We start from the raw sequence: 140,306 nt of genomic DNA, 5'->3' as shown, positions 1-140,306 counted from the left end.
ATTTTGCAAGAGTGGTGGGAATTGAGGAGCAGATTGGGTGGGAGAAGGCTTGGAGAAACACATGAGACGTGGAGATGCTGCAGGGAAAAAGTGGTTACACCAAACTGAGACAAGTAAAAATAGGACAATGATTTTGCAGTTGATATTCTGCACTGCTACTTCACACAGCATATAGGTGAAATTAGTCAACAAATAAGAGAGTTTTTCCAAAATGAAAAGACAGGCGAGATTTGCAGAAGCATGTAGTATACATACATGAGACATGTTAAACTTAATATTCAAAAAGTGAGAAAGGAACATATGCAGCTTAGCATAAGATGTCACATAGCAAATATATTCAGGTTAATTAAAACAGATAAATTATTTTGAAAGTGCTGGAAAACTCTACCAGTGATTTTATTAAATGCTGCATGAAAGATGAAGGGTCATATGCCAAATACTTAGTTTGAGGTCATGGGTCCAAATGTTTTTCAGTTCCCTCAGTAGCTTTAGAGGGAACAGAAGATGGGTTTTCTGCAGGCCACGTGATGCCATCCAGTGAGTACATGTCCAGGTAAACTCAAAAGAAGATTAAATACCAGACAAAGACTCTGCTTTATTCTGTTACTTTATCAGTGAACTCCTAATCTGTGAGCTATTAACTTTATCTGGCACTTATGGCTTGCAGTGTGACAAATGAAAAACTGTAACTTGATTATTTTTATGAATGCTTATTGAATAGTAAGAATAGGTAGCACTGTTGAAACATTTTATTTGCATTATTAGATGCTTTGTAATTTTTCAAAAATTCTGTCTTTTAATAGAAAGTTTTGATATTCCATTGACACCTTTAAAAGGCCTGGACTAAAATATTTTCAATTTTTATTGGGAGTCTGAAGCACTCTGATTCAAAATGATTTTGCAGCATTTCTTGAGAGCTGGCTTTAACACTACTTTTTCTTCTATTCTCCTTCCTAGGCTGGGCTTTCAGGCTGGACTGCATATCCCATAATGTTTGATGGATGTGGATTCTTACAGTGCATTTCCCCTTTCATCCATCAGGGAGAGGTAAGTGTGGAGAGAAAATGCCACATGGGATCACGCTTGAGAGCCCAGAACATAAATAAAAGCATCCAAATTGCATGAGGTCCTATTTTCAAAAGATTTTATTCATCTGAGTCTTCATAAGATTCTATTTTTTTTCCATAATTTTATTGTGAAACCTAAGTAACTCTCCTACTGAATCCTCTGTCATTTTTGTCTCTTGATTCTTTAGAAATAATAAAAAAAAGTTCTCTTGGGTTTTGGACTTACTTTTTCTATCTGCTCAGTGTAACTTAGGTGTATAATAGGATACAGCAAAGTTGCAATAAGGAGAAAAAAGTGTGACAAAACTTTAAGCCCTTGTTTTCTAGCTCTGCATTTTTCTCTGTGTACCGTCCACGTAGCATGTGTTGCACTTTTCCTCTTGTAGTCTTTGAAGAGAAAACACCCTTTCTTAAATTTCATCAGTGGCTTTCTGTGTAAAAATAGCAATAGAGCAATAGCTCTAGAGCAATAGCAAAACTTTCCTACCTTTCCTGATACAGCTATTTTTTCTAGCTGTCTTATGTCAGCTTAAGGTGGGATAATGTATTTTTCCCATGCAGCAGAAATTTTGATGCTATTTCTCAATTAGGTTTCTAAAAATTGCATTTGTCTTTCTCTTCTGAACTACTGTGTTGGATTCTAATATTCTAATATTCGGGTTATATTGACCCTCTGATTTTCTAATATTTATATGACCACATTACACAATTTTAAAATATACAGGGAATGAGATCATAACTCTGCATTTGAAACAGATTTAGTGTAGTCATGGCTTTGTTTGCCCTTTAGTGTTCTTTAAACAAGCATTTGCTCTTGCCAGTGCCAAGGTCAACCCTCATAAAACAATAGAAAACAATTCCCCTGTGAAATAATATTTCTACTAAAAAACCTATTTAAAAATATTTAGCATTCTTAGATGTTCTGTTTATCTAAGTGATACATTATTCCCTTTCCTGACCAAGCTCACAGAAATATATTTTTGACCTTCAAGAAATGTGAAAACAAGGTTTATGCAGTTGGGAATTTTGGCTCTGAACCATTTTAATCCACTTTCTCCTATGAAATTCTCCTGCTGTGGGATAAAATTATTTATTGATATCATGCTGTAATGGACGTATATATCACAGCCTCATGTGGAGAGAGGGAAATTTGTACCCCTGGGGGATCTGAAAAGTAGGTAGGACCCTTCAGTCTCTGACAAATTCCTCAAGTTGGTGTGAATGAAAAAAAAGCAAACCAAAAAAACCCGAACCCATTTGTGTTGATGAATGAAGAACCAAGGCTGAGGAACAGAAGATAGTGACACAAAGCTCACCTAAGGCCCTGGCTCAGGCAGTCTCCCGTGACTAAAGCAACCTGCGTATGGCCCGTGGTGCTCCTGTGAGCTGGAGGCAGAGGCCAGCTACACTGTCAAGGCCTCATGAAGCACAACAGGTGTTAGCAACTTGCCGGTCCTGAGGTGCTGAGTAGTGAAACGGAAGAAACCAACTTCCCTTGACCAAGGCAATCTGCAGAAGTTGCTCAAAACACAGTAAGAGCCACAGTTGTTGCTTGCCCCGTTTTTCTTCCTGGGAACTACTGTTTCCTAATCTCTTTTCTGCTTTCTTCAAATGACCATCTAATCCACCATGCTCTGTTTCTCTCTAATCATTGTTAACAGCTAGAGGAGATGGCTTAAGGTAGTCCATTTAAATGCGCGTATTCATGAATGATAAGCTGTGTAAAATTAAAAATTATGATTACTCAGAATTAAAGCCTATGAAGTTAAGTTTTTATTCCCTGCATATAGAAAAGTGAATGAATGTAGACTATTCACAGTATTGTGGCTGCTAACTTAATGTTCTACTTTTTAAGTTCTTTTCATTTCTGGGAACTCAACCCATATGATTTGAGAAATTGTCAGAGCACTTTTCACTTGGTAGAATACAGCATCTCTTCTTTAAATTTCACACACTTATACTTTGTGTAATAGCACTTGGTGTGGGCTATCCTGAGGATATATGAGGTTCTCCTATATTTCTTTCAGATGGAATAAGATTGAGTATGTCACACACCACACAGGGAGTGAGGTAGGAGTGGAGGAGGAGTATGCCTGCTGAAAGGTGCAGTTTCCCAGGGCTTGCACCCATAGCTACTCTGTTGCGGGCCAGAGTTAGTACAGCGTTACAACGTGTCTAAGCAGAAGCGCTATCACAGGTTTTGGGTTTGGGGTTTCCATGGGATTAAGTATTGGGAAGGTATCCCATTAGGCAATCCTCACATTTGAACTTTCATAATGTTTCCCTCTCATAAATATCATTACAGAAGGAGACTATGCCTGAATTTCCACTGCTCTCAGCAGTAATATTATTAGGAATGTTATTTTTGATGTAGTTGTTCTTCATCTGAACGCAACAGATTTTAATTTCAGCCAATCATGTAGAGTATTTCTGGGCCCAGAGTTATTTTCCTTCTTTTCACTGTAATGCACAGAGCAGACATGTCCAAAAGACATTGCCCAGCACCTTACTTAGCTACTTGCTTCCTACAACTACCCTTTAAATCAGCTAGGCAAAGCAAAATGCCTGTATTTTGTAGGATAAAATTATGTATCAGTGAGAACTAAGATGGGCTTGAAGGTTTATATACATTCAAGTCTTTTTTCACTGTCTTGCTGGTGAAAATAACAGAACTTCTTTTCTTGCACTGTTTTTGTGCAAGTTAGGATCCAGTCAGTTTCCAGTAGTCCCTTGAGCTGATGTGGTACATTCGTGTTTAACAGCTACCTTCCTGCTTTAGTGTCAATTCATTTAAAGTAAATAGTCAGCTGTAAGGTGAAGAGTTGCAAAGCATGAGGTAAGGATTACAATCTAGCTTAATTATAATGAGAAGATGAAAGACAAGAACTGTGTTCAAGAGTTTTCCTTTGAGGACTGTTTGAGGATGGTTTCATCAACTTCTGTATAGGATTTTTCAGCTTTGTATCAGAACTTAAAAATTGAGTAATTCCTTTGTGGAGAAAGGGTCCACCCTAAGCTAAATATAAGCTTGGAGCCTTAGAGTACGAAAGTCCTAGATCAAAGATAAGAGGGAGGTGCAGGAGACAGTTTAGCAAGTAAGGTGGCAGACACTGTAGATGGTTCTATGTGGTAAAATGCTAAATGGTAGAAGCTACTTAAAAGCCTAATGGGGAAACTGCTATGAGGAACAAAAATGGGTAAAGGTAGCTGGTACTGCAGGGTCAGCTGCAGGTCAGATGAGACCTTGTTACAAGTACGCTAAGTGAGATAAAGCCCTAGGACTTGGCAGCAACAGAATGTGAGTGGGGTGTTATTCCAAGGGGGAAAACAGGGAGCTGCTCTCACAAGGGAGTCACAAAGGAGACTTTACATTACAACTTTTGTGCTTTGGAAAAGGGGTCTAGAACTAAAGCTTCCTGTTTTCACATTCTTTTCTGTGTTCTGTGAAGTGCATTTTTTTTTTTAAAGTCATTTGATTCAGTGTTTGTGAGGGGATGAAGTACTGCTTGTTAAACAACCAACATTAATTTCTCTGTAAGTCTGGCTGAGAAATGGGTCTTGACCTAGTGTTTATTAATGACACTGAGAAATTGAACTGCTTCATTACTGCTAATGAAGACCTGTCAGAAGGGTTAAATTTAGGTGTAAACTAAGCCTCTGGGAAGAAACTGGATGGGTTTCTTCAGTATGTGGTATATGAGATCAAGACAGGTGGTGGTGGTTATTTTTTTTTTTTTTTTAAATACCATTTTCCTGATGTTTTGTCTAGTTTGTTTCCATAAACTGTTAAAAATGGAGGGAGATGATGATTGTGTTTTCACATAGTGTTCTGTTTCACTCTGCTAATGTGTTCAGAGAGACTTTGAATGAAAAGACCTGTGGACATATAAAACCTGAAATCTTAGGATAACTCATTTTCTGACTTGTGTGACTTGGATTTAAGTGATAAATACCATCAGCATAAATGACGGGATTAGTTTTTTTGTTGCCAGGAGTTGGGTGTATTTTAAGTTGTGGGTCTGGAATTGTAGCAAGACACTACAAGGAATGTTTTTAGATCAAACAGTACTGATTCTGAAAGTAAATAAAATGGGTGTATTTGTACTGTTCTTTTGAAATGGTAGAAGTGATTGGTGTAATAGTGTAAAGTACAATAGTTGGAGGACCTCTACTCCATCCTAGCAAAAGCTGACCAAGAAACTAAAAAAATGCTGTGATTCTTATTAATACTCTTCTACAAATCTGTAGATGAATATATTTTTAACTCTATTTCAGAAATAATGAAGCAGAATGAGACAGGTCAGATGTGTAACTGAAGCCATTGGACAGATCTTTGGTGGATTTAGAAATAACCTGGTGGATTTAGAAATAACCTTTTGACTGAGAAAGCCATCAGGGAGACTGTGGTAAACAACTTTCCCAATACATTGTGTAGGTTTCCTTTTTCTTGAGAATGAAGCAGTCTTTGTTCCTTGAGGACACATATGTTTGTATGTCTATTCCTCAGTGGCTTGTTTATGGGAAGTTTGTAGTTTACATAATCTCTTTGGAAATATCCAGAATATAAAGCAGAAGATGGACAATAAGTAGGAAAAGAAGAGAGGACCATCTGGCTACCTTTAAAAAAGGGTGGGGGTATATCAATAGCATGAAAATGAGGACTGGGAGTGGTATATGTAAGGCTGAGAAAGACCAGAAGGCAGGATGATTTGCAAACAGAGAGTGGAGACAGAATAGGTCATATCAATACCGGGAGGTTATAAGCCCTATGCATTGAAGATTGGATTTTAGACTTGAGAACATCCAGATACATATCAGAGAGACAAGGAAATAGTTAATTCTATTGTACTTGGCCTTTGTGAGAACTGTGGAGAACACTTTGCATGACTTAGGCTGTCAGTTTTCAAGACAGCTATATTCAAACTGAATAAGGTGTACAGAAGAGCCATTCAGGTTATCTGGAAAATGAGTGGCTTATCATATCAGAGAACACTTAAAAGATTTGTTTTGTTTAGACTGGGTAAATAAAGGCTAAGACAAGATATGATTGCGGCCTATAAATACATCAAGGGAATAAACCACAGGGGCCAGAAAAGTAAAATACTACATAAGCTAACAGTCAATGTTAGCAGAGTTACCAGAGGTCATGAATAAATTTAGGTTGAGAAAAAGTGAGTCTGTAATGTGGTTTTCTACAGGACCTGGAATCTAGAATGGAAGGTTTAAAGTACTGTATGCATCCTATGCTCAGATGAGTCTCAAATTGTGAGGAGATGGGTAGGTTACCCTGTCAATGCATCCCTCTTTTGAAAGATGCAAATCCATCATGCAATTCTGTTTCAGCCCGTCTCTAAAGCACAGGCTTCTGTCCTTCTCTTACTTTGAGAGTGGTGTGTAAACAATGTCCCATGGATAAGAGATGAGATTTCTGATATGAAAATTTTCAAAGATTTGAGGAAGTTACTCCTAAATAGAATGAAGCAGAACCTCAGCAGGTTTTCAAGAAAAGGCAGAAGGAAGAGCAACTCATTTACAAAAGGTGAATGTATGACTGCATAGGTTTTGCGCAGCTGGAGTAAGCAAAACTAGGGAGCTTAATAGTAGTGTGGTTAGTAACTGCACCTCACTGTTGTGTTTATTGGAAGAGGCTGAGTGTAAGCAGAGATGAGGGATCACAGCAGCACATGTTGGTCTCTGTGGTGTGTTGGCCTTTAGGATTTAATGTAAGCAGCCTGATTTGGACAACTGAGCAAATCCAACCATCTTAGATGTGCGTGAAGGTTATAGAAGTGTTTTCAGGCCACTAGCAGTTGTCTAGGTAGTCAGCCACCTTGCTGCTCTCACTTGATAAATGTGGCTTAATAATTAATTCCATCTGGAGGAGATGTTACTTCTCTAGCTTGTCTAAGCCTGGACAAGGAATTTCCTGACTCAGGTGTACATTAGGGAGCTAAGCTTCATTATTGCTAATGAACTAATCAAGGCAGTATTGCAAGAAGGTTGAGCATTGTTAATAGGTTGTTTATCCTAAGGAGGCAAATATTGTTTCAAATTTTATTTTCAATGTATGAAGTTTTCATTATTTTCTACAGGCCCTGGAAATGGCTTCTCATGTTCTAGTTTCTTCTGACAGTCTCTTCATTTACTTTCAGAATAAGGGGGGAAAAAAGTTTGTGTTTTGTTTTGTTTTTTTTTTTTTAAAAGGGTGATAGGTTATCAGATTGTAGGTGGTGTTCTTCCCCTGAAAACCCTGTGGGAGTGATTCCTTTGCCTAGAAAAGGCATAAGAAATGGAGAGGACCTACTTACAGTATAAGCAATGCCAGTTTAAAAGATGTGTGACAGTGCAATAAAGGAAACTTCCAAGTTGATCTATTTCATTCAAGACTTTATGGAATACTGGATTAGTTGACCTTTGAGAACATCTTAAAAAGATTATGATAAGCAATATGGTAGCTCTGGGACAGGGAATCAGGTCAGACAGATGAAATCCTCACTTGTTCTGGGGTTTATATAGCACACGTAGGCTGCTATAAGTTTTGGGAATACATTATGGCCCCTCAATCAAAGCCTCAATAACTCTTCCTTTCTCAGAGCTGTGATTTCCTCTCTTGTGGAGCACAAACTCACTTTTTTTTTTACCTGTTCTCTAATCACAAACAATCCAATCAAATGAGTTATCTTCCCCTAGTTCTTTGAAAATACTCTGGAAAATCTTTTGCACAATGAACCTCAAGTACTTGCATTCATATCAAGTCCTTTAGCCCTGGTGAAATTGCAGCTTGGATTAATTTGGTTTTATCAGCCTTGTGAAAACAGCAGTGGATTTTGTGGTGTGATACAGTGAGATCTGATGGAGATGTTTTCGGGAAATGCATCTTTCAAGTCTTGACTTAATTTGGAGTGGTGTTGTTTGTAACTGTAGAGGGAAGAATTATATTTAATTTTTATGTATGACAAAGTGATGAGGACATTTCATTGATTGTTTTGATTTAATGATAAAACATGTCTAACAGGATGTATTTTTCCTATAAATGGAACAAATTCTGTATAATCCAGCATGATTTGGTGATCTACATTTCAAAACCCTTATTTTTAATCATACTATGAAATTTTCCATCTCTTTTTAAAAAAAGAATCTTTTCAATTTCCAACTCTCAAAAGATAAGAATTTCAGGTTAAGAATATACTCTTTATTCTTTCCCACAATGTTCTTCCAGTTATATAAACCAGGACAGAATCTTATCTTAATTTTAGTTTGCCATGTGAGCAAAGCAGCAGTTTATGTGTTCACAAAGCCAAGTCTGTGTGTGATTATGTAATACATATGCGCTGCAAGTATCTCCAAACAGAATTTAAATGTTCCTCAATCCAGCTGTGTAGTACAGTACTGACTTTGCTTCCTGTTGGCCTTCAAGTTCTGAGGATACATCAGTAGAAGTTTGCTTCCTTGTCTGTTACTGTGTTTTATCCAGACTAGAGCAGAAGGTTGAAGTTCTGAGATATTTGACCACAATTTTCACATGAAGTGGAGTCTGATGGGAGGTTTGCTGTGTAACTTGAGGCTTATGTCTTTCTTCTGTTAGAGCAGATGTTTTGAATTTTTTTTATAAGTTACAGTTACTATAAATCAAGCTCTCACTGCCACCTGACATTGCAAAGAAAGGAAGGGACAGCCCCACTGTAATAATGGTACAGATCTAATTAAGAGAGTTGGTGAGAGGAACCTCTGTATTGCACTTTTATTTTCTTTAGAGATGGGGAAGAATGTCAGAGAGAAAAGGCTGAAACTTGTAGAATCCAGTATAAGCTTGAGTTTTCAGCAGTAGGTCCTTGAAGAGATGGCATGGATCCAGCTATATGGCATACCCACCACCTGCCCATATGGATTCGAAAGACTTATTTAAGCTTAGACCTGGGCCTTCAATCCTGACCTGAGCTATATCGCAGATGTATCCCAGCCCTATTCATTAATTACTGTATTTCCCAGTTTGACCTCGGATCTGACTCGTTACCTTACTTTTGGCTGACGATGACAGGCCTGTTGACAGGACCTGTTGTCATCACCCACCTTGGGTGTTGTGAGACTGTGTCTTGTGAGTAAGCTTGCTGCCCAGCCAGTGTTGGGGCCATCCTCAACTCCCCTCTGGCCTTCTCTTAAAGAGCAGCCCAGCTCTTACTGCTCCATTCCACTGTCCTTCACAGTCTTTTACTGATTTTTATGGTGTTAGTAATAAGAATACTCAAATGATGAAAGTCATCATTCTGGATGTTAGAATTGTCCTCAGAAATTATTATGGTCCATTCTGATATATAAAGGAGAAGGTAAGCATACAACTTTGTTCAAGTAACTGTCAAATTCATAGGCAGACCCTGCACATGTTGGATGGTGGTGGCAATGTTAACAGTGGATTCTCATTTTGACTTTGTTTTGAGCTAAATGTTAATAAAATGGCAGTTTGTATTTTAGCAATGTGTAAAGATCTCTTTTGAATGGCTTTATCTTTTAGTGATTATTTTTTTAAAGGAACAAGCACTGAGTGACAGTACTCAGGTAGTTGGCCTGCTTCTTACAAAACTGAATTCATAGTGTTTAGAGGAAAAGTTACTGTCCATTCTGCAACAGCTGTTTCCAGAACAGTAAGCTAATGGTGACTTGGATGTAACATTATGATATCTGCTGCTTCTTAAGGTAAATATAGACTTAATTTACTACTGTATCATTCTCGGAGCTTGGCAAGTAACAAGGGTTTATCACAGTAAGAACACTGATTGCCTGTTGTTTAAGAAAACCAGAAAAATAAACCCTCTAGTTTATAATTCAACTCCCCTACGATTATCAGGCTGAGACCCTATAAAAGAGCTACTGATGTAACCCTCATAAAAAGTATGCCCAAACCACCTTTGAAATATATGTGTGCAAAGCAGTTCAAAATACACTGGTGAACATTACAAGAAAAAAAGTATGTGGCATTTACAGGAAACAGTCATTCCATATTATGCAACAAAGTTACTGAAACCAATTGCAGTGATATATTTAAATTGTTTGGAGGGATGGAGAGTGGGAATCCTGAGATCTAAACATATGCTAAATGTTAGAAGTGAGACCTTCAAATTCACCTGATGTATATTTAGTGTGAACAGATGGAATTTTTGTTTCTTAATTCTGTGAGTTGCCTTTAAGAACTCCATCCTAGAGTGAGTCCAAGACACTTTTTTCCCCTGTGACTTAGTCACATATTAGAAAGGATTGGAGAGCTGAGGATATGCTGCCGTTTTTCTCTTCTGCTAAGAATTTCATAGAACAGCAGATGAATTGTGCCATTTCTGTGCAACTTTCTTCTATAAACAAAAACTATAGAAAACAAATAATGAAAACCAGTGAATGAAGATGATAGACTTGACTTTTTCTGTTTCTTTTAAAGACAGCATATAGAGGAACTAACAAAGGATTGTTGATACATTATGGCAAATATTAACATAGAATCGCTGAAAACTGTTCACTTCTGCACTTTTTGCATTCCCCTGCTTGTAGTTATTAGTGAGATTTTCCGAAAGGAGGAATTGTGTTTTCAAAACCAGATGACAAATACATCCCAAAACCTTTATATATGAAGAATTTTCCAGCACTGCCAGCTGCTGATGTCATTTCAGAAACATACTTAGTTTTGCTTGTGACATCACAGTGGGTTGCTGTGAAAGTCAATTTTCAATCTTAGCCTAGATCTGGAAAGAAATAGATAGAAGAATAGCTTAGAAATATAGATCCATTTTTTTTTTCCTCATTTTTGTCACTGCTTAGAAGAAAAAAATTATTGCTTAAGCAGTATGTTGTTCATATATATTTAAACAACAGTGGTGTATAATGCTGCAAAGGAGCCTGTACCATGATGTCAACAATGTGCAATTAGGCAGCAGTCTGAAAACAAACAAAAAAAACCCCAAACCCAAAAACGCACACACAAAAAACCCCCAAACCCCAACAACTAGGTGATCGGAAGACAGGCTTATGTTTCACCAGGTCAGATAAGCATATCCGCTATTTTGACTACAGTTTCTGAGAACTTCAATAGTTGGAATTTGGGTTGCAATCTCAACAGAGGCTTGACTTAGCTGACTTTAATGATCTTTGGCCAGGCACTAAACAACACAGATTTTGACTGTACCAATTGACTTCTCACACTGAATTGGTGGTGATGTACATGTATGTGAGCGAAATGCTTCAGTTTGAATAAAACTGAGCAATCCTCAAACCATGTGACGCTTTCAGTTCCTCAGACTCTACATAGAACCTAATTCACACTGAATGTAATCAGTTACAGTTCAGTGTTGGCTAATCTTCAACTGAAATCAATAAATCAGCCTGGACAGGGAGAGATTAGGCAAGTCAGAAACATGTGCTGTGATGTTTGCTTTTGTAGGCTTTTTGAGAGGTCGGATAATGGAGACACCAATTAGAAGCAGCATAAATGTCAGGCTCCTTCCAGTGCAATAGCCTTTTTCTTTCTTAAATGGAAGTGTGAATTTAGCTTTAGAGCGAGCTGCCAAATCATTAGTTATGTTTATATGCAATATATCACAGACATGGCCAGTGAAAACTTCAGTGTTCAAACGTTTTATAGAGAGCAGAGTGTCGATTTTGAGTGAAAACATCAATGTTCAAACCTACTTGACAGAAAACAGGCTTTTTTTCAACCTCATTTTCCTGCGTTTGTTCCAATTATATCAGCATGACTTCAACATTCGGGATGAAAGTTGGCTGTGATGCACGTATGTGTGAAGGCAATGCTTCAGTCTGAATAAAACTGAGCAAACCTCAAACAATGTGACACTTCCAGTTAGTTCCTCCGACTCTAATGGAACCTAAGGGTGCTATCTCCTAAGTGTCTTTGTCAACAATGATAATTTCTTTTGTGGGGTGAAACTACAATATTTATCCATTGACCTTTGTTATCCAGGATGTTTCAATTAAATATCCTTTTTTCCTCCACTGCCTTGTAGTCCAGTGGACTTGGTAAATACCATGGTTTCATCTTCCTCAGATGTGGTTTTGCTGTGTATCTTTTTTTCGGGGCAAAGGGGATATTTTGGTTCCCAGCCTTGTTTTATAGGCCCCAAACAATGGTGCCTCCAGTAGTCAGAGGTGCCATCACTGAGGCTGTTGTTTAACAGGTAAAGTATATGCTGAATCAGAACATCTGTTGAACAGTGAATTTGTCCTCAAAACTAGAAAGCAGGTTGGCTCTTCTGATTCTAAGAGCCTGTAGTCTTGGGCTTGCAGAGAGGCGAGAGAAGTACATGAGGGGCTTTATAGGGTTGTGTTCTTCTCCACAACAGATGCAGTCATTTGGCTGTAGCTCAGAAAATTTACAGGCATCTTATTTGAAAAGTGAGCCAAAATGCAATGCCCTCTGGTAGTTGATGGTGGTTTCTTACATTGTTTTTGATACTGCAAAATTATTATGCAAGAAGGCATAGCCAGTTGTGAGGCAGATGGAGCCACATATGTTTCCACACCCAAGAGGAAGGTTTATGTACAGAGCTACAGTCAGGAATAAGGCTAAGTGAATGATACCAAAGGTTATTCATACAGAGTTGTCTGGATTTGTAGATTAATTCACTTGGATTGTATGCGTGATTGGTTGTTTTTGTGTAACCTTTCTGACCATAATAGAGTTTTTCTTGCACTGAAGTCTATAAAGCAGTAAATAGTGAAGAAGTACTTGGTCAGCAGTCTGAATTCAAGAACATTGTATGATTTGTGCACGTGGTCTCTTTCCCAAACTGGGGGTGGCTGTGCCACCTTCCTCCTCCCCCAAACCAATGGCACCTTGCCACCAACACAACCTAGCAAAGTCTAGTGTGAAAAGAGACGCCACATTCTTTTCCTCTCTCCAGCACTGAAAAGTTCTGCAAAATGAGATTATTGCTGCTGCTATGCTGAGTGTTCAGGATTGGCTGAATGTGAGGATGGATTCATTGTTTATTTCTGGGGTCGTCTTTTCTCCCCTAGATCAATCAGAGCACAGAAGAGTTGCAGAGGCAGGAAAGCAGAGAACAATCACCAGCCAGGCTCCTGCTTGCTTGCTGTAGTAACAAGTAGAGAAAAGAAAGTTTATTCAACATTGCTCTGATTCCAGTCAGCGGTACCCTTGGGCGCTGGTCAGTGCTAATAAGCAGGCAGATCAGAGAGTGCTGGTATTACCCAGGACACCTAGAGTACATACCATCTCATAGCCAACATGTGTAAAAGGAGTGCTGTCTTCAGCGTGAGTTAAAGTAGATTTTTTTTTTTTTTTTAAAGTAACTCTTCAAATTGTTATTCTCTGTTATGACTTTGTTCTTTAATCTTTTCTTTTTCCTTTTTGGAGACAATGGGACTAAAAAGATATGTCCGTGTTTCAGCCTTATTAACAGCCTCTTATGCCAATATAAAATTAGAACAGTGCTGTGGAGAATTGAGCTCCCAGACTGCTTACAGCTAGGAGCTGTCAAGGGATGAGTGAACGTACCAAAGGTAATTTGCAGATAGATACCTGAATTTTCCCAACAAATCCCTCTCTCCTGTAACAGTTAGTCTAAGGCACTGGAATACTGTTTCTTCTTTTTGTAAGTAAGAAAAATCACAGAGAATTTCAGATGTGGGAGAAGACAGTAAAATTTACAAAGCCAAATGTTGTAAGTAGTCATAATTGTAAAGCTTCCATTCCTAGGTTATTCAACCACTTCCAAAATTACTTTTAAAAAGAATATAACATTTGAGGACAGATGTTTTATATCTTTTCTAATTCATCCTAGAACAAATCACATGCATATGATCTATAATTTGTTTTTATTTCTCTATTATGTATCACATGCAATTCCTCGAAGAGAAGTTAGTCTTTAGAAATACTAAACATATTTTTAAACTGAAATTGAAGAGCTGCAGATAACTGGCACTGCTAAGAAGCAGGTTGTATTTTCTTGGGTAAGACTAGTCTGCAAGGGATAGATATTAATGCTATCAACACAAGTAATTCTTTAAAGTAGGGACCCTGTAGGCCAAGGGATTCTGCTTGTATTGAAAACATCTTCAAGAATACTGGCCAGATAAGAGTTTGAAAGTGATTTGAGGTGGGCTGTAAATATTAGTACTGAGTCACTGTTGAAAAGTGGAGGCACAATTCAGGAAGATGAATTAGGTAATGGTGTCCCAGTTTAGCTGTGCACTTCCAGCCACAGCCCTACTAGAAACAGCAACCAATGAACAAACACGAGAATACAGATTCTATGTGACACTGCACACTGGGTGCGTTAGGTCCTTCCTTCTATTGCAGTGTTGTCCTATAGAACCAGCCAGCTAGATTGTGGGTTTTTTTTCCCTATATCCTATGATTTATTAAGATTTATTCTGAGGATAAGAGACCAGATACAATGCTACATTACTCCTGTGGTAGATTAGCTTACTTGATTTCTAATCAGGATGTATCAAGCACTGTTTAAATTGCCTAATATTAGATAGACATTTTAAGTTCTCTAGATATACAAAGTTCGGCCTACTTCAGGGAGAGCTGGTAGAAAGGTACTTAGCCAAAAGATACAATTCTCTTTACTCTAGCCTGTAACAGAAAAACAGGGAGCCGAACACCTGATATTTTGGCACCTATCTCTACTCTTGCTTTCTACTCATTTGGCTTCTTTTTTGTTACTGCTGTGGTCTTGTGGTGACAGTAGGAGCTAGAAGAGCTGTCATATTTGTTCCTACTTGGCCTTCCTTGTAGCTGAGCTGAGTAGCTGTTGCACCAGCAGCAAGTCTTCCTGCTTGGAGCCTGCCCAGAAGAATGGGAAAGACAGAGTAACTAGAGGTACTAGATACAGAGTAAGAAACAACATCAAAATACTGAGCAATATATTACAGCCTAAATATATTGCAATAAATTTGCCCCAATATCATGGGAGCTTTTAATTGTGCTTAAGGGTGTAGTTGAATTCAAGCAACTTGAAGATTTGCAGTCAGCAGTTACATCACCTGCAGTACTCTGAATGCTTCAACATAAATACGTTTGACAGCACTATACTCTGAAAGCCAACTAAGTGATCAAACTTCATAGGGGCAGCGGGAGAGACTTGCTCTTTACTTTGGAAATGTTTCTGTCCTTTTGTGAGTGTGCAGGCACTGACAGCAGAGAACGCCAGTAACACCAAAGTAGCATGCTCCTGCATAACACCACCCCATAAACTGGCGGCTTAGTTTGTTGCCACCCACAGTTTCCAATATGTGCCCTATGACCCCACAAAAAGTGTGAGGTAGCTCTTCAGTTTTTAATCAGAGATAGCTAGGGCAAGGCCCAGAACAGAAACAAGACCTTGTAGTCTTCATGTTTATATACTGGGGAAAGAGGCACTGTGGATAGTTAGTAAAGTCAAGTAGTTGAGGGAACACCACTGTGGTTCTTGTTAGAGCTTTCAGTATACCAAACGATGTGCCTCCATCTCGACTGAGCTGAACCTTGGCTACCTTTCTGCCTGTCCTGATATGTGCTGGTGAGATGCTAAACCATCTATATTCAGTTAGAGGGACCTACATGAAAATGATGTTGGCATTGCCACAAAAGTCTTGCTCAGCGGCTTAACCCCAGGGTCTTTAAAAGCAGGAGTGTCACCAGTCAAGTGTGATGACACTCACCACAATTAGTCAAGTCAGTAACACCATTAGAGGTGAAGTGTTTAAGGCTGACGGGAGGCTTTCAAATCACCACTAGAATGCCCAGTTATTCATCTTCAGTTACTGAGGGGCTACTCGAGAAACAAAGCCAAAATGGCCTTTTTACAATACTATGGTAGCAATTCATTGTGGGCATCAGGGAATGCCTACAGAGGTAAAGCTGGCTTCTCACTAGCAGTGATTCAGACTAGCAGGCTGGAATGATATTCCTAATGCTGTCTAATATTTAAGATGAACTTGAGGAGGATATGAAAGGTAACCTTTGGAATACTTAAATTATCACCCAAAAATGCATTTGGCATTTGTATATGAAATGTATGTTTGGCAAAGCCTGTGAAATACTTATGCCATAGTGTAGGTTAGCAGAGTCATCCACCATGAGACCAGTTCTGCTGGACGAGACTTTGTCTGCTATTGCTGAAAGCTTCTTGCTCCTACATGAACCACAGTGCAGGAAATTAAAAATCTATAGCTGGTTCAAGACAGGCTGCAGTGGCTGCCATAACCATTTTGGAACATTTTCAGAAGTTGTAACATGAAAAAAATGAGGACATGATACTGAGAATTATGTTATGCAGGGAGTCTAACCAGTTAACTTCCAGTTTTGGCATACAGAAGAGCAAAGAAGTGACTAAATCTTATATAAGAGGAGAAGAACAGCTTTTTAGGAGGTTGTAATTTTACAGAAAATTTAGGGAGAAGTGGGACAGCTAAGCCCAGGCCTGACACACTGCCTGTCCTCCTTCCTTGGCATTTACTCTCAGATAAAACCACCTGGATTCAAAAAAGTGGTTCAGTGCTGAGTGCTTCTGTGACCTGAAACTAGAGCTGTTATAATTGACAACAGTTCCCTTTCTTGTATGTGCCTTGATAAGCAAAATCCTTTTCCTTTCACTGATGTTTACAACTAACTGATCTGGGTATGTTGCTCTCATCAATATCAGTGACTGTCTGCTGGAGCCCTTTGGACTCTGTACCACTCCTATTCACATGATGCTCTCACATTCCTTCTGGAGGCAAAAATGCACATTCATGCTGCTAGAGTGGAAACTTACTGATTGTGCAGAGGTTGGCAGAGGCTTATGTTCCAGCCTCCTGACAGGAGCAGAGACACGCTGCATTTTTGTAAGCGCTAAGCCAATAAAAGCCTTCCTATCTCTGCACTGATGTTTCTTGTCTTCCTGTCTGTCCCTTCCTCCAAACTCATGACAAGTGTGCAAAGCAAGAAGGCTTCTTGTTCCTGTGTCTAGTCAGTGATGGAAGCAAGATTTGGAGCAAACGGAGTTCCATTATAATAACATTTCTGTTAGAGCCCTGCAAGTGGGACTGCCTACAGCAAGTACGCAGATTATGTTTAATGTCTGACACATCCATTTATATTAACATATTATAGCAGAAGATGGAACTGTTCCTGCAGAGTCTCCAAATGAATTAGCAGTGCAAACTGGCTTTCTAGTGCTTGGAGCTCTGATCAGTCTCCTTGTTTTAACTCTATGCTAGCCACAATCCAGATTGTGGAGAAAACTACAGTGAAACTGAAGTGCCTGCTCTCTACTGTTACAGTTCAATAACTGCATGAACTTTTGTTTTTATTGTAATATTAATTTACTTAAGTTATCGCCTGTAGTGGAAGTATATACCTGCGTATTGCAAAAGTGGTATCAATGTGTGCCTATATTTTTAAAACATTCCTACTTATGCTTATTCTAACCAGTAAAGAAAGTTGTTCAAATACACCTGCTGACCCCAAAGTCATAACTATGCAGATACTTTTGGGGAAGGCTTGGTGAGTTATTCCTGAAGGTTCAGAGCAAAGGCAGCCAGTTTCTGCCTTTCTTTCTATTGCTTGATGCCCTATTTATGAAGTCCTATTAAACATGTATTCTGAATGAGACATCCTATAGTCAGACATGCACATTGATCAGCATTAAAGGTATGTCTCCAAACTTTCATCAAAATATCCAAGACTAGCTTTTCACCTAGGTTGTGATAAACTTTTTTTTTTGTAGGCATGCATTTGCATCCAGTATGGCTGAATTTATGATATATATAAACCTAGCGGAACAAAGCCTTAGGATTTGTAATTGTGGTATTAAAACTGCCAGTCTGATATTTGGAAATTTAAATCTAAAAGCAGATATTCTTATAATCCTTACAGGATAGTAAGGAATAGTAAAGAACTAAGTCCGAGTTTGTGGAAGTTGTAGTGCAGTACTGAATTTAAATATACTGTCAATAAATCTCTGATGGGTATGAATGCAAGGGAAAGGAGAATTAGTGCTGTACCATTAGTTATATTGAGATGTACTTTGAAGAATTAAGAATGTGAAAAACTATTTTTGTTATCAGCAAAATCCATAAGCCTTAGGTTCATTTAAAAGGTTCTGCATTCCCAAGAAATACTTAAAACCCGTCTTGTGCTTCTAAGAAGATAAGACAGATGAGCTAAGACTTTTCCCCTCCCCATCTTCTTGTTCTCCTACTCGGCTGCTGACTGTGGCTATGCTATGTCTCACCAGCTCTTCTGCATGGGGAGCATTTGAACTGGAAGGGAGCCAAGGACAGGTGGGTGGTTGGAGACTGTCACCACACTTGTCAGGCAGTTACTTCCTCACTTGGGGGAAGAGTGCACAGCAACATAGGAACAGCAGCTGCACTGCTCTGCTGGATAGATGGATTAGGTACAGTTCAGTCCTGTATTAATTCGGAGAAAAAAGGTGCCAAACTCGGTAGGTTTTTCAACAGGACATTGATAAAAGATTGATCTGTTCTTCCATTTCCCCCTGGTCCCCTTACCACTTCCCCCTCTCCTAGTCGCACTCAGTCATTGCCCTGACATCACAGCACATTTGTTATGCACTATCTGTGCTGCATCACTTTTCTAAAAGGCAGCTTTTCCCTGCAAGTACTACCTCTGCTGAGAACCCCGAACCTTTATAGTCTGTAGTCATTTCTAAGTGATGGAATTGCCAGAACACATGACAATGAAGAGGCTACCTTGGCTATAGTTAGGTAGCCTCTGATTATAACCTCTATAACACGAGCAGGGAGAGAGAAAATGACAAGTAGTGGATGGACAGAAAGTCAGACAGCTTGAATCGCAATATGCTGTCTTATTGCTTGTTTTTTTTTTGTTCATAAGCATTGATTTTTTTCACTTTTTTCAGTGGTTTAATTTTTATTGGCAAATAATTCTTGCATTGTTTGCTTTTTATGTGAGAAAAAAATATATATTTTTAATGGAAAACAGTGGGAGGACTTAAAAACTTTAAAACAAAAAACTTGTTTTAAGGAGCCATGGTCAATGTGAGAGATTATTTATTAAAGTGTTTTAAATTTTTAAATAAATAATTATTTATTAAAGTGTTTTTGACTTAGAGGAAATGGAGAACAGTCCAATGCAATGAGTGGCTAGAGGCCTTGTTTTGTTTAGTTTGATATCAAGAACAGAAAGGAATTTATGGAGAACTATAATGCTATGAAGACAGTTGTATGAACTTTGGATTTTCTAATACTAACAACCTGCTGATATCCTTGAGAGGAAAATCCTTGGTAGCAGTGCAAAACAAGCTCAGTGCTTTCATCTGCACTGGCAAAAGCTTTGCTGAAAATCTCTCCTGTGAATATAAAAGGAGAGAGAAAGAGTTGTCGTATGGTCTGCCTAGAAAAATAACAGAGATAAAGGAAGCAATGTTCTAACTCTGATATGGATGGAGTTAAGATTAAGATTGAACATTTGGACTTGATTGCCCTGTGGTGTGGTGAGTTCCCTTAAGAGTTTGATTGCATCTTTATGTAAAGCTTGTATTTCATTCTGAAGTCATATTGTACGTTTCTCAACAGGAGATATATCTTTGAGCTTATCTAGGAAAAGCACATAGAGGTTATGGGGAATAATCAGTTCTTCAAAAAATTGCAAAATGGGAAACGAAGCCCTAGTTTAGGTCAGAAATAATATTAAAACCATAACGTAGGCTTCCCCTCCTTTTAAAACGTAGCAGGATTTGGATTTGGCCTTTACATTCTGCCTTCTATCTAACATGTAACAGCTCTGAAGAAATTGTTATGTCAGCAACTCATGATAAGGCAAAGCAGAACTTGTACTGGAAACGTTCTTTTTTTCAGCCAGTTATCAAAGTCCTTGCAGCTTAACGTCAAAGCAAGTGAATCCACAACAACATGTATTGAACATGGTAGTTGAACCCGAATGCCTTTAAAACAACCAGCATAAAGATACCCACACAATCGCTTTGGCTGATGCTAGCTGTTATTTAATTGTAATGTATGTTTCCCATCTTTCACCTGTATCACTTTCTTTATCATCTTGCTTTCAAGTGCCAAGCTTTGAACTGTGCTTACCAACTCCTTTTGAACCCAGCCTCAGCTGCAAGCAGGCTCAACCTGTGGTAGAAAGGGCCAAAAACTAATTTGTTGAAGCAAAGATGTATTTGACCAGAAGCAGACAAGGCTGTGCTTTATTGTTAGGCTTTCACGTTGCCTTCCAGCAAGGCAGAGCTGGAAGGCTACAGCTGAAAACTAGCCCTTTTAAAAGCAGTAATGCAATTATGTGTTTTATAAATGCTTTAAAAACCATTTAGTGAAAACCAGCCATTTCTATTATTAGCAGCAATGCTGGGGAAGGCAGTGTAAAAGCACAAGATGGTATATTTCAAGGCTTCTCAGCACTGGGGTGAGTAAACCAACCAGAAACACCACCACCCCTGAGATTGGTGTGTAAGGCACATAGTAGGCAGATAGCGACAAAAGCATTGTAAAGAGTACCTTCTAGCTACTAAACATGCATCTGGTAAGTAAAAATTTACTACTACTATACTACTGCTACTACCACCACCACTGAGCAGATCTTATCTCGAGGGATTAAGTAGTGTAGCTTTTGGAAAGTTGCTACTTGTTTCTGCTGCTGACTAAATACACAGATAGGCACAAACTATTCGACAGCGTATTTTATGAAACCTGAGACACAATGCACATTATAATCTGGAAAAACAGTAGTTTCGTCTATATTTCTTCTTTGCTCCAGCAAAGGTCCCTTTGAAAGGGCTTGAAAACTGTGCTCTCCAAAGTCCATCTGGAGCCCATGGAGTCAACAGGATTATTTGTGCTGACTTCATGGGGCTTTGATATAACTGTATATATGAAATGGAATTTGTATATTTCATAAGCATTAGACACAGAATTAACTCTACAAGGAATTTGAAAAAATACACACCCTCTGTTAGTCTAACAGATTATTGTTTATGTAAAGATGGAAACAGGCAGGGTTTTTTTAAATAATCCCACAGTTCATTTCTAATATTAGTAACAAATTATATAACCCCAGTTGTGTGAGTCATAAAGAAATCCGGATCAGAGATGTCATTTTCCAAATAATGGCTGCTTAGAAAGCTTCCATTCATGTGCTACCCATGTTTTTCTGCAGATTTTGGCTCAAACAATGCAAACTTAATATCAGAATAATCAGATGTCACATAGAGGTTCAAATACCACACAGATTTAGTAGTGGCTGGGATGCTGTGGAACTTATCTTTTAGCAAGACAGAAAAAAAATGGACGAAGGCATGTTGTGCAGCTTTATGGATGCTTTTCCAAAGCCTAGGGCTGGTTTGTATTCCCAGGGGTTGAAGTGCTTCACTTACTCTAGTCCCAACTAACTATCACGCTGTTTGGCTTGTTTTGCCATAGCACAACATTGAACAGGACAACAGCCACAGGATTACTGCATTCTAATAATGAGGTGTGTTGGCAGAGATGTTTGGGGTAGCTGTCTATAATACTGTCTGCCAGGGCACCAAATCCACACACGCACAAGCAGCTCTAGTCACTCACATTCTGTTTAATTAAACCACAGAGCTCAGTTTCTCAAGTACTTCTGAAATGGAAGAGTTACAAAAATGCATGGCAGCACAGGAAAAAAGGACCATATCACTTTTCCTGACCAAGCTTATTTGAGTCATTAGGAAGGAAAACAAAAAGGCAGTTCATAAGCTAGCAATACTTCAGACAAATACATTTTTTATGCTAGGTGTGTACAAGGCTTCCTGTTTGCCTGGTTCTTTTGCCTCTACAGGTGAAATGTTGTCTCAAACATCCCCTCATGACGTGGGGTATGCAGGCAGCAGTTGATCAGTAATGCCGGGTGTAACTACAATGGCTCTTCTGATCCCTTCCTTATCACCTCATCCCATTTGAAAGTTCTGCAGGATAACTCTGTGGGCAGTGAGGGATTCTGCTTCCTCAGAGAGACAGGGCAAATGAACAAACCTGTTTGCATGTGAAGCATAGCTGAAACGGGCTAGGTCTTGCATTCGGATCCCAATGCAATAGTGCTCAGTTGTTCACGAGAGCTTTCCAGTTAGCTGCAATAGTTAAAAGTGCATCTAAAAGTGCTATCTAATGGTTATCAACATCAGCCATGAAGCATTTGCATCAGAGATGGAAATTCCTACTCTTTTTTAAAAGAGTGTTACAGTGGTCATGGAGAACAGAATCATTTTATGATAGAATTTGGGATGCAGAAGAGTCCCTATTCTCTGGAAAGCATAGACTGAGCAAAAATCACTCTACCAGCATTTAGAAGAATGCTGACATGAATGTAGATATTCCCTGCACCTCAGAAAGAGGTGGGATTTCAGTTTATGAGGCTCCATCACCAGAGGGGGCTGGATACACTGGGTAGGAGTAGGTGAAATAGAGAAATATATGTGCCCACATCCGGGGTGACCTCATGGTGCAGCTTTATGCTACTCTGTGTGATACTATATCTAAGCAGATCAGCCGCGGTCACAGTTAAATGGACCAAGAATACTATAGGAGAAATGTAATTGGTAAGACCAAGTAGGCTCAACCTACTTATTCATCCCGTCATAGAGGATGAATAAATATTTGCAAGTGTATAAATGGAATTACTTTCAGCTGTTAACAATTTAGCTTTGACCCTCCTCTTTCTGCAAAACAGAAGAGGTTAGAAGACACATTTGAAATCAGGAATCCACAGAGCTTTGAGTCAATTTCTGACTCAAAAGGTGGCATAAGTCTCCAAATGTCTAAAAACATAAAGCAAAACTACACAAATTGTTTGCCTTCACTGGGATTAACACCAGCTTTGACAAGCCAGGTGTTATTGCAGGTGTTTAACTAAAGGCATATGAACTAAGGCAGATGCTTATTGAAAACTGTCCTTGTCTCAGACTGAGATCTGCCTGATGTGCTCAGCTCCTGGAATGAATTAATAGCAAGGCAAGGAAAAAGATTAATTTTGGCGATTCAAAGATTAGAAACTTGTGCTATTTCCCTTCAGTTCTATGGGGCGTAGGAGGAGAGGAATAGGTTGGTAACGATGTATGTAGGCAGCATGTATGGTGCTGCTGTTTGCTGACCAGAAAGGGAAGAAAATGTAATAGCATAGCTGGTTCTCAAAGTGTTAACAAAATAAGACCCACACTTCACTGATCCCGAGGACACACTGAAGTTGCTCTGACAACAGCAGTTCTGCTTTCTGGTATAATCTAATCTCACTGATACCTGGTTTTATTTATAGCACAAAGGTACTTTGTGCACAAAATGTGCTGCTGTGATGGCATTACCTGGCCAAAAAAGCAACCCTTGATAGAAAGTAGGTATGGGAAGAATGGTATTATTTCAGTTACATTTTAAGATATTTTTTTCACTCTAGTTCCCTGCTATGTTCAGCTAGAAATCAGAAAGTATGCTTGGTTTTTGGGACGGGTTCTCTTCTCACTTACTCTGACCAACAAGTCTCATACCAGAATATATACAGTGGCATAAATAGTACGAAAGAAAACAACTACCAAGCTTTGGACTGTGAAATAAATACAGTGTATGTGCAACCCCTGAACCTTCTGAACTTCCTTTGCAATAGTTGCCAGTGTCCCCAAATGCTGAGGTTGTGATGTTCAGCTACTGTGTTACTGCAGTTGGCCTCACAGTTGCAGTACCACACCAGAGTAGCCAGTGTGCACTTAACACCCTGGGCAGTGATGTTCATTTAAGTGACTTGCTTCATTTAGGTGTGATGCCCAGTTCTTTGTGTCAAAACACTCTCATCTCAGAGTAGGACCAGTGTTGATCCTCTTCCTGTGAGTTACAGAAAGTTAAAACATTAGGATAAAAACCCCCTTAAACCCTCCAACTGAAATTCCCTTTTCAATATTGTCCTATCTCTTTTATAACATTACTCTAAATTAATGGAGAACAGTTAGTGAGCCACACTCTCAGCTGTTGCAGCTCTCTATTAACTTTGGAAGTTAAGCCTAATTCACAGTGGTGAATTTGGCTTACTTGTATAACACATAGTTGTGCATACGAATTTGAGTACTGTTGAAGGGGGGCTTAAAAATGAATTCACTGGAATTAATCAATCCAGTTAGGAGGATGAATATTCAAAAAGAAAGGATAATTTTATGACTGATGCTATGGGCCTTGCAGGCTCAGGGTAATTAGATTTCGTGCTTCACTTCTTGCACCTGAGCTGTTGCCTAAGGCACAACAGAATTTCCTCTAGTGTTCATAAGTCTAGTCCTGGCTGGAGAATCTCTGGACAATTAATTTGAAAACTTTCCAGCATTTTGTTTTCCTGCTTCATTGACACAGACCCAAAAACCTTAGAGATATTTTAATTTATTGTAGCCGCCACTTTTGGCTCAAGAAATCTATTACATGACCTTCAGTAGTAATCAGGCCTGTCTTGGATCTTAAAAACTTTCCTGTAGGTTTTTTTGTTTGGTTGGTTTGGTTTGTTGTTTTTTTTTTTTTTTTTTTCCTTCAAGTAAAATAGATGTGTCTTTAAGAAAGGCTATAGCTTTGGCAGAACAGTTCCATTCTGTGAAAAACTTTCATCAGTGAAGGGTTCATGCCAGCTCTGAGGAAAGCCGTAAGTTTGGGTGCAGCATGGAAGAATGGAAACAGCAGCTGGTAGTGCTGCAAGTGCAAGGCATTGAGAAAGTATTGGAACTGGATCTCTCACTTATCTAGACAGTATCCACTTCTGTGTAGGTGAATCTTTATATCCAGCTTCTTGAAAGCAGAGTCATATTTCCTCAAATATGCAGAAACATGCAAAATGCATGTTCTAAAGAAAGTGAGAGCAAGTCTATTCAAAATCAAATCAGTGACACTCAGTGTCACTTCCATGGGAGTGGCTCTCAGTCCAACCAGTTGTATTCTTCTGTCTTTTTCTGATCTGAGTCATTAATATTAAATACTGTAGTTTATTTTGAAATAGAAACAAAAGGCACACTTGCTTCAGGGGAAAAGATAATTTTACTGCAACGTTTTCATTACCCCTTATGAAGGTAAAGTAGATTATGTGGATTAGAACAAATAATCTAAGATTTCTTTGTATTTTGCATGTTTGGAAGAATTGCGTATAAACAACTTCCATTCATTTTGCTTGGACTTCTCCACAAAGAAACATGAAGAAAGTAAAGTTTGAGGCATGTACTTCTCAACTTCCCTAGATGAGAAAATACTCTCAGGGAGGCTAAATGGGAAGAGTTTTAGAATGTCCTGCTCTTTTTGGTTGATTTAAACTAATAAGATGATCTAATCTTTGTGAAGCAACCACACTAGTTTGAATCACAGGCAGACAATTGTCAGTCACCATTCTTGGAGATATGCTGCATTAGGAAAACCACGTAAAAACAAATAGGACAGAGAAAAGGAAGGCGTTAGAAAAGTTAAAATATAAAGTCAATCTCATGCTCATGCGAATACTTTCCTTATATCAAGTAAAATAGTATACAATCCCCCTGCTTTGTTAAAGAACAGAGGACTGTGGTACTGGTTGTAAAAACTGTACATGAACAATGTAACTCTGGGAAATTATGTACATCTAGGAAACAGTACCACGCATCCTTCTGATCTGTTTAGTTTCCCTTTTATTTACCTTCTCTTAATTTATCTGTGTCTCTGGGATGAAGAGACTATAACTGTATGCTGTACTTTAGATGTGGGCAAAACAAGGATTTATACAGCAGCAAAATTTTACTTTCAAAATGTTGTGGGGTTTTTTTTGTCGTTGTTGTTTTTTTTTTTTTCCAAACCAAAATATTTTGCACTTTATTTCTCTTTATATTCCGCTCAGAAATTGGAGTCCTAGAAAAGCAGCTGTTCACATACTTTTATTTCCTCTGTTTCAGATATAGGAAGCAAAAAAGCATCTAAAGATTTACTCAGACTGAATTAGGCAGCAGTTATGCCTCGTGTATTGTAAGCCCTTATATCAGTAATTGGCAGGAGGAGATGAAATAGCAGCTGCGTTGTTGCTGTACTTGAAGTGACTGGTTCTTTATAAATGCCATTGGTGAGACATGTTGTCTATCTCCCTATTTCCCTGCAGGACAGTCCATCTGATGAGGTATCTGTAAGACAATAGATGGTTTTTGGTGAAAGCATCCCACATAAAGAGGATATCTAGGTTTATGGCTGTTTTGTTGTGTTAAAGTAGCATCCAGTGCTCTTAATGGAAAGAACCAATCCCTGGACAACTAAAGCTGCAAGTCATATCTGCACAGTCTGTCTTGATGGAGCTGTGGATCAATTATCTCTCTGATCCAGGTATAAGTAATACACTAGAAAAGAGCTTAGTACCAGCAGTTCCTGAGAAATCTGTCAGTGAATTATAAAAACAAGTGTTTAATTAAAGTTGTTTAGATTGCATAAACAAATTTTAGAAATCTGGACTCTTAATCTGCCTGTATGCTAATTTCTGTAACGTGCTTACTTTTACTCCATTAGGCTCCTTCAATGACAATATTTGCAGCAGCGATTTGGAGGGGTGTAAATTCACTCTAGTCCAGCAGAATTAAGGGCAAGAAGTGAGGTCCTCAGAGGTCCAGTGCCTCACAGTGAGCCAGGTGACTTCAGCCCACTTCTCACATGGTTTGTGTGCCTTTGGAAAACCTGGGACTGGCCTAGAAAGGTCGGTGGCCTTTTGGGATATACTGTGAGAAGAGTTCCTGCTGTTCTCTTTCTATTGAGTTACCCATAAAAGGATCGAGAACATTCTGGCCTTCAGCATGATATGTTGTCTGAACGTTATTCACTGCACACGCCTTTAATAATTTAAAGCCTGTTTTTAGATAGGCTGGTTTATTCATCTATGTCTTATGAAGTACACAATGTATCTTCTTATATGTGCATAGCTGGTGGGTGGATATAGACCATAGCAAGAAGATGTTGCATACTTCGTTCCTCTTGCATAGGTACTAAACTTTCACTGAAGAGGCGTTTCGTCCTTGCCAGTGGTGTGTGTGTGGGATGAAGAGAGCTCTAAAAAAAGGGCAATTTGTTTTTGTAGAGGCATATTTGCAGAGGACACATTTGAAATCACTACTCTGTATGTTCCCAGTTCCGAGTGGAATCCCAACAGCTAATTGTTTGGCTCCTTTACTGTATCAATTTATTTTAATTAGGACAGCCAGATGTTTTAGTTACAAAAGGTTTACCAGATTTTGCCATATCTGTGTCTATAAATATGGATGTGTATTTAAAGCTTCTATTAGATAAATTCAAAAAACAAACCTGTTTGAAAAAATAGATGGTAAGTTTGCAAGAATTTAATCTTCTGCCTTCAGGGGGTTATTACTGAACAAATAAAATAATCTTTCTTACTCTACAACATGGTAGGTACCTCTCTTAAAAAGTTAGGATCCTGGATGACTTGTGGATGAATTAGAAATCATGAATGCTTTTATCACCTTGATGGAAGAGAGAGATAACCAAGTGTTCTGGCTGTGGTATTCTTATGTCTTTTTCATCATCCAGTTATCACTTATCTTCAGACTACATTGCCAAACTGTCAGCCCCATTGTTGATTTCAACAAAATGCTGTTGCAGGTCACTGAATGGCAAGGCAGGAAAGAAAATTCTTTCCATTTCTTGTTTCTGTTTACGTCTTTCCCTGTCATTCCTTTAAGCTGGTGTCTGCTCCCAGTTGCACCATCTATACTAATGGTATAGCTGGTCCTACATAGAAAGTCTATTTATTTTATTTTTCCACTAGCTACATAAATCAGATAAGGAGCATATATAGATCTTGTAATGTCTTTACTGGGTCCTCAAGCACTTACACGAAACACTGAAGCAGTCCCTTGATGTTACTTGGTTACTAGGTAGACTCAGATTATGAACTGTGGCACTTCTAACTGTTCTCTTATTTTGAATTATGTTATTTGAAAATACACCCTTAGATCCTTATACTTCATTTCTCAGTCTTCATTCACGTTTTCTGCTTCAGTGTTCAGATTAACGCATGAAAATTTAGGTGAAATATGTAAACAAATGGTAGGAATCAGCTGCTTTGCTTTTAGCAAACTAAGAGTTAAAGCAAACTCTTACTCTAGCTAGAAAGTAGATTCATCACTAAGACTTGTCAGTTTAAGTGTTTCAGATCTCCCTGTTCCATTGCTGCTCTCAGACTGTGCTCCTTGTTACGATGTCTAAGCCCTGTCATTCTGTGGCAATCAGTCAGTTTCTATGAAATTATTATAGAGGTCTATAAAGAGAAATATTGTCATTGTATTTCTTTTTTAATAAAAAATAAAATTTGTGTTTTTTTAATAAAAAACATACTCAAAACTAGTCAGTGCTGGAGGTAATATGGTGTAAAAATGCCATGTTTCATTCATTTCCTGTTAAATTGTAGAAAAGCTGTTCAGTATGTATATTACTGTGAGATAATGTTTCTTTGGTTTTTAAAAAGTTTCTGCAACTTGTTACTTTTTGCAGCAATTTTGAGTGTCATCTAGTATGCTTTTTTTTTGTCTAGAATGTTACGAAAGCAGAGATAAGTTTTCCACAGGAACTGTATGTATGATTGATTCTGGGAATTACTGTTAAATTATTTCTGGAAGTGAGATAATAGCCCTTTAAAAAAATTTCGATCTATCAGTGCAAGAGAAAGACATGACCAATAACAGAATGCATCCCCCAGTGCTAAGTCTACCTCTTGGCTCTACGTTGTGCTTTGGGCCTGAGAAGGCTTTAGACCTCTGTGTGACACAGTTCTCCTGCTTGCCTTTCCTCTGGGCATCTGCTAGAAGAGTTGTGCTTTAACTGACGTTTAAAGTGACAATCCCCTGGAAAATGGTCTCTGGTAAAGATCTAAAAATGATGAACCTAATGACATCTATATCTCCCAGCAAGTAGCTGGCTGATAGCTCCTACCTGGAAAAGACTGCACTGTAGAATAAGCAAGCTGGTGCCAGGACAGGTCCATCAACATGTGCCCAAATATCAAAACCAATATGACATTGACAAAGTGTTAGAACTTTAAAGTGCTTGGTCAGAGGACAGTGGTTCTCAGATTGCAGTTGTGAGAGAACCCTTGAAAATGATGCTTGGCAAAAGGTTGTCCAAATACGTACGTGTGTGTGTGTAAATCTGGAGGGAGGAAAACCCCTTACTTCGTTTATCGTTACTTTTAAGCAAAAACTTAATAAAAACATAGAGGGGGAAAAAAATCTCCTTACATCTGTGCAAATCTGATTTAGACTCATTACCCAGCAGTAACAGATAGGAGATTGTGCATAGATCTGTTTATTCATGACCTATTGATATTTTGGGCATTAATTCATTAGCAAAGAATAAAAAAGTAGTATACTTAAACTATTTTCCTTAAGTTCAGACACAGACATACATCCCACAGGGCATTATTATTTATCTGCAGGTATAGAAGAATTTTGTTCTAGTTTGATAACTCTAGAGTAATTGAAAAATGCAGATGTAGGATCTCAGGCTAAAGAAGAAACTATAAGGTTTCCCAAGACACCTTATCTTTTCTTATCTCCCTCCCACCCACCATACCACTATTAACCATTTGGTATTGTCTAAGTTTTGGGCACCATATTTATTCTTTCCTTTTCTTATTTGTGTAATCCTTTTTTTCAGGAAAGTTTATGTACTTTTAAAATTAACGTCTTGTATGTATTTTTGTTAGTCTATTGTTAAGCAGTTATATGAGAACATCTTGCCCTCTAGTGGTTAAGAGAAGGAAAAACTAGACTCAGAGCTTGCACGAGCTGTTGAAAATATTAAAGCCAGTCTGCAGTATTTAAACACGGAAAAATCAGCTGCGTAGGTCATCACCCTTTGTGAACTACGCTTCCAGGGTCAGTGAACCAAAAGAATTAACGAGTTTGGGAAATGTTCTAAATACAAGTGATTATTTTATGCAAATAGTGCAAATTGTTCTAAAGTGTCCAAGCGAAGTGTTTCAGTATTCATAGTAATTTCGTTAGTGTTCTTTGTTGTAAAACAAAGGGAAACACTAATAATAACAAATGCACTTTAACCTATTCCAGAAAGCAAACAAGTGTACTACACCAGTGTTATAATCAGGCTTTAGACTGGAAAACATATAGTTTAAATTCTAGCCGAGACATTTATAAAAGCTTCCTTTTGGAAGCTTGAAAAGCCTCAGTCTGTGAGATTAACATGTTAATTTAGAAAAATTTAAATTCAGTTAGTGGAGCTCAGAGTTCAGCTAATTTACACTAGAATGTGTCTTACTTTGCTTGGTATTTTTTAATCTCTTCAGAATCAGAGAGGCATTAGGGAATCTCCAGGATTACTGACATGCCGGTTTGCCACTTCTAGATTCCACAGCACGTAGAATTCCCTTTTGATTATTCAAAAATATTTTCAGGCTCAAACAAGTCAGAGAAATGAGTTGCAGAGCTGCTGGCGAGCTCTCCACTACCCAACCCCTCAGCGGGGCCGTGCCAGCATAGAGACAGGAGCTGTGTCTAGAGAGCTCTTTACAAATTGGGGGGTTGTCACTTTTCTGCACAGCTGAGCACTAGCTACTGTGTAAAGGAAAGGGCGCAGATGGAGCATTGACGATGCATGAAGTGGTTGCAGGGGACCACAAATGCGGTCACATAAGTAATTTCCATTTAGGGGCCTGGCAGCTTGTTTGCTGCGCTAGGTGTCCGCCTTTTCAAGAGGGGTATAGGCTATTAGTTCAGTACAAGTTCTCTCCATCCAGCCCCGGATCCGGCTAAGCCAGCCCTCCCTAAAGAAAATCCACAAAGAAATCGTGGACCACCTGCACAGAGCACAGCAGATAAAACTGCAGCCTTTTAAAAAAGCTGATCGGCCAACCCTTGCGGGAGGGGTTTTGCTTTGAACCTGGCAGGGGTTCGCAGGACGCGTTGTGCTCTTCGGCCCTATGATGTGCTGTGGGGGGCACTAACCACAGGGAGGCAGGGCAGGCAATCTTTAGTTATCGGGGAAATTTTTCAAAATGCTCAGCGTTTCTGGACTTAGTACATCCGAAAAACGCAAAAGGTTGCCCCTGTTCCTATTAACAGCATATTTGACTTGTGCATATTAGAAAGACACAGAAAAAGGATATAAACTAGTGATCAGATGTCCACTGAAACAGTGAGAGACAGGGTGGGGTTGCTTGATTTTTTTTTTAAGCAGAGCTGAACAGTAACTGGTGTGCAAGGGAAACGATGCAGACGAAACAATGGTGATGTACACTCTCGTTTTTAGGAGACCACATAAGCAGCCTTATTTAGTAATTTCCATGCCGTGACCTTCAAAAGGCATTTAAAATTTACATGCAAGGGTAGGCAATTACAAAGGGAGCTGGAGGCTGGGGGAGGTCCTCCCTATGCACTTTCTCCTTTTTTAAACTCTCTGCTTGGTAGGCTTGAAGCAAACAGCAAGGTTCCCCCTCACACATCATACAAACAACTACTTTTAGAAGTTGCAGTTTACTATAGCTTCCCCTTAGCTAAATTAATTATAGTCCTCGTGTTTCCTCTCATTACACCAAACCAGATGCCATAAAACCGGCAGCTTCATCCAGAGCAGCCTCCCTCAATCTATTGTGCAATGGCACCCTATCTAATGTTTCTGAGGACAGTTCTGTGCCATATTGGCAGAAGGGTTTTTGCTTGCAACTAAATAAGAATGTGACAGAATTTGGTGTGGTCTTCAGCTGCTTCACTCCCCCCCCCCCCCGCCTTTTTTTTTGTTGGTCTGAGAATACATAAATGTTTAGCAGAGGAAAGTTGCTTTTGAGAATCAGTGCTAGTTGTTGTGACAGGTCCCTCCACCTATGTTAATGCCACTGAAATTTGTTGTTTGCTTTTTTTCCCAGCCTTGAAATACAACAGGCTCAAGCTGTGGCAGTTGGAAGAACTGATATTTTTATCTCACTAGCCAGTTAATGTTATACTTCTAATTTAATTTTACTCACACTGAGTAATGGGAGGGAAATAATGCACTGTTCACATGAGTGAATCCAGTCACCTTCAAGCAACAGCCAGGATGTGTTGCGCAATGAGAAAACCATTTTTGTTGTATCAGAGGACTAAAGGATTGCTCAGCTAAGTTTTGCTTATGTATTCCTTATTGTTCAGTGTTTTTCTATACGAGGACTAACATTTTAACTTGTCTCAGGCACAATGGACAAGGGAGGTGTTGGATAAGGATTGCCGTTACACAGTACCACTGTCTTCCAAGTCTGGTGTTGTGTTAAACCGCAGTGTTAAGGGAGCTCTCCACAATATCTGGATCCTAATTAGAGTACAGTTCTTTAAACTTAAAAGTGGACCCACAGCCTCAGTTCTCTTCAATCTGGTTAGAAGTTTCATGGCAGAGGTCCCAGTTGGATGACTTAGGTGCCAGGATTGGTTTTAAATCAAAGTAATTTCACTTTTTCTAGATCCTTTTCCCCTAGTTGGCAACTGACCTTCATTCACAAACTTTAGCTACCTTGGAAGAAGCATGAATCCTCCAAACCACATTAGGAACAAAAAAACCCCACCAACAAAAACAAACTAACCAAGAACAAATAAAATCTACTGCTTCAAACCTCCTGTCTTTGAAGATGACTATTTACCCCTGTGAAAAAAACTCACCTGTCAGATGCTGAAAAAACTTCTTACAAACACTGACTGGTAGATTTTTCAATACATGTTTACAGTAAATAGTCATTTTAAGCTTTTCCATGCTGCATCATTTAATTCTAGAAATGCTTCTTCGCACTACTTTTGCTTATAGCATTAACAAAAGAGTTGTTTTGTGGGTAAAGTTTATTTTACAGTGAATCACAGAATCATGGAACCACGGAATTATCAGAGTTGGAAGGGACCTCTAGAGATCATCTAGTCCAACTCCCCTGCTAAAGCAGGACTGCCTAGAGCACATTACTCAGGATTGCATCCAGGCGGGTCTTGAAAATCTCCAGAGAAGGGGACTCCACAACCTCCCTGGGCAGCCTGTTCCAGCGCTCTGTCATCCTCACCGTAAAGAAGTGTTTCCGTGTATTTGAATGGAACTTCCTGTGTTCTAACTTGTGCCCATTGCCCCTCGTCCTGTTACTTGGAACCATTGAGAAGAGCCTGGCTCCATCCTCCTTCAACCTACCCTTTAGATATTTGAACACCATAATAAGGTCTCCCCTCAGCCTTCTCTTCTCCAGGCTAAAGAGTTCCAGCTTTCCTCATAAGGCAGATGCTCCAAGCCCTTAATCATCTTAGTTGCCCTTCGCTGGACTTGCTCCAGCAGTTCCCTGTCCCTCTTGAACTGGGGACCCCAAAACTGGACACAGTATTCCAGTTGTGGCCTCACCAGTGCCGAGTAGAGGGGGAGAATGACCTCCCTCGACCTACTGGCCACACTCTTCCCTATGCAGCCCAGGATTCCATTGGCCTTTTTGGCAACAAGGGCACATTGCTGGGCCATGGATAATTTACTGTCTACCATGACCCCCAGATCCTTCTCCTCAGAGCTACTTCCCAGCAGATCCGCCCCTAACCTGTACTGGTGCCTAGCATTCTTCCTCCCCAGGTGCAGGACCTTGCACTTGCTTTTGTTGAACCTCATTAGGTTCTTCTCTGCCCAGCTCTCCAGCCTGTCCAGGTCACGCTGGATGGCAGCACGGCCCTCTGGGGTGTCAGCCACCCCACCCAGTTTGGTATCATCAGCAAACTTGCTGAGGATACACTCTGTCCCCTCATGCAGGTCATTAATGAATATATTAAACAAAATTGGACCAAGTATTGACCCCTGGGGGACACCACTGGTTACAGGCCTCCAACTAGACTCTGTGCCGCTGATCACAACCCTCTGAGTTCTGTCCCGCAGCCAACTCTCAATCCACCTCACTGTCACCTCATCTAGCCCATACTTCCTCAGCTTCCTAATGAGGATGTCATGGGAGACAGTGTCAAAAGCCTTGCTAAAGTCAAGGTAGATGACATCCACAACTTTCCCCTCATCCAGCCAACCAGTTATAACATCATAGAAAGCTATCAGATTGGTCAAGCTTGATTTACCCTTGGTAAATCCATGTTGACCACTTCCAATAACTTCCTGTTCCTCAACGTGTTCGGAGATGACATCCAGAATGAGTCGCTCCATTACCTTCCCAGGGACAGAGGTGAGACTAACTGGTCTGTAGTTCCCTGGGTGCTCCTTCTTGCCTTTTTTGAAGATCGGAGTGATGTCAGCCTTCCTCCAGTCCTCAGGCACCTCTCCTGTTCTCCATGACCGTTCAAAGACGATGGAGAGTGGTCTAGCAATAACATCTGCCAGCTCTCTCAGCACTCGCGGGTGCATGCCATCAGGGCCCATGGACTTATGAATGTCCAGCTTGGCCAAGTGGTCTCTGACACGGTCCTCCTCAACTGAGGGAAAATCTTCCTCTCTTCAGACCTTCCCCTTTGCCTTCAGAGTATGGGATTCATGAGGGACAGCTTTAGCAGTGAAGACCGAAGAAAAGAAGGCATTCAGTAACTCTGCCTTCTCTGTGTCTTCCACCACTAGGGCACCTGTCTCATTCACCAGTGGGCCTACATTTTCCCTAGTCTTCCTTTTTCTATTGATATACTGAAAGAATCTCTTCTTATTGTCTTTAACAAGTGAAGTCACAGTGTATTACAGAGGACCTCAGAAAACACCGTTTTCCTCACCTATCCTTGTCTTATGACTATGAATTCTGTTAGGTGTCCATAGATTTGCCAACTTCTTTAAAAAAAAAGTATTTTTTTTCTACTTCAGAGAAGAAAAATAATACAGAAAATGGACAGAATTCCAGTTCTTTCTTCCTTTTCTGGGTTCCCTTCAATGCACACTGGTCTCATTAAGGAAAAGATTGGCCTACTACATTCCGCTTTCACCCAAACCTTTTTGGAATGTTCAGAGGACAGACAACAATTAAGCAGAAAAAATAGTGAGATAGATCTCAGCTTATTTCAATCACATTCATTTCGAAGGTGCCAGAGGGATTTAAGAAACCTAGACAGCATTAGGACTGTAGGGACCCTCAGATGATCTCCTTAAAGAATCATGTCGAGTCTAGGGTCCAAGGAACCACGAGAAACACCAGTTAGTTGAAGCTTTACAGTGCAGCATGCACTAGGCACCACATCCAAAAAGCTACAAATTCTTTGTAAATTACCACTTTTATGGGAAAGTTTTAAGGATATTTTTATTCAAACTTTAGGTAGAGATTGAAATGTTAGAGCCAATTGATGGAAATGGCTTCCTGAGTAACTGCTTAAGACAATTGTTCGAGATGGCAAGCTACTGCTTCAGCACTATAAAGGTGGCACTTACCCTCCAGAGAGATCTGAGAATCTGGGAGCTCTAAAATGTTTTTAATCATACACATGCACTTTAAATAGCAGCAGTATCCTTAACCGTAGCCATAGCTATTCTTAAACTTCATAATGCCCTGTAATTTTATCAGCTTTTTCTAAGCTTTCGGGAGCAGGGAAAAGCACTGTATACATAGTATTTTATACGGACTGCACCTTGTTATGGTGAGACGTTCATTACCTGCCTTAAATAAGTGCAGGTTATCACTTTTTTGTTCTTTTTCCTCAAAGGAAAAGAACAATTGTGCCTTTGTTTTCTTTAAAAAAGTACCAGTATGCCCCATCTAATTTATTCTGACATCTTTTGTACACATGCTCATTAAAATATCCATAGTGCAGTAGGACATTTCTGTATCTGTCTTCCAGATCCAGGTTCTTCACAAAGACCTTGCTCCCTCCTTCATCTAGCCTTGAAAAAGAATAACTGTGCTTACTTTCGCGTCTTCCTGAGGAATGTTTTTCTTAGTTGAAACACAGCAGAGTGACTTCCACTTTTGGGGGGAGGTTATCAGACTGAGTAATTTACCACTTCACCAGTTTAAAGTGCCAGCAAAGAAGCTGGCAGTGTAGGGTGGTGGGACATTGTCTCCTGTACCTGTACTGAAGGAGACTGGGATTAGCACAAACCAGACAGACAATCCTTGCCCCTCCTGAGGGAGAGGATACTTTGGGAAATCTTTCTCCTAGCCCCATTTCTCTCTCAGCTTACAGAGCAAGCCCCAGCTCCTGTCAGGGCATTGCTGGTGGATGAGCAGTTGTTCCTTGCAAAAATGGCAATGAAGACCAAGGAGCTGGATCGCCAGGAGAAGCAGCTATCAAGTCTTTTGAAGCCTTCTACAAAGCCCCCAAAGCTTGCTGATACGAGAACTCTTGTCTGAAACCTTACTGACTAACTGCAGTTCACAGCTGTCCTCAAGCTTATGCTGAGATCCCAAATGACTCCTTGTCATTTTCCCTTTCCTCTTAAACCCTGCTGACTATTTCTGTTCTACAAGATCCCGTTGGCCTTGTCTCACTGCCACCCCAAACCTGCTTTATCACAGCATTGAGGTTTTGCTGTTCAAAGGGGTTTTTGGCCAGTAAAATTTAGTCTGATCTGTTCTGGGGAGCTTTGGACCCACTCTGACCTGTCAGAACGAGAGTGGGCACCGCATTGTCTCTTGGAATAGCCCAGCTCTGCCTAGATAGCTATTCGGGCTGTTAAACAAAATAGAGATAATTGGCTGATGAAATAATCCAATTTGCAGTTATATACAGTAGCATGTTTTATGCAGACTTCCTATGTGTGTTTTCCATGCTCTACTCCTTGCTTAGCATGGCATTCCTATGGAGGAAGCTATGGTTTGCTTTTCCCCATTGACGTAGTAGGGAAGTAGGATTCTATGTGATCCACCCACCACTGCACATTACTAGAAACGTGTCATGTTCAGAGGGCCCCTACTCTCTCAAAGAAAGACAGACACAGTAAACAAGGAAAGGAACTTCACAGGTTTTTTTTTCTGCTTCACTTTCCAACCCCTACTCCCAAAGCAGCTCTGCTTAGAACAATTTACTCAAATTCTGTGTTCCTGTTTTCTGCTCTGTTGGCCCTCTGAGGGGCCACGACATAACAGAACTGTCATTTATGCTCATTTCCTGCTTATGGTACTCGGACCTTTCAGGTTCAATATTCACTTTTGCTTAAAGTCATTACTGCATCTGCTAAGTAGTGAATAATGAGGTTGCCAATAGAGCAGCACTTTATTCAATTCATGAGGAAAATCTGCGCTGACACTTAGCTGGTAGTCTATTTTGAATTTTTCTGACTATTGATCTACATTCTGAAGTGCACCTCAGACCTTCTGTCTCTTGCCCTGATCATAATTTTTAGTCCTTCATTTACCATGAATTAAAGAATCATTTCCAGTAAACCCAAGTATACCCCTGGAATGTTGCCTAATTTGCTGGAAAGTACTGTAACTGCTGTTTTCAGAAAGACATTTAGACTTACAGCCTTAAAACAGAGGCTTGGGGCCAAATACTGACTTCATTTGCACCATGGTAAGTCTGATGTAATTATTCTGCTTGTAGTGGAACCCTTCTCTCTTGTCATCCTCTCCCTGTTTGAGATTTGCAAAGAATATTTATCAGAAGTAGTAACAGTTTCTCATTAAAACATCTCCAGGAAACAATTAGTGAGTGGCAAATCTCACATGATTTCCCTAGATTGGTCAATAAAAAGACAGATACATCAAGTAAGTTATTGCTTGGCCTCTGGTGTCTGATGTCTCAAGATCTGTGCTGTATAGCATTTCTCAGAAAATAGAGAAATATTATCTGGTGCCTACCTAACTCCATTTTTAGCAAAGAGGCTCTTTCCTCATCCTCATTAGATTCTTATTCCCAAGCAAAAAACTGTCTGCTCAGAGAATGGGAGAAAAAGGGAGAGTTGGAGAGATATGGTCAGGATATTACAAAGTGCTGTGCCTCAGCTGAACTGTGATTACTTAGCGTAGATCCTGGGCTGTATTTGCGAGTATGAGGTAAATGACATTGAGTGCGAAGGGAAATAGGGTGGCAGTGCAGAGGGTGCTGAGAAGTCAATACACACATTAGAATTCAAAGCACTCCTGTGTGTTTTCTGTCCCCCTGAGACCAGGCCACAGATGGCTTGCAAGATGCACCTCAGCCTTTTGAATATGAACTTAGAGCTGCCAGCTGATGCCCCATTTCCCGCTGCTGGTTGCAGAGGCTGGCTGGTGGAGATCACACAATATTACAACGTTAAATTGCCTGATATGCCTCCAACACATGCTTGCTCTTTAAAAAATACCCTCAAAAGCTTCAATGTAAAAGCATCACCACATATTCCTTGGGCTAAATCATTGCGGTTAGGGAGTGTGTGTAAGGGAGACCAACTTCTAAAGTTTTGTTTTCCTTGTCACAAACACCATTTTAATTACATCTCCTGTGGCCAAGCAGCACCTAGAATACTGACTTTAAACAAAAATGTCAATTGAGGGTTTAAAAATAATGCCTGTACATCCATTTTGGCTCGCTTTCTGGCTCTAAAGTGTAGGATTTGCTCTGATAATGTTTCCAAGTTTTGCCCTAAATCCATGAAAGCTTAAAAAGTTTAGAAATGCATCACCTAGCTCTAGAAATCTGGAGGCCCCTGGAACCAGGAGAGCAGCAGGTTACGTTTACGTCACTGTGCATGGATGAAAGAGTCGTTATCTTTTAGAAAAATACAGATTGAAGAATTGGACACAGAAATTTAGTCTCTCTCATAACAGGAAGAAGAAATGGGGTTGAAATAGAAAGAATGGGATGGCAAGAATAAAACGAGGGAAAACAAGCTATTTACATATGACGTGGTAGTGGGCTAAGGGAAAGGGCTTGCTTGAGGAAGGGAGCTATGCTGAATGGGAAAGAAGCACCCAGAGGGGCAGAAGAGCTTTCATTGTGCCCATTCATCATAGGAACCAACCTAGCCAAACACCAGTCTGTCTTCTGTAGTCCTGGCAACAGCACAGAGGTAGAAGGACAAAGCTGCCTTAAATCTAGCTTATCCCAGCTTGGAATAGGAATGAAACTGGTTAGTTGCAATCTCTGTGTGTATACAGACAAAGCAGGCTGCCAGGTGAGCAGATACATGAGTTGAAAAATATTGTGCAAAATACTGACAAAAAGTGGCAGAAAAATCTTTGTTCTGATTCTATAGGCAATAAAATGGGCCACACAAAGCCTCTTATTTCCTCTGCGTGCCTTGCACCAGCCCTGAGCAGCCTCAGTCTGCACCAGAGGCCTGCCTGTGCCTGGTTACCTCCCAGATGCTAATGTCAGTCTGAAAACCCCACAGTGCCTCGCAGGACATCCTAGCTACTGTCTGCTTTGTAGGGATGGGCAGTTGTAACCTGTAAAAAAAAAAAAATAATTTTCTAGGTTTGGTTCAAACTTTAAGAAGTATTTTTTAAAATTTGGGAAAATTATTCAGCTGGAGTTTCGTAAGGGAGGAGGCTATGCCAAAAGAGTACAAAGGCAGCAACTGAACTTCAGCATTTGCTTTTAGGAGACAAAGTGACTTAGAGACAGGCATCTAAAAATCCCAAGCCAGCAAACTAATCTTGTTAGTGCTTTGTTTGTTAGAAATTTCTGATAATTTTCAAATCTACTCTTTTGAAAGCAGCACTGAGTGTGGATTTGTACAAATGCCTGTCTTTTCAACCCTGGTTATCTAAGGCCTCTGTTCTGTACACAGCCCTTGCACGTGCTTTCTTTGTTATTTTCTCTCCCCAAAATCCCCATCTTGCCCCCTTCCCCCAAAATGCATGCAGAATGCCAGTTGAAATGAAAAGTAATAAAGAGGTAGGGGACATTTCTAGTCGGGCTGTTACCATGTTGTGGTGTGGAATCCAAGAGGATTAAGAGGATGCTGCTATGGCCTACACTTGCTGTAGACAGCAAAGTTTAAACCAAATTAGACTGGCAGTCTGAATGGACCGAGCCACATAAACACATTTTGTCCTTCTTTGTTAGTTTTCTAGATGAAGTAAAATCGAGGCAGTTTTAGGATACAAAACCCAATAGCTGCATCTAGTAATTAGGAGAATCAGACGAATGGTGGAGGGTCTGAAAGGAAGCGAGTTTGATGGTCATATTCTTTACTGCTTTCATTATGTCTCTGTTATGGAGATGGGAGCACAGCTGTGCTTAGTGCCTGCTCACCAGCCCCTATCCAGCTGGGCAAATGCAGTCAGTGCTTCCACAAATGAGAGGTAAAGTTTCTGGTTTTGATACACGACCTGTTCACAAAGCGCTGAAGCTCTAAAATTCCACCTCTTGGAGGTATTTTCTGCTTTTCAGGTGAATTACACTGAAGAGTTCTGACATCCTTTTGAAGGCTTCCTGCAGGAAATATGACATTTCAAACCTATATGTTTCCTGAACCTTGATCACATCTTGTCTGCTATTTAAATATATGACCCAAAAGTGCTTCCTTATGAATTAGGTACTCATCATGCATTTTATCCTCCTTGGAGAAAATTATGCAGGCCTCTGAGTTGCCTGCATGAGTTATCTTTTATTCATTAGAATCCTAAATGTCATTGAAATGTATTCTTAATTATTCCCTGCTGAAAACAGTAGTGTTCTCGAACAAGTATTTTGCATTTGTTATGTCCTGCTGCTAGCATAGTTAATAATGTATATAATAATAAAATAAGAAACTATCACAGCAGAATAAGAGAACTTATTAATATGATTCAATTTGAGAAAATTGTTACTTCTGGCTTTCACAGCCTATGAACAACATTGTCTGAATATTTCAAGCATGCAGAATCTTTGCTGTAGGTCTAGCATAGAAATAACAACATTGCCTAATAAGAAGCTGGTAAGACATCATCTGCTATCCCTGCATTCGTACCCTCTAAAATCACTTACTTTACTTAGTGGAACTGATGGTGCCAAAAGCTTTCAAAAGCAGTCTTTGGACATATTTCTGGAATTAATGCTTTTTTTATTCAAACAGAAAATCACAACCCCTAAAAATTATTTTTTTGCTTCAGTGTTTTCCCTGTCTTTCCTCTTTTTCCATCACTCTCCCTCTGTGTACACACACATACTTCTAATTTGCTGTTGTCTGTACGGGAAACCAAAAGGTTTCTCAAAATTCAAAAGCTGGTTCTGAAAAACTGTACAATATTCAGGGTTGCTCTCTGGTAGGAAATCTAGAAGCATCAAAAGAGTCAGTTAAAATTACAGCCTTTTGTTGAGCTCTGTTTCTTGTGCAGCTGCATCATACCCCTTTGACTCACTACACAGAGTGCGGGTGATTTGCCAGCATGTCCAGATCTTTTTCCTTAGTTATTTCCAGCTGGCTGCAATTCCTTAAATACATGGCTTTGCATGCTGTACAATTAAATATCATTCAGTTTCTATGCTGTCATCCCCAAGATCTTCCATTTCATTCTGTAGGTTATTTCTGTCCTCTCTGATATTGACAACATGGCCCATCTTTGACATTGACAAATATCACCTCCCACATCTTTTTAATGACAATGGCAAAATTAAATATTAAAGAGAGCAGTAGTCCCAATTTCAGACCTTGAAAAGACCAGCTAAGAACCAATTTTCAGCCTTCTCTTTTTGGCACAAATTATCCATTCCTTAGTTTAATTGGTTAAATGTTGCTGGTTTATACTTATTGTACTAAATGTTTCCTCACACTGAAAAACTTCCAACATCCAACTTCCAAACACAGCAGGTCTGACTACTTGGAATTTCTTATCAAAGAAGACATTAGAAGGATCTGAAGGATGTGCTACTGGTAATCTGATATGGGATATTATCTCAGTGTCTATTCATTACTTGGTCTTCAGTATTTCTTGCCTTTAAAACGTATCCTAAAGTCTGAAAACCTGTTGAAGACAGACCAACAGGCTCATAATTGCTTAGATTGCTTTTCTTCCTGTTATTTTCCAGCCATGTGCAGGTTAGTTGTCAACAGCTCCCTGTAGCATTTCTTTCTGTATCTAGGAATCGTAGGGTCCTAGAATAATTTGGGTTGAATGGGACCTCCAGAGCTCATCCAGTCCAACTCCCTGCTCAAAGCAGGTCTACTTAGATCAGGTTGTGCCAGCACTTGTCCAGTTGAGTCTTAAACACCTCCAAGGAGGGAGATTCCAGAAGGGGAATCCCAGGTGCAAGAATTTGCATTTGCTTTTGTTGTACCCCCCAAAGCTCCTGTCGGCCCGTTTTCCTAGGCTGTTCAGGTCCCTCTGGCGAGCAGTCCTGCCATCCAGCATGTCAACAGCTCCTCCCAATTTTGGGTTGTCTGCAAACTGGCTGAGAGTGTACTCTGTCCCATCATCCGAATCGTTAATGAAGACATTTAACAGTACTGATCCCTGAGGGACACCAGTAGTTGCTGGCTGCCAGGTAGACTTTGCATAAATAGGTATAATTGACGCCCTGTATGTGCTTTGAGCAATTTAAGGTTTGATTCCACCGCAAATCTGTAAACTGGCAGTTACCAGACAGGACTTCTAATCAATCCTACCTTTTCCTTTGTGTCCTCTATTATAGACATTACTGAAAGCTGAGACAATATTCATGTGTTTTTTTCAGACAATATTCAAAGCACTCAGCTTGGGTTTTGGCAAATCAAGTCTAGGGCAGCAGTGAGCGAATAGAGCTGTTTGTACTGGGTTATTTCTCTCTGCACATACTCTCAGAGTGTAATAAAACATATTACAGTGATCACAGCATGATCTCTGTATCTGTGATAACTTTAATTTAGCTAGCAGCTGTAAGGGTGCAGCAGAGATTTGGTGGCATGCTCTGCAGCACAGAATAGCAGCCATATTAAAGCTTGCTATTGTCAGAGCTGGCTGCCACATCTTCATGGCAAGCGTTAGCAGAGCCAGCAAGGTAAGTGCCAATGTAATGATATCCCTATTTTGTTGTATAGACGTATCTTGGCTGCATCTGTCTGTTGCTATTAAATTCTTCAACTGCAGCCAGCATACGCGTGCATGATATTAAGGAGTTTTACCTTGACTTTTGCCAATTTTGGGAAATAGGACATAGTAGTTCCTCTCTCTTTCCCAGAAGTAATACAGTATACACAATGGCTGCTGAAACCTGACAGCTGCTCATCAAGTTACGATTTTTTTAAATACCTATTATATCCATAATGGATAAAGACTGATAGTACAAGATGTTTAAATCAATAAGCAGAAATCAACTGGTGGAAGCAGTGGAAAAGGTCTTTGGACTGGTTGTGGTTTTGACCTGCTTGCTTCAATTTGCGAGCAGAACTTCTGTTGTATACCTCAATTATTTACATCACAGAACAGTCCATTTTATTACCTAAAGTATTGCTCAGCTCTTACAGTTTCTCTCTCAACATGCCAGAAGCCAGCAGATCTGAGAGAGATTCATGTATCTTATTCAGACTTGTAACGAGATCACCAGTGGACAAAACAGATACAGTCTACAAAAAGTACTGATTACCTTACTAGCAGTTTCCCAGTGGAGCTTAGTTTGAGTACAAAGTTCTGGGAACACCATTCAGATTATACAATTTAAATGTGTTGGAAATATAAAACATTGGCTAAAACTGAAGAACTTAAGACTGAAGAACTCTTTCCGATACTGATTTCTCATATTCTACATATTAATGTTTTTTTTCCAAACAGAATATGTACAATTAAAAACATTTTAACAGAATCCATCTGGACATAGTTGAAAAGGCCATCAAAATAAAATACGGCAGTGGACTGAAAACAACATATTTTTGTAGTCGATAATACTAAATGATCCTTTATACCATCGTCTCATGAAGGAAAAACAAAAGACAAAAAGTAAGAAGCAAAACTGAAAGCAGAGAATATGATACTGTTGTGGACACTTAGGGAACTTCTGAGAGAGATTCTCACAGCCAGAATAACTGGCTGATGCTGAAATATTTGATTGCCAGAGTAACAACAATCACTAGCCTATTTTTTTTTTTTCAGCAGATTTTATTATCAGCTTTATTGGATATGGGACTTGTTTTCTGTGACTAGTTTGGACAAAGAAGAGAAAGCAATTACAGAGCTGAAACATGTTTGCCATCACTTGTATTTGAAAAGCCTTCAAGTTAAAAGTCTGTTTAGCACCAGACCGTGTTAGTGTGTTAAAAGATGTTTAGAATGTACAGGAATAAAGACTCAGTCAATTCTTTCCTTACAATACTCTTTAACTTCAAGAAGTAGTCAAACTAATCCATATTTGATCTTAAGTAATATTTCTGCTCTTCATCTATTAACAAATTACGTGAAGATAAAACACTACGATAGGACATAGATGTGGGGAGTTTGCAAACCCCGCAGGATTCTGGGTTAACAAACTGATTTCTTAGCTATACATGTCACCTGTATCAGAAGAGAAACATACAAAGAGAAACTGAAATAATTAGAGGCAACTCTGAGATACTAGTTGCAGTCTTTTGTTACACTGCCTTTTTGGAGAGAAAATTTGTAGAATAGCTGTTTCATATAAGATAAAATGATAACCTTGTGGGCAGATCTGTCTGACCGGATCATTTTCAGATTTTTAGAGCAGTCAGGCAATGAAGTTGTCTCTTCCTCTTCAGGCAAGAAATGCCTCAATATACAATTACTGTTTCAGCTCATTCGAGTCTGAAGTTTCATCTGTGTTTTATCAGGGTGCTCACTAATGAATGCCTTTGTGCCTACGTTCTGTTGACTTTGAGGGAGAGAACAGTACATAATCACGTGACATATGGGCTGCAACTCCAACAGGAGTTTGTCCTGTAATAACAATGATATGCTGAGGAAAGGTGGGCGTATCATAATTCAGACTCTTTATATTTGGTGGATTGAAGTCTGATCCTTCTTCCATTTCTCTTAAGATTTTTTTTTTTTTTGCAAGGGTGCTGGTTTACACTAAATTGTACAACTTTAAACCCACTTTAAACCCAGACTGCTATTATAATCTTTATGTGCTGCTGCCAACTGACACAGAGCAAAGTCTTTCAGGGATGAGATTAAAGACACCATGAGTCTCCATTTCTAATGAAAGCTCCATGGGAACACCATTGGGATCCTTGCTACTTTGCTGCAGTCAAAGTTTTGTGAGCCCATGTGCTGTCCCTTTGTGCATTAGGGAGACAGCAGTATCACAAATACAATGCAGAGTATTCTGCTTTCACGCTTTAGGGCATTCATTGCAAAGAATAGCAATGTTTTCCTCCTGTCCTCAAAGCCACTTTTTTACCCACCTCCTTTGTTCAGAACTGAAATGTTTAGCTTTAAAACTGGAGAAGAAAACTGTCATTTTTTATTTATCAGAGTAGGAAAGCCACACAAAATCACTGTCTCTTTCAATAAGCTTATTTATTTAAGCATTCAGGGTGTTAAATTAACTTTCTCATCTATATGTAGTTTAATACCCCACCCATTTATTGGCTGAGAACAAAACAAGCTTTAACACAGTATTGCCTGCTGTGACAAGTGCTGTGATAAATTAGGTCTTAAAAGATCGTATTATGAGAGCCAGTATCACAAGGGTCTAAAGTCTATCAAACTTTCTACTGACTGGACTATGAACCGCACATTTGTTATAAGAATAAGTAATTATGCACATGAGAGAGGGGGAAAAATATGCCCAATACTGCTGGTCCTAGATTTTTCGGGAAAAGATATCTTTTACCAATTCTGCTGCCTAGTTACCATTTTCAATGAGAAAGCTGTTAAGAGGCTGAAGGCTACTCCACTTAATCAACAAATTATTCAGTCTAAGAGTTTGAAGGCTTACTAAAAGTTTACAGTTAAATATTTTCCTCTCTGCAGGGGATTTCTACCTTGTCAGAGTAGAAAAATCCAAAAGAAAACATACTTTCAATGCATTATAAATAGGGTCCTCTAAGCATTAGACATAGTACCCCAAGAAAAACACAGGTTGTTGTATAATCTGTTAAGAAACAAGCAGTTGCTCCTCACATGTAAGATATCAAATGAACAAACACATACAAACAGTACGATCGCACTTTACTCACAGAAGCAAGAAACGTGACAGAGACTTATACAGTGGTTTTATTTTTTAAGTACAAGCAGTTAAAAAAAAAAAGACATTTAAGTTTCATAGCACATCCTGTATAGGCCTGGTTTTAGTTGTCCTTTTTCCCAATTGCACATAGTCCCCTCTAAAGGGCCATGAAGCCTTAAAAGGATTTACCTGAGTTACCTGGCATAGTTGGCCTGTCTGATTTTGATTGTTCCTTTGAGACACCTCAGCTCATTTTCATAATTCCCATCTGGCTTGGTTTTACTTCTCATGCAGGCGGGTGAAGTAAATCTGACACCAGCATAGATGAGAGCAGAATGTAAGAGGCAGCTTGCTTTGTATCTGTGCCAATTTAAAGGACTTTTTTTTTTTTTTTAAATGGTCTTTAAACATGTACCTAATATTAGCAGCAGTTCAGTGGAACTCAAATATGTATTAAATGTACGGATGCGTTCCTCATTCAGAACTTGCATATGGCTGTGGGCAAGAGGCATTCATTGCTATCTGACTTTTAAAAAGGGCTAATTCTCTTCCTCTTAGTCATGCTGATGTAAACCTGAAATAACCCCACTGGGGTCACTGAGGAGATGGCAGAGTTCTCTTTGTATATCTGAAATCAGAGTACAAAATAAGCACAACCAATATAAGCTACTTAAAAAGCTCTAAGAATCTACTAAGACCGCTATTACATGCAGGGAAAAAAAAAAATCACTTAAATGCTGTTTCAATTTCAAATTCAATTTTAGAACATCAGGTTTTGAGAAAAAGGACAAATTTCCATGACTAATATTATTTTCAAGTTTCTCGAGAGGAATATCAAACTATTGGAAGTGCGGAAGGGTAATGAAAGTCTCAAAATAGAAAACTCTTTTCACTTGAAGGCTGTCAGGAAAATAGCCCCCTGGTTTCCTGCAGCTGTGAAAGCAGCAAGAGCTCACTTTAATGGCTGTCAGTGAGAGGGAGGCAAGTTGCTCTATTTTCTCCACACTTGGGCTACAGCTCACAATGTGTATAAATGTTTGGTGCTGGGACACAGATCTGAACCCCAGTCCCCCCATAGCACAGAGGTGCAGAGGAGGTTCCAAACTGGGAGACGTTTGTAGACCTTTGAACAAGTGACAGACTGACAGTATTTCTTACTCTGCTTTTTGTCTGGTTGGTAAGGTCCATGGCAGGTATTCCTTACCATGCTATAAATAAATAAGTAGTTTGATGAATCCCTCAGGCCTTGATCCCTAGCTAGGACCTGTGATCCCTCAGGTGTGATCCCTAATTCATATTTAAAGGGGCCTGCAACATTTTCTGGGTAGCAGTAGTAAATTCTTCCTGTCTCTTCTATGTCTAAAAATGAAGCTGTTGCAGCTGGGTCACTCTTCATTTGGGATCGTGGGATTAATCAGTTTCTTACTGACAGCTCCATTCATATGACTATGTTTGTTTTCAGACACATACTTGAGCTAATAAGCATTTGGGCCATTGCTTGGTTGATTCTTTTCATTATGGGCAATATGATGCTCATGCATACAATTTGTGTTATTTAGCTATTCTCTGCAGTGACTATTATCAAATGGCCTTTTTTTTATCATCACACAGTGCACAACTCATTTGTCTCTCTCACATTCCTGACTCAATACCCTCCCATCTTTTCTTGATCTTGTCCTGCCCTTGAAACATGCTAGTTAGCTGTATGCAAAAACTAACAAGACAAAGAAGTCACAGTTTTTCTGAAAAAAAAACCACCCAACAACCAAACCCAAAACCCAACCCTGAGTTTTCGGAGTGACAATGACAAGTGATGTATACTGGCAGGCACTGTTCACAAACACTGAATGCTGATGCAGTCTGTATTCATGCTAGATAGGGCCATCGTTTGCCCTGGTTTTTGTTCATTTCACCTAAAAAAATTTCTGTCTTTAACATGCTAAAAGTATTACATTTCCCCTTATGACATGTGCAATAAAGTGTAATTGCCAAGTGGCCTTTTTAGCACCTGTCGTTTTACAGAGCAATTCAAAAGTTACAGTTTTTTTCAGGCAACCATCAGACCCACAGAGGTAGATTTTGTTGCCATCCCATTGCATGTACTGGATCTTCAGCTGTGGGAAGGCATTATTCCCCTGACCTACTCCTGCATTTCAGCGTAGTATCCTGGCCCTTTGCCTTTTTTTTTTCTTTTTTTCTGTGTTTGCCACTTTTCACATGTATCTGAACTGATGGTGGAAATATCCTAAGAGCCGTTTGTTGAGAGCTAGCCATGCTATTTGTAGAATATTGAAAGAACTGATTAATACACAACACAGTCCATTGAGGAAAGTGCTACTGGGCATGGCTGTAAACAAGAAACATTGCCAAAGGTTCATGTGGGAAGGAAATATGTGTTAGGGCCCTGAAGATGCTAATGAGCCTTAATGGTCCTGACCAGCCTCACCTGGTGCCCCCATCCAAACCCCTGCCTGTGGGTGCAGGAGGCCATTTAAGCTCAGTCTGGGACCTTCAGTCCTGGTGTGAACTATGGTGTTGGTCTCTAGTTTAGCTAGAGTTCTGCCTTACCACGAACCTGAACCCCGGCTTGGCTTTGGGCATGTCTTGTCACTGTGAACCTGTCTGTCCATCACTTGGGCTGATTCTGACCTGTGGATTTGCTTCGTAGTGTGACCTGGGACCTGCTTCCTCACCATGAACTCGCCTGAGGATCTGGGCTGTTGGTTCAGCCTGGTCCCCATCTCCGGGTCTGCCCTGCCCCCCTTACTCAGGGACTGTGGGGCTGCCCTGGGTGGCGAGGCCCCCACTTGCTGGCTGCGTTATTGCTCCCTGCCCCGCAGGGAGCAGCTGGCCCTTTCGCTCCCCCAGTATGTGGCTGCAATTTAGAAGCAGCACAAATACAGTGTGCACCAAATGAAGTCATCAGTGTCAGAGGAACTTGACTCAAGGATTTCAAAAGCCAAAGGTAAGTAGGTCTTTTTCTGATATCATTTATACAACTTTAAATAGGCAGTAACTCTACTGAAGGTAGGGGAACTATGCCCCTATGTAAGAAGTGCTACTAAATGGTATTTTCAGAGGAAATAAGGTATGTATGGAGACAACTTTAAAAAATAGCTCTAGAGTTCAGGAAAGTAAGGACGCTTATGACCTATGAGGCTGTAGCAAGGTATTACTAAATCATTAACAATAATTGAATGGCAAGAAACTGTAAACACCTTTCTAAATCATGATTCTTGGACCTGCCAATTCTACTTCACATTCTAGCAAAAATAAAGATCTGTCGAGGGCTTAACTAGTGAGAGTTGGACTTGGTATGCTTTTTTTTTTTGTTAGGAAAAGTGATGTTAGAAATGGGCTTAGGAATTCACATCTGGGAGAGGGTTCTGCTTGGTAGTTTCCCAGCTGTTCTGAGCTGCCTAAGCAGTGTAGAACCCTCTGGCCTATCACCTCAGCATTTAAGTAAGCTTATGAGGATCTAGAAATTCTTTCCTAAAAGTTCATGCATCTGACTGGAGAAGAGAAGGCTGAGGGGAGACCTTATTATGGCATACAAGTATCTAAAGGGTGGGTTGAAGGAGGATGGAGCCAGGCTCTTTTCAGTGGTTCCCAGTGACAGGACGAGGGGTAATGGGCACATCACTCCGTGATTCCGTGACTGTGCGTGTGTTTATTTTCAGCTGCTATTTATTTCCCAGTTTCTGTTTTATGTCAGTTATATTGTCAAAACCTAATTCTGATGAAGCTTTGATCCCTGAAGCTTCATCTGTGCAGTATCTGAAAAGCAAAGAATTCTAGTCCCTTAAAAAAGGTAAGGGAAGGATGAGGAATTAACAGGCTAAAGAGTCCATAGGTATAAAGTAGAATGGGGATTTTTCTTTTTTTCCTCCCCAGAATGTATGAGGTGAAGATCTGTAAGAACAGAAGAAGCTTAAATGACCCAAAAGGAATCGGGCAGTGTTACAATTGCAGTTTCCTTATCTAGATCTTCCCAGAATGCTGTCTTTTGCCTCCTCGTTCACTGATGTTCGCAGTGGGCTCATCCAGGTTGAATCATAAATTAAAATACATCTTTTTCTCCTCCTTGTCTGAAAGCAAGTTCTCCTAGGACTGGAGCTACTTTAAGGTTTATCAAATGAACAAATCCAGTAACCTTTAAAGTAGTGAGGAGGAAATGAATACTTGAAATACTCAGCCTATGTAAGTGAACAAACAGCGAAGCCCACCTTAGCCACACTGAGTGCTTTTCCTTGGTCACGCTGAGAAAACACTACACAACTCTGTCACTCTCTATGTTCTACCAGCTTACTCCTACAACACTGGGGAAGTGCCTTCTGTATGTTAATGCAAAAGAACTGAGCCCTAAAAGTGAGGTGTATTCCTGACATGAATATTAAATACAGTTAGAAATAAATTATATTGAAGTGTTTGGCTTCATATCTGCTTAGTACGTTACTATTTCTGCCTTGGAGCAATTGTATGTATTCATACTGGAAGTTCTTCTGATGCAGTATGTGCATGTACATGTGTAGAAGCAGCCTTCTGCTGATTCACAATATATCGGTCAGTGTTAATTTTAAGCAGTAAGGATTACAAGTTTGTGAAGGTGGATCTTGCAGCACTACTTATCTTTACTTAAACTAGGCCATGGCTCCAGACTATACATGTCTTGCATTCTCGGCCAATGGATATGTTCACAGGAATAGGAAGCTAAGATACTCAGATACCAATATTATTTGGTGTTATTCACATTTCGAGTAGTAATAACTCGAATATTCTTATTTGAATATTGTTTCTGCTACACCCACCCGTGTTGTCTGTATTCATGTATATGTTCTTTCCTGATGGAACATCAGGTCAGTATGCCAAATGCTGCTGTACCTGCTGGCTTTAATGCAAACCAGTGTTACTGGCTACAGGCTAAGGAGACTGGCATGTCCTGTTCCATATGAATTTTTGGCCTCTGTGGTGACAAGGGTACAGCATGAATAATGTTTGTATGTCAATATGAGCTTCTGTGTGTGTCTCCAATAAGTATTTCAAGATTTTTCCCATCTTCAGATTTTGGACAGCAGTGTGGGACATAATTTGCTACATGGGCATCCTTGGTATTGGTTTTAATAGATGGACAATGACTAAGGAGGAACAGCCATCCCTCTTCATGTCTTGCTGAGGTCCCTCATGAGCAGGTTTGAAACTTATCAGAGAATGGGGTAATGAGGAAGCTGGCAGTGATAATGTCAGTGCCGAGGGCTTTTTTTTTTTTTCTAGGTAGGTTTCCCTAATTAGATTTTTAAAGCTGGCAGCTTCCCTGAGAACTAAATATAACAGGGAAATAATATAATGTGTTAAAATTCACCTAGCTTCATGGAGAACTCTTTAGTTCCGCCCAGCAGAAGGGTGAGAAATCTTCTCCAGCAACATACCTGGGTGTTCCTCAGGCACTGGGAAGCATTCAAATACTCTAAAGTCAGTTTGGCTGGCATCTAACAATCTGGTCCCAACTCATCCAGCAACAGAAGGGCTAAAAGCTGTCACTCTGAATAACTTTGCTGCCTACCACTTTGGCAAGTCAAGTCTGAATTTAACTAAAATTACAGCTTGCAGCAAGAATATTTTTGAACTAGGAAACCCTCCTGTGAGCGTATAAGGGCAATTTTATATATATATTTCCGCACGCCCTCCCTCCTATCTCTGTGTAAGCAGTGCAGCAATGTGGCCGCCCTGGTTGCCTAGGAAGCCGATTGCGGCTCCTAAGGGATCTGTTTAAAATTCTGATCCAGATTCTAGTCAGGTTTGTGAGACCCTGGGAATGGAGCTCTTGAAGTGGTGGGTACTTTCCATTTTTGTGCTTCTCCTCAGCTCCTCTGGACAGAGAGAAGGCAGCTGTGCTGCTTTGCTAGACAGAGCAGCTGGACTTGGTTACCCTTAGAACCAATTAAGTGTTGTAAGAATGGCTTCCCTTATTCCGGGGAGACAGAAGGAGCTGTTTGGGATCATAAATGACACTGAAGAGTAGCTGTGTATGTATGCTGTTATTTTAAGGGTTGTTTTTGAGGCTTTTTCTAAGCACCTGCTGCCTTTTTGGGCATTTATACTTTCATCTGAGTTGTTTGAAATGCAAATAAAAGCAATGATACATATTCAGGCAATCTGAGACCTGTGTTTCAGAGGACTATGCTAAACCCTTTGTGGAGTTTCTTTTCAGAAGCTAATCCTAATGGAAAATTACCAAATGGTGCTTTAAATATGTGAAATAATAAGCTAGCCCAATAGTTCACCTATTAGAGTGGCAAAGGTGGGTGCTGTCTTCAAGTTGCTTTCCATCTCCTGGCCCTGCAATGTTGGCTACTATTTGGAGAGGCAAAGTGGGGTAATTGAAGAGCAAAGTTTCTTAATGTTTAATTTTGGGTTTAGGCTGCTGTTCAAGAAGCTGTCTGTCACATCTCATTATATGTGCTATTCAAACTTGGATAGGTGTTCAGAATAACACCTGGATAAAAATCTATAAATAGAATAACGGATTATCAGTGTAACCAATACTCATTAAAAGCGATCTTAGATGGTAACAAAAGCTAGAGTTTGAGTCACTTGTTTGTGCTCTCAAATAAGAGTAGGATCTTATTTAAAACTGCTTTGAAGTGTGAATTATGAACAGGAGCTCTTTGATCAGAACTGATATATGATGTGTCATAAAGCATTATGCCAAAGAAAAAAGAAGCCACTTAAGGTTCCTTTCCAGTGGTACTGAGTGAAATGAGACCTATGGTTCCCATAGTGTGTCTTATGCTAGCATGGCCATGCCAAAATTTGGCTACAAAGACTACTGCTGAACCTCTGCAAAGTGGAAACAGGTGTTTGGTTTTCTGTTGGGGAGAAATCACCAATGCATGATATGGGTCTTTTCTTAGCATACTTATAAAGTCTATTTATATTGCACACATTCCTCCATGAGTGTGGTCCCACACAGACTTCCTCTTTCAAAAACTTCAGCCCCAAATTTAGTTTGTGGTTTCTGCTGCTTGCAGTAATTTCTCCATGAAGAAGTGACAACAAGCTCTTTTCTTCAAAATATGACACCCTGCTTGCACATTTAGAAAAAGCACAATTGAAGTGTGACCTGCAATACTGCTGTTTGGTGATACCTACCCCATGAATACTAAAACTACCTTTGTAGGTAGCTGACTGCTAGGTTGTCGAATGATTTGATTAACTGTTTTTTGTTATTCTGACATGCAGTGGCAATCCTCTTATGACCGTGTAGGGTCCTGCTGGGATAAAATGTGGACCTGCTGGGATGGGATGCCTATATTTGAGTCCCAAGGTTGGTACACATCGAGCTTCACGACAGTGGGGCTTGGAAAAGGAAGGAGGAGGAAGTAATGGGCCAGAGTAACTATTCAACTTATTTGTTCAGAGGTCCTAATTTATTTTTGCAAATCCTGCAAATAAATCAGATGATTTTCCAAATTAAGGAGTATTATATACCTGTTTATATTCCAGAACATAGTCATGTGCAAACAGCAGTCTTCTGTTCACTCTGAAAAATAAACAGGGTTATTTATTATGCTATCCAGAATATTGGCAAGTACAGCCAGATAAGGCATCTTCTGCTGTGTCTGTTTAATACCACCTAGAAACAATGTAGAATTTATAATTATTATTTGAGGTTTAATCAACCAGTGAAAGAGTAGAGGAAAAATAATGAGATATGTGGTAATATTCCTAGTATGTACTTTAATTGCTGATTGCTTGATTACTGCTGAAACTGATGAGGCTGAGTGTGATGATATTATCAGGAAGTTAACCCTGAAAGCAAGAGATGAAAACATAACATGTAACATGAACACGATACACTGCAAAATAGCATGTTTGAATTGAGTGACTGACTCCCTGCAGAGATAATTTAAATACTGTAAAGCCATATATGTAGAAATGCTGACGAGTAATATAATTGGCAGCCTCTGAAGAGAGCAGAAGCTGCTGTAACGCAATAGAAGAGTTAGAAATCTGGGCGAGTGGCTGTGACGCCGTATCCAGACCAAAGATTATTATATTATTAAAAGATTCCAAAAGATCCAATGAGACTTGGAGCGTGGTAATTTAATGGGTAACAAATATTGGTGTTGCAGGAGGTTATAGGAATGTAATGTTGAAATATACACAAGTTATCAAGGCACTCAAAGCTATGAGACCAGGGCTAACTTTGTCAGGCATTGGATAGATATGCCACATGTCATTTGGAATGATGCAGGAACGTGCACAAAACAAGTGAAAGAGGTGACATCAGGCTTCAGGTATATGGTGGCAAAAAGCAGGCATCACTAACTGGTTTCAAAGGGGTTTCCTTCCAGAACTGTTAGCAGTTTCTTTAAATACTTAAAAGCAGTAGGACTGAGATGCAAAGCATCTCAGTCAGTAATTAGCAAACTGAAAACAGTGCTTGCTAAGAATGAGGTATTGTCAGAAGCGACCTTTTGCTAGATAGAAAGTCAGGACTCTCTAAAGCATTCAGGCATGTAGCTGAGAAATCCAGCCGAAGTCAAACAATGGAACTGAAAGAATGATTGAGACCACTGAAACTCTTGTGTTCTTAAAAGATGAAAAAAAAACAAAAACAAAACAAACCTACAAACGTATAGGCCGTGAAACTGTTAGAGTGAAGAAGTAACCCTAGAACTGAAATACCTTATTCAAATATTACCTCGTATAAAACACTCACATAGTTCAAATGTAGAATAGCTATAAAGTGCCTGAAACCCTCCTTTATGAGCAAAACTGACTGCTCTGTAGAGTAATGACTTGCTTCTCTTCCCACTCACTTGGGCTTACACTCCATTGCTGTCATGGCTTTTAGGAGCAGTAGCTGGGATCTAGCTGGTATTTTGGGTAAACTCTTTGGGCTTACTGCCTGATTGTCTTTTCTTGCAAAAGTATTAGCTGTCAGATTAAACAGAAAATTGAATTAACTTATACTGTAAAATGTAACTGATTGTGTACTATGTGTGTTAGAATTTGTCTGCAGGAGAGCCCCGATCTAACCCTTACCTTCCCCTGAGAATCTCCTATTCAAAAACTCTGGCAAACAGAAAGATGTGTAGTTGCTCTGACTCTGTGACTAGAAATGAAAGAGAGGGAGGACAAACACCCCATACCGCCCTCAGTTGGAAACCGATTGTTTGTTTTTTTTTTTTTTCCATTTAAAAAAACCAAAACAACCCAGGATTAGAATCAGGAATTTGGAAATCTAAGTAAACTATAGAATTAGAACTGTCCTCCCTGGGTGATGGGGCTGCTTCACCATGACCTATCCTCTATAATTCAGGTTGTCAGTTTACCTCTTGGGATTGAGGTCAGACAGAGGAACACTAAAGTGTTTTGACCACATATAATCATGGACTGTCTCAGTAGCAGCTGGTGGATGTTAGTGAGCAAGCTCACAGTTTTAATGTCCATACATCCTCATGGCTACCATTTGATTAATGCAACAGAATTTTTGTTAGTTCATAGCTAATTCACTCTGCTGTAAGGACATCCTTACAATACTTGTCAGAAGAGCAAATTCTGACGATCTGAAGTAGGATTTGCACTGTGGGAAGGTCATTAGATGCATAATGGTATGTGCAGGAGAAAGTAGATCCAGCTGACAAGTGAGGTTATGGGGTGGGACTGTGCATAACTCCCAAGTCTGCTCGAAGGACAGTAGTTGCCGTTGCTCTGCCCTGCAAGTATTCAGTTTGTCTCCTCTAATTTCATCTTTTAAATCCAAGTATATGGGGTTTCTGCAGAGAAATTTTCAGGATATTAACAACTTTTGAGTACATAATCATTTTTATTATAAATATCATAATGACTATCTCTAATGAAGTTGATTTCTTGTGTGTGTATAGACAACTGTATTTTATTCTCCAAAGCAAAAACATTCTGTCAAGAAAACAAAATCCTTTTATTACGTGGAGAACAGATTGACAGGTCCTGAATCCCAAATCCTTTGTGAATTTTACTTTGTTCCGGATGGAGGGGAAATGCAACTGCCGTGGCAAGCATTTGCAATCATGGTAAATCATTGTTTCCATATGGAGATAATTTTTCTGTAAAGCATGTATTCTGCTTTCCGGGTAGGGAAAGGCCAGATCTCTCTGTGCTCATGTTGGGTATTACGCGATCCTAACGTGCCCTATAATGATCTATTGAACAGCAGTCAGAAGTCTCACTGTTCCACATCTAGGGTCCCATAATTTGTCTTCTACTCTTCTGCAAACCATTCCTTCTCAGATGGTCAGCACTGGTTTTCTAAAAAATAAGAAAATCATTATGATGGATTAGCTCTACTCGGATGTGGTGCTGGTAGCAGGGAAGAAGAGCAGCCCCTGTGTAGTTGATGTGCAGCAGTCAGTTGGCAGGCCAGCCACCGTGCTGCTGAGCATCTCTGCATATGGGTTTTGAAGAGCAGCAGTTGGTAAAGACTCCGGTCTCCTGGTCTGCAGCTGATGACCACTTCCTACACCACTGTGCAGTCTGTTGGCTGAAACTAAATTAATTCCTACTTCTTATCCCAAATGGAAAGATGGAGAACCTCAGCATGTTTCCAGGTGAAATCGTGCCAGTCAGGCAAAAGCACTAGTCTAGCTAGAAAAACATGCCTGGTCTTTTTGCCAGGTATGTTGACTCTGTGGATATCAAAGAAAGAAAATGTGGCTCCATACTGCTATTTACGGAGCAGTGACCACCGGTCACCATGACCCAAGAGCAAAGGCCACACAGATAAGTGGCTTGGCTGGCAGGGCAGTGTGACTGTGCAGTTAGAAGCTGGCAGAAGTATCCAGGGGTGCAAGTGGAACTGCAGGAGTATGTGAATCACATACGCTCTTTGAGGTGACTCCTGACTGCAACATAAAAACCCTACAGCCATTTGCCATAAGCACTGGTGCCAACTGCTCAGTCTCAGTGCGTCTCCTTTGATCACCCAGTATTTGCATAGGTTCTGCATAGACATGTTAAAGTAGGTGTGTAAAGGGAATTAAGGCATTCCCCAAATCCGCAGAATTAATTTTAGTATCTGTTTTAGGGATGCACCAATGAAAAATTGGTGTGTTTGAAAGATGATCAGTTTGTAGGATTAAGCAAGTGCTCCTGCTGGTAGAGCAGAATGAGCACCTGTGAGGGGAAAGGCTGATTAGCTGGGAGCTTCTTTGCTGGCAACAAATCCTGGGGAATACTTTGCAAGTTATGAAATGACTTCACTTGCATCAGCTATACAAGGGAATATGGGTTTTTTAAATCTTTTTATTGAAATTTGCAGAATGCTCCTTTGACAAGGACTTGAAATTGGCGTTTCTTACAAAGGGCCGTGACAACTTCCAGCTGTACTCCCTGGGAAGTTAAGCATGAGAATGATTTGCAAGTGGAATCACTGGCAGTATCCATTTTGCTCAGCTGCGTTTGATATGTGCGTTGTACCTCCAGGAAACTGATGGCCATCTACCCAAACGCTGGAAGTTGAAAACCAGGGCTCTGCTGTGGGGGAACCGGGACTCGGTGCCCGCTGTTGGTCCCGGAGCCTCTCGCCGGGCTCCCGCAACTGCGGCCGTGAAAGAAGCCGACCTCAGTGGGCGGGGACGGCCCGGGGACCGCGTGTGCCGGGGGCAGCAACGGCCGGCTGCCCGCTCCCCTCCCCTCCCTTCCTTTCCCTTCCCCTGCCCGCAGCCGGTTGTGGGAACGGCGGCCCAGCCCGGTCCGGCCCGGAGCGGGGGGGCGGGCAGCGGAGGCGGGGCGGACAACCCCCCCCCCCCCCCCGGCTCCGGGGCGGCGGCGGCGGCAGGGGGCGCCGGCGGGCGGGGCGGTGCTGGCAGGAGCCAGGGGCTCGGCGGGGCCGCCCAGCCCGAGCCGTGGCGTGGCGGCGGGCAGCGGCCCCGGCCCCGGCGGAGGAGGCGGCGGCGGCGGCGCTGAGCGCGGCGGGGCAGGTAAGGGAGCGCTGCGGGCGGGGGGCTGCCCCTGGCCGGGCAGGTGGGACGGCGCTCGGGCTGGTGCCCCGGGGCGACCCGGCTGCATCTGCCGTGCTCCCCGCCCCGACCCCGTTAAATAACTCAGCGGCTCTGGCGGGCGGTGGATGCCGACGCCCGGGCGATAGCGGCGCGGCGGCAGCGGCTGCCCCGCGCCCGGCTCCGAGGGCCGAGGGGAGTCCGCGGGTGTCCCGCCCGCCCCGCGCACCGGGCAGCCCTCACCAAGCGCCGCGGGCAGCGGCAGCCCCGGCCGGGCTGGCCGAACCGGCCCGGCGGCGAACTGCCCCGCACCCGGCCTGGGCGCCCCGGCGAGGCCGCGGCGGGTAAACTTCGCCTCCAGGATGGAACCCGCCGGCGGGCGCCGGGTCTCGGCGCTGCCGGGCTGAACGCCGCGCCTGTCAGCGGCCCGCGCCGTTCGGCCGCTTCGGAGCGTGGGGGCGGGCAGGCACGGTGCAGGGCGAGAGCCTGGAATGGGCTCGGCTGTCCCTGGGAGCCCCTGCGGTGACAGACTTCGTATTTACCACCAGCCTTGGCTCGCCAGTAAAACAGTGCTGTTGCAGAGCTGGGGTGCTTCTCCAGTGGGCTCGTACTTAGTCGTCTATTGTTGGTTGGTAGACTGTGGCTGGAGCAGAGGAACTTACTTGAATTTATCTTCTTTTTGATGCCTGTTGGCTTTAGTCTATCTGATAGTCCCTTTCGTTGTTATACACTTTAACCTAAATATTTTTAGAACCTTGATCAGACTTCTTGGTGTATTTCTGCGCTGCAGGTTCCTGAAGAATAATGCTGAACCTTTTGACAAGCATGGACTTTCCATCAGAAGCGTGTTCTGACATGGAGACCATCTCGGCCTTCGTGCAGAATGTTGCACTTAAAAAACAACGACAAAAAAATTAGTGAAAGTATCATTTTAAATGCTAGGAAATAAGGGGTTAAACGCTGCATTTGTTATTACCGTAACCTGAATTTCTGGACAGATCACTTTACATAAAGTCTGGGACAATGGAAATGACAGGGTGGGAAGAGAGTGTGTGATGACCTTACAAGCCTTTTATTTCGTCTGGCATTATAGGCTGAGGTGAACATCTAGTTCAGACCTTAAATTTCCTCTTTTACAAATTTTACAAATAGTTTCATGTGGATGAAAAAACTACGGGATAAGCGGCTCTATCCTTGCCTAACTGCAAAAGCTGTCACATATAATAAATTATTGTGCCAGTATTACAATAGTAATGGGATATTAAACGAACACATTTTGGCAGTAAGTAGCTGTAATACTTATGTCCTGTTTTGACGTCTGTAGAAGGAGGATTAGCTCAGACAGAATTTGTAGTAGGAGGGTGTGAGTGGGATGAAAAGCAAAAGCTGCTTAATTTTAATCTTCTCAAAAAGGTAACTAAAAGTAGTGCACATGGTTAAAACACATATGCTCCTCTCTCTAATGGCTTTTAATTGTAGTCTCTTAAATATTTTATGTAAACTCAGTAGTGCTGAAACATTAATTTTTCTAAGATTCAATACGTGCTAACCGAGCTCCCTGTTCTGCAAAAAAAGAAGCATCGAGGAATAGCAGAGTCTCGTGGGAAGGTCTGACAACAACAGAGCTATCAAACTGCATTGGTGTAACTAAACCTATATATCTGTACTTAAACAGAGGTGTACCTCCGGTTAGACTTCGGGCATTAGGTGCTTAGTTCTGTTGTTTCAGTTTCATCATTGTGAACTTGCTGTTCTCTAACACCCTTCATATATATTTTTTTTTTTTTTTTTTTTTTTTTTAGTTTTAAAAGCAGGCATCTTGGAATGAACGCACACAAGAAACAATAAATGCTTCAGGGGGTGCAAAACTACTGTCCCCAGTGGAGTTTGCATTCTCCAGTGGTTTTCCAATGGGGTGTATATTTTCACATTCTTATCTTCTCTCACGACCTCCTTAGATGAAAGAAATCTTAACTGTCCTGTGAGGCTTCTTATGTAGGTCTTTGTTCATTTTCATAATCCCATAGGAGACCTTTGAAACTAGGCTTCGGTTGAATTTTTCTGGATGCTTTTTCTGCTGAAGTTGCAGTTTATTTTTTAATTTTTTTTTTTTTAAGTTATAAAAGGCTTGTATCTTAAGTATATCTGCATGTTATTGCCCTAAAGATGAATGATGAATTCATGTGGTCCTAAGTGTGGCTTTTATCTGGATTTATGGTCAGTTCTAGTTGCATTTTCTCTTCCTCTCCCCAAGGTTTTTATTCTCTTTTAACTAATAAAAAAATATTGGCAATTAATATGCAAAAAACCACCGTGAGATGCGTGTTGCTCACAAAGATGCATCAAATGAGCGTAGGAATTAAATGTTAAGCCACCTACTAACATATGCTTTATGATTTAGATATGATTAGATTTAAGGTTTATGATGGATGCTTCAAAGGAGGTGGTGGTACCTTAATTGTTCAGCAGGGTGGAGTCTTCAAGTCTGCTGCTACCAGAATGATGAAGGTGCTCTCAAGGAGTATTGGGAAGCGCACACAAAACATGCAGCTATTGCTTTAGGTGTTAAAGAAACCATTTGGTGAAGGAAGTATGAGAGTATTAAAGAAGATGGAGTTTGTTATAGGTAATACAGGAAGATTTTGGGAGTTACTGGTAGATGCACAGGGTAGTGACTGATAAGACATGCACGAAAAGACGGTATGGCAGCACAACTGGGCTGGCAAGCACTCGGCTAGCAGGTACAAATGCTGCTAGGCAGCAGCCTCAAGGGTGAGGAAAGATTTGCTTAAAAAGAACCTTAATGGTCCAAACGTTGGGCAAACAGTGTGGTTTGGCTCAAAGCTGTTCAAGCAGTGTGTCGCATTTGGGAAGGTTTTAAACACGGCCTTTAATCTTGACTCGGTGGGAGAGGGAATCAGTAAGTGAGCTATGCATTGATTCGCATTCAGAAGGTTGTATTTAAAAATACTCTAGCTTGGGTGGTAAATTATATATTAAAATGAAAACTTAAATTGTATAGCAAAAAGGGAAGAAATGCCAAGTGGCTGCGAGGAGACTTTAAATGTAAATTTCATGGAAGATTTCTACTTGCATGGATTTTCATGTTGTGGTAACTTTACTGGAATTGTAGTAAAATATTGCAGTACTGATAAAAAGATTGTGCTTTAAAATACACTTTTTTTTTTTTATTCTTTGAAATGTTTTCCAGAATACTTTCTGTAACAAATGCAGGCCAATGTATGGTATAAATTACATAGAAATAGAAGTGGAAGCAGTTGATCATAAAGCTACATATAGGATGATGATGACTGAAGATTTGTGTAGCAGCTTTCCAGAAAGATACTAGAAATGTTGTGCAGACCATGACATGCTTCATGTTCTGTTAAAATTAGGCTGCACTTTGGTGAAACCCAAACGGAGTCCCCTTAAGGGAGCATTTAGTTTCGCATTTTAGGGCAAAAAACAATTTAGGGCAGAAAGCCTTGGAAATTTTATTGTCTAAAAATTGTAGCGGAGGATACATGAGTCTTAACTTATGTCAATGCAGGAGCATGTAAGCTTTACCCAGGTGGCTTGCTTTGTGGCGTTGGGCTTAGGTTAGAATTCAGAATTAATCTTGTTTGTCTTGAAAGGTCTCTGATTACAGCTTGGTGAGACGTTTTCCTGCTCAGTGGAGAAATAAAGAGTGGGAAGGTGTACTGTGACAATCAGTGTTTATGATTCTTTTTAAAAAAACAGATAATGTTGTTTACTGTGTTCAGATAATGCCTGAATCATAAGTGTAATGGTTCATCCTGAGCAGCAAAAAAGACCATTTTTACTGTGCAAGATGATAATAACATTTGTCAGGAGGGCTACAAAGGTGGATGGTAAGTGTATGGTTGTGCACCAAGTGGTTCTGATGACAGAGGATTCAGAGCAAGATTGACAGGCTGTTTCGTATTGATTAGAGAGGAAAATTGGGCATTGAAAAGGTAGATAGCTGGTATATTTATTAAAAACAACTGATTTGTGGAAGCTGAAATAATTAGGCTTATTTGTTTGAACCGCAGGGTAAAAGAGGTTGTTCAGAAATGCTGCGTGAAAATGCTATCGGTGACTTTTCCACCTGTTTCATCCATAGTTTCTACAGCCACCCTAAACATTTTCATGTACCAAGTCTGAGGTCAGTTTCCCCCAGAAAGTTGTCATATGATTCATGGCTTCTCTTGGGGGGGGAAGCATAACTTTGTCTCAGTGTCTGCTATGATAAATTCCACAGTTATTAAATAGTGGAAGATACCGTACTGTGTTTTCCTAATGCTGATAGTCTCTGGTGATAAAAAGGGAGGCCCTGGGAATACCTGGTACACTCTGGTGATGATATTTTGAAAGGACAGAGTGATACTGACACTGGATCTTGCACTTTGCCATATGTTTCATGCTTTGTTCATCGTCCTCACATCTATGGTTGTGGTGTTGGTTTACTGATTGCCCCTGAAGTAGAATTCTGAACACAGGCTTGCATTTCTGTCTGTGAAGACTTTTGGGTACCTTCATGAGGAGCTTCTGTTGGGCCAATAAATTGTGAAAACAACTTTGTGGAACTAAACAACAAAAATGTGGGCAATGGGCCTTTCACATGGAACTGTAGGACTTCATGTTTAATGCCAGCGCTGATTACCTAAACTTATTTGTAATTTTCCAAGAAATATATCGCCTTCTTGCATCTTTGTGTTCAGGTTGTCCCTAACTGTAAGATGACGTGTTTCTAGAGGTTAGCTTGTGCTGCTGCCATGAGGATCAAGGAAAAAACAGGCATGCTGTTTTGCCAGCAGCACGGCAGTTTTCCCAGTATGTTGCCTGTGTTATTCCCCATTCAGCTATCCAGCAGCCAGGCAAGTTGGCAGTTGTACGAAGTGTTGTGGGAAGAAAGGGCAGCAGAAAATGCTGACTGTCTGCTGCTGCATCTGTGTAATCACCATTCTGGGGTTAGATTGCAGGAAGATGACAAAATTGCTGAATAAAGTCTGGTTAGTCTTTTTTTTTTTTTCTTTTCTTTTTATTTTTTTTCTTTCCTTCTCTCCAGTATGAGCTGCCAGATGTTGGTGCTGCAACCGGCGATAGTATAACCTGCAGAGAGGAACAAAAGTTTTCAGTTTGGAAGACAGGAAACAGCAGTGTATATCCAATGCTGTAATTTTGAACACTTGTGATTGTGTAGAGGTGATTGAAGTGTCGGGTCACCTGGCATGCGATGATAGGATGGAACAGATCTCATAGCAGAGCCATCGCCAGGAGAAAAAGGATTTTGGGATGAGGATCAAAATATAGCTTGAGCACAAGGATAGAGTAGGAATGTAATCGTTAATGAAACAAACGTCAGCCCTTCCATCCCTCTTGCACAAACACTTCTAACATCAGGTTGTTGCACTGCTATTTTTCACATGTGTAATTTAGATAATTTAGTATAATTGTGTTTTACTTCATGGAAAGCTCTCAGCAATGGCCAAATCACCAGATGTGAAATGCTGTGTTTTAGGGTAAGCTGAAGGAGTGGCAGGTAATGGGTACAGGTGGAGTCGTGGGTGAGTTGCCAGGGGAACTTGGTGGATTCAGATTCTAGCAGTTTTCCAGAGAGTGAGGGATAAAGGACCAGCTGAAGAAGGGTTACAAGATGGGATGGCAAGTAGGCTGAAGAGCTTGGATTAATTAAGTCGGTGATCTCTTACGACTTAACTAGAATCTCCCAGATCTGTTCAATTTGAATGCTGCGAGCAAATCAACCTAACTGTGGGGAGCCCCTGAGAACTGTGGGCCTGTGACCTTTCAGCATGAGAATATATATGTGTGCAGGCAGGTTATAAGTGGACCCAGTATAACATCATCTGGAATGAAAAGAATAAGGACAGCTTTGGGAGCTCAGGTCCTATTCTCAAATCCATCTAACCTGAGTGGAAGGGTAGACATGCAGAGGAAAACATCATCCTTCATACTAACATCATCTCAAATGTTGGATAGGATAAATTTGACCTGGTGTGGGAAAATAAATATTTACCTACATTTATGAGCTTTCTTCAGTGATCTGTTTATTCAGCTTGACTTCAGTGGTTGATAGCAACAAGCTTTGAGTGCATCCCTGCAGTGTTTGCTTTCAAAGTGAATGCCAGAAGAAGATACTTGCAGCATAATACAACCCCTGACACTGGAGCAGAAGGAGGCAGGTTCCTGTCCAGAGGCATCTTCAAAGGTCTATATTGGAAGTGCACGCAGAGGGGAATATTATAGTACAAGAGAGAATTGTTCAAACATTTAAAATTGTAAAGAGTAAAAGCTTAACAAAAAAAACCAAACCCACAATCCAAGCATGTTAACTGCTTTCCCTTTGCGTGCTTTTTGGAGCTGTGATGTTATCTGATCCGCCACTGGCTGTGATCTGTGTGTGATTAGCATCTATGCTCATACAGCTACGAGCATATGGTATACTGTTTTAAAATTGTGAGTTTAAAATAATTACATTCCGGTGCTGTTTTTTAGAGAATTATTTAATTGTCTGTATGTTCTGGAACGGTTTTGCTCCCAATTAATATTCAGTTCTGGCCTGGAGCCATCAAAATCATAAGGTTTCTTTCAAGTTTCATAATAATGTTAAAGAGTTGCTCAGTTTCCTTTAAGGAAGTAAGAGCACTTCCTTTGTTTTTGTTTTTACTTTCCATGCTGTTCAGAGGCATGTATGACCTATCATTGCGTAGGAGAAAGAGTAGGAATATGGTTATGCTCCTGAAGTGGACGACGAAGATTTGGGCTTATGACAGACTTTGCTAGATATTAAAATTTTGTTTCCACAGGGCCTCCAAAGTGAGGTGCTGGACTGGTGGGTTGTTACTGACTTCGCGTTTTTTTTCAGGTTTCTACAGAGCAACATATGCAGCTGTAGGACACTGACCTTATTTCCAACCACAGAGAGGTAGTCAAACCAGACCGAAGCACTTATTGAGACGTTTGTCTGAATGGAAACGTCTCTTGAACTAAGGGTTTAAATGGACTGAAAGAAACTGAAGTTAAGGACACCTACTGCTTGAAGTATTTCATGCTCTCATACATTTGCTGTTCAAAGAAGTAAATCAAGTGAGACCTATAAAGTCATCATAGTTGGAAAACCAAAGCATGGAAACTTTCAACAATTCATAAAAGGAGCATGAAAATGAGAGAAGAGGTAGTAAAGCTAGTAAAGGAATTGCAGTAGTCTTTTCAGTACCTATGATTTGGGTATGCCACGAAGTCTGACTTTTTAAAAGGGGAATGGTTTGTGATCCAAAGTTATTTAAAGACTGTTTAAAGCTTTGTAATTTGACAGACTTTATTATAGACTGGATTTTATCGATAGACTTAGCACAACAGTGAAGTTTCTCTGTGGTTTGAAAGGAAGTAGTTCATGCTGTTCAAATGGTCTGTTTAAAATGCAGCTTCAAATTCAAAACCGCATCTATCAAATTCAAAACCTATCTTCAGAGCATCTGCTGCACTCTGAGAGACCTTACAGCAGTGGTAGATCTGCAGGTTTCTTCCTGTTGAACAAAGTGGTCTTTCCCAGTCTTCATTTTGGTAATCTAAAACATGTAGGTTCCTTAGAGCTGGGGACTTTTTTTAGCTTTTTGATTCATTTGAGCAGGTTTGTAGCAGGTGTAGTATAAAATGAATAGTCCTGATAGGCTGAGATGAGGGAAAGGAGATTTGGGAAGGGAACAGCAAGAGAAACTTCGATTCTTTGAAATGTTACAAAAATGCACGTGGCAGCAGCATGTGCTTGGTTTTAATGCTATTTGGAGTAGAACTTTCATGGGGCTTTTTTTCTTATCTTAGTGAGGTGCAAGGAGATGTTCTAAAATCTTTTATCTATAGCACAGAATCAATCTGCAGCAAATATGTTTCTGTATAAACCCTGTCCTCAAACAAATGGTCGACTGCAGACTAGTGTGCGAACTAGAAAATGTAGAGTTTAATATTTACATGCAGTTTCCCTGTTTTATCAGACAGAAGACAAAAGTATTTGTTCAAAATCCTCCAATTTGTTTCCAAATTTTTTCTTTGCTAGAGAAGGGGATGTTGTTAGTCAGCTTTCAATGATGCTTTTTCCTGTTATTTAGTGGGCTTTATGTTCTTTCTTTTACCTAATAGGAATATAATAAATCTTTATTATGTATGCATAGTTAGAAAAACTGAAAGGTACTGCATCTTGAGTTTAGTTTTTTGTTTCTGTTAAAGTGCATAGGTGTGAAACCCAAGGGTGAAAGAAGGCCCATGTTTTGCTATCATGTTTGTAGAAATTGATTATACGTCCATTACAACCTAAAAAATAACAGCAACGGTATAAATTGATTGTAACAAGAGGTGTAGTGAGGGCATAGTGGGCTTAGCACCTCATCTCTGTAAATTCTGAAGCAGGAAAACCCAATGGAAATCTACGCTGGCATTCCTATGTTTTGACGGCTTGCTTGGCAGTGTACTGGGTTACAAACAAGCCCAGCAAAATAACCCAGGTACATCGTGTGGCATCACAGCATCCCTCCCCATTCCTTCCCTGGATGCATCCTGCAAATGCAATCCTATGGGTCCCATACTGGATGCAACCAGCAACAGCAAAATTAAAAATTGGGTCATATTTAGTGCTTGCAAGCAGTGACATAAATACAGACAAATAAAAAAAGTTTTGCGGACCAAAAGAGATTAAGAATTGTTTCCAACTTGTGCACCTACAGCAATTTTGGTGAATAACCAAGGAAAGAGAAATACTGTGTCTGTTATTTATACCTTTGGTATAGGGACATGCTGTATATATTATTATGTAGGTTTTTGGCATTTTTGGTGTGTGTGGTTTCTTTTTTTTTTTTTAATATACAGGTACTGGCAGAATTTAGATCACTTGGGTAGGTGGGACTTGCAAATATGTAGAGGTACAGACTCTGTAAAAAGGACCAGATTGTGGAGATGGTTTGCAGTGGCAGATGACAAAATAAGTCATCCTGTCTTCCTCTGGAAAACAGCAACGAGGGGCAGAACTGTGTGGCACCTATTAAAAGTAGAGGAATACTTCTCTACAGCTGATGGAAAGCAGGATCGGCATGACACCTGTGACTTGGAACCCAGAAGCCTTGTAGGAGTGCAAATATTTGTTATTGGAGAAGTCAGTACTTAGACAGTTGTTGCCAACATATGTCTCTGCTGATGCTGAAGGACTGGAGTTCACAGGTTCCTGTGGGTGCAGTGTGGAGCTTTTGCTGTGTATCTCCCTTACCATGGAGCAGAATTCAGCAGAAGAGGTTCTTGTCTCGGCTCTGAGCCCCCCGGAGTGAAGAGATATGGCAGAGCATCAGTGACTGACAAGTATGACTAAAAGTACTAATCAAAAGAGAGAGAATGCATGAGGTGGCAAGCATGAATTTTGATGCTGACCATCACTTTGTCCTCTGATCCAAACAGATGTCTAAATCTGGCAGAAAGTAGAACATAAAGGAGACTACAGACAGGCTGCAATAAATATTCCATAATTGTTTCTGTGTGCAATCCTGCTTTTCCTCTTTGTTTACGGTCGGAGCTAATTTAGACTCTAGTAAGTTCCTCCAGGCAGGGGCATGTTGTTTTAGTGTTGTGGCTGATGGGACCCTTGTGAAGCTGGCAGGAGGAAAAATGCCTCTGCCATCAGGATGCTGCCAGAGCCTGGGCACGAAGGCAGAAAACTCTTCAGGTTGAGCCTCTAAGTGTTCTGGAAGAAAGGGAAAGGAGATGAAATTTAAAATATTTTAATTTATTTATTTTTAAGGGAAATAGGTATAGGACAGAGAAATGATAGTTCAATTGCAGCTGTTCAGAACTTCTCTGATATATACTGATAGCTTTAGGAGTATCAGAGACTGGAGAAGGAAAAGAGTGGTCTGGGGCAATGGCATCATCCCAAAGGAATTAGATGTTTACTTATACTTTGGCACTGTAGTTTCCTTCATCTTTAAGTTAGTTCATGCATTTACTTTTTTTTTTTTTTTTTTGTCCTCCCCTTAATCCTAGTGCTAGGAGCTACCGATTATGTAGAAATAACTGCAGTACTGGTACCTTTTAGTGACAACATGTCAAATGATTGTGCTTGGTTTTAAAACACACTGTTTCAGTATTCGTATGTTTTTAAGTGCAATTTCTAAATGTTGCTGAATAAAAAGGATATATTTACAGGTTACAATAATGTTTGTTCCAAAAATTGTTTGAATTGTCAAAAGCATTTGGTTTTAGAAGTGGTTAATTGCAAGGTGATTAGTGGTCAGAGTACAGGGGAGGTAAGGCAATACACCTAAATGGTACGCTGTGGAAGTGTGAAAAAGGTAAAAGAATCAAACAGTTAATGATCTTTTCATGCTTTTTAACAGTTCCCACACTTTTTTCAGCTATCTTTGTTCAAGAAAACATGGGCATAATTTCATCAGAAAACTCACATAACTTTAAGGGAATTCAAGAAACCAGGAGATTTCTGGCTGCAAAATAAGTCAACTTGAATGCTGGGAAACCCATGAAGGATAGTTGTAGTGTTATAATGTTACATTAACTACAGCATTAATGCACTAAACATAACTTGAATATAGGTATGTCTGCATGACTGTTTTTATTGACCAATTTTAAGAATTTCATAGACTTGTAAGTTCTAATTTAAATGAAATAAATATATTCTAAAGGACTTGGACTCACAAAAATCAAATGCAAATCTAAACTATGTAAAAACTTGTTCTGTTGGCGTCTTTTAGCTGCTGATCTCTGAAAGAAGGCAACTTGAAACGGTGATATGACAGAATGGAAAAGCTGGAAACTGTCTTTTGACAGTTTTCAAACCTGAAAGTTGGTTAGGAGAAAGAGATGTTTAAAATGTTCGCCATGTTATCTGCTTGTGCACCTTGAGATTTTAAAAGCCAAGATCTCAGACTCAAGTGGACCTTTTGTTTTGAGAACAGGGGATTATTTTCAAGGTGTGGTCAAATTGCAGTATGCCTAATGGTCCCTTCATCCCTTCTGAATGCTAAGGAACTCTTCACCTTTACTTATTAAATCCAGCTGTAAATTTGCTACACTATGAAAATAATGAGTGCTGGAGAGAAGGGCAAAATTGTTTGACTTCTGTTTGAGCTCTGTTAAACCCTTAGGTTTAACAAAGTGAGAGCTTGTGTTGGTTGCTTTGACAGACTGCACAATATTGCTGTGCCATTTTCAATAGCTTTTGCACATCTCAAGACCAGCTGTGCCCATGTGAGGATTTTAGAATTGACTAGGTAAGGAAGACGCTTGGAATGGGAGCAAAGAGAAATTTAGATGTAGATATTTTAATGTTCTAAATACTAAAATATATTAAGCTGAGGCAACTTAGCTGTTTGTTGGTTGGTTTGTTTGTTTTTAAATCAGATACTTGCTGCAAAAAGTTACTTGAAAATAAAATTGTCTTCTAAGTAGCTATTAGTTTTTACATAGCAAAACGTAGCTATGCTCTGTTAGATAGGTGCTGCTTCCTGCTGTTTCTGTGCATCATTACCATGGAGTAGTACATGTTGCCTTTTTTTACCATGGCTTTCCTTATCTTCGCTTACTTTTTTTTTTTTTTTTTTTTTTTTTTTATGAGGCTGCTGACCTGTTTGTACTTTCAGTCAAGTTCTGTGTTCCCTGTGGTTACTAACTTCCAGGAGAAGTCATGGGGTGGGCTAGCCTGAGTAACATTTACTGAGCAGGTTTTATTTAATTTTTTCAATCATGAGCTGGTTTTACTTTTTTAGAAATGCACTTCTTTTTAATGCCAAGTGATGTGACCTATTTCTCAAAATGTTTTGCTGTTTTTGTTTTTTTTTTTTTTTTTTTTTAAATGGAATGCTTGTTTCTTTCTGATGGGAAAATGAAGAATTATGACTAACAAAATCACAGATGCTAGCTTTGTTACTTTGTGATGCCATGCAAAATGCAACTTCATTGTTGCACGAATCATATGTCCAGTTTAAATTGCTGCCGTTACCGTCAGCTGCAGGGGTTTTGCGAGGGTTTCCTCAATGTGATGATTACAAGCATGAGTAACTAAATAGGTTGTGCTGACCAGACAATTGGTTCTGCTGAGTGTTCCCGTTGCCTCTCGCTTCTGGTGTGTGCCGTAAATCTGTGTAGCACTGGTTGATTTGGTCATAACCACAAGAGCCCATCCGCTATTTTTCATTCCTGCAGGAAAAAAAGCAAATCCTTGGAAGCACCAAAGAAAAGGTTTGGCTTACATCACTTGCCGACGCAGCTATATTCTGCAATTTCCAATTTAAGAGTATGGAGTTCTTCAGCTGTCTGAGAACGTCTGGATGCTGGACTTGTGGGTTTTAGTAGATGAAAAATGTACTGCCTGGTAGTCTGCTGCCAAATGTCTGGGGAATAATTGATGGAACATCACGAGTTAAAGTGAAAGTAAGGCAGAAGTCTTCATTATAATTGTATCAGGAGCTGTCACCTTCATTTCCGATGTCTTCAAAAGAGGTTTTGTCAGAAAGTAAGTCTGCAGATGTAGATGAAAGATAAAAGATGCATCAAAAAGCAATTACAATTAAAAACTCTCTTCTGCAGTGTAGAGACATCAGACTAGTAAGTGGGTTCCTGTGTTCTTCCGTGACTTTTTCTAAAACTGTTTATGAATGGTACTCCAAATCAACCTTGCATTGTAGGCTTTTTGCTCTCCCTCCTCGGCTCTGTGAGCTTGCTACAAAATATACCTCTGTCTGTCTTTGGCGTATAGTTAGGTACAGACTTAATGCTACCTTCCTTTTTGGGCAAAATCACCGTTTCTCTTTGCTGTTTCATTGCAACCACTTTTGCTCACTTGTATTTCGGTAGACAATGTCATTTTGATGTACCACATCAGATAAATAACGTAATTTTATTGAGGCAGACTTTGAAGAGTACTATTGATTATTTATGGAGACATGCTATTTTAATCAAGTAAATTCATTTAAGCTGTCATGGTGAGTCAGTGTAATAATGTGCTTATGCTTCATGCTAGATAGTAGGTTTGTATTCTAGATGGATTTGGGTGGTTTAGAGGATGTAACAGTATCAGTCAGTTGGCTCAGAAGTATGGCAGCGGTGGTTTAATGTCATGTCTAACCTCACGAGCACTTTGAAAGCATTGATGTCAAGTTATTTCAGGGCCTGACTTAAAATAATCAAAAGAAATCGTTTAGCTAGTCAACCCTGCAAAAATGCTGTCTTCTATGATTTGCACAGGAGGCGAGGGGATAGCGGGGGGGGCCTTGCATGTGGAGCACTTGCTAGCAATACCCAGCCAGTGCTGCACAAAAAGTAGGTTAGTCACGCCAGCTGGTCTGCTGGGAGCTACGTGCTTAGTCGAGGCTCTTAGCAGACCTGCCGCTCGCCCGGCATTTCTAGCTAGTAACTAACTTTTCCAGTGAAAAGGCCTAAATCAGGGAATGTGACTTGACCAGATTTTTCCAAGAGCCTCGCAGAAGCTTGGCGAGTCTCCTGACTCCTTCGCCTGGCCTTCAGTTGCAAGACTGTTTTTACGCTTGTGTGAGCATGCAATAGCCTAGCACCTTACACTAGCGCGGGTTGGCACCGTCTCGTGAGATTAGGTAAGAGCGGAGGGTGCTGTAAATGCTGTGAGTCATTCTGGCGTGTTTTAATGAGTTGAGACTTTTGGACTGTATTTAAAAGAAAAAGATAAATTCTGTGGGTGGGTAGGTAGGTATGCTGCAAAAGGTGGCTCAGAAATAGCCTTTTAATTGTCTGCATTTTGATATATATAGGATGTTTTATTAACGACTACCCTTCAGAACATCTAGACTGCTTGTCTGTCACGCTGACAATTAGTGTTGCTGAAATAAGTTTGGGGTTCTGTAGGTTGTCTTTATCAAGTCCTGCATTCATAGAATCATTTAGGTTGGCAAAGCCCTTTAAGATCGTTGAGTCCAACCGTAAATCTAACCCTGCCAAGTCCACCGCTAAACCATGTCCCTAAGTGCCGTGTCTTTTAAATACCTCCAGGGATGGTGACACAACCACTTTCCTGGGCAGCCTGTTCCAGTGCTTGATAACCCTTTTGGTGGAGAACTTTTTCCTCATATCAAATCTGAACCGCCCCTGGTGCAGACCCGTTCTCAGGGATGAGTGTAAATCACTGCTTTTCTGGCACGCATCAGAAGCTGCTGCTCCCAGTGCTGAGTTCCACCTCTTCTGCAACGGTATGGTGCTTACTCACCTTGAAAAACAGTAATGACTTGCTTATCTCTGAAGCAAAGAACCAAGGTCCGCACCTGGAGACCAGCAAGGTGGTCGTGTCAGTTGTTGGTAGAATTGACCTTTGAGTACTGAAAGTTTACGGCGTGGGGCTGGGGAGGCTGGGCCGTGACCTGCACCCTGCCCTGTGCCCAGCGTAAATAGGTAACGATCAATATTCTCTAAATGTCCGGTTAGCCGCAGTTGCTCTGCAGCAATGTAGCCTCTTGTGGTGTGGTAGTGTATTCTGAAGACCCAAAACCTGTTTTGATGTGTGGTTTGCTTTTTGATCCGTCTGCATATAAAAATAGCTTTGTGGGGAGATAAGGTTGCTTAGCTTCTTATTTTCCCGCCTCTCGGGCTGTTTTATCTTTTTTAGCTTACAAATGCTCACTGAAGTGAGCGCTCACAATGCTTATTGTACTGTCTTCACGAAATACGTGCTGGCTAAGTGCCGCTTTTCCCTGGGAGTAACTCGTGTGCCAGCATGGAGGAGCAGAAGCCTCAGTACTCGGTCTTACCGACGTTCACCCGATTCCTGGCAGTTTGATGTCAAGTCGGAGCTGATGACAAATTGTATTGACAGGCTCTTACTTAACAGATATTTAAGTTACTCAGCAGGAGCTGTTTCTATTCCTCATAAGGTGTAACACAGCGACTTTTAATTTGTTAACAGGCCAAAGTATATTTAAAAGAAAAACCTTTCCACCTGGTTTATAATTTGACTGTTGCACTTAAAACTAAATGTTTTAAAACTTCTGATCTTGCAATTGAGGTTTAAAGCTAATTAAGCTTTTTCTCTAAAACGTTTTGCTAACACAAGGTGTTTATGATCTCCTTTTTTCCAGTCTTGCAATTTTTCCTTTTTTTGTGGCAACTTTTTTTATGCAGCAACGGTATTAATGAGTGTAGACTGTGCACAAGACCTCTTGTTCCTGAGAGCTTTTTAATAGATTTTACCTTCTCCTCCCTGCTAAGGCTGATTTTGCTTTTTCCTGTGGTTCCCCTTCTGTTCTTCCATCTGTTTGGTTCAACTGCTTTATTCTCTCCTGGTGTTTTGTATACACTAATCCTTATACCTTCTACCTTTTGCAGCTTTGTTTAGTTTCAGTGGTTTAGTTCAGTTTAGTTTCAGCATACCTTTTACTAAGATGTTCCAGGATGAGCTATGATTTTGTGAAATTGAGACTGTTAAAATGATTCCGTGTGGCTGCTTTTTTTTTTTTTTTTTTTTTAAACTTCATTTTTATAACTGCTTGCACATGCCATTTATGGTGCTGTTTGGCATTTTGGAAAAATACTGTAATAGCTCTGGTTTCTTGCTTCTCGGATTCTCCAGTTCTTTCCATTTTTCCACAGTTTCCAAGAGCTGTAAAGGTAATTCTCTAAGTAAAATGAGATGGAAAGACCTCAATCCTGCAAAATGTACATGCATAATGCATTTCACTTACTGCAAGCCCTGCTGCCTTCATTTCTGGAAGATCACCACTTACGCTTTGGGTTCCATTGCTTTGTGTACTATGGTAGTCACCTTGGGCCAACTCGTAGATCCCACAACTCTTCTTAAGACTAACTACAAAAGATAAAATAAGAAACTCAGTGAGTCATGAGACATTTTCAAATATACTAATGAGAAAATTAATTGGGGGGGGAGGGGGGAACCTGAATTTTGAGGTTATGATTTTACATAGTTTATCAGTGCTCAGAGACCGAGTTAAAAGCTTGCCAAGATGGTTAGTTTTTGGAGCGAAGCAGAGCTTTGATAAAAAAATATGTATTAATTGCATGTATATGTAAGCTTTTTCATTCTCAAAAGCAGGAAATAAGCAAGGGATCTATTTCCACGAGCAAATAAGTGCTGGGGCAAAAAGAAACATCATTGAGGGGAAAAAAAGTTATTTTCTGTCAACATGTTTGGATGTGCTGTCATAAACAGAGCTCAGTTCAAAGGGTCTGGGAATCTCAGAAGATTTCTTTCAAGACTAACCAATTTCCTGCAACATGCTGTCAGTGCTAGGAAAAAGCCTCTCGCACATAAGAGCAGCTGGTTGTTTAAATAAAAAAAATAAAAAAGTGCGTGTGAGAACACCACCCACCCCTTATATAGAGCCATTTTCCAATGGAAAATTGACATCTGTGAAAAAAGGCCACTTCAGCAAATTCTGTGCACTTCAGGATGTCATTTTGCTAGGAAGAGTGTGTTTTTTACTGAAGGTGCATGCTTCTCGTTTGGGTGTTTTCAGGAGAGGGCTGGGGTTTTTTTGGTCTTTTTTTAAAAAAAAAAAAAACAACCAACACTTTTGCAATGAGTTATTTGAGTTTTGAAGTTTTATTAAACACTTGATTTGAAATATATTGTTCTGGTCCTCATCAAAACAGTTGTTTAAAATATTGTTACAAAGAATTATTCCAGGTGTTAATCTTAAATCAATATACTTTTCCATTCTCTGCGTAGTGGTATTGGTAATTTTTCTTACTCTGTTCTCTTAATTAAGAATTGTGAACTTTGTAAAAGAGCTACCAGTTAGAGAAACTAATTTTTAACCTGTGTTTAAAAGTGTATGTACCTTTTTAACATGTTACAGGATTATTTTGTTTCTAGGGATGACTTACAAATTGTTCTTGAGAGCCCTGAAGTAGTAATATTTTTGTTGTGATTTGCTTTGCACAGGGGCAAGAGAATTTTGTTAAAGAACTGTTGACTGTGTTATGACATCAGCATTATCCCTGTGTTAGTAGGAGAAAACTTAATTTTATGGGAAATGGCATTTTTTTCAATTTACTTGAAAGTTCTGTCTTACGTAAATATAGTTTATCGTATAACTGGGGTGAAGACAACTTGTTGAAACTGTTGTTGCCAGTGTGAATTGCTTCATGTGCTTACCTGTGAGAAATAACTTGACACTGTCAAAAGCATATTTGAATTTTCTGTGCTATAGCTGATGCTTCCACATCTGAAATACATTTACCAATGTTTTGTTTTTTGCAGGAACCATTGATAGATGAAGATGAAACCATGAAGAGAAAGCAGAACGAATAATAATGCTTTTCCGAAACCGTTTTCTGTTCTTGCTGGCTTTGGCAGCCTTATTAGCCTTTTTGAGCCTCAGTCTACAATTCTGTAAGTGTCCTCTCCATTTGCTTTCTATATATAGTGGTCTATAGGTGTGTTTAAAAATAGCCATGCTTGCATGTTGTTTAAGCATTCTTTCTGTATTTAAATATTTGTGTGGTTTTGGTTTTTAATAGGAAAATAAATATAAAAATAAAAATAGTTTTGTGTGTCATATAGGAATCTGTACAATCTAGAGACTTTTCAAATCATGCTATGAGAAAAAAAATATTAATTTTGTAGTGCAATTAAGTGACTGAATTCTTCCATGAAAGCAAGACAAAACACATTTGAGTAAAAACTGCACATTGCATCAGACCAGACAGGATTGAGATAACTGCTGTGAGAGGGTTGAGTGTTGGAACTTCTCCTTATTTGTACCCTCGCATTAGGAAACTTAAACAGTTGAATTGGCTCATCACAAGTGGCCCTTTGTTTAAGAAAAGATAATTTACATTGTGCTTCAGGTCAATTAATCATGGGTCAGTGCAGGGGGCTGTCATTTACTGAGGGCTAGGCAGGAAGGTGGTGCTGAATGTGGGTTAGTGTGTGTTGACACATGAGCATTGTGCCATATGACGGTTTATCACCTGGTTCGTGAACGGTAACGTTTGGTAGGTAAAGTGATGTTGTGTGTAAATCTAATATCTACTAATACACACTGATATAATTAGCCGCTGTTAGAAGGCAAAGAAAAATGCACATCCACGGTGTAGGGTAACATTCTTTGTTGTTGCCTTGTATCATGTTTTACTGTAAGAGTGTGGGCTTGCTGGTTTATGCTTCTTTTGCATAGTGGAAAAAAAAATATCCAACCAGCAAACACCAAAACCAAATGAAGAAAAAAAACCCTAAACAAACCAACAGAGGAATACTTTAGGTTTTGAATATGTCTTTTGCATATGATGGACAACTTAAAAACAAAACAAAGGGGGGTGGGGTGGGAAAGAAACGTGATTTTATGTTGGTGGTTTTTTTTTTTTCCTCTGTGTGTCTATTTAAACTCACTTGCATATAGTACAGGGACCTGTGGCTCTGAATTGCTTTTTCAGCCTTTGATGGGTCCATGCCAGTGGGTCTGATTGGGTCTGATTGCAGCTTGTTTTGCCCATTAGGCTCTTTATGGCTCTGCCCTTGACATTATATGGTTGGTTATAAATTGTGTATACGGTGAAGGTCCTAAAGGAACTTCAGCTGAAATATGAAACTGAATTGTTAACAAAAATGAGCTTTATTTGGAGATGAGGAGGTAGGCATATAGGAGAGTAAATCATCAAAAGAGGAAGCTATTTTCCACTTAATTAGAAGATAGTATTTGTGCAAGAGGAGTTCCAGGAGATAAAGGTGTTTGAGGGGTGCTTTAAAAAGCACTTAACCTTCAGCAAGCAGCCATCATGAAGCTTAGTGCCAATACCAGAAAACATATAGAAATTTTTACATAATGAGATCTGCAACACAGGCTAGCAGGAACCAAGTCATTTATGACATACAGGTAACCTGATATTGTAACTTCTACCAGCTTCAGCTTGTAGAGAGACTAGTTCAAACTTGGACCAAAGACTATCTCTAAAGCAAAGACAAAACTCTCTTCTTCTGTCGCAATGTAAAACTATTATGGAATTTCTCCCACCTGAGAAATTTCAGAAAACCTCTGTCAGCCCCTCTGATACTGCATGATATGCAGCACTTTATGGGATAGTGCATTGAAGGACAGAAAATTTAGGTGCCCAGCTCCACGGGACATAGACACTATGTATTCAGTAGATCTGTATTTACTATTTGTGTCCTAGTGCCATGTTGAAGGTCCTTCCTTGCACTGAATCTGTTCTTAACACGTGACATAGTTCAGAGGCACACATCCCTTGCAATTAGATTCTCACTGTTACACAATGTGGTAGTAGTGTCGTCTTGTTTCATGTATAAAGCTTTTTTCTGAAAGCAAGATGCTTCTTTTCTTTTTCTTCAGACTGTAAAATTTGGTTTCCAAATTTTGATCTCTTCTTGGCTGCCTGCAGAAAAATTTTGGTTATACTGCTTTAGAATTTGTGTCGGACTATGGAATGAAAATGAGAGTTTATACATTTAGACACAGGAAAATGTGCAAGCCACCCTTTTTATTTGTTGGTTTTGTTTTTGTTTGTTTGAAGGGAGTTACCTCCTGAAGCATTTGGAGTGGAAATGGATATTTTATGCTGTTATGAGATTGATTCGCTATGAACAAGCAGCGCACAGCTTTGTGGAGGAGGGCTGGTCATTTTAAAACATACTACTGCTTTTTTAAGCAGTGAATGTTGAAAATGTCTCTTCCTTTCAGTGCTAAATTTGTTTAGAAAAGTGAAACAGTAACATTAAATGCACAATTATATAAATGGTACATATCTTCTTTTTTTTAAACTTCTGCAGATCATCACTCCCATAAATGCTTGATATTTTATCCCCTCTTGTCCACAAGTGGAACTGCAGTGATTTGAAGCCAGTCTTGTGAGTTGTAGCTGACTCTGAAGCGAAGGGAGTAGTCAAGGCCAAGTTCAGCTGGTTTTCTGTAGGTTGTGACTCAATATTACACACAGCCCACACTGGGATGGCTGACAAGATTACAGTCTGTCCTGTGCTTGAGCTGTGAGGGTTCAGGAATTGCTTGCAGCAGTTTGCAGCCCAGTCAAGCAGAAATCGATGCTGGTTTACTTTAATAGACTGCTGTGAAGGGTCTGGAACTGCTTTATGACCGGTGGTTTCTGCAGCCACGATGAAGTGGAGGTGATGGGTGTCATAAGTGTCAGTAGTCCTACTGTAAGTCTCTCCTTCCTTGTAAGACAAGGTCCTGAGGCAATTGTTTCAGAGCTAACAGTTGTCATGTTTTGGGTTTAGACACCAACAGAGAAACACGGGGAAAAACAACCAGCACTGGACCTCAGTCTTCAGTATTGATAGTCTGGGGATGGATGCAGGATTAATAGAAAACTGCGTGTCCTGTTTTGACGTTTGCTCTTGGTTCCTTTCTCTTCTGTTGTGGTTTCTGAGTTCCAATCTAAACTAGTCTGCTTTCCTGTCTTGTTTTTTCCACCCAAGGCTGGTGCTTTACATGGATACTAACACTGATAACTTACAAGGTAAATCATTGAGAAAGTTTCCCCCAAAATATCTCTTGACCGCAACCAACAGCTCTGAGTTCTAAAAGTATGCTGTCCCACCAACACTCGCAGTGGGTGGATGTGGACCAGTTGGTAAGGATCACTTTTACTAGAGTGGAAGCTACTCTCTGCCTTGCATCTGCAGTGCCGTGGTACCCCAGAGATACAGAAGGCAGCTCTGTGGAGCAGTCGGTTCACGTTTGTCAAATACTGTGTCTTGGTTTGGCTTGCTGGATCAGATGCCAGCTGTATCTTCTTCATTTCCTTATCTTGAAAAGAGGGAGACATGCAAGCAGACTGCACTTTGCCAAACAGTTGGAGAAAGGACTTTTTTTTTTTTTTTTTTTTAAAACTGTAGTAGTCATTCTTTAAAGTGATGTAGTAGCTGTGGATCCCATAAGATACCTTCCTTCCTGCTCTCAGAGTCCTCTGTCACATAGGTTTTGGGCAATGGGGGGCTTGACCAGTTCTGCTCTTTATGCCCTTGTACAGGAGCAAAAGGGAGGGGGGCTGAGTACCACCTTCTTGTATGCCACTTCCACTGCATCAGGTGTCAGGCTTGTCTGCCTGGGGTGTGAGCCAGCTCCCTGGATGTTTCTCTGGGAGCAGTAGGGTAAGGCAACTTTCTTCAAGAAGTCCTACTGTTCTCAAGCTATGGGTGTTTAATTACATAAGCAACGCCTCAGGTTTCGGTTCTGAACATATCTGGTGGGTGACGGGAGAATGAGATTTGAGACGTGTTTGAAAACCAACTAGAATATTGCAAAGCCTATTCATAGTTTTGCCAGGGTTGTTCACCATTTCTAGTACGCACATAGAAGACTTCTAAAGAGAAGTTTATACTTGATGAAAAAATGCAAATCTTAATGGTTCTTGGCATCTTTTACATAATTGTGTGGCCTGGACTTTGAAGTGAAAGACTGGCAGCCAGATGTGTTCTCAAATTCAGTTTGGCTGTTAATAAATTGTACAGTGTGAAACCTGGACCAGATCAGCAATAGAGGGAAACGCTCTTCAATGGCAAATGCCTTCAAATTTTTTGTGTTTTAATTTTTAAATAGTATAGAAAAATGACAGTTTTAAAAGTTAAAACTCCCAAAATGTTCCACTGCTAACTGAAAGCATGCTATGATGTCTCTGTTGAATAATTATAGCAATGAGAGTTTTTGTTTGGGAGACCCCTTGGATAGGGTGACTGGTGGACTTCCAAACCAAATATGACTGGGAGCTTAAAGTTTTTTGGGGAATTGTCATTGTTTCCCTCTTGTTTTATGTTTTGGGGCAGATCTATAGAATAGAGTGGAGAAGTATTTTCCTTACAGTATTTATCACTCCACACATGTTTTTATTTCCCCCCCCTCTTTGTCTGTTTATGTAAATGGTCATGGTTCTAAAATGATTTAAAACTTCGGTACTAGAGACAAAAGGGGAACTGGTTTTGATAGATTTTTCAGTTAGACTGTTCTAAAATGGACTTATGTTGTTTTTCTCTTAAAAGACTTCAGTATTTTGCTTTGTCAGAAAAACTGCAGAATGGAAAAATGACCTGTGCTAGATTGTGGACTGTATTTTTGTCTCTGTAAATGTTATCTGTAATGCTGTTGAATAAAACTGGCAGTTTACTTCTGTACAAACAGAATGAACACAAGTTGGGAGGAAATGCCCGGAGCGGTGCATAGGGTTTGTAAATGCAGTGATTGGGGGAGTTCCTATAGTACAGAGACGGAGGATGGCGGTGCAGCTAGATTCAAGTGTGTTGTGAGGGATGTGTCAGAATCAGGCTGTGGTCCTGCAGCCTCACACGGAGGGTAAAAGGCATAATTTAGGACTCTGACATTGTTAATTATGTTGGTTAGTCATTAGGTCAGCTCAGGAACGGGAGATTACAAGTATGCTTGAAGAGCTGCTTGCTTTTTTCCTCTTAAGATTGGTATAATACGTGAGAACCCAATTACTGGGCAAGCACCGACCTTCCAGTCTATTAGAACATCTGTGACTGACTGCAGAAGCCTGAAGGTGGATCTCCTCAGGATGTCTCAACTATTTATCTTTGAAACTACCTTGAATACACCAAACTGAAAGGAAATTTAAAAGTTAGCTGTTAAGATGCCATATGTAATCTCTGTAAAATTTACTTGACAATGACTGCGGATTTCTATTTTTTTAATCCAATGCATATAAATATTTTTTTTTCCAAAGTAGTAAATACCTTTGTTTACTTTTTTTTTTTTAGTTTTTGTTTCCATTTACTGAAAGTCTAAGGAAAGAAACAGTCAACAGAAGAGGACTAAAACTATAGTGGGAAAACAGTGCTGTCTACTAGCTATTTAAGCCTGTCATGAACATAAATTACAGACTTCCCTTTAAGCCTGCCTGTTTCAGGCACTTGCACAATCTCAAAGTCCCTGGCTCTTAGGCAGATGCTGCATATGGAACTTCTCTTCTGGTTTGAACTTTGTTTCACTAAATACTTTGATACTTCAGTCAGTGCCTCAGGTTTGTCTTTCAATTAAAAAGAATTTTGGTATCCACCACGGCTTTTTAGGATGTCGGCTGCTACCCTGGCAAGGTGCTGGTTCCCCTGTGAACTGTGGTGAGGTTTGGTGTGGGTTGTTTTTTTCTTTTAAATATTTTCTCTGCATTGATGGTTCAGGCTTGTGTGTTGGTGTTTCAGCATGTCTAGAGATGACATTTTACTTTTCCAGTAATAATTTCCCTCTACTTCCTGTCATCTTGTTTTGCACTGGAGGTTTTGGTTCTACAGATGAGTCATAGGAAACAGAAATCAGGATTCTCCACAAGGAAAAGCAGTAGAGTTTTATTTTATTGGCTTGAGTGCTGTGGGCAGCTCTTATTTTCTGAGGATGGTGAGAGCACCATATGCAACCCTGTCAGGATGTTGCCTGTAGAAGGTGAGTGCTGTGTTGCTGCACAGCCCATGTTGGAACCCTGTTCGCTTTCATAATCCCAGCTCCTCTGGTGTGATTGCTGCTGTTTGCATCCCTGCTTGGTGATCCAATGCAAGTGTTTGGGGCTTAGCTCGGTATCCTTGCCACTGCTCATTTCAGCTCCTCGCTCCAGACAAGCCATGCCATGGTGGGTGCTCAAATTGTCTGGGGAGGAGGCTCTTGGTGGTGTGTGGCAGTGCCAAGTGCTCAGCAGGGACTTGTCAGTGGGAATAGAAGTGGAAGTGGAGGGGGGTGTTGCATCCCTATTCAGCCTTCCCATTTGCAAAGCAGGATGTGCTTCCTCAACTTGTGAAGCTGTGGCACTGCAGAGATGCCACCGTCCCCCTATCTCTGCCTTGAACCAGAATGGGGGTGTGAGCTGCCCCCGCAGCCCCTTGCCTTGAGACTGGCAGTGGGATGCCCAGGGGAGCTGGGATAGGTGAAGGTTGTGGAAAAAGTGGGTGAGTTCGCTTTTTCCAGAACTTAATTGGTCGAGTGGTGTTCCTCAGGGTTCGGTACTGGGACTGGTGCTGTTCAATATCTTTGACGACATGGACACTGGGATTGAGCACACCCTCAGTAAGTCTGCCAACACCACCACCAAGCTGTGTCGTGCGGTCAACACGCTGGAGGGAAGGGATGTCATCCAGAGGGACCTGGACAGGCTGGAGAGGTGGGCCTGTGCAAACCTCATGAAGTTCAACAAGGCCAAGTGCAAGGTCCTGCACCTGGGTCAAGGCAATCCCGAGCACAAATTCAGGCTGGGCAGATAATGGATTAAGAGCAGCCCTGAGGAGAAGGACTTGGGGGTGTTGGTTGATGAGAAGCTCAACATGAGCTGGAAATGTACGCTCACAGCTCAGAAAGCCAACCATATCCTGGGCTGCATCAAAAGAATTCTGGCCCGCAGGTCAAGGGAGGTGACTCTGCCCCTCTACTCTGCTCTGGTGAAACCCCACCTGGAGTACTGTGTCTAGCTTTGGAGTCCTCAGCAGAAGGAGGACATGGACCTCTTGGAGTAGGTCCAGAGGAGGCCATGAAGATGATCAGAGGGCTGGAGCACCTCTCCTGTGAGGACAGGCTGAGAGAGTTGGGGTTGTTCAGCTTGGAGAAGAGAAGGCTCCAGGGAGCAATCTGCTCTAGTGGGAGGTGTCCCTGCCCATGGCAAGGGGGTTGGAACTAGATGATCTGTAAGGTCCCTTCCAACTCTAACCATTCTATGTTTCTTTCTATGAATAATTCCTGAAGGAGAAGGGGGGAAAAATCCCCAAGGTGTTTAGTAAAATATAGTATAAGCTTCTGTCTGTGTCTGGACAGAGTACATATCCTTACCATCTCTCTAAGGTGAATTACTTCCCGTCTCTTCCTGTTCCTTACCAACAAACAGTACCTACTCGTGTTTCATATTTTAAGAATATAATTTCTTCAGTGGAAGAAAAAAAAAATTAGAGTATTGCATTTTCTGGTTTATACAACTAACTATATTTAAAAAAGCTGCAACTTTAGAATTCTTGATGCAGAGAGCTTGTTTTTGACATGTATTACCAGCGTACAAAATTAAAAAGAGACCAGATATCGCCCTTCCTGAATTTTGCCTTCAAGCTCATAAGCACAGATGATTTTCCACTAATGAGAAATCTCTCTGGGTTTTTTGAAAGTACTAATTTAATCTGAATTTAAGATTAAAGGGAAAACCAACCTGCAAATAATATATCCAAGGCTGTGTATATTTTATTAGTGAATGAAGAAAACTAACTGTAAATATACAGATTTTTGTTAAAGATGCTTTTTATATTGTAAGATTTAAGTAACCTCTTGTTGATTCTTGAAAGTGGTGGTATAATGTACTAGCCCAGAAATTAACCCTTGAAGGGGGAGGAGACATGACTAGTACTTGAGAATGATACTATGCGACAGTCTTATTTTCTCCCATAAAAACAAAGCAATCATTTTTAAATATCTCCTTTAAATATAGGTCAGATTAAGTTGCTTCAGACAGGATTTGACCAGTAGAAGTTACTTGGAAGGCTACAGAACTTCATAAATCTTCTTTAAATATAGATTCTGGCTTCTTCCATGATGGTTAGTTGAACTGTATTTAAGCAGAGATTAATATGAGCTGTTAAAACATATGGTTGAAGGCTACTTTAAATATGACCTAATACTTTGTGAAAACTAGCAGCAAGTTATTAGTTAGGCTTCTGCAAATCCTTACTACAGCGTTGGGTTAAATTCTAGAGGAAAGGAAACAAGACTGGAATATAATAAGCATTTTAGCATCGTTTCTCTCAAAATTCAACTCAAATCTTGGTCCTAATACCTGTAAGAAATTTTGAAAGTGGTGGAATTTGTGCTTCAGTCTTTTCATAATTATAGTGATACGTACTGCAAGTAAACATGTGAAAGGGTTAGCGACTTTTTGTAGGGACAGTCTCATAGGTTGGTACCTGCCCTTAATTGCTTGAGTTTTGAATGGATAGTAAACGGCAAAGGAAAATGAATATTCTCAGTAGGAGAAAAAGTGTGATGCCTACAGTAATTCGTATTTCTGTCAGTCTTTACCTAGACTATTGTGTTGATCATAGAATCAATTAATGGCTTGGGTTGGAAGGGACCTTAAAGATCATCTAGTTCCAACCCCCGTGCCACGAGCAGGGACACCTCCGCTAGACCAGGTTGCTCCAAGCCCCATCTAGTCTGGCCTTCATCTTAATTCCCTCTCTGTATATTTAACTTGGGAGCGAACTCTGGTTTGTTGCTAATAGTTAAGCTATCTTTGTGGGAATACCTGTGCTGTAGTTAAATCCTTCCTGTTCCTGCTTCCTGCCAAACTGGGCCCTTGCACTAATTGCAAATACTGCCACAAAGATGTTTTGCTAGAAGATGACTTGTATGCTATTTAATCAAATTTGACCTACACTTCTTTCAAGGACGTGGGTAAAACCTTTGTTTTTCTACATACCTGCTATCTCGAGATACTTATCACCAGAATGGGGCTGTAAAAGTAAATGAGGATAAAATATGAAATGAGGAAGGATATAAATTTTATTCCTTGTGACTGTATGGGAGAGACTTGTGAGGTTTGTTCTGTGAAGATGTGAGTCAGACCTTTGCTTCTCATAAAGCACTCTTCGGACAATGGCCCTCCTCTTGTATCTTGTTCTTGTGGAGGCCCAAATGGTGGAATTTTCTCTAGACCAAGAAGCTCCCTGAGGAGTGGGTGTATTCCTTAGTGACTACTTGGGTTTTTGCAAATTGATGATGTGCCAATGTTTCTTCCTTTTTTTCCTTCTACAGGCCAGTAATTGTGTCAATTTATGATAATTGAACCTCTTCTCAGAAAAGAACAGTTTGTACTTTAATGTGTATCAATTCGATGATGTCCAGTTTCACTTAAGACATGGGACAGTGAAGAAATTTGGACTCTTTTTTTTTTTTTTTCTTTTAAGAGTTGCTTAGTCATAACCAAGCTTTATTCTGTTTATTATCATTCTCAGTTGTAGGTGGTTTTAGCCAACGTGTGTAACTTTTAAACTGTTTGTAGTTGACTGGACGATGCCTTGAGCAACCCGATTTGAGTTAGCTTTGCTTTGAGTGCTGGGTTGGAGCAGATGACCTGCAGAGGTCCCTTCCAACCAAAATGATTAGTTTATTCTGTAGCAATAGATCGGGTGTATTCTTTATTTATTAGCAAATTCTCTTCTGTTGTTAAAAATGTCAGGAGTGTTACCCTTAACTCAACAAAAGCTCATTAATCCAGTTCTCTGCTGTTGCTTTTTCCTAGCTCTCTGATGCTGAGTCAGGCCGCCTTACAGGTAACTGCAGATGTGTTTAGATTGACTTGTCTGGCTTTCAAAGCCAAAAAAAATTATTCCTAGGATCTTGCCGTAGGTTAGTTGTATACTGACCTGAACTGTGTTTTAACACCTGTAACATTGTTTTTAAATTCTGAAATTTACCTTTTTTGTTTGTAGAAGTAGTAAAGAGAGAGAGTTTTGTTTCTGATGTGCAGCTGTTACATTCTTTACAGATGTTAAATTTGGTTTGGTGATTCAGGGTTAGTTAAGCAGGTGTCAGTTCTTGCAAGGATACGCCCCCCCTGAATGGGGTTTGCATTCTAGCTCTTGCTTGGGATTTCCAGGATAACAGATTTCCGTGTTGTAGTGGCAGCTGGGTGGATGCAGTCCCCAGAGCCACCAGCTGTCTGGGAGATGTGCTTTGGGCAGCTTTGGTCTTTGCTCGCCCGTGGGTGAGCCGGTGGAGGCAGAAGCTGCCTGTGTCTCATTCTGCCACTCTCTTTTGCCCTCCCTGCTGAGCTTTCCTGTTCTGGCTGGCTGAGCTCATCCCCGAAGGCTTTCTCTTCTCCATGTGCAGTTTCTCAGCTGCCCGTCCCCTGGCTATAGGCTGCCTTCCTTTGTCCCATTGTTTCTTCTGTGTTTCATTACAGACATGATGGGATCAAAACAAAACTTGGGTGTCTTAAGCTAAGAAGGTAAAGACAGCCTTGTCACCCTGCTTTGTTTTAGTACAAGCTGTTTGTTAATCTTCTGCTGACCGGTCTGATGTTAGAGTGTGAATCGATTGTGAAGTCTCAGAAGACTGGTCTATTAGCTTTATCCCTCTTATTTTTATCAGAGGTTTTAGGACAATGCTATCTATTAATTGCAAATGGATTCATCATACGTTAGTAGTTCCCTGTCCTTTGTTTGAGATTTGTGTTCTGCATCTTCATCAGAGGAATGTTGTGACCCAAATCTCCCTCCCCGCCTTGTCCAGAGTGCAGGCAGAGCCTCAACTGGAGAGTACCAGGAAAACTAGCTTAACATCAGTGGATGTAATGCAGTTGTATTCGCCCTGTTTATAGGCCATGTGCAGTCTTCAGGAAAGCATGGATGACTACTTAAACTTTAGATTTGATCATAGAATCATAGAATTGCTGAGGTTGGAAGGGACCTTTAAGATCATCAAGTCCAACCATTAACCTACCCTGACAAAACCACTTCTAAACCATGTCCCCAAGTACCACATCTGCTCTTTTTTTAAACGCCTCCAGGGATGGCGAATCCACCACCTCTCTAGGCAGCCTATTCCAATGTTCCAATTTGCAGCCACTGTGCTGCTGCAAATTGAATTGAAAACCATTGGTTTTATGGATGTGCTAGTTTTATATGTATCTGTTTCAGATATGCTTAATATTCTTCGGATAGTTCTTGTTTGTGTTTCTTCTTAGTCCTCTTAATTTCCTTCTTGCAGTTTGTCTTCTAGTCAGTTGTGTTCTTTTATCTGTGCTTTTGCTGGGCTTTCATTGCTGAAACGATATACTGACTTAATCCAAAGTGTCTCGTCATTTGAGTGTGAAGATTTTTGAAAAATTTATTGTGTGTTCTTGGGCTTATATATCTTCTGTGATTAATAAGGTTTCTTAAGCTGGACTCATTTTGCAGATTTTAACACCTGCAAGCAATTTTTTAATTGCTTTTTAAAAATAAGAGTAATCTCTGTTCCTGAAGTTACTTCCCTTTTAAATTATCAAAGCTCACTCACTGAGAGAAAAGCAGTGCTTGCACATACTAAATGGCATTGTGGTTTATTTGTTAATGAGGTAGGGTCTAAGTAGTTTGTATTTAAAAGACTGAGGCTTTTGTGGACTTGCTGCAGTGAAATATGAAGTCTTGGAAAGTGGAAGTGATCTCCCTTTATGATTTTTTGCGAGATGGTTGGATTGAAAGAGCTGGAAACCCTAGGTACATGGTGTAATTTTGGGTTTACCAACTGTGCACGTTAATACTCGATGAAGACAAGAAATAAGATTCACCATCTTCCTCTAAGCTGGTTTATGGCCAGTGTCCTGAAGATATCAATAATTCTCTGGTCTCGAGAATGCTGTTTTGAATTTCTGAGATTAATGAATACGTCTGTCATTCCAGTCTTCCTTCCCCAGCACAAAAATCTGTCAGGCTGTCCTGCATTAAATATGTTGGTTTGGGGTTTGCTGCTAGCAAATCCAAGGCAGCTTTCTGTGGCCTGGTGTTGACAAGGACAAACAAGTGAGCTGGCTTGGCTTGGGTAAGCAGTGGCATATGGTGTTGAGATCACTTCCCTGAGCAGGTCAGTTCGTGGACGGAAAACAGTTGGGATTAGATGTGAAACAGAAAGGTGCTAATTTAATGCAGTAGTTAAAATATTGATTTGAATTTGTAAGGCTTTTTATCTTGGAAGGACACGGGTGTAGGGAAGTGCCAGATGTCTGTGGATTGTGTTTGACTGATGACATTAACATATTAAACAGTTTGTGTCCTGTGCCTTGGCAGAGGGTATGGCTGGGCTGTAGACATGGTGGGTTTTCCTGCCTTTTGGGTGGGAGCCCTTTGAGAGAAAGGGAGGTTACTGTGTGTGACCCGGGTGTGCAGACACAGAGCTACTGCTGAGAAGTGCAGAAAGCAGCTCTGTTGGGAGGTGACAGAAAGATACTTTTACCAGTGAGCAGATGTACAGAATTTGTTGCAGCCTAAAAAGCTGCCGACTTGGTGTTCTGAAACCATGGGAGCAACGCTTGTAAAGATGTAGTGGGCAGAGCAAAGGAGTGCTTTTATTTCTTTGGGTCTTTACGTATGTATTTTGCGGTTTGTGTTTCAGTAGCTGGATGTTCCTTGTACATGGCCTAATAAAAGTTGACTCGAGTTTCAAAAGTTATTCTGAGTGTTTTGAGATGCTGTCTAAAGAGAGCCCTAAGGAAAAGAGGCAATGGCATGCACCCAAAACTCTAGATGACTATATGCTCCTATCATCTGGTCTTTTAAGGGGGGGAAAAAACATTTTATCTAGGATGATAGAAAACAATTGTGCACACTTGTTTTTCATATCCATTTGAGGAGTGAGAGCTTAATAGCAAAAGTTAGTGGATTCCTTAAAGAATAAGCATATGAAATGTGCATGTTTCAGCAGCAGGGAGCCCTTGTCAAAGATGTAAAGCGTTAGCGACAGATTGCTGGATAACAGAACAGGAGCAACTGTTGAACTTTCTTGAACTCTACTGTACGAGGCATATTTTTGTATCTTTCTCAGCTGCTGTAGATGAAAAGATCACTGAAACCAGAGGATTTGCAGTCCATGTTCCTGAGAAAATACTTTTTGCCGTGTTTTTTCTGCTATGTTGAACACTTAGTGTAGTTGGCCTCTATGTTTGTGTTCGGTTCACATGTGAAACCTGCCAAGCATTTTTTTTTTCAGTCATGATGTAATCTCTGCTGCACAGCTTCCCACTACAGTATTTGTGAGATCCAAAAAATGTACGTGACAAAAAGAAAGAAAACGAAGGTCACCACCACAGGCAAATTATGGCAGTAGTGTTCGGTATATTGTGTCCTGCAGCTACCTTTTCATGTTGACCTTCATTTTGAGACAATACTATGGAAATGGGAAGAGTTGCCAACAGTTTCTGAACACAGCTGATAAAAGCTGTTTCGAAAATCTCTTCCAGGACAATTCAGCTGGATTAGTTCATTTACCAGTTGCTGAGTTCTGTAGACAGAAGCAGGACAGAGCTTTAAAATCTTACTGTAGTGCTCATGAATCATCTCGGATAAGTAACAGTGGCTGGATCTACTGTATTTATAAAAATCATGCTTTGAGGCCATAAAAAAACATACTTGGTCTTTGTATACTTAAGCCTTGTTTGGTAGCCTTCAGGACGCTGATTTGATGTAGTCGAAGTCATCTCACAGCTTGATGAGACACGGCAGCTACACAGCTACATTGACAGGAATGACTTCATTTATAGCATCGTGGCACAGTGTGTGTAACGCTTCCATTTGTGAATCCTGACGAGCCTGTAGTAGGCAAGGGACCAACGTAGCTGCCTCATCGTAAGCAGTGCTGGGGCTTTTTTTGTGTCTTGTCACTAAATAACATGGAGCATGAGCAACATCTGACTAGAGTAAAGTGTTTATAGAGCAGGAAATCTGTCTGCTTGTCTAGATGTCGAGTAAGAACCTTCCCATCCCCTCCGAATCGACTGAAGAGTGAGGTAATTAGTGAGAAGCTGGTAAGGAAAAGCTTTGTTAGTCATATATATTTAATTTAAAGAAAGGAGTGCATTTATTAATGGAAATATAAATATTTTCCATGTTAAACAATGCAGAGGTTCAGTGTAGTAGGAAAATAAAATAAAATGTCGAGTGTAGGTTTTCACTTTGGGAGAAGTGGAAAATGACTGTCTTCTCTAGAACTTGAAAAGGCTGGGATTTGCAGTCAGCATTGCTGTGTTATTGCTGTCAAGCTGAAAATCCTGGAAGCTATTTAAGCATGCCATATGCCCTTTTGCATTGTCAATTGAAAAACAACTGGGGGAGGAAACCCCTAAAACTATAAAGCTCTTTTCAGAGCCACGTCTGGACTCAATAAATGCAAGCACCCATTGTATAATTTAACATTTCTGATTAAATTCAGTCTCAAAAACATACCACTACAAGGCTTGCCTTGTTGTGCTTTGGTGCAAAAAAGATTTTCTTAACATATTTAATTTCTTTGTGTAAGTCAGATTGGCACCCTGTAAAAAAATCAGCAAAGCATGCAGCTGGAAATTAGAGATTTGTTCTCAGAAATCCTGGTAGGAGTTGTTTAGAGCCAGTAGAGCTACTGCACACGCTGCTCATGTGTAGTTGTTCTGCTTATTTTTGAACGTGAATACACAGACAAGGCAATCTGGCCTTTTCCCCTGCATCTGATAAGAAATAAGGCCCTGGGTCAGTACCCGTGAGCTATGGCTCCGTGGGCAGAAAGACTACTTTTGGCGATTGCCCCGAGATAAGGAAAAATCTTTAAAAGTTCCCAACTTGTAATCTAGCAAACAGGCAGAGAAGTAGGCCTTGACCCGCTCCTGCAAAGGGGTAGGGGATTTGACTATTTCTGACCGAGTCTGTGAAAAACAGCTAAAAAAAGGCAGCCAATTTACAGTAGTTCTCGATTGTCCATATGGAGATTTACATCTCCAGTGGAGAGCTTTAGAGACCTGAAAACCAAGAAGTCTGCAAACTCAGCTGGCATTAGACTGAAGAATAAGCTTTTGGTTGCGTTTTGTGCAGTAAAATTACATCTATATTGATTAGTAAAGTGAAGATGCACTTAACAAGTTGCAGCTACAGTCGTATTATGATTTGTTCCTGGGGGAAAGAAGGGACTGTGTTGTGAAAGCTCATACTGGGGCATATGAGACTACAGACCTCCATTTTGTTCAACTACAATTTGGCTTACCTTGGATTTAAGCTTGTGCATGGGAGGACACCATTGTGAGGTCTTTCGCTTTTTTTCCTCGTAGCCTAATATAAATGAGGTTTTCTTATAAACATGCACATTAATAAAACAAACACTTTAGACCTCATACTCGTTCTCCCTCAGTCGGATCTGACTTCCACTAGATTAGCTGAGGTATATCCACAAGCACCTAGCCCTCCTGAGTTTCCATTTTCTGTCAGTAAACCTGTGATATACAGGATACTTCTGCTTTCCTGCACTTTAAACAGGGAAACAACAGAGAAACATAGCACTAAAGAAGAGAATTTTGAAAGCAGCACTTTTCTAATCTTGACCCAGGTAATGCAGAAATTTACCCTTCAAGGATCCCTGCATCAAAATGGCCCCTCCCAACTCTGTGAATGTAATCGATTTCTCTTGGCAAGTTAACGTTTATAAGTAAGAATTCAAAACATGATGTTCTGTTCCACAAGTCTGCTGTGGCATTTCTCAGTGTCTTCTAAAGCAATTGATATTTTTGCTGTAGGAAGGGAGGTGTCTACTACGTTTACCTGATAGGATCAATAGAACTATCCTAGTGGGCTTTAACTTCTGGTGTCAAAATACGCTGTAGTGAAGGCTGTTGCAGAAATCTGTGGTTCTGCAGTATGAAGTGCATTTATTCAAGGCTGCCATAGCAAGCATTTTGATTAGAAGCACTGGCTTGAAAAGAATGTTTATTCAATGATATCTGCTACTTAAATGCTTCTCCTGAATATTTTTTAAAGTCTGTCTTTAGAACTTGAAACGTAGGTTGCTGGCAATGGGATTGTGCTGTAAGTCAAGAGCCCTTGAAAATTCTCTAAATTACTGTGATCTCTCTTACAGAAAGAAGAACAGCAGCAGAAACCCAGAAACTGAAGAATGTATGTCAAATATGTGTATGTGTTTGGGCACGTCTTAGGCTATAACTCCCCACTAGTGCTGAATGTTTGCAAATTCTTGGAAACTCCAAGAAAAGGGATCAGTAGTCTCTCTTCACTGTTTGCGTCCGTTTGACTGCTCAGTGAATACCATGAGCTTGGAAATTCCTGCCTTCTACAGAAATTCCTTCTGTAATGACAATGATGAATGTACTTTGGCTGATCCATTTTCAGACCTTTGGTTTGATAGCATCTTTAAGTGTACAAGAAGGGAAGTGCTTACCTCTGCTGCTCAGCTACCGCTGCAATCTGAAAGCTGTACCTATGTGACCTTGAAGTGCCTACTATTGCCAGGTTGAAGTATTGTGGAGAAATTGCACTCCCAGGAACCTTCTCTAACTTGTCAGGGAGTTGTCACAGCAGAGCATTTTGTTGTTGCTATCCGGGGTTGAATTTAGGTGTGTCCCCCCCAGCCTCCTGCTGGTCTTTCTGTTACCTGCCTCCCCCATAGCTTCCTTCACTCTTTTTTTTTTCTTTTGCCCTTTGGAGTGGTGCTCAGAGGAGTTAGCGGCACTGTGGGAAGAAAACCTTGAAGCTTGGCGCCTGCTCTGCAGTAGGAAGGGCAGCGGCTGCCCGGGGAGCTTTCTGTAGAGAATCCATCTGGGCTTCAGGGGCCCCTGTTCCACTTGCTCCTGAGCCGGCAGAAGATGCAACAGGAGTGGACAAATTGGAAAGGCAAATGCTGGGGCAAGCAGGGATGTGGCGACAGAAGTAGTTTTCAGATGTGGATGGTTAAGAGACTGCAGAGATACTGAGGACTGTCGCTTCTTCAAAAGTTCAGTGTGGACAGATTTTTTCATGTAAATATAAAATTTGTCGTCAGGTTCTGTAGGGCCTTGATTTTAAAATAAAAATTACTGGAAGATTTTTGTTTAATTAAACTGCACATTATTAATAAGTTAAAAGACAGAATTTAAGACAAGCGTGTAAAAGATTAGTAGCTCTAATTGTATTTTACGTAGATGTAAAAGATGAAGCTAAGACATTTATGTTCACAGGCTTAGAAAGCCTTTTCAAAGATTTTTATGGTGGTTTTTCTTCATCATACTTGATAGCTTGACCAGCGTGAGGCTAATAAGCCGTTTCTGTTTGTGTGATTTCTCAGCATTCAAATCCAGCACATCAGTGATTGTGGCATTGTGCATTATGGATGAAGGCCCTGGCTGTTAATACAGAGCTTACCTTTGAGACTTGCAGAGCCTTTATTTAGCTGTACAAAAGAATAAATTGAGGAAGGTGGATCGTGTGTCACACAGGCGTATTTGAACTTCCTTGATGTCCAAATACGCATTTGTAATCCCAAGCAGAGCTCTAGAGGTGCCCCTGGGGATGTGTTGCCCATGTGCGGGGTGGCCGGCTGGCGCAGCTCCGGCAGCGCCGTGCCCAGGCTATGCCAACGCACAGCAACTGCCTTCGGGCTTGGGCTACGTGCTCTTCAGCCCACGTGCTCCTTATCTTCTTTTTCCAGGTTGTTTTCCTTGCTGCACACATCTGCACCTTTTTCCCGCATCTCATTTAGTTTGAAGCATTCCTGCCTTTTTCTAGTTCTTTTTCCCTACACTTCTCCTTTTTGAGCTTCCATTTAATCAGAGAGCGAGCAACTGGAAGAGAAGTCTGCATTCATCATGAGGATTCCAGCAGCCTGAGCGTTCTTCTCTGTGCTGGGCAGCCTTGTTAGTGCCCTGCTAGGAGCAGAGGCGGGGGGGGGGGGGAAAGGTGGAAGAGGGATAAATAACTTTTTGTGCTCTCTGACATGCGCATTTGCTTTTCTTCACCAATTAGCATAAGGTTACCTACAGTGGGGTGGTGGTTTGGGTTGGTTTTTTTTTTTTTTTTTTTGCATTTCTGCCTTGTGGCTTCATTTCCATGTGACCGTTTTAAATAGTATGTTTGCATAGGGCTGAAAGAACCTTCTGTTTTATAGATGATGAAAACTTCAGGTCTCTGTTTAGTCAGAAAATTGAGACTAACATGGCTACTTGTGCTGCTGCTTCTCGGTCTGGTTGGAGCTACAAAGGAAAACAGAAATGGAAGATGGTTTTGTTGGCTGTCTTTCTGGTTTTAGGTAAACGCTAGTGACTTTTTTCATGGATAAATCTTTTTCTTCTTGGTAAGCAGTGGTGATACCTTTTGTTTTTCCAGTTAAAACTAGGACTCCAGGAGGGAGAGAAACTGGTAATAGAGGGATTTAGCATTCAATTTAGTGTTTCTTCTACGTGAACTGCACTTTGCTTTGTGTGTGTTTTTCTGCTGTGCTGAATTCTGTCAAATTCATGTCAGTTTTGTAGCCCTAATTTGTATCAGACTGGCTCCCTCCTTGGGCTTCTGAGTACAATAGTTGATTTGATAAACTTGACATTCTTCCAGAGGGGATTAGTTGCTACGTAGTAATTGTTACAAACATTATACTGAAAGCACTTCTGAATGATTGTGTCTCTCACTTAGAAACTACTTGTCTAACATTTGTCTTTTTTTTGGTATTTTTTTGTGGCATTCAGGAACTGGGGGGATATGGAAGTCAGACAAAATAGCTTCTTGCTCTTTAAATAGGTCATACTTAATGTACGCTGAGAATAAAACCATATGTCATAATACTTTAGACGCCATTGGTTTTGTTCATAAAAACATTTAGTCAAACTGTTATTGTCATTTTAAAGTTTGGTCTTCAGGTTCTGTGGTTTGATTTTAAAATAAAAATGCCTGGAGTTTTTATGTTTAATAAACTTAGTATCAGAGTTTGGCTTTTATTTCCTCTTAGTTTTGTCAGCTTAAAAACCAAAAATCATATCTCATTTGGAGCCACAGAAATTCTTGAATTGTACAGCAGTATTTAGCTATTCTACCGTGTGACCAGTGCCCCTCTGTCTCTCACAGGACGGGGTTTGCTGTTTGGCTGTTTGGCTGTTTGATCAAGTCTTTTGTCTGATACCAGCCCATGTGTTTGGTTTTACTTAGCATTTCAAACAATTTTAACTTGGTGGGACACTGAGCAGAGTTGCATTGAGGTATCTTTCATTTTATTGTTTCTGTAAGCCTTCTACTTTTTCAAAATTAATGTTTCAAAATAGTTTGTGTAGCTTCTTTAATTTAAAAAATACATTTTCTTTCCCTTTTTATTGTCAAACTACCTCTGTAATCAAATGTACGTATTCTTTATAGTTTCAGTGTTGGCAAAGTTTCCAGTTAGATCACCAAATATGTTTCAGATATGTTTTATTAACTGCCCTGGATGTGGGAAATGCACATCAAAATCATCTGTTTCATTTCTGGTTTACATTGTTGTATTTCTGTCATAGTAAAACATGAGTTTGGAAAGGTCCAGCAACGTACGGATCCTGTTCAAAAACTCCCTTAATCAAAGATTTTAAGTATAACTATATACACATTGGCAGACTTATGTTTTGGGCAGTGCATGTGACTATGAACTAACAGAACAAGTCCTATAAAATAATGTTAAGCTATAAAAAGTCATGTGAAAAATATATTCTGATCTTATTTACAGCTAAAAAAAGCAGAACAATTTGATAAAAAGGTGAATTGCAACTCCAGATGAGGGACTACTATTTTTTTTCTCCCTTTTTCTTTTTTTTTTTTTTCTTTTTCCTCCTCTGAGCTGTGTCAGTCCAATACTACTTGTAGGTTTCCTGGTTCCTTGTGGGCCAGAAGCCCCACTTGGGAGACAAAGGTGGGGTTGACACTGCACAGGAGGACTTTTACAAAGGAAAGAACTTGAAAGCAGAAAGACAGTCTGCCCTTTAAAGAGATTTAAATAACTGCTCGGTGTGGTATAAGGGGTACCAAAATGGAGGAACAAATTGAATCTTCTGTGCCATAGGGAGCTGGAGTGGATGAGGTGTGCAAAGAAGGAGTCGGCAGCTAGGAAGCAGGATAGATGAAGACAGCAAGGGAGTCTGAAGCCCAAGTACCTGAACTGAAAAGGGGGAGAGAAAGGAGAAAACATCATAAATACAGAAGGCACTAATGATGTCCAGGGAATGGCAGAAGATGAGAAAAGAGTAGAGAGACAACTGAGGCTTTAGCTGTCAGTATGGAAAATACCTCTGTCATTGGTTGGACCGGGCAGAAGTATGAAGAGGGGCTGTGTTATTTGGGGTCCTCATCCCAGCACACTGAAACTGCAGGATTGTTCCAGCTTGTGCAGAGCTTCAACAAGGGGAGAGGAGGACCAGCCTTGCTGGGTGGGCTCTTCAGGGTCACTCTGTTGATAAGGCTGAGCAAACAGAAGGCAGCTTTCCAACTGGAATTCATCTGTACTTGCTCTTGTTTTCCCCCTTTTCTGAAATACTTGCTATTTTTATGTGCGTGCGTTTGGTGGAAAGTTCCAGTGGACTGCCTAGCTGGTGCCCAGATCATACAATTTTTTTTCTTTCTATTTAACATAATTAAATGGAAGACCCAGGTATTTGCATATGTAGGTAGTCTGATTTTTTTATTATTATTATTCCCCCCCCCCCCCCCCCCCCGCCCCAATATGTGTTATTTCAAGTGTGCTCAAAATAAATACTACTTGTTATGACAGTGCTTATTTAGATGACGGGAGTTTTTTGACCTTCTTGATAATTTTCTTTTCAAACCTATGAATAATTTGAATCATGTAAGTTGAATCATAGAATGGTTTGTGTTGGAAGGAACCTTTCAAAGATAATCGAGCCCAATTCTGCTGCCATGGGCAGGGACATTTGTCCCTAGATCAGGTTGCTTAAATATATTCAGAAATCCAGACAACGTGGTTATGCCCCAGGTGGGTTCAAAGTTAGAAGCTCCTTCAGCCCAGTCCCTATCTGAAATACTTGGACATGGACAGGGTGATAGAGTTTAGTGGGGAAATGCTGTGTCTCCCCTTTTTCCCTGGTATAAGCTCAGCTTATTCGCTCTACAGTAAGGGCAATGTTTACCAGCTATTACTAAGTAAATAATAAATGTAGTTAGCAGCGGTATTTAGAATAGGATAGTTCTTAATAAACATTTTCTTGAGTTAATGACATGAACTGTTGTTAGAACTGTTGTTATTCCTAATCTTGGAGTACATTTCCAGTCCACAGAATAGTCTTATGTTGCACCCATAACTGCTGCGTTGACTTGAGAGTGTCCTTTAAGGGTGTTCTGTCAGTGGCCTTTTAAACTTCAAACATCTAATCTGTGAATCTTGTAGCTGCTATTCTTAATATTAAATTTTATTTTTAATATTTTAAATAGAGTAGATTCTTCCCTTTATCATTCAGTGCTTTTCCTTATTATTAAATTTGTCTGGCACTGTAAAGTATTTCTTTCAACTGTTTTGATTAGAAATCAGACTTGCTATCTGCAAACCAAATATTTGGCCCCATGAATTGTAGGCACTTGATCTTAGCATCTGTTGACTGCTGTGGTTAATAGTGCAAAAATGTGATCTGTTCAGTTTTTTTGTAGTTAAAACTGCTTTAGATAGCAAAATAAGGAACCTAATTTTTTTTTAAGTCTCCCAACCAAATTTTAGCACCAGAGTTCATAGCTGTTGCTATTGGGATATGGTTTCCTCTGTCTTCTGAAATGCTCATGGGTGAAAGCTGCACTGAGTGACATTACCTCCATGAGTACTTGAGGCAACTCTGTACTTTTTCGTGACATTAAGTGAGCAGTAGCAGTGTTGTGCTTTGCTCTAAAGAAAATTGTTAACAGAAAGCTGAAAGCTGTTGCTCGTACCCTTTTCTGAGTAGGAAACTTGACCAACATAACGTAACTGCTGTAACGTCTCGTTTATGCTCTGTAAGCAGTAGTTGTCTTGTAATGCTGTTTATTTGCAGCAACTGTTGTAAACACATTCTTAGGTTTGGGATTTATACCCCAAATACAAATTTGCTGCAAGCTGCCTTCAAGCCAGAGTTATCAACCTCTGATAGATATTGCCAAGGCTATGTGTTACTGCTAGAGTTTCTCGGTCAGCGGTTTGCAACGTCTCACAATAACGGGAGTCTTAGCATGGAAGGAGCTGCAAAATGAGTCTGATAAATAAATGCTGAAGTGAAAGCTGAGCTCTGCAGTTTAAGTGGCCCAAGTCAAAATTAGGGTTTAATACCCTCGCCAAGTACAGTCCTGTGGGCAGTCCTATGCAAAATCTGAAACAGCTTAAGAAGGAGTTTCAAGCTGCTGCACTTCGGGTATTAGCCATGTCAACAGCACTTGCAGGGGTATGGGAAACGCCCGAATCCTGGCTTTGGCAGGCAAAGAGAAACCACATAAAAATAATTCGAGTAGTGTATTGTAGTGTAAGAATGAAGAGTCTGTGTTATATTAACAGCTACATGCTCTTAAAATCTTTGTGTGTTTCACTTCAATTTGCTGTCTTCATTTGTTTTCTTTGTCTGCACAACTCTACTGCGGAACAAATTAGCTTCTAAAATTAGGTTTGGGAGTCAAGATGTGACTGCGAAACTGACCCAGAAGAATTAATAAAATTCTGCTTTGAAATGTGTTCTCTCATCTCTTCTTTCTTTCTTTTTTCTTTTTTTCCTCTCACCACAGAAAAATAATAGGGGTAAGAATACAAACACTTTTCCTCCTTATTTTCCCCTCTCAATCTGCCCCTCTTCAAATACCAGAAGGTACTAATGTAATAACAAATGCCTACGTTTTTTTTTTTTTATAAGCGTAGTCTTGTAAGGCTTGTAAATTAACTAGTGCTTTCGCATCAAGACAAGGTAAAAACATCAGTACAACTCTGGCCTTAAATTCAGATGCGCTTCAGCATGCTTCTACGTGTTGGAAGACTAGTGGTGGTATTTCTGTTAATTTCCCTGCCCTGTGAAAGCATTAATTGTGTTTCTCTGTATTTAACATTTTTTGTGGTAGTCTCAGTTACATTTCAACGAATATATTTTGTGTGTATTTCTTTAGGTGAGTCAGACTGTTTAAGGCTGGCAAGGGAGCCACGTAAGGGCAGGGATTAGTGAGGAAAATAATGGGCAATCCAGCCCCTTCAGTCTTGACCACTTTGTTTTCCCAGTGGTTTGTAGAACCGTCATAACTGTTCTGTGTCTTTTGCTGATGTCCTTCAGTGTCAGTTTTTAAGTTAAAACGATGAGAGACAGGGACCTGTCATGGCCCTTTTCTTCCTCTTCACGCTCTTAGAGCTTGATGAGAGACTGACGGAAAAAGCAGCTTCAAGAAGAGTGCAAAAGGCCGAATTGTTCTATATCCAGATGTATTTCTGCAGTCTTAGCCAAACATTGACTTTGCTAAAGAGCTTTCTGGGCTTTCCTTCTTGATTATGTAAGTCATGAAAAATTCACAACAAAGATCTAAACTGTAGAGTGTCATCCTTGCACGGAAACCATAGGCTTTGTGCATAATTACTTAAAAAAAAAAAAAGTCATAGTCCTTAAAACTTCCTAAATGTGTATGCTCTGTTTTGTGTTTCTCAGTGCATTTAATCCCAGTAAACCCCATCAGGGAAGATGGTTTGAATCCTAAAAGCCGAAAGAGAATAATGCCCGATTTGCTGACTGAGCCTCCTGCAATAGATCCTGTTTATGAAGCTCATATTTACTGCAATATTCCCACCATTGCCGAACGCAGCATGGAAGGTAAGCTTTGTGAATGCAAACGACAGTTTAGTTGCTTGCTTATACTTGCTGTCATTGGCAACAATAACTTTGTGCGTTGTCAGTTCTTTGGTGCTTGGAGAACGTACAGCAAATGCCAGCTGGTTGCTGAATTACGTTAAATCATTCAAAAATATACTCCTCTGTCCTCCCCTTTGTATCCTCTCTGTTGTCTTGATTTGTAGAAGTCATTCTGCTTCCAGTCAGTGGTCAACGGGAGGCCTAAAAGGTGAAAGGGGTGGGAGTGATGCAGATATTTAATATTTGAATTATAATGCTTATTCTAGGTGAGCTGCATTGCAAATTATATTATTAATATCTGAAAAATAGATGACTTGAAATTCTGAAAAAAAAAAAAACTTACCCAGACCAACACAATTGATTTTGGAACTCCAAACCATTAGACATAGTCAGCTAGAAGACATATTTGCGTTCTTCACCCTATAGTGGCTGCAGGCAGCAAGTTGGCCTGAGTGAATTCCCTCATTAGCATATCCCACTAATGCATATAAAATAAATGACAAACTAGTATATCAAAAACCTCCAAATCAGGCATGTTGCAAAATCTGTCATTAGGATAGGGCTCTGGAAGAGAGGCATGGTAAGAATAAGTTGTCTTGCAATTTAAAGTGAAATCTTTTGTGGGACAGTGAGCTATAATTTCTTATGGAGGTTTTCTTTCGTTGCAACACCAAAGCTATCAAGCCCATTATATCTGCTTTTTTTTTCTTAAAGGAAAAAGTGTGCAAGGGAAAGATTTAGGTAACATTCACTTAACTTTTTCCATGTGTTTCTCCCCTCCCCCCCATTCTCTTTAGGTCACGCACCTCATTATTTTAAGCTAGTGTCAGTTCAAGTGTTGATTCGACATGGCGATAGGTATCCGCTGTATGCCATTCCCAAGACAAAGAGACCCGATATTGACTGTATGTTGCTACCTAGCAGGTAAAATTCGTGGCTTTTAGTATTACTAAGTGTGTGTTTTGCTTGATAATTATTTTGTTCCTCTTCAGGAAACAATTTGTGCAGCTTGAAGTATGTTGTGATTTGTGATGTTTGTGTATTGTGGTGGATTAAAAAAAAAAGCTCCATCAGTGGTGTACGGTATTTCCTTTGAAACAGGAACTATTACTTGCTACCAGTTCAGACCAGAAGAAATTCTTGGTATTTCTGCAAAAACAGTAAAAGCTATTTAGTTGAGTATTTAGGTTACCATTCTTAGATAAGCTTCTACACATTTTGAAAATGTAAGTGCAGTGTTTGAGAATGTCTCTTCCATTTCAGCTAATCATGCTTCTTTTTGTGTGAATACAAAAAAGTCTCAGTTGGCCACTGCTGTAGGAAATTTTTGGGGGTTTTATTGTTATTTTTGATTTTTCAGACATAAAGGTTATCAGAGTTTCTTTAAATTAATGACTTGTATCAAAGTACTTTTAGGGGGGTAAAAAAAAAAAGGTGGGTTTTACATTTAACGATTAAATGCAAGTTAAACAAAGTGTTTGCTATTTGAAAATGATCCATGTCCTGTAGTTACCACTCTCTTTGTAAAACTGTCACATGTAAGTAACTTATGTCTTACTGCCATTAAAACATCGTTTACCTTTCTATTTCAGTATAGTGCGTGTCTGTCTAACATCATGCGTTCGTAGCTTGCTGATGCTTGTCTTCACACCTGAACCAGTTTAAGCTGTAGATGTAGTCTGAATTGCTTCTCTTCCTTGTGGAAGAACCATTTTTTCTTGTTTAGAGTTTACTCATCAATAAAGATGAATTATAGTGTACAAATAAATAGTGATGATGTAAATCTCCAAACTTTGTCATAGGTTTCTTGATTACATATGGTTTTTTTCTCTTTTTAAGTAGGATATGTGGTATTATTTTTTTTTTTCCAACAGAGGACTTTCCAGTGAACCAACTGCATACTTAGGTTTTCTTTATGTTTTTCTTTATTTGTCTTGTAACTGTATCAGACGTGTTAGCAAAACCTCGAGGCAAATCTGCAGCTTTATACTGCTGCCCACTCAACAGTGTCAGGCGTGGAGATTTCAATGAGTGGGGGCTGCATCTGCTTTGTTTACCCACATACATTGCTCAGGAAAAGAGGCATAGTAGGTCTCCTGATCTACTGATATAAAAGCAGTGTAGACATACCGTCAATATCTTTTTCCAGAATAGCATGGGATCTGTCTTTAAAGAGATGATGGTCTCACTTTTCTAGTGTGGAATTATTCAGAAGTGGCTTTACTTGTCATGCTGAAAGTGTTAATAACACAGAGAAAGTGCATTCCTGACTTCGATATATCAAATGTGTGTTTCTTGTTTTGGTAGTCATGGGCCGTGTTCCTTAAAATTTTAGTAGCTTCCCGTCATCAAGAGCATTTATGATTTTATCTTTTATATCTGAAATAATCTGTCCTTTCAGCTTTTCCCCAGTGGGCTTTTAACAAAAGAATCTCTCTGAAGAAGGAGATGGATTATGATACATGCTTGGGTTTGTGATTAGCTAGTCTACAGCAGTTCCATTTAGAAAAGCGAATCAATTTTCATATCTGGTCCTGCGTCAATTTCTGGCTTAAGTATATTAAAAACCAAACACAGTACTAATATTGCACAGTAGGAATGCTGCTAAAATATGCTGATGCGATATGAAAGAACACCTGAAACTAATTATTAATTGTAGCTTCGTCTCATACTTGTAAAGGTGATGGGTAGCTTGATTAAAGATGCCTGCTAACTAGATACATATGGTAGTGGACAAAAGGCTGGCAGGAAATGGTCAGCAAATTGGATCTTTCTCTAAAGAAAGCTGAAATATGTTCATAGAATGGTTTGGGTTGGAAGGGGCCTTAAAGATCATCGAGTTCCAACCCCCCTGCCATGGGTAGGGACACCTCTCACCAGACCAGGTTGCTCAAAGCCCCATCCAGCCTGGCCTTGAATGCTTCCAGGGATGGGGATCCACAGCTTCTCTGGGCAACCTGTTCCAGTGTCTCACCACCCTCAGAGTAAAGAATTTTTTCCTAACATCTGATCTAAATCCACCCTCCTTCAGTTCAAAACTGTTACCCCTTGTCCTATCACTACACTCCCTGATAAAGAGTCCCTCCCCATCTTTCCTCTGGGCCCACTTTAGGTACTGGAAGGCTGCTACAAAGTCTCCGTGGAACCTTCTTTTCTCCAGGCTGAGCAACCCCAACTCTCTCTCAGCCTGTCCTCATAGGAGAGGTGCTCCAGCCCTCTGATCATCTTCATGACCCTACCCTATCTATCTGCCTACATTTTGCTGGAAGAACTAAACAGAGGAAAAATTACTTTCTTTTTTCCCCTCTAAACAGAAGAAAAATACAATATTCCACATGTATACGCTTTGTCCACAATATATACAAGTATACATACAAAAATGTATGTATACATTTTTAAGAGTAAAATGGGAAGCAAAATAGACGTGAGGAATCTGCTTTTTGTAGCAAACATGGCATTGAATTTAGAAGATTCAAATAGGTTGTAATTTCCCTGGGTTTAGATTGTATATGCATACTTCCCTCTTTCTTAGCTGCTTTGTACAAGCATCAAAATCAGAAATTGAGCAAAACCACATCCTCCTTTTTTGAAAGGAGACTACTCTTTTGGAATGCCTGTCTATAAACACAACCCGAAATATCTGATTTTCTGACTATACTGAACCAGTTTTGTAAGTGATAGTGGTCTGGGACCTTTTACATAGTGCAATTTTTTTAACCCCCCCCCCAACTTTCCTCTGCTATCGTGTTGGCTGCTGCTTTTCTTTATTCATGCTTCAAATTCCACCAAAATGCTTGTTTTGCCAAGAAGTGGCCTTCAGTGGTCTTATCTAACATCCTCCAAGAGAAGTTTGAGTTCTTTGAGAGGTGCCCAACCCCAGCAGTGTTCTGTGCCCGCTGCAAGCCGGCTGGCTTTCTGAAATTGGATATGCAGCCCTGAGACTGCAGACAGGAGAGCAAACTCCACATATCTCTGCCATAGAGTTGAGTGGGCAATTAACTTCTCTAACAAGAAGAAAAATTAATCATTTGCTGATAGCTATGATAACATTTTTAATGACCTGCCTTTAAAGGGGTGAGATTATTTTTAGCATTAAATACTAAGTAAAGAAATATGATCCAGAGTCTTTTTGGAGTTCTTAAAGGCTGTGGTCTTCTGATCTTGCGCAATGTCTGTCGCGTTAGAACGTATGTGAGAGAACTTTATGCAAAGATATGTTAAGTGCAAATGACAAAGTTGGATGAGTAGCGGTATTTCTCAGTACAGTGCCACGCGAAACCTCAGTTTTCTATTTGTCAGAGAAGCTTTTATAGCTATTTCCGCTTCAGTTTCAGACAAGGAACGCAAGACGAATGTCCTGGGGTCAGGAAGACTGTCCATAAAAGGCAAGCAAGTCCTGCAGCTTTGACACTGCCACCAGAATGACCAAGTCAAGCAGCTAAGAGGGGATAGTGTGAGGGGGCCAGCAGTGTAACCACCCTTGGCTGTTACTGGTTTATGAAGTGTTAGAACATCAACGTATAGATGATACATCCACTGCCATTCCCAGCCACTAAAACTAAGTGGAGAACCCAAAAGACCTTGTCTCCTTGAGAACTAAGTTGATGTAAATTAGAATTTCCTGGCCAACTTTGAAAGGGCGGCAGACAGATTAAAGGAGTTGGCTCTGTACCATTTTGTCCAGATGTGTTAAAGCTGACCTTTCTGAATAGAGCTAGAATTGTTCCATTTCTGCCATTGTTTTGAACGGAACATTTATTACTTCAACACCAGGAAGCTGTTTGCCGCATTTGACTGTCAGGCTTATATTCCTTTGTGATGTAAATTTGGTGCTTGGTTGTAAACTATTTACGTTGAGAGTATTACAAGGTATATAATTGCTACCTTTGAACTGAAGGTTTCTTGTTGCTATATGATTCAGTTGAGATGTCTGATTGAAAGTCTGGCTTGTTTAAGCTTTCTGGACTTTACTTTAGATAAGTATGCTGCTCATAGCCAGTCTGTTCTTTATTTGACTTGGCATTCGGCTGATGGAATTCATTAATTAAGCAGATTATCCGCCAGCCCTATGGACTTCTAATGGGTATGCAAAATAGCCTTGAGGTCACGCTTTGGTTTTGTGAATTATGGATTGTGACATATAAGTGTGGAATGAATATAAGCAAATGGATTAAATGCTTTGGAGATTTCTTCCATCTCAAACTTCAATTAATATTATTATTTTCATTGTTCTGGATGCAAATTTCCAAAGGGAACTGAATAATATGTACTTTTTTCCTCAAGAAAATTAATTGAATGATGTTATGAAAATCCTTTCATTGTAGTGTTTGCTTATAGGGGAATAAATTAATCTCCTGCTTCTTTTTCCCTTTGTATTTATAGTGTCAATAGTAAAAAAAAAAAAAAGGCATCTTTTTTTTTCTTTGAGTTTGTATGCAAGATAAAGAAATGCTTTTTGGAAGATGCTGAAATTATTTCAGAAGACTGCTATAATTTGATGGTATGCTGGGTTAATTAGCATACGCTTTAAGGCATTTTGAGAGGTGTTGATGTTAATCATAAGCTTAGTAACAAATATTTGAATTTTGGGTTCAATATACACGTCTTGCAACTGCCAGAAAAATGAGAGAGAAAAGTGTGGGAGAGGCAAGTATCATACTGTGAGCTAAAGGAGGTGTGGATTTGACTTGGAGCGAGGTCAGAGCATGATCCAGACCAGAATTAGGTGAAGAAAAGTCTCCTGAGGCCTCTTCTGGCTTCTCTAAAGACTCAGAAGAGCGGTCAGAAAAGTAGACTGGATCACTGTAGAGTTTGTTATAAAAATGTAAAGGCTGTAAGACCTTTAGTACTGTTCCGGCTTAGTTATTCATAATGCTGTCTTAAGGATCTCTTTGGAAACGACAATAATCAATTACTGGTTTTAGTGGCTCTTTCCATTCACCTGCCTTCTAGAAAGGAAACAGCATAGTCCTTTGATCTAATACTTCTTTGTCTACTTAAACTTCACAGCAAACACATGTTATTTTTGCTTGAAGTTATAAAATCATTTTTTGCATTTTAAGTGAAGAGAAAAGGGACTTGCTTTTGGTACAGCTAAGAGGCAGAATCTGGTATGATACGATTACAAAATGGTAATGTTTGTTTGTCAGAAGCGTGGCGTGTGCCTGGCATGGGCACGTTTACTCACCAAGTGACACACTGAGGGCTCTGCAGCTCCTTGTGACAAGTTTGGCCCTCTTGGCTTTTGCAAATTCTGCATATGTTAACAAAAAGGACATTTGCATAGATAAATGCTGTTTGGGAAGAAAAAACTCAGTATCTTATTGGTATCGGTGTCCGCCTCCACCAGTTGTCCCCTGAGGCATGTAGATCTCCTGCAGAACTTGAGCGTATAGTGCTGTGAGAGGACAGCACTGTGCAGTATCAGAGCGGAGAATAAAAAGTTTACCCCTCCTTCATTCTGTGAAGCATCCATAATCTGCTGTTAGTTTTCTACTTAACTACTCAGTTTTAGGTTTTAAATAAATGGCTCAGTAACTGATCTCAATAGTTAAAATATTTTTCTGTTGCAGTTTCTCTATTAATCATAACTTTGACCAACATTTCTTTTTTTTTGTCAGTAGCATCTTATGTGGTGGTGAAGGTACATTGTTTATGCTACTCTTGAATTTTTATGAACATGTAAATTATTCAATAAACTGTAGTTGCATGTAGTCTCGTCAAGATAATGTCTTTCCACATCTGTTTCTTAAATACCGTTCTTCATCTTAATTAGATTAACTTTGCAATTTTTATAGATACGTAGTCTGAAATTTGTAGGTGGCTCAAAAGAGTATTCAGTTTAGTGAGTCAGAGGACAGATTGAATGCTGTGGTTTGCTGAAGAAGCAAGGCTACACCGTACTTAATTTTTCCGTATAGACAGTAGAAATAAGGCAACAGTTCAGTGGTCCAGAAGCTTTGATAGGAAAGAACGTTAAAGGAATCTCAGCCTGTTCCTATCGAGGAATTAATTTTGATTGAAAGTAGTCCTAAAATTAATAAATGTAGGGATTGAGGGGTGGAGAATTTTTACCAAAATTGACCTTGTTGGGTCCTATTTGCAGCTTAAGTCTAAAGGAGGAACAAAATTCTGCTCTAGATCTGATTTTTATTTATGTTTTAGTTCTTTAATAAAAACAGATTCTGCTCACAAGGATCACTAGGGAAGAAAACGTTCCACAAGTAGACAATATAAATCAATAGCAATATTTTCCTGAGTGGCCCTGAGAAGTAAGGATGATTTTCTTCTTGCTCTGTGAATTAACTATCAAGTCTAGCGATGGTCTTCATGCTGTGATTCATTATTATTACCATTATTATTTCTTTTTTTCTTTTTAAACAGAGGCAATTAGCTTAAAGAGCTAACTTCTTACCAAAAGTCTTCCATGCGCTCAAACAGGCTGAGCATCATGTTATCCAGGGGCAGCAAGCCCTGCTGTCTCCCACAGCAGTTCCTAAATGCCAACCATGAAGTCTTGAACTCTGTTAGTCTCATGGAGGTGGGGTGCAAACACATCCTATAACGAAGTTTCTGTGCTGCTGTGCAGAAGTTGAGGCTTTGCTGTAGAGTTTGTTTGGACTTAAAGTTGAGCTGCATGAGTTATATTTCATACCTTTTCAGATATATAATAGGTGCAATAAATGTATTTTCATGCATGTTTCTGACACAATATGCTGTACCGTTATAGCTAAGCCATCCAAAATCTATCAGGAGATTTTCTGAGGTGTCATGTGCATATGCTCACTCCGGTACTATATTTCTTTCTTTGTGCTAATTCAGAAAAACCAGCAAGTTAGTGTTTGCTTCTCATAAAAAAAAAAAAAAAACTGACAAAACCAAACCAAACAAACCACCTACATTTTTTGTATCTAAACTCCTCAAGGAAAAAGGAAATTTTTATTGAAGGATGTCAGCTCAGTTGCTGGCAGAAGTACACATGTAGTTCAAATAGTTGCACAGTATGAGTTCTTTCCATGTACACTGGTTACAGTGTAGCAATAAAGAGATGACATTTTGGTATTAAAGCTTCTAAGACCTTTACAAATAAGATATTTAAATGATGAAGAAGGATTTAAATGTTGGTCCATTTTAATGCTAGTACATGAAGACTACACTATTAAATCTGGAATCTATTATCCTAGTTTGTAAATAACAAAAAGACAAACTGAACTCATTGTTTGAGGAAAAAGAAACATCCTCAGTTTTGTCACAGATAAAATTGACTTTATTTTACAAATATAAAATCATTAAAAGGCAACTTAACAGGCATTAAAATGGGGAGTAAATGTTCAAGCTTAGGACAAAGCATGGTTATTCCTAGTGGTGTTAGGTGAAAAGCTATTTCAAATTTTGTCAGAACATGGAATATTTATTGTATGAATACATTTCCCAAATGTGGTAGCTTACTGCTGTAATGTCCAGCAAATTATAGAAGGATACCTCTTTAGCTCATTTTTATTTTCTGGTTACTTTTATGGAAATAAAATTGTAAGGGTATTTCAGTCTTTTCAACTAACAACTGAGTAATTTTCTTTGCTTCCTGCTCAAACAGTCCCAGGAGTCTTAGCTGTGTTGCCTAGATACTCCATCTCCTGCGGCATCTGTAAATTGGCCAATTCAACAGGAGGATTCATATTCTAAATAAAAGAGAAATCTTGGGGTGGGGAGGGGCAGTCATTTGTTAGCTAGTAGCCTGAGCAGTGCTGTAAATTTTGCTGTTGAGAAAAATAGGCTTTTATTTGCTCAGTTGTACAGGGTTAATCAGGAGAATTGCTGGTGTGTTCAGAATTTGGTTACATATGTGCGGGTTGCATTCAGGATGGAAGCATATTGTAGCCTGAGATGTCTGTCCCCTTCAGGCAGAATGGCTCTTACTTCTATTGTTTGATTTTTATTTTTTTCGTCCCCTAGAATATATTTAACAAGTAGTAAGCTTTGCCTTCATATTCAGAAATGTGTCTAACAGTCATATTTCAAAATACACTTCTGCAAGCATGTGCTTAACTTGTGCTCGCTGTAAAAAATAATGTAATCCAAAGATAAGTAACTTGCAGCTACGTATGTATATGAAAAGCTATATTAATATATTGGAATAAAATTTTATCCATTATCATACGTTTTATCATTTTATCTTGGATGCTAGTTTATCTTGCCTGCCATTTTTTAGGTAAATCTGTTTGCAGAGCACTGATAAATACTTTTCTGTCTTCTTTCCTTTCTTCCTTCCCACAAGTGACTGCTGACGGTTCGATCAGTACAGGTTTGGTTCTGTTAGAATTCAGGTTTTTGTAAGCAAAGCAGCAAAAGGAGCAGAATGGATAATGCGGTTCTGTTAGTTCTCGTGCACGTGTATTTGCAGAACTTGCTAATTAAGTAAACAGGGTTAAAGGAAAATGACGATTGACAGTTTTTTTTCATGTTTAGAGTTTTTAAAGTGCAAAGGTTAAAAAATTGGTAGTTCAGCCTGCTACTTCTGTAATAAGCTTAAAAAGCTATCTGCTAATGGGTTTAATTGTCTCGACTTAATTCTTCCATTTATAGATTGCGCTGCTGGGCTGTGAAAATAGTGAAATGTACAAAAAGTTCTGTTTGAAATGCACATCTGGAGCTGGATGAAGCTTTCTAATGCATGCTTAGTACAGCAGGAAGCCTCTACTGCTCTAGAAAGGAACAAAGCCTTTTTTATGTACCTCTGCATCTCAAATGTTAATCTTCATTTGTGTTGTTAAAATCATGATATATATAAGGAGCCGTGGATTTAGAATGTCATAAATTGGCTGGTTTTCCTTTCCGTTTGAAGTAAAAATGAAAAAAATTCTTTTGGTATTTTTGCTCAGTTTGCTTTTTGTTTCATTTTGCATTTTTTCTTACTGGCAGTTATACTGTAATTTATCGTAACATTTTCCTCCCAAGAATTTTTTTTTTTTTCTGAAGGTAAATTAAATACTGGAAAATTCAAGTTTTATAAAATAATGACAAAGGGGTACCTTTCTGTTGAAAAAGGCAGACTCTTATGAGACCTCCTGTATATGCATGCTGTGAGCGTGGCCCTGCAAGAGGTGCTTTCTCATTTAAGAGAGTTTCTCAGCTGGCTCTTCTATGTAAGCGGGAATGGCTTTGTCCTAGTAAACTTTGATTCCAGGCGCTTATTCATGCTTTAGTAGTGTTATTGCTCCCTCTTGTGGTTCCTGCAACCCTAGAAGACTTTTTTTCAAACTTGAGGTTTTTGTATCAAACCAGTTTATCATTCTCGCAAAGTGTAAATATGAACAATAAACACAAACCCCAGACTTCTGTAAAAGTTCTCTGACCAAATTTATCTTCTTTATATATATATATATATATTGTGCAACACAAAAAAAATGTTTACTGTCTTCAGGCTATTAAAATGAGAACCATCTGGGGCAGAGTTGCATTGCCAAACAGTTTCTGATTTAGTTCTGCACAAAAGTAAAGAGGTGACTTGACATTTGGTAAACGATGACATTTAATGAAGAAGTCCCTGTGTACTCTATTTCTGTTGTAGAAGTGTGATCATAGATATTTTTTTTTTTTTTAGGTTTAAATTCCTTTTGATTATATTGTTTGTGGACTGTTTTGTATATGTAGTTTTCAGCACAGCTGTACAACAGTGAACTGAGTCTGTAGTGTATTTGAAATTTGCAGAACAGTTTAGGAGATCTAAGCGTTCTTTCACTGACTTGAATTCTGTTTCAGGGAATTAACCTCGACTTTTTTGGGTACATCTCTTTCCCACTTGTATTCATTACTTGCATTGTGGGAGTGTCTTACCTGTTTAAGCATCCAGCAGTGTTGGCTTCTTTCTTCCCAGGTAATAGTACAACACTGTGAAAGCAATTAATTCCAATTTTAATGGGACCACTGGATACTACTTTCCATGTACCACTTAATTGAGGCTACATGTGCTATTTGATTTGAAGCCTGAAGTAATTAGAAATAAAGGCTGAGATTGTAATCAGCCTTGTACATTACAAAACTTGAGAATTCCTTCAAGATCATCTACTTAAAAGACTGGTTATTTGAACCCCTTTATAGATTGTTAGTGCCTTTGGCTTTGGTGCTTAAGTGCAATGGTACTTCAGAAACTGGAGAGAGTATTTTTTTGGTAAAGATTTGGGTTTTTTTAATTCACAATAGTATTAGTGACTGCTTTCAAAAACCCCAAAGAAATGTTTCCAAATTACTTACTCAAAGGTATCATAACTTTAACATGACAAGACATCAGGGTCCCTATAGCTTTTTGGTAGTTAGTAAGTAAGTAGATTTCTTTTGCATACTTGCAAAAGTCCTGAGTAAGAGCAGATGTTGTCTCGGTGGGAAATAACCTCACACCATGAAATTTCTGAGCTGACATACTTGGAATACTTGACTCTCTTGAGCTGTTTTCCCATATGCTTTTGGAAATTTTCACATTTTGATTTACCTTTCTAGGAAACCTTCTCATCCTCAGCTTGAAGCTTTCATTAAACATATGTCCAAAGGGTCTGCAGCCCAGATGGATGGTTCCCTAAGCAGCCTGCCTCGTTACCCTAGTCATTCCTTGTGCGAAATGGGAGAGCTTACACAGACAGGTGAGTTTTCATAGCAGCTCTGTCTTTTCCTCTGCTGTGTTAAATACAGTCTGCATGGAAAAGGATCTTCTGTTTTTCTTTATATTGAAATAAGCGTGCTTTTCTATGGGAAGCTTATAATGTTGGTCATAGCCTAGGTTATGCAGGGATATGAATAAAGTATCAGACTCTCTACCGTAAAAGTTGGAACAGTTCTAGAAACCATGCTTGCCAGTTCTGTTACAGATCGATCATGCTTGGCATCTCTTCTGACTGTATTTGTAACAAGTCAGAGCACCTTTCCTTGATGTGGCTCTGCACCACAAAATTGCTTTGTCACCCTTGTGAAAAATGGCATTGCTCAGTCCCTCCTGAGGAGGATCTGGTACTCTGTCACTGATTGCTTTGTAGTTCAGAGTGGCCCTGGAACTGAAGAACAATCACTTAGGTGCCAGTTTTACCTGTGATGTAACTACTGTGTCCCATGCAAGAGATTCCGATGTACCAGATGCATTCGGTGCTTGTATCATGGAAATGGAAAAACTTCATACATCTGGTGCTTCCCCCCCCAGCCCCTCCCCGACAGCTTTGTAATGAAGTTCCGAGAGCGTGCTTTTTCCGGCATATTTATTTATGTATATTTTCACCACAGGAAAATGAAGCTTATTTTCTTATTCCATCTATCAGTTCTGCTAAGCTAGTTATTGGGGGGACAAAGGTGGAAATATCAGCAGTTAAATTCCAAGCAACTTTTTTTAAAAGTGGAGTTTTGAAACTTCATCAGTACCACCACTGAGAGCAAGGCTGCTGAACTCTGCTAGCGAACATATTGTGTAGTTTATCTGTACCAAAAGGGTAGGGAGACAGGAGATTACTGTTGCAGTCAGGGATTTGACTATGTAGAATAAAGTATGTGGGGAGCTGGGAGCAGTGTGGTGCTGGGGGAATTGGGAATAATAGAAAGAGAGAAGGGTTTGGGATTGGAGAGGGAAAGTGGAGGTAGTGCTGGATCAGAGCAGTGCTAACAGTGATAACAGGGCTGTTTGGAAAAGCTCTGGGACTGCTGTCAGCCACAAGATAAAATATGAGGGGAATGAAAGGTAAGAAGGCAGAAGTATAGAAACAAGTTGCCAATTTGTAAGAAACGTATTTTCACGGATTCCACAGCTCTTGGGATTGTTTGTGTTCTCTACCCAGAATAGCCAGCTGAGCTGGTATGAACTGAAGTTTGTGCGTTTGTTTGCTGCACTTAACTTTCTGCATGTATTCTTATCAGTGCGTCAAAAATAAAAATACAGAAGTGCTTTCTCACAAATGTGGAAACATACTGTTGCACAACTGGGTAGAAATGTGATTGTGAAAAGGATTAGTCGCATGTGGATTTTTCTCTTCAACTTTCATTAATTTAGTTTGAAAATTCACATTAATACTTTTCTGTTCTCCTGTGTCTTTTCAAATTTTAACATTGATCCATTCCATTTTATTCCCACACCTTACTTAACTGTGTTGATCTTTCTATCTTAAATGCCAATGACTGAAAGAGCAGATGACAGTGGATCTGGGTAGTCTGTGGGTTTGGAGACTGACTAGAGAGAATGAAAAGAGTGTCAAAGATTTGCGGAGTTAGCACCATTTTCCTGTTGCCAACTGTCTTTCCAGGAATCTCCTGTATGTTTTAGTCCAAAACTTGCCAGTCAAATCCTCATATGTTTTGGGATCCCGTCAGAAGCAGTATTTGTGTTAGGGCCAGTGTCAAGTCTTGCAAAGTGAGATTTCAGGAGAAATCTAGCCAGGTTACCAAGAAACTCTACCTAACACCGCATGTTTTGTGTGGGAACCGGATTCATCATTGCCCACAGCTTGTATCTGAGCTAGTATTTGGGACTCCTATTACTGCAGCAAGTTATATAGATGTTCTAGTCATAAAGGGTTCTTGCCCCTTGCTTTGCTGCTGCAAGAGGGTAACACAAGCAAGGTGGATTCTGGAGTAAAGGTTTTGGTGTGTGAGAGGAACACACACCCTCTTCCTTTCCAGCTGGATAAAGGCAGAGTGTTAGTGTAAGAATTATCGAGCAGTTTGAGTGGCCCCTGAAGGAAGATGGAGAAGGAAGTTTGATGCGATTGCCATACCTCACTACTCTGTTTTGTGAGTTTGCATGCCAGTTTACGTTCTGTGTATTCATTTCCTGACTGCTGGTAGTTTTACTGGCTGCCATAAATTTGCAGGGAGTGCAGCATTCACTGCCTGTCTGAAAACCTGACTCAGGTGCAGTCTGGATCCATCTTCATAACTGTCTTACTTCTGTAGTCATGTTAGACTCATTCTGTTCTGTGTCTCTAGTCCAAAGAACAAATATTAAACCACTAAGGTTTTAAGCAAATTTTATGGAACCAGTTTTTTCTATCTGTATCTCAGTTTAGTTCCTAGAATCAGAGATACTGAAAAATAGCAGGTATCTCATACTTCATACAATTTTCCTCATAGTCAAGTATAGGTGAAGTTCAGTTTTGAAGTTCATAACCTTTTAACTAATTGTTCATTTATCAGCAAGACTGCTAGCTGTATTTTTTTGTTCCCCAAAACTAAGAAGATTCTAATGATGTGTTGTAATTTCTTAAAAAAAATTCTCTTTCAGGGGTTGTACAACACTTACGAAACGGACAACTATTACGAGAAATTTATATAAACAAGCACAAACTGCTTCTGAGTGACTGGACAGCAAAACAGCTCTACTTGGAGACAACAGGAAAAAGTCGAACCCTGCAGAGTGCGTTGGCGCTGCTCTACGCTTTTTTGCCAGATTTTGACTGGAAGAAAATTCACATGAGGCACCAGTGGAGCACCATTTTTTGCTCTGGAAGCTGCGACTGTCCCATGCGAAACCATTACCTAGAAGAAGAACAGCGCAGACAGTACAGTTTAAGGGTGAAAAACAATGATTTGGAGAAAATATATGTGGATATGGCAAAGATTGTAGGCATTCCCACCAGGCAGTTGAGAGCTTCTAACCCAATAGATTCTCTCTTGTGCTACTTTTGCCACAATGTCAGTTTTCCATGTACCAAAACTGGCTGCATTGGTATGGAGCACTTTAAAGTAATCAAAAGACATCAGTTGGAGGACGAGAGAGAAAGACAGGAAAAGAAACTTTATTTCTTGTATGCATTATTGGCTACTCATCCTCTCCTCAACCAGACTGTTAATCGGCTGCAGCGTATTGCAGAAGGCAAGAAAGAAGAAGTATTTGTTCTTTACTCTGCACATGATGTCACACTGTCACCTGTTCTTAGTGCCTTGGGCATTACAGAAGCCAGATTTCCAAGATTTGCTGCCAGATTAGTGTTTGAGCTGTGGCAGGATGGGAAGAGACCCAAAGAACACTTTATCCGCATCCTGTATAATGGCGCTGATGTCACATTCCAGACCTCCTTTTGCAAGGATTATTACAAACGTTCCAGCAAGCCAATGTGCCCACTAGAAAAATTTGTTAACTTTGTCAAGAGGGATATGTTCTTAGTTTTTAACAGCACTAGTTATTATGATGCATGTCGTAGAAGACCACTGTAGGGAAGGAAAGTGAAAAGGAAGCAATGTTAATTGGCGTGTCAGTGAAAGTCTGTATTCTGGTTGAGGCACAGTTCAGTTTTGTTATTTCTTGTACTTGTATGTGTAAGTACAAAAGGATATTGCTTGAAACATTCTTCAAATAGTTTTAATTTCATTCAGACTGCAGATGGTCTCCAAAAGAAGAACAAATACTAGGGAGTGCTATGTGTATGTGTATGCTCACATATGCTGTGTTAACTGTAATGAAATGATAAATCACGTGGGCTACTGTAACCTGGATGTCACTTGATAAAAAGTGAGACAGCATAGACTTTGTTTCTCTGTATTCCAGAGCAATACTTGGATACCATAAGTTGAAAACCAAACCCATTTTTTTTTCACCACCATCTCAGTCATTTTAAGCAGTTTGGATCAAGGTATTTATGAATTCCAGGCATCTGCATTAAACAATTTGTAAGAAATTCTTGAAGCTCCTACTCAGAAAGAAGCATTTTAATATTTAGGGCAGGTCTTTAAAGCAAAGTGCGTGTGTGTATCTGTGCATGCTTACCTGAGCGTGTACAAATGAGCGTGTGCCTTTTTGACCTCACAGACCTACAAATGCTTGGCTGTTGTTGCCAGTGCCGGAGAAGGATGTACTGGAAAATGGATACAAAACTCTGTTCTTCGATCGCACTTTCAGCACTTTGAATAGTTCAAACACAATCTAGAAATACGTAAGGGTCTTGTGACATTAAAATAGATAGCAAACACTAACATTACCACTAAACTTCCGTGGGAAATTAGGATTAGAAATCAGTTTTATGGTGAATTGTTGGGCTCTTTCCTGTTGTGAACATGTTCAAGCTGCTGTGCTATGGAACAAATCGGTGTTTTAGGGGAATTTGATATAGTGAACGCTTGAGACAGCTTGACTAAACACTAAGAAAATTTTGTAGTTGAGTTAGTATTTTTATGGACTAGGAAGCTCTTATTTTGTAAGATCAGACTTGTACATACTGTGCTGTGTATATTTATAACACAGTAGATCTTTCTTACTTGTTTAGTTTGTAAAGACTTGTGAAGCTGACTTTTAGACATTTTTCCCCTTGATCAGGATGTTTAGACTTGAGAATAAACTGTCTTTTATGGGTAACAATGAGTAGATATCAAAACTTGTACTTCAAACTGCTTTCATCTCTTTAGGAGTAGTAAATTGAGAACCAGTTTTTAATGAACTCAGAAATTTTATAGTGGTGGAGGTTTTTTACACCTCTAGGAATAATTTAGTCTGTGACTTGTGATTCAATGGTGCTAGTTTATCAAAGAAAACATAACTCAGCCTAAGTTCTCTGACTATTGGCATTCCACACTCTGTTTTCAATGCTGCATTTGAACATGTTTCTTTAAATAAAATTTTGGGGACTCTTTGTATATTTGTGTGTTATGTTTATTCTGAGTTCCTTAGCTGTTTGCCCTAACAAGGTAAGTGTGTATTGTTAAGCTGCTAGTTTCATTAGGAACTTCTGCACTTAATATGTTCTCGTTCCCAGTCTGAGAAGGAGCAGGCAAACGTTTCATGAGTACTGAAATAGAAATTGTGATTGAAAACTTGGGGCCTTTGTGCCACTTTAGAATGTGTAAGTTCTGGAAAGGTTTTCTTTCTAAGAGGCTCGCTCTGTTAGCCATCGTACATGTTTGTGTGCCCAAGAGCAAACAGCAAGAGAGAATCTCAAAGTTGAGCTCGCTTTGGATAAATGATGTGAACTGGACCCTTTGTCCAACATCAGTACCAAATACTCCGAAGAGCTGTTGAGCTATCTGCAAAAGGCAGCTGTAGCTCTTCAGGGTGTTATCTGTTGGAGCTTTGATGCTGTTTGGTGACCGTTTGCAGGAATGATGCTGAAGTGCAGAAAACATTACCGTAGGCGAATCATTGGTGTTTCAAGCATGTTATTTAGGAACTTTGAACCCTTAACAGCTTCTGCAAATGCCAGTCTTGGTGTCTTCAAAAGCCTGTGTTAGGAATAGCATCTAACCTTGCATTTTCTTCTGAAGACAGACGATAAAAGTGTTTTGTTTTGACTTCCTCGTGCAGAAAGATCCCCTTTGTCTGTTGGAGGGGTTTTGAGATGCAGCCATGAATTGGAGGAGATATGAATTTGGATGGATTTCTCATTCATTGGGCTCAAAGAAGCATTGAGATCCCTGATAGTAACGGCTATTGCAGCTGTTTTCCAAACTTGTAGCTTAACTTTTTTGTAGAGCAGCAAAAATGAACTGATTTTATGGACATTATTAGTTGACCAGCAACCGAAGCTTTCTACTTGAAATCTCAAGTGGACCTTGGGGTTAATCCCCCTAGGTAACTCAGTTAAGTTGGGTGCCAGGAAATGTGTATAGTCATACATCAAGAAGAAAGTGAGACAGATGCAGAAAGATCAGATTCTTTCAGTAGCTGCAGTTCCTCAGATTGACGCAGATGTCAAATGTTTGTCCTTTTTGGACATCTAATCTCAATCGACGCTGCTACGTTGAAGGGTGTCCCTAATAATGGTGGTAATGATGAACATGCAGTATTGTTAACCTCTAGCCAGCTAATTTCTGTTTTTTCTTCCTCAGCCTTTGCTTCACTGTTACCTGTAAACTTTTGTTGTGTTTAAGAAGGGTGAAAAAGGGTGTAGGAATACTTCATGCTCTTTCCAGCAGTGCTCATGCCAAGCACTCCCCCTGGTGTCACTCCCTTACTTCATGGTCTCCGAATAAAGGAATGATCCTTAACATAATGTTTTTAAGAAAGTCACTGTGGTGTTGAGTGACTTATAAAGAACAAACACGTATACAGTATATAAATGGAAGAGTACAGGCTGAATGTAACCCTTTTCCATAGAGAAATGTATAAGAAAAGAGGTGTGTGGCCATAAGGGAATGTAACAAGGTGAAAGAAGCAGTGCACTTAATAGTTGTTGACGTCTTGTCTTTGTCAGTTTTTCTTTTGGCATCCACTCTATAACAGTTTGTATTGTCCAGGCCATGTGCGTGCAGTATAGTGAGAAGGCACCTATGTTATTTTGACTGTTTCCAGTCGTTGCTCTTCCTGTGTGCTCCTGTGCTTCCTTTGAAGGACAAACAAGGTTACTTGAAAATTAACAGGTAAGTAGCTTTACCTGTTTCAAAGGGAAATGGAGGTCATTGCATTGTATTCTTATAGTTTGCTTACTTTAAGCATATGTATACTTTGCTGTTAATGAAACTTTTCCAGAACTCTGACAAGAATTAATACCTTTATAATATTGCTGCATCTCTGCTGTCCAGACAGCTTTTGAATATCTTCAAGGGTAGAGACCGCACAACGTCCCTGGGCAACCTGGGGCAGTGCTCAGTCACCCTCATGGTAAAAAAAAAAAAAAAAAAAGTTTCCTTTCTGTTCAGGTGTAACCTCCTGTGTTTCAGTTTGCCCACACAATGTCTTGTCCTGTCACTGGGCACCACTGTGATGCCTCTTCTTTACACCCTCCCTTCATATATTTATATGCATTGATGAGATTCCCCCTGAGCCTTCTCTTCTTCGGGCTAAACAGTTCCAGCTCTCTCAGCCTTCCCTCATGTAAGAGATGCTCCAGTCCCTTAATCACCGTGGCCCTTCAGCAGGGACTCCCCAGTAGCTCCCTCTGCCTTGTACTGGGCATTATTAAGAGCGTGAGAGCTGTTTCAGCTGAAGTGGCCTTCCGCTATGGTCAGGGCAGTGGTAAGAAACCTGGATTGGGGAATTTAAGGAAAATCTGGAGCACATTTTCGAAGGTACAGAAGGGTCAGATTCTTTGTATCATTTAGAAGGCTGAAGGTGCAGATCAGTTACAGCAAAAGGTATCTTTTCCTGTCTTATCATATTTTGGTGCTAATGTCATAAATCATTTTCCTTCTTGCCTGTAGTGCAGTCAGTGTGAACAAGAACTAACCATGTTGCTAGCACCTGTGTAGCTTATCTGTATATCTGAGGGTCAATGGATGGGCATTACCAATTCTAGAAGGTAAAACAAATACAGAAAAATAACTAGCTTATTTTATTTAAATGCATAGTTCACTAAGGTACACTCATCTCTTCTTAGGCACATGCTCAGAGGATCTGCAGCAATGAAAGAATTGATGCATCTCCAGTGCCACTGGAAGAGCTAAAAGAAAGAGCTGCAGGGCTGAGATCCTTCTCACAAACCTCTGGCTTGGCTATGGAGACAAAATGATAAGCAAACTGCATTATCAAACTTGATACCTAATTTATGATCCAACTTGCAATTGCAAGCGGATTTATATTTGGATGAAGGTCATAAATGTAACTACCTGAACAATGGAAAGAGGAATTGGTGGGAATTTATTTGTCCTGGAGTTGATGGAATTGACTCACTCTATAGGGATGCACTGATGAATGAGAAACTAACTGGGAAACAGTGACTTGTGCAGTTGCACAGTTTAATCAAATGACAGAGCAGAAATAAAAGCTTCTTTAAGGAATGCTGTCTGAGATCGTGTTGTTGCCTTGAAATTCATGTAGGAGTGGGATGTTTTGTTTGTGTGCTAAATAAAGTATTTAGAAACTGATGTTTAAACATGTTGAGTACTTGTAGTGTGAGTGAAATGTGTGTAGTGTTTCCTCATAAAATTCAGCTTCTTTTTCAGTGCAGTGCTGATGCGTAATCTCTCTTCTCCCCGCCCTCCCCCCCCCCCCTCCCTCCCCATTTGTTTTGGTTCTGGTAGGTATAATAGCTGTAGTTTTAAATGCTCCTTGAACATTATAAATGCCAAATGGCTTGCTTTGAGCTGTCATATTCTATGCTTGTATTTGGGGGTGGTTGAGAAGGCATCTAAATGTAAAATATTCGGGTGCAAAGTAGTACAGAAAGAAAGTTCTCGCTAAAGTGTTGGGTGAGAGTAAGAGGTTTGAAGAAAGAAAGGAATAGGATGCCCTCTCGTGGCGAATTTCTGTACAAAAATGGGTTTGTGTGAATTAAACTGGAAAAAGAAAAAAAAAAGCCTTTGCCCTGAAATTGCAACACTGTGGAAAAGTAGAGTTAAAACCAGGTAAGATGTATATGGATTTCATCTTGTAGTCTGAAAAAGAGGCCTCCTTCTCCATGGTTTAAGTGAATGGTTATTTGTTTATAGAATATGCTCAAAACCTTGTGGGGTGAAGTAGGAATAATGATGATAACTGTGGTGATTATTTGGAAGCAAGTCTTTCATATTGCTGAACACAGCTGTATTCTCCAGGTCACTACAGTTTTGTTTCCTCCGTACCAAATCCAGTCCTTCTCTCTTCAGGAAGGCAAGTTTTGAAGTTAGTAGAGCCTATAGTATATGGAATTATAAAGCAGAAGATTTATTTCCCTGTCAGTTTGCCGGTTTGGGCTTGGGTAGTTTCCTTTCCTTGCGAGTTGGTTTCTTCCACTTTTCCGCATGAAAGGAGCTATGCCACGTGTGTACTATGTTGTTATTCAAGTAATTGAGATATAACAGGCTCTGAACTTTGCAAATTTCCCTCAAACTGAAAAACAAATACCATTAAGATCTTTGATTCTGAAAGTCCTGTCTTTCTGCTGGCTGGACCTGGGTACGCAGAGCTGCAGCATTCTTGCTTCTGTAGGGCTACTGGATTTGGGAACTCCAAACAACTTTGTAATCAGAACCAGAGTGATATAAAATGGAATTCTGCAGATTTAGATGATGGGAGGGATGACTGTAATGTTGGTGAAACTGTTTCTTCCCTAAAAAAAAAAGTCTGTCCACCCTGAAAGCAGTGAGCAACAGGGAACCAAGCCTAGTTTCTGATGAACTGATATTGACCCACTGGTTGTTAATTTCATTCTCCTTTTTGAACTGGTCATATGCTTAATGTTCTCCTCTGACAGTGCTAGTTATAACAGGTTTTTGACCAATTCAGTGCCTCTTCAATTAAAAAAACACAACCAAACAAACCTTTGTAAGTAACAGGCTATAGTGCTTTTTCTGCTGCATTCATACATGCATAGTTCAGGCATCAGAAGCATAATTAATGGCTGCTGACATGACTAGCTGTCAAGCTGGGCAACAATAATGCCTGGAGTTGTGTTCTTATTCCCATCTCAAGTGCCAGAAAGGTATCTCTTTGCTTAAACCTCTTTCACAGGGGTTTAAATGATGTCCATTACTATGTAATAGAGCCGGTGTAAGATGACATTTGTCAGCAATTACTGTGCTCTCAGCTGTGTTCCCAATCCTTTAGTTGTAAACCCACAGTTAAGTAGGTTTATGGAAAGTTTTGCCCGTTAATTATTAAGTTCTCCTTCAGTCTGCAATGTGGTAATTGGGTTTTCGGTAAGAAAGAAGACTGAAATGCATCAGCTTGCAGAAGAGTGATAAAAATATTTTTGCTTTTAATAGGGGACTGGAACCAGCCAGTCATGCTCTGAAGTGGTGGTTATAAGGAGGAAGGCAGCCAGCTTAAACACAGAGAGATGGGGTCTCATTAACTGTAAGGGCTTGCGGTGCATCTGTGCTACTTCTGACAGTGCTTATTCTGACTGGCAGAGAATGGGAGTTAATTGTCACGGCAGTATCCATGTGTCCTGATATCCATGTGAAAACCACAGGATTTGATTGAATCTTGCCTTTTCAAAGGACTGACTGCTTGCCATCCTTAATTTTTGTGAAGTACTCTGTCAGGATGCAGACCTTAACTTCTGTCTGTTCGGCCAGCAGACTGCTTCGAGGAAAAACTGCTGCAAACCCTGGAAGCATATGGCAGGAAGGAGAACAGCATTTCTCTGTCCTTGATAGCTCCTTGGCAGGGTGGTTGTCCATGCCAGAGGTCTGTCCCTCTGCCCTAGCCACCGGGCTGGTGGTGATTGCCGTGGCTGCTGGGGATCTCGCCCTGTGTCTCGCCAGTTACAATCCAGCTTATTTGATCTCGCAGTTACGATCCAGCTTATTTGCTGCCGCTTGTTTTTCTAGCTATTCTTCTTTTCAGTTCTGCCATTCTCTGATGTTTGCGTGGGCACTTGAAAAATGCTACCTATGGACCTCATAATTGCAGCACGCACTGGCTGCTTCTGTCCTTGAAAACTGCAGTTTCCTTTCATGGAATCATTGTGGTTGGAAAAGACCTTTAAGATCATCAAGTCCGACCATTGACCTAACTCCGACAACGCACCACTAAACCATGTCCCTCAGCACCACATCTACCTGTCTGTTAAATACCTCCAGGGATGGTGATTCCACCACTTCCCTGGGCAGCCCGTTCCAATGCTTGACAACCCTTTCTGTGAAGAAATTTTTCCCAATATCCATCCTAAAGCTCCCCTGGCGCATCTTGAGGCTGCTTCCTTTTGCCCTATCGCCTATTACTGTCAAGAAGAGACTGACACACACACACCCACCCACACACACACACTCCGACCTCCTTTCAGGTCGCTGTAAAGAGCGCTAAGGTCTCCCCACAGCCCCCTGTTCTCCAGGCTGAACCACCCCGGTTCCCTCAGCTGCTCCCCACAGGACTTGTTCTCCATCAGAGACAGCCCCGGCGCTGTCTGGTGCATGATGTTCCCCTGTTCCCCCCGCGGCTGCCTGTGTTGATGTTGTACCCCAACTTCAAATGATTTTTTTTTTTTTTTTTAATTGCTTGAGCATATTTGTGCTGTATCTGTAAAGGTACTAAACCAGCACTGGCACACTTTGACAAAAGCTAATGACTTTCTGTACAAATGTCTATTCCCTATGAATATGGATATAGATTTCACCCAGTGCAGAGGGGCGATGGCGGGAGCGAGGCCGCCTGACTGCGGGGCCCTGGCGGCGTCCGCCCGGCCCGGCCCTGGCTGTCACCGCCTGCCTCGGCCCCGCGGCGGCCGGCTGGAAAGTCCTGAGGCGAACCTGGAGAGGAGGGACGAGGCCTGCGCTTCCGCCTGGCGGTGAGCGGCGGGCGCCGCGTGCGGCGGTGAGGGAGCGCACCCGCGGGGGGACGGCGGTTGCTCGGTGTGGAGGCAGTCACTATGGCAACAAAATGGAGGCCCTCCTGCTGCCGGGGTCTTGGTAAGGACGTATAGAAATAGCATGATGGTCACCCGCAAGGCGAGGCCACGGGGAAGGCGGACAGTTGTTGCTAAAATGTGAGAGCGGGGGGCGGGCTGAGGGCCCCGCCGCGCTCCCGCCGCTGGGGGGGCACGGGGCTTTGAGCGCCACTGCGGAGACTGGCACGGCTCTGCCAGGAAACATAATCGGAAGCAAAGCTAAGGTCAACCAGGGCTTCGCTCTTAGGTATGAAAATGGTGGTAAAATAATGTCTTAATCAAGCACATCACAAAGTTGCTGGTGTTGTGACAGCAAAGCCTGGAATGTGCTTCTGTGAGTGAGGGAGGGACTAAGACACGTGTTCCTTTCAGTCACGTTTGCAGTCTGTGTTTGCTCACTGTGCAAGCAAAGTCTTAGCAACAATAATTTGTGACGAAATTTACAAACTCGGGGTTTATTTGGAGAGAGGATCTCATCTCCCTGACAGCAAATCCCCAGAAGGTATTTCTTCCAAGTAACTTGAATGCCATCCCAATCAACCTTTTGCTTCATCCAAAAAACCTGGATGCAGGTTGAGTTGTTGAGTTGTCCTGTGTTGATGTTGTACCCCAAATGATTTAATGATTTTTTTTTTTTTTTTTAAATTGCCTGAACATATTTGTGCTGTATCTGTAAAGGTGCTAAACCAGCACTGGCACACTTAGACAGAAAGTCATTAGCTTTTGTACAAATGTCTATTCCCTATGAATATGGATATAGATTTCATCCAAATTTGGCCATCATGAAGGTATTTTGGTAGTTGTATGGAAGACTTGGAACCTGTCTGATCATGGAACGGAAACATGAATAGCATGTGCATGAGATGAAACAGCTACAGAATGTCAAATATTGAGAACTGGAAACAGCAGGTACAGGGAATAGTTTGCATGAAAGCTCAAAACTGAAATATGTCATGGAATCATGGAATAGTTTGGGTTGGAAGGGACCTCTAAAGGTCATCTGCTCAAACCCGCTGCAGTGAGCAGCCCACCCGTCAAATCCATGTCTCTCCAATTTGGAGAGAATGGTGTTGTGGGGGACATGCAATTTTCCATCAATGTTCCCTGTAGGAAAAGTAGTTTTTGTAATGGAAACATTTCCCTGCAAGAGGAGATTACAGTTTGTCCTGTTAAATATTGATCTAAATTTTCAAGCTGTTACAGCATTTATCAATTCAGTTCCAATCAAAATGACTGGAAGGTACATAGTTTATCTGCACAGAGCTAGACAAAGGTACTGCTCGTTACCTTCTTGAGATGTTAGGAACAGAAAATGACTTTTGCCAGTAGAGGAGAGTTAGGTGCCTCTTATCAAACATTCTTAGCAGCTGTCTTTACCTACTGAAGACTTTTCCTCATCCTAACAGAATGCCAAAATACTGCTGGTAGGGCAGTTCCATAAATCACCTATTTGTTGGATGTATGGAAGAACGTAAATCTTTGGTACTTTAATCTGATATTGACTAAATCTGGTCTATTGGTAGCATTTTAACACAGAAGTGAGGGCGCTTTTTTTTTTTTTTTTTTTTTTTTTTGTAATCACACCTGGTATTGGTTTGGAGAGGTCTCTGCTTGGTAACTTTTCAACCTGGGTTGATTTCAGCAACATTTGACAGGAATGTGGAAGTCTCCAAGTTCTGCAGATTTTGTGACAATATACGACCAGTCAGAGGAAAGAGATTGTCCAATTGCCCCATCTGTAGGGAAAGTTAAAGCATGTTCTGAAGACACTGAAGTTGATCAGAGAGGAGATAAAAATGCACAGACACCAGACTTCTTAAACCCTGAACCTACTTTTTCCTTCATGATTCTTCATCAACAGACATTCGTCCATAAAGGTAGTGCAACTAAGCATTTCCAGATTCATGCCTGTAGTCTCAGATAGCTGATCTGCTCTGAAAAGTGTCTGTAGGGAGAGCAGGTGGGTAAGTTCCAAATTATTTTTTTGACATAGCAGTCTGTTTTCTTGGTGTCAAGAAAAGAAGCCATTTCAAACGAATCTTGCTGGAAGTGTTAGCATAGTATTTGCATTAAAAAATGATGCATGTCATCCACGTGGTGGACACTAACCGTATAGGCAAATGAGCACGGCCCCTTCAGGGCTATGAAACAAACTTTGAAAAGGCCCAGCTGCAACCCGATTGAAAATCCTGAACTCACTCCAACATGCAGTGTCTGTCGGGAAGCTCTAACTGAGAATAAGATTCAGCTGTGATTTTACTGACCACTGAAATTGTCAGTTGAGTGAAGAAATGTCAATTCAAAATAAGAGTGGCTAGAGGGAAATCTTTTTATTAATTCAAGTTCTACAGACTTTTACAAGAAGTAGTGAAAGGAATTTTGACCCTAGCATTCTGATGGAATTCCAGACTCTGTAATTACATTGTCTCTGAACTCCACCTGCGGTTTTAATATACAAAACTGTTCTGCTTGAAGCTGTAGCCTGCTGTGCAGCTATGGTGCTCTATGTCAAACAGGTGCTAGAGTTCATCTGAGAGGTAAACAATAATATAATGCATATAACTTATACTGTGCTTTGTTGCATTTTTCAAAGGACTTCAGGGTTCCTCAGGATAAAATACACTGCAGAAACAAGATACTATTTGAAGAGAGACATTTTATCAGCCTGGTTGATGAGTTAACTTTTTGGGGATGCTAAATTTTTATGCTTAATTATGTTTTTTGCTAAAACTTAAAACATGAATGTGCTATACGTAAGGTCAGTATATAGATATACCAATCCAGTGTCCTGGAACTTTAGATGACTCTCCTTGTAAAAGTAGATCAGTACAAAGGTCTTGTTGATTGAACAAAGAATCTGTGCTACTCATTTAGGAGCAATTGTTGGGTTGTTTGCTGGTCAGGTGTGTATGCGCTTTGAAAGAATGTGGTCCCATTGCACAATTTTCCTAAACAGAAAAGATTTAATCATCTATTTTGAGAAAAAGCAGTGGAAAAAAAAAAGGTATTGTTCAGTTGGGTGATGCCAAGTGTGTGCCATCTCTCACTAGTATTGTTATAAATGCAGGCATTACCCAGTGTCTGTCATTCTGTGGGTTGTGGCGTAACAGGGCTGGTCTGCATGGTGGATTGCTGACAGGCTGTTTGGCTTTGCCAGAATTTTACAGTTTTTTTTGGAGGATTTTTCTTCAGTGAGTCAGTTTGTAATTTATGGTGCAACAGAGTTATGAGATTTACATTACTTTCTTTTTAAGTAAGTGTTCACTGTTCTGTGCATAGGGATTTACAAATTGAACACTACTCCTAACACAGCAATACACAGGACTTCCAACATCTATAGCCTGAGTTTTGGCTTTATGGTGGATGTGAAACATTACAGACTGCATTAAATTCTCGTGTGTAACTCAAAAAAATTTCTGTTGCCCTAGACTGATAGTGCTTTACTCTGTTGGTTCTTCTCCAGTAGTCCAACTTGCATGATAATAAGAATGATAATTTGAGTTCCCAACTTATCATTGCCTTTTTTAACAGGTATTTGTAATTTTAGTCACAAGACTCCCAGGTGAGATTAGATCCTACTGCCATAATGCCAGTGTGTATACTCTGAGAGATGACCATTTTACCAAAATGAACAGGACAAAGTGCTTTAACAGTGAATGAAAAAAAAAAAAAAAAAAAAGTCTTGTCCTCTGATCCTCACCAGAACATCAGCTATTTCCCCTAGTGCCAGTTTGATCCTACGGTACAGGAGCACCTTTGAAGTGGTCGCATTTAATTTGCATCTTGACCCTCTGATTCTCGCACCAGCCGTATCATACCGTGAAGCTCTATTCTTACCCTTTGTCGACCAAACCGCTCATTCTTAGGCTAGCACTTACACAAGGAAATAATGAGAACTTAATTTTTTTTAATAAACCCCCGACTGTAATTGAATGTAAAACTATTTGAAGTGACTGGAAGGCAACTGCTAAATTTAATCAGGACTTTAATGTATGTTATATATTAATGTAAATCTTACTTCTTCCTTAAAGTAATTCAGTATTCTGTTAATGCTTATGTAAGAAACCACTGTGTTGGTGCGTGGAGGAGGAGAGTAAATGATTTGAGTAGGACTACTGACACTGTAAGACGCTACTCAGTGTGAAATGACAGCTTCAGCCTGTAGGTGACAATTTAGTGTTCTACTAACTCGAGGGAGGGAATATTTTCCAGCTTGCCTTGGGCACTGAGAACCACTCTGCTTAATGCATCTTGGAATTTTTCTCTGCAGACTTTCTAAGGGCTGCAAGGGCTTCCTAGGGGCTGCGGTGCCTTACCCTTGCTATTCATTCCTGCCTCGAGGTAAGGAGTGACTGAACGTTCCTTAAGCCATGAGGAATAATTCCCCTTTGATCAGAAGTAGCCTGAGCAGTGTGCTACTGCTCTCTTCCTCTGCTGACTGTTTCTGAATTGGGCCGCAAGCCGAGAGGTACCTGGAGCCTGATCATTTGTATTTTATTAAAAACTTGTCATAACACAGAAGGCTGTGGTTAGAAGCTCTCCAAATGAGAGAAATATGTTACCAATATCAAATGAAATTCAAAATTCACATCAGTGACCACAATGAACTGTGACTTCTTGTCTTCTTCCTACTGTTCTTTTTTGCATCTAAATAAGGTACAAATCAGCAGCATCCAGGTCAGAAACTCCACCGAGAGAAATGTCCCACTTTTTGCATATAGCATAGCAGCCAGCCACCTCGGTGTAAAAATGAATACCCTAGGTGTTTGTTCCACAGTATCATACAACATATTGTTGCCAATGGAAATATACCACGTTGGAGGCCAGGCTGCTCACCTGGGCGCCCTGTGCTTGTAGAGTTCTTCCATTTTCAAAGTCTGCAGTCAGTGAGGAACTTGTGTTCTGTCACACTAAGTTCTGGTTACTGGCACCACAAATCCCTGCTCTATTTGCATTCTTTTAAAAGACGATCCATCCACAGGCAGTAGCACATTAATTATTATTTTCAGGCTGCCTCTTGCAGGCATCCCTTTAAGGCTGTGAAGCTTCTTAACTTTTATAAATTTTGCAGATGACACTCTAAGCAAATATGAATGAATCAGTAAGAATTACCATAAACCCATAAAGATGTGAAACCTTGTCATCTTAAAGAAGTGGGAAGAGGAAATGTCTAGGACTCGGACTTCAAGCCAGACAAAATGACCCCGTGTTTCAGTCTGAGCTATGTTAATTTTTAACTTTAGGAGCTAGCCACCTGAAAGGTGATATACTGTCAGGTTCAAAGTGACAGAGCTTGAAATTTAGGGAGTCAGTCAACCAATGGGATCCCTCTTGTGGAATATCTGGATCTGAGTCAATTCATTTCATGACTGATCTCAACTAGAGATTCTTCTCCTCTTCTGTGATTCTAATCTAGCCTAACGCTGTTAATTGTTTAAATGTGAATGAGTGATTTTTTTGAAGACTACTGTATCTGACAGTGTCTTTGCCAGTCCTGGGAAGAATCTTGTGTATATCAAGGAGAAACTTTTCTAGTTATTGTCATTATATTGAGATTTGTTGTGGCTGTTTGGCTTCAGACCCCAGGAATATCACTAATTTCCTATTCTTAAACTGATGGAGCAGAGAAAGTGTGTCTGTTTCTCCAGGAGAGGGTGTCCCATCACTGCGGGCCAGAAAGATCTTACGTTCTCAGGGCTTACACATACTTTGGTGTACTTTTTCCCATGCTATCTCTCAGCCAAAAACAACTTGGAGAAGTGCAAAGACAGTACATCTTCGTAAAAGAATAATGTGTTCGTAAAAGTTGATGGAAAGACTATATGTATGGCTCTTTCACTTAACTTTCAGGAATACCCATACTAATGAGACCTATTACTGAGCATAGAATGTAGCTTGAATGCACAGGGGGCAATTCTACCCAATTGTATCACAATTCTTTTTCCTTTTCTATTTATGTAACAATCTATCCTGTATGGTATTTTTCATTAATTCCGTACTGAAATCTAACACCTGATTTGTGGGCCATATTTGTCCTTGTCTGATTTTGTTTTCAGAAACAAGGTATGTTCTTTATAGCAACCACTATATTATATACACCTACGCTGTGAAGTATCTGTATTTGATTTTAGCTTCCTCTTCAACATGAAAGCAAGATGCCTTTTTTCATTCTTTTCTCTTTAAACAGTGACTCATTATTCAAATGTGTGGCGGCTTTAATGAAAATTTGCATGAGGCTGTAGAAGTCAGTCTGACTGTTATGGAATGAATATGTGCAAAATTTATTTGGGGCTTCAAGTTCTTTGTTATAGTTTTGGTTGTTTATTCCTCTTCCAAAATCCTGGCAGCTGAAGAATGAGAAAAAGAATAAGCAGAGAGAGGATCGATAGCAGGAAAATTAACTTCTAATATAAAATGACAGCTTGACAGTGAACATATTTGGCATGAATTGCAAATGCAGCAAAGACTGGGAACTGTAATCTGATTTATTTTTCTCCCCCCCCCCCCCCACCCGATTCTGTATCATTCTTTTATAGAATGTCTTATATGTACTAACATCGTTTGTGTTGAAAGAGCCTTAATATAATTGATATTGTATTGCAAAAACATTCTCAGGATAGTTAGAAGTATCTTATGCCTCCTCCATGGCATTTGCAATTAATTTTTGCAGTAGTAAATGTTAATTTTGGGAGAATCCGCATAAGTTCTAAATCAAGGAAGTCTTCTGTACTTGATTGAGTCACTTCATAGGAATAGATTATCTCAAAACTTCTGCTCTTTGGTACTCAGATGTCGCGAAAGTAACTTAAGTTGTATTATTAGAACCTGAATCAAAGCACTAGCCCCGACTTGGGTCATGAATTGTAGCTGCAATCAAATCCAGATTCAGATCTTCAACTCTCTTGATTTAAGGGGATAGCTGATGGCAGTGTATGTGTCGGATTAAATTTCTACATTGTGTACTTGGCAATTGTGTTTCAATTGTTTCTCCAAATGTTGTATGTAGTGTTTGGGTTTTTCTCCAGCTAATTCTAGCTCTGTTCGCTAAACCTGATCCTTCCCCTCCCTGTGTCTTGAAATAGCCAACACACCTTGTATCATGTGTGAGCGTGAATGGTTCTCACGCACTTTTCTTTTGTGGGTTATTCCCCTCCCCCCCCCCCCCAGCCTTTGCTGTGTGACAGTCTCAAAGGACCATATACAGAATGATTCTTCTGAGATTCATACAAAACCACCACTAATTCTTTCAGCTATATCCCACAACTAGCATTCATTTGAACCAAATGAACTTGATTGAAAACTAGGGAGATGTTTAGTTTAGAAGCAATAAAAGGATAATTGTCTAACCTAAAATGAGGATTAGAACTAGATGTGGTTTTGTGGCATGAGCCTGTTTTACACCTGAAGCTTAACATTTAATAGAATGCGTGGCTGAGAGACTCACCTTGCTGTGGCATCAAACACATTCCTATGCTTACATGTGTCCAATGGAAAAGATGCTATTTGAGGAAAAGCAATGCTTGCCTGTGTTCACCGAAATTTCCTAAGAGGGCTTAGAACCAGTTTCCTGAGAATGACTTGCGAATCCCGTGTATTACAATGATTCAGACCTTCATTCACAGCTAAAACAGAGCCATCAATTATAATGCTACATCTTAAGACAACTGGTCATTCCCTCTGGCCCCCGCTTGGCTTTGGATACGGATCACAGCTCCTGTACGTGGCCTCATCTTAATTTCTTTGGTTGGTGGAACTGAAAGATCATCAGCCAACTCTTTATGAGAACCATGGTGATGTCTCTTCCAGAGGTTCGTTAGCACACGCACTCAGCGAGGTTCCCCAGCATGCCTATACTCTGTGGAAGTGGCAACCAGATTGCATGTAGGTGTGTAGTATGTGCCTGTCAGCAACATGGATCGGTCTTTAACAATTGTGATTCTTCTCTGTGAAAAACGAGTATGAGATTCCTTTACTGCTTTATGTCACACACACTTTATAGCACTAACAACACTTGCTGCACATAAGGAGTGCGCAGAGGCTCTTCTATTTGCTTAAACAGCCTGAAATGAGACGGTGTTAGTGTGCTTGCTCACGTCCGTGATTATGCTGGTTATTGTGCCAAGTTAGAGACATGAATGTCAAGCCATTTGACAAACCTAGAAAGGATAATAAAAGGATGAATGTTACAGTTTTAACTGTTCCATTTTTAAGACCTCTACAGCCTGGACTGATTTATGGCTGTTCAGCTATTTTTTAAAAAAATAAAAAGCCAACCAAAAACACCCACCCAAACTCAACAAGCAAACAAAAAACCCCCACATATTACATACAAAAGAAATTAAGGAAGCCAGAGGCTATGCATTCAAAGAACTATCTAAAAATAAGAAGTACAGCTATAAAATTTAATATCCCACAGAGCAAAGGAGAAGGTTTTTCTTGTCTGGCTACAGGAGTGTGTGCAGTTCTGCTGAAATGTAGTTTTCATTTTGCCTCATATGGTCTCTATGGCAGTGACTGCTATTTTTACTTTCGACGTGGGCTTTTTAATTTCCTTATTTATGTTTTCATTCTCATCATAAGGGATGTATTGTAACTGTTTGCTGCATTCTGCATGTTGAATTCTAAACTCTGACATGCAACAGCCCCGGGTTGAGCTGTGGCACCTGGAAACTCAGTACAACTGACATGTACTCCCCACGTCTGTAAAGGAGTTGAGTCACAAAAATGCAAATTTCACTACAGAAAAAATGAAAAAAAAAAAAAAGTTCATACAGACCAGCTGGTGTTGTATTATACCCACATGTGACTGTCCTCTGTCGTTGTCTGCATGCTTGGTATTTTTGTATAATTTTGGCTCTGTATTCTCAGCTGGTGTGGCAAGGATTTGATGTTACAGCACAGGTGTCCAGACGTGAAAGATTCATGTCTTCATCTTCAGTCCTGGCAGTACTGGGTCGTTGTACAGTGCTCTCTTTCAGAAATGAAAGAAGTGTGTGACAAAGGTGAAATGTACCTTTTGGTAGCCCCGAAGAACAGTCACTATGAGATGGATTCTGGAAGTCAATTAGAGGAGTAAAGCAATAGAGTGAGAAACTACTTGTTCCCCTCAAACAGCCGGTGTTTTTGCTGATTCCCCTGAAGGAGTTCCCATCTTGGAGAGGAAATTCTAGCTATTCCATTAAGTCTGTACCAGCAGTGTGAGGAAAAACTGCTGAAAGTTTTGCTTCTTTTCAGAAGCATACTTTGTTAAATTGCACCTTGTTTTATTTGTCATGCTGATAGTCATGTAAAGCAGTGGCCTGTGTGAGAAGAAATGTGAAATTTAATATTAATGTTCTTGGACGTAGAGCGTAGAAAGCAATGGATGATTTTGGCTGGCCAAGATGTTCTGGTACTTTTAAGAGGTCTGACTTTCAGAGAGAACAAAAAATGAGTGTTTTAAGAGCCACTGAAAATGAGATGTCAGAAATACAGTGAACAGTATGTGTACTACTTCACGTTTAAATCTAGGATCCCTGTCCAGCAGTTTTAGCCTAATATGTGAAGTAAAACCCATAAATATTTATTTTAAAATGCTGTATTGACAACTTGTAAGAGACCAAGTTCTTTTGATCATCCAGAGAAGATGCAGCTCGCAGAAAATAGTGGTCTCAAATTGTTTGATACACAGAGCCTGAGGTCTGGATAGATTTATGTTGCTGATATGCCTGTTTAACCATGCAGAGAGATAGCAGTGTGATAGTTCGTTAATTGTCTCCTGGAACTGGTTTCAAGCTGTTTTTGTCAATGCCTGATTTCAGCCATTGGTCAGTGAAGATGACAGGAAAAAGGAGGGTTAAAACATCAGCCTCTAATTAAATCTGTTGGACTTCTATTTCTAGCATTGTTTTGTACTTGCCATGTCTCCCAAAGCAAGTACCTGGGTCTATCAGAGAGAGGCATTGTAAGCTGTGTTCTGCAGTAGCCCGATGGTGTTCCAGTGGGAACCAATGGAGCAGTTGTGGACTTCTCTTCAAAAACACTGGCCAAACTCTGTTTCTAGAACACTTCCATATCCATTGGTGTGCATGGAAAAATAAAGTGAGGTGTGCCCCAGAAAAATGCTGTGGAAATGATGTATTTGAAATGCTTAGGTAATGCAGTGGTAAATCCTATATAAAAACTGTATGTGTAACTAGGAAAGAACACAGGGTAATATATAGATTTGCTGCTTTAAGGTATTTCCAAAGGCTAACTACATTTCATGTTCTCCTCATTAGTCAAAACTTCCATGGCCTCCTTTCATCTCCCTTTTTCCATCTGTCACATGCAGCACTAGAAATCTGAGACTGGTTTTCAAACATAATTCTAGGAAAACGTCCCCTCTTTAGCCTCTGATATGAAATATGGCACAAAAGAACATTTTAATGAGACATCAATTATAAAATATTTGCAAAAAATGAAATGCCGTAGACCTTATGGAGTGGGCTTGCAGACATCTGTTACTGTTGTAAAGAGAAGTGACGAGACACCAAGTTGGCAAAAGCTTTGAGGAAAACATGCCAGGACCTTCTCTCATAATCTCCTCTTCGCAAAGGAAAACAAAGGCTTTAAGATAACAACAAACCCACAAGTTCTATTACACATAAACTAGGATACTTAACTTTTTAAATAAACAGAATCCATGTTGTCCACCTCAGTGAGGATGTAAATAAAGGTGTTTGTTTAAACACTCATGTTCCCCTCTCCCAAACACTCATGTTCCCCTCTCCCAAACACTCATGTTCCCCTCTCCCTGCTCCTTCCCACTTCTGCCATGGTGGTGGAAGGTAGATCCTTGCTTCTATGCTTGGTTTAAGTCACTTAAGTTGTTTTCTGGACTGCAAAAAAACCTCTACCAGTCCCCTTTGGTCTCTCAGAAGATTTAGTAGTTATTTCTCCATTTCTTTCAATGTGCATTTGTTTGCTCCCTGCTTGAGTTTAAGCTTTCCAGCTCTATGCGGTGACTCTTTCATTCAGAAGTCCACAAGGATGTGTGTAAGTGGCTGTTGTGCTGCATATGTGGTGACTCTGGGCTGGTAGGATGCTCATGGAGGAGTGATTCCCAGCCTGTGGGCCCTCGTACAGCTTTTGCCTGGCAGTGTGGTAGGGAACAGCAGCACTGGAGGGTAGCTCTAGTTCTTTTGGTCTTTCTTTAGAAACCTGTTCATATCTGTGCTTATGCCCATCACTGTCTTTGCAAGACTTTTATTTCTGTTTATTCCATAGCATAATCAGAACATAACTGAGTATTCCACAGTGAAAGTTAATGGTAACAGATGCAATTTGCAATATTTTTTAGTATTCATATCCCTACCATCCCTTAGCCAGCCTGAACTTTACTTTCTTAAACACTCATGCACATTGAACAGAGCTATTCATTGATACATAGATTTTTGGGTTTGGGTTTAGTTTTTTTTTCCTTCCCGAGTGGTTACAGTTACTTTAAAACCCAGGCGTTTCTGTTGTTCAAATGTTGAACTGCATTAGGCAAATCTAGGCTTCTAAAACATTCAGTCCAGAAAACTACCCCCCCGAAATGTAAATGACACTCTTAAATTCCTTCTCCCCCATCTCTGCAAACTATTGGTAGTCTCCTCTGGAGAAGGCAACGAGATCAAAACCATATGAATGCTCTGCAGAGGGGAAAGGTACTTAACCATTCAGAACTGAATCTAAAGCTTTGTTATGGGCTCATTCAAACTGCTGATTATCAGTGAAAGCTGAGCCTTGTACCAACTTGCTAAAGGTACTTTTAAGCCATTAACACATCATCATAATTCTGTAGTAGTCTGAAAGGCAGAAAATAAACCACAAAAATAGTTTTCCTTGACTGTAACTTGATCTGGTGAATGGCAATATGTTCTGAATGCTGTTTGTGTAGCTCTCGTTATGATTGTGGCCTTAGATAATTAGTTAATTAACAAGGCTATGGCAAAGCCTGTGTCACTGCTTTCATCACAACCTGCAAGTATTTCAGAGGTCAAGAATGAAAGGCAGAGTCAATGAGGTCTTTTTGAACTCGTTTGCCCCTTACTTTCTTCCGTGATCTTTAAATCTGCATTCCATTACCTCCAAAACATTTGCTCAACATGACTGTATCTCAGTCAGTTAAGATGCATGTTCCTGGGTTCAAATAACCTCAGCTGCCCTCTCTTCCTCTCTGTAGCCTCCATTGGGTTCCACTTCAATGCGTTTCAGGCTCTCCAAGATGTGGTAGCTATTTGTGGAAGCAAAAATCATGCTATTTCTTCTTTTGTGATGATGTCTGGCTCCTCGAGTGTTTTCTGTCAGGTCTTTTAGTCTGTCTGTGGTCTTGATTTTCCTCCTTCATTTTTCCTGGTATTGATGGGTTTCTTTTTTCTGTTCTTCATATGAAAGAACCACTTTAATTTCATTCTTCTGTCTCACCAAATTCTGTTCAATTCAGTGAAACTATTGATGTAAGTAAAATAGAAAAAGAAAGACACAACTTCTGTGTGATGTTATGGTCAGTGTTTGGAGTTTGATCTGTGATGTCCATTCATCATACTCTTTTCTTAACCTGATGATGAGTGACTCTGTAGTGTTGACATTACCTCTAGATCTATCTCCTTTTTTCCACGATCACATGATATTTTCCATGTTTTTTAATGAGAAATTTTTATTTTCTGGTAATTTGAGGGATTTTCTTTTCTACATTTGGGAATTGGAACTGAATGGATTCTCAGGCTCTTTCTCTTGTGTTGTTCTTAGTCATCATTCTTAGACTAAGACTGTATTGTGTTTTTCATCTCTCAGTCCTCCTATGCGTTGTTACTCTGGCTGTAGGCATTGCATTCTCTCCCTCCTTGGATTTTCATTTGCCATCAGTCCCATTTGTGCCAAATGATCTGACTGTCCTTTTCTTGCACTCCACCTGGCTTCCCCTTCAAAAGATCTTGCTTCCTCCTTTCTGTTTGAGGGTGGCACACAGAACCGTCTGTGGTTTTTTGCACATTTTCTGTAAATAATCTTGTCCCTAGTTAATTATATTGGTTCAAATGGAATTCAGTGACTATCTCTATGCTGAAGGCTAAGATCAGCCCACTTCAGATCTGATTCCTTAGGTCCAAATTAAATCTTCATCTGGTCTCTTAGATCTTGTGGATGCCTAGTCCATCAACTCAGTTTCAAGAGCTCCTATCTGTGTTTGTATGTAGCAAGAATTTGCCTCACCTTTCCATGCCTTGCCTGACTGCTCACAGAGCAAGACCTGTGCAGATAACTGAAGTTGTCCATGTTCCTTCTGTTTTTTCATTGTTTCCATGGATTCTTATGTTTGTTCCAAGCACTGTTTCTGCCTGTTTGTTCCATTAGTTAGGGTGCTTGTGCGTGAACCTTGAGAGGGATCTCTATGGAGTCAATTGTGTTTGTACTGGATTTTGTACAAATTTTAATGTGTTTTTCTCATGCCTTTTGTGGTCAGCAAGACATATTCCATTGTATTACAGTCTCTGGGACTAAATAACATGAGCTCAGGGAGTGTTTCTTTATGACACTTCTGCTAAGAAAACAACAATCATCCAATTTTCCAGGGTCTTTCATTCTCCTCAAAAGATCAGTTGCTGGATTTTGACTTATCCAACTTCCTTCTTAGCCCTTTAATACTGATGTTATTGGTAGAAAATATGAGTTCTTTTTCATCTTACTTAAACTAATTTTACACCTGTATATTCCCACAAGCATTTCTTTAATTTACTGTGAAGTGAATGAAATCGGAATCAGGACCACTGAATGTATAAAACATACTTGAATTTGCAGGTATGATTAGCTGTGAAATGTTTCATGGTAATTTTGAGTGTGAGATGGTATACAATGACACACTGTTTGATACTCTGGGAGAGCCAGGGTTGCAGAGCCCACAGGAGACAGGCAGTAGAGCTCTGTAAAAATGAGAGAGGTGACGGAACAGCAAGTGAGAAGAAGAGAGAGAGAGAGAACGTGAGGATGGATAGAAGAGTGCAAATGGACTGATGAATGATGAGAGAATGTGCAGCTGAATTAAAGAATGTGTGAGCTGATAGATGGGAGATTGGGCAAGCAAACAGCAGAACCAAGTGCATTTAGGGTATTAATAAATGTTCCAAAGTGCTATAAAGAGGGAAAGAGAGTGAGGCGGTATAAAGATTAAAGGGCTGAAAAGACAAAGGCTTTCACAACTACGCTGGTAAACATTACAGTGAGATGACCCTTTCCAGGAGAACATTTCAGAGCAATTAGAGAAAGGAGAAAGACAGCAACGCCTTATATGAAAAGGCTTGAAGGAAACTTCTAGATGACACCAGTGTGGCAGGAGAAATCTCCTAACAGAGCTTTGAATTGTCCCCTAGAGGAACTGGCTTTTCTTCTGGGATTGTCCAGGGTGATTTTTCAGGACGTATCTTGTCTGTATTCTGTGCACGTTAACTTGAATGGATATGCATGCATATATATAACTCTCACTTTGGGGCCTGAGTTGTGAGCCTAACTATCCTATATAGGTGCAGAATCTCCAGAGCTTGTTATATACTTATGTATTCATGTTCCCTGGAATAACTTTGGAGGCTTAATTGAACAGCTTGGGGGGGGTTAGAACTTAATTCTGGCACTGAAGTCAGTTACCTTAGATTAGACAGTGTAAACTCCCCAGGTCATGAGATGTAGCATCCTCAGAGCGTGGAGCTAGAAGTGATCTCTTCTGTACAGCTTTAGGAGATTACTTAGATTCAGTACAAGGGACTGGGACCACTCTAATGAACAGTGCGAATCAGCGTAGTTCTTTCTCAATTCCTTGTCTACTTCATTCCCTTAGAAAGCCTTAGCTCATGAGACATGCTTGTAAGAACTGTCTATGTCTTCTCTATAGGTTTTGGCTAGGAGAAGACTAAGGCTGTCATTTCATATGCACTCTTAGCTGAAATTTACTAGTGGAAACTAGTCTGGGTTAAAATTAAGTGCTATTTTTGACTGGTCAGTTTTTACTCTACATCTGTTACCCAGTGTATTTTGCCATGGTGCTGTATAAATGCTTTTGGCTGGGATGAGAAATGGGGTGGTGAAGGACAGGAAGAAGCAGCTGTTGAGTAAGACTGCTTTTTGTGAGGTCAGTGCTGCCTTTAAAGTGTGTGTGAATCTATAGCCAAAGACTCTCCTTACTCAGTGATTATTTTTTTTTTTTATTTTTAACTGATAGAATTACAGAATGGTTTAGGTTGGAAGGGACCTTGAAGATCATCAAGTTCCACCCCCCCTGCCATAGGCAGGGACACCTCCCACTACATCAGGTTGCCCAAGGCCACGTCCAGCCTGGCCTTGAACACCTCCACGGATGGAGCTTCAACAACCTCTCTGGGCAACCTGGTCCAGTGCCTGACCACCCTCAAAGTGAAAAACTTCTTCCTAATGTTTAATCTGAATCTGCCCTCTTCTAGTTTAAAGCCATTCCCTCTCGTCCTATCGCTACATGCCCTAGTAAAAAGTCCTTCCCCAGCTCTCCTGTAGGCCCCCTTTAGGTACTGGAAGGCCACAATAAGGTCTCTCTGGAGCCTTCTCTTCTCCAGGCTGAACAGCTCCAATTTTCTCTGCCTCTCCTCATAGGAGAGGTGCTCCAGCCCTTGGATCATCCTCGTGGCTCTCCTCTGGACACGCTTCAGCAGGTCCGTATCCTTCTTATGCTGGGGACTCCAGAGCTGGATGCAGTACTCCAGGTGGGGTCTCACGAGAGTGGAGTAGAGGGGCAGAATCACCTCCTTTGACCTGCTGGCCACGCTTCTTTTGATGCAGCCCAGGATACGGTTGGCCTTCTGGGCTGCGATTGCACACTGCTGGCTCATGTTAAGCTTCTCATCAATCAGCACCCCCAGGTCCTTCTCCTCAGGGCTGCTCTCCAGCCATTCCCCGCCGAGCCTGTCTTTGTGCTTGGGATTGCCCCGACCCAGATGTAGGACCTTGCACTTGAGCTTGTTGAACTGCATGAGGTTGGCTTGGGCCCACCTCTCCAGCCTATCCAGGTCCCTCTGGATGGCATCCCTCCCCTCCAGTGTGTCTACCTCTCCAAACAGCTTGGTATCATCAGCAAACTTGCTGAGGGTGCACTCGACCCCGCTGTCCATGTCGCCGACAAAGATGTTGAACAGTACAGGTCCCAGTACCGACCACTGAGGAATGCCGCTCATCACTGGTCTCCACTGATGTGGTAACAGAGTTCACCACTGGAGGAAGGAGGAGGGTAGACTCTTCCTGGACTGCTGTCATGCAGCATGTCCTATGTGACAATGTAAAACAGCAAGGACAAGGGATATATGCTGGTGAGTGACTACTGGCTGGCTTCGTTAGCTTTTACTGCATGGTAGGTGCAGGCTGTAACTCATTCTTAGTATTTGATCCCCAAAAGGGAGAATGTTACTGTATTAACACTGAGCAAATTCATTGTAACCCAATGCATCCACAATACATTAAGATTTGCAATCAATGCACATCTATTTCTCTGTATAATTCATGAGTGTTGTTTTGCCAGAGTAAATGATCTTTTTTGAGTTCTGAAGCCCTCCTATCTGATGGCTGAAAATAATCAATATCACTAAAAACATGAACATATGACAGTGATCATTCATAAAGGCCTATTTCCTGCAGGTATTGTTTTGGTAGGCAGCAGAGCTGTAAAGGTTGTTGCATTTTTTAGGATGTAACTATTAAAACAGCAATAAATTCAAACCCTGCTGGAAGGATTCTCTTCTAAGAAAACATTTTTTGGAAGATATTCCTAAAAATTCTGTTCATCCATATTACACATACTTACTATGTATATGGTCTGCGAAGAGCTTTGTGAAACAGAACTGCTTCCTGTTCACCTGTGCATGAGTACACACATCTACATATGCACTACTGGGAGACAAACTAAGCTGTTGAATGTCTCTGTTGAAGACTCTCTGAAGCTTTCTGGGCTGGATTTTCTATGGAGTGAGATGATACATTTTTTAGTTTTTTTTTTTTTCTTTTAGTTTTCCTGGATTAATAGTCTTCAAAAGAATCCATGTAAAAGAGAGGCACAAATGAAACTCCATGCTATTTTATTAAACTTTGCTCACTGTGAGGATGTGAAATAGGCTTTGATCATTTCACCTAGGAACTGAAGCTAGTGATCAACAAATATGTGATCTTGGTTCAGAATAAGCACGGTGAACAAATTGTGCTCCAGGGAGATGCATGACTTGAATTACGGAACTGCTGTAGAGGTCACACATGAGATACGTTAGTGAAGATGATTTGTTGTGGTACAGTTCTTTCTACTTAGAATTGAACTTAGTATTAAGTATAGAAATTTTATTTTAATAACCTCTAGGACTTCTTTCCACCTTAAAAAAGGCTGGTATTGCCACACCTTCTGTGACTTCTGAGAAGTGTCTGTAAAATAGCTGAAATAGAGTAGAAAAAAATCAATGCTGGGAGGGAGACGTTAGAGGCACTCTGATTAACAATCTATACATCTCCACCAGTCATGCAAACCTCTATGGTCACAAAAGATTAAAGGTCCTGGCAAGGTTAATAATGGTCCCAGGTCCTCACTCAGTTTTTATCCAATCTGTTGACTGAGAAGGATTTGTAAGGGGTACACTGACACAGTTACAAGTCAATACAGTGCTGAACTTTGGAGTTAAGTGATAAGGAAAAAGCAGCATGAAGTCAAACACTCCAAACCCTTACTATCTATTTCTTTTCTTAAAGATATCTGTTGGACCGAGTTTAGGATTTTATACAAAATAAAATTACAGAGATAGATGGATGTTTTATTGTTTATTCCTGTTAATTATTTTCTGATTATTTCTCTGCCTTGCTTTTACAGGGACTGGCCTT

General features: G+C 40.2%; 1 protein-coding gene across 2 annotated transcripts; it reads left to right on the top strand.

The window, feature by feature from the left end:
• Positions 1–75,252: 75,252 nt before the first annotated feature.
• Positions 75,253–114,417, top strand: PXYLP1 (2-phosphoxylose phosphatase 1; the record flags this gene model as incomplete). Of its 2 annotated transcripts, none has more annotated exons than XM_082487096.1 (5): positions 75,253–75,331; positions 99,037–99,198; positions 100,035–100,161; positions 110,731–110,870; positions 113,486–114,417. In XM_082487096.1, the coding sequence occupies 5 exons, from the start codon at positions 75,253–75,255 to the stop codon at positions 114,415–114,417; spliced, it is 1,440 nt and encodes a 479-aa protein (XP_082343222.1). The 2 variants fall into 2 exon arrangements, with proteins under 2 accessions (XP_082343222.1, XP_082343221.1); XM_082487095.1 differs by lacking the exon at positions 75,253–75,331 and adding an exon at positions 93,587–93,680.
• Between the last annotated feature and the right edge of the window lie 25,889 nt (positions 114,418–140,306).

Source organism: Vanellus vanellus, assembly GCF_965231255.1.
Source record: "Vanellus vanellus genome assembly, chromosome: 8".
Taxonomy (NCBI): Eukaryota; Metazoa; Chordata; class Aves; order Charadriiformes; family Charadriidae; genus Vanellus; species Vanellus vanellus.
The sequence above is the reverse complement of the archived record's forward strand: the minus strand, read 5'-3'. Positions and strand labels throughout refer to the sequence as shown.